Source organism: Xenopus tropicalis, chromosome 5, assembly GCF_000004195.4.
Source record: "Xenopus tropicalis strain Nigerian chromosome 5, UCB_Xtro_10.0, whole genome shotgun sequence".
Classification (NCBI taxonomy): domain Eukaryota; kingdom Metazoa; phylum Chordata; class Amphibia; order Anura; family Pipidae; genus Xenopus; species Xenopus tropicalis.
Window position 1 is genome coordinate 116,792,146 of NC_030681.2, and position 136,929 is coordinate 116,929,074.

General features: G+C 37.4%; 1 protein-coding gene across 1 annotated transcript; it reads left to right on the forward strand.

Annotated features, from left to right (window-relative positions):
* Positions 1-72,519: 72,519 nt before the first annotated feature.
* gpr149 (G protein-coupled receptor 149) lies at positions 72,520-120,726 on the forward strand. Its single transcript, XM_002933259.5, has 4 exons — positions 72,520-74,081; positions 75,536-75,728; positions 97,215-97,675; positions 119,314-120,726. Exons 1-4 carry the CDS (start codon positions 73,131-73,133, stop codon positions 119,881-119,883), a joined length of 2,175 nt encoding a protein of 724 aa, XP_002933305.3. The 5' UTR covers positions 72,520-73,130; the 3' UTR covers positions 119,884-120,726.
* Positions 120,727-136,929: the final 16,203 nt, after the last annotated feature.

Sequence of the window (136,929 nt, forward strand, 5' to 3'; positions counted from 1 at the left end):
GGGTTTTTTTTTGTATTTTCTCCTGCAACAACTCCCTGCAACTTGTACTTTGATACCTAAACTGGTTTTTTTTTGTATTTTCTCCTGCAACAACTCCCTGCAACTTGTACTGTGATACCTAAACTGGGTTTTTTTTGTATTTTCTCCTGCAACAACTCCCTGCAACTTGTACTTTGACACCTAAACTGGGTTTTTTTTGTATTTTCTCCTGCAACAACTCCCTGCAACTTGTACTTTGATACCTAAACTGGGTTTTTTTTGTATTTTCTCCTGCAACAACTCCCTGCAACTTGTACTTTGACACCTAAACTGGGTTTTTTTTGTATTTTCTCCTGCAACAACTCCCTGCAACTTGTACTTTAATACCTAAACTGGGTTTTTTTTTGTATTTTCTCCTGCAACAACTCCCTGCAACTTGTACTTTGATACCTAAACTGGGTTTTTTTTTGTATTTTCTCCTGCAACAACTCCCTGCAACTTGTACTGTGATACCTAAACTGGGTTTTTTTTGTATTTTCTCCTGCAACAACTCCCTGCATCTTGTACTTTGATACCTAAACTGGGTTTTTTTTTGTATTTTCCCCTGCAACAACTCCCTGCAACTTGTACTGTGATACCTAAACTGGGTTTTTTTTGTATTTTCTCCTGCAACAACTCCCTGCAACTTGTACTTTGATACCTAAACTGGTTTTTTTTTGTATTTTCTCCTGCAACAACTCCCTGCAACTTGTACTTTGACACCTAAACTGGCCGTTTTTTTGGTATTTTCCCCTGCAACAACTCCCTGCAACTTGTACTTTGATACCTAAACTGGGTTTTTTTTGTATTTTCTCCTGCAACAACTCCCTGCAACTTGTACTTTGACACCTAAACTGGCTGTTTTTTGGTATTTTCTCCTGCAACAACTCCCTGCAACTTGTACTTTGATACCTTAACTGGCCGTTTTTTGGTATTTTCCCCTGCAACAACTCCCTGCAACTTGTACTTTGACACCTAAACTGGCTGTTTTTTGGTATTTTCTCCTGCAACAACTCCCTGCAACTTGTACTTTGACACCTAAACTGGCCGTTTTTTGGTATTTTCTCCTGCAACAACTCCCTGCAACTTGTACTTTGACACCTAAACTGGCTGTTTTTTGGTATTTTCCCCTGCAACAACTCCCTGCAACTTGTACTTTGACACCTAAACTGGCTGTTTTTTGGTATTTTCTCCTGCAACAACTCCCTGCAACTTGTAAAGATCAGGCAGCAGCACAGGACAGCTATGTGCAGACTGGTAACAGATACACAGGCAGGGAGGTGGGAGGGGTTTTCCCTGCTACTGCAGAGTTCAGCCTGTCAGTCAGTGCTGTGACCATTTCCTGTGGGAGAATGAAGAGACACTCCCATCTCTCATTTCAGTTTAGCTTCAGAGGAGTGAAGATCTCTCTGCAGCTCTGATATAAAAACGATTTTAGCAGGTAAAATGCATTCAAATCGTTTTTTTTCTGCAAGATTACATAGATTGAAGAAAGATGAATCATATAACTGAATATGAAGGTGATATGAAATGTCTCCTTTAAGCATAATAATCAGATTTCTACTGAACAAAGAACACACACACACAAAACAATAATAATCAAAACAACATAATAAGTAATACATTATTTCTCTGGTAAATAGAGTCTTGGAGAACAACAGTGTAACAGTGTACCATTCAGTCTCTTACAAGCTTTACCCCCATTATTTAGTAATGCAATCAGTTCTGAAATAATGCAGCATATGTTGCTCAGGGGCTGATTATATGTGACCTTAAGCATCAATTTTAAAATATATCTCATTATAAGAAGTGGAAGATAAATAAAAAAGAAAAATGAAAAAGGCAGTAATTGATTCCCTGGTGTTTAAGCACCGGGTGGCTCAGTTGGAAGCTTGTTAATTTGCTGTCTATGCAGTCATGTGTTTTATCACTGGAAGAAGAAACAAGTTTAAAGAGCCAGTATGGTTCTAATGTTTGTTAAGCAGTTTAATGTATAATGGAAAGCATGGAACGGTGATAGCAACACTATATTAGGCAACCCCAAACATATCACTTTGCCTAGATGTTAAATACTACAATCCCCTGTTAGCGTTGTTGATGAAGAATGGGGCAGTTGCTGTTATAAAGCAGATGGAAATCTGCACATGGCAATACATAGATTACAAAATCATAGGGCCCAATGGAATATTATGATAAACTATAAAAAACATCTTCAAAAAGATTCACAAAACGCAAAAAAATCTGTGAAATGCCGAAAACGAGTGCAGCGAATTTGTACCCCGTGAATTTTGTCACCCGTTTCGAGAAATAATCCACCAATGGAGAAATGTGCACATTTGTCACGATTCCATGCCTGCTGAATTATTTTGCCCATCACTAATGGTGACAGCAAACTAAGTTTGTACAGGCAATAACCAATCACAGGAGCTTTATGGGGCACAAAATTGCCCACAGCTTGCTTGTACTGAGTTACACTTAAGCTAGGGGCATTTCAAGGAATACTCACTTCTTGCCCGTTGTTTGTTCTGTGCTGCATATAGAAATCTGCAACTCTTGGCTTTTCATTCAAGAAATACCAAGCTTTGTACCTCCAAGTGCAGCGTGCAAATTCAGTTGGAGAAAGGTGCATAGTGAAAAAAACAGGGTGCTGAGAAAATCAGTTTCATAAATAAGGGCCATTAGAATAGCACTTTGATTAATTTTACATCAATTTATTTTGAAGGTTTTAATTTCCTATGATAATCAACTTAAATAGGTGTCCTAGAACTGATAGATAGAGATGTAGCGAACCTCACAAAAAAAGTTTGCGAACCTGTTCGCGAACTTCTGCCAAAAAGTGCGAACTTTTGTGAACTTTGCGAACCCTATAGACTTCAATGGGAAGGCGAACTTTAAAACCTAGAAAAGCCATTTCTGGCCAGAAAACTGATTTTAAAGTTGTTTAAAGGGTGCCACGACCTGGACAGTGGCATGCAGGAGGGGGATCAAGGGCAAAAATTTCTCTGAAAAATACGTTGTTGACACAGAGTTGTGTTTTGTGCTGTAAAGGGCAGAAATCACACTACATTTCTAATGAACAACAGCAAACAGCACTGGACATGTTAAAAAACAGTAAGATAAATAAAAAAAAAGAAAAAAAAAGTGATCTCTGGTTGGTGCTGGTGGTGAACTACTAGGAGCAGCACACCAGTCCCCCACACAGCTAGACTAATAGCACTCGGCTCTATAAATTACAGTAGCAAAGTAAAAAAACACAAATGAAAAAAAATGATGTGAATGTGTGGTTGGTGCTTAGTGCACTACTATGAGCAGCACACCTGTCTTCAACACACACAGACGGAGCTGCAGTGCACAATGAAAAGAAGACTAGAGTAACAGTAATCAGAAAATAAAAGCAGTCCTTACAAGGACTATTGGGTTACAGCAGATGAGATCAGCAGGACAGCTGCCCACAGCAGCTACATACAGAGCAGTAGAAAGTAGATTACTTGTCAGCAAAGCTACCTAAACTGTCCCTCAAACCCCTGCACAACTCTCTCCCTATGCTAACTCATCAAGCACACACAGGCAGAATGTAAAATGGCTGCTGGGCTTCGGTTTATATATGGAAGGGAGTGGTCCGGGGGTGGTCCAGGAGGGAGAGCTGCCTGATTGGCTACCATGTATCTGCTGGCTCTGGGGTGAGAGGTCAAAATTTGGCTCCAGCTAAGGCGAACCCAAAATTGCGAACATCGCTAAAAGTTTGCGAACTTGCAAACACCCGATGTTCGCGCGAATTAGTTCGCTACATCTCTACTGATAGACCCTAATTTAGGCACAATTAGAGAAATCATCATTGGATTGCAGCGTAAGAATTCAACTGCAGTTTAATTATTCTAAGGTTTCCCACAGTTTACAGCACTAAGCACTTTAAATTATGAATTAGGTCCATTTGTACAGTTTTTATTATGTCTTAATCATAATTTTAATGTATAGCAATATTTATTTTATTTACACATAATTGATTCCAGTTATTCATTTACTATTACTTTCTATAAAGTTCTTCATGCATCCAGGTTGTGGTATATCTAGTAGAAGTAAATCTAGAGTAACTGGACTTGCTGAGTGATCACCGAAGACGTTTCACTACTCATCCAAGCAGTGTCATCCAAGCAGTAGTGAAACGTCTTTAATAGTGATGGGCGAAATGTTTCGCCAGGCATGGATTCGCGGCGAATTTCCGCGTTTCGCCATTGGTGGATTGTTTCGCGAAACGGATGAAAAAATTTGTCGCGGAAAAATTCGCAGCGCGACAAAATAATAGCCGCGTGCGACGAAACAATAAGCGCGACAAAATAATAGCCGCGGGCGACGAAACAATAGCCGCGCGACAAAATAATAGCCGCGGGCGACGAAACAATAGCCGGGCGACAAATTTTTTTTGTCGCACGACATTTGCGCCGTTTCGCGAATTTTTCGCCGTTTCGCGGATCTTTTTAAAGATTCGTGAATTTTTCGGCGAAGCAAAACGGAACAGATTCGCTCATCACTAGTCTTTAATGATTCAGCAAGTCCAGTTGCTCTAGATTTACATCTACTAGATATGCCAGTTTCACTGATGATTTAAGTGTTAGGAAAATAAAACAATAGAGGAACCTGCATACACAATAAGGAGACTGACAACATATACCTAAACATTTCTTAGGGCAAAATGCTTTACCAAGACCAAGACAGTCAAACTATTGTGCTAGAAAATAAGGTAGCAGTGAAGAAAAGGAACCTGAATAAGGTCTGCAAGATGGAAACTCCAACTAGAACCCTAACAGCTTTCAGATGAAGCACATAATCCAAAGGATTTCGAACAAATATTCATTGGATTCAGAAGAATCATCTTTCCATTGGATTTTAGGCTCTGTATTCAATCAACATAATCTATATGATCCTCTTTAGATAAGCAGAGTGTGTGTCTGATCTTGCAATAAAGATATGGGACCTGTTATCCAGAATCATTTAAACATTAAATAAACCCAACATAATTGTTTTTCCTAATAAGGATTGATTATATTTTAGTTGAGATCAACAGAATTATTACAGAGAAAGGGGAAATACATTTTTCAAATGTGAGTTATTCATTTCAAATGGAATCCAGTCCATAATTTGGTGTTTTCTGGTTAATGGGTTTTCAGATAAGGAATCCCATATATGTTCTACATTTACAGGAGGATTCTTTCAGTATCAAAAGCCTAGCATCAAGGGTATGCCCACTTCACTTCTTCCTAAAAAGAATTGAACCAAATCTAGTGCTTCAAGCATCAGGCAAATTCTTCTCCATTGCCTTTGTGTAAGAAAAGAAACCAATTTGCACTTTCATTCCACAAAAAACTAACAAGAGTTGTATCAAGATAATCACAACTTTAATAGGCAAAGGAAATCTGAATCTTCTTGTATCTCCGGCGTAGCCTTGTAAACAATATGTACCTTTCTGCGTCACACAAAAACACTCTGTGCATGTCTGGGGTGAAGTGCGAGCCAGGAATATAATGCAATTACATGAGTCACAGAGACACTACTTGTTCTTAAGGCAAAAAAGAAGGTGACGCTTCATACAGGCAAATGTAACATAGTCCAAGTCCAAGTAGGAAAAATATAAACAGAGCCATGTTAAAGGAAAACTATTACCCTAGAACAAATACCTAACCAAAAGATTGTTTGTATTACAATATCTTACCAAACTAGAATATTTATATCAGTAAATATTGCTCTTTTCCCTTGAGCCACTATTTAGTGATGGGCTGTGTGCTCCCTCAGAGATCACCTGACAGGAAATAATGCAGCTCTAACTGTAACAGGAAGAAGTGTGGGAGCTAAAGGCAGAAGTCTGTCCATTAATGGCTGATGTGACCTAACATGTATGTGTGCCATTGGTTTGGTTTATGTGCACCATGAATCATATGGAAATTTTCTATTTTGGGTAACCCAATGGTATATACAGGTATAGGACCCATTATCAAGAATGCTTGGGAACAAGGGTATTCTGGATAAGGAGTCTTTCCATAATTTATATCTCCATACCTTAAGGGGCTGATTTACTAACCCACAAATTCGAATCCGAATTGGAAAATTTCCGATTGGAAAACGAACATTTTGCGACTTTTTCGTATTTTTTGCGATTTTTTCGGCGCCTTTACGACTTTTCGGAAATTATCGCGACTTTTTCGTTACCAATACGATTTGCGCGAAAAAACGCGAGTTTTTCGTAGCCATTCCGAAAGTTGCGATTTTTTCGTAGTGTTAAAACTTGCGCAAAACGTTGCGCCTTTTAAGTTTTAACGCTATGAAAAAAGCGCAACTTTTCGCGCAAGTTTTAACGCTACGAAAAAATCGCAACTTTCGGAATGGCTACGAAAAACTCGCGTTTTTCCGCAAAAATCGTATTGGTAACGAAAAAGTCGCGATAATTTTCCCGAAAAAATCGCAAAATACCGATCATTACGAAAAAAACGCAATCGGACGCATTCGGCCCGTTCGTGAGTAAGTAAATGGGCCCCTAAGTCTACTAAAAAATCAATAAAATGTTAATTAAACCCAACAGGATTGTTTTGTATCCAATAAGAATTATTTATATCTTAGTTGGGATCAATTACAAGGTACTGTTTTATTATTACAGAGAAAAAGGAAATCAGTTTTAAAATTCTGAATTATTTGATTAAAATTGAGTCTATGGGAGACGGGCTTTCCGTAATTCGGATCTTTCTGGATAACGGTTTTCCGGATAAGGGATCCCATACCTGTACCTCTAAAAAGGTATATTTTTATGAAAATGGTTAATTTAGATGAAGCAGGGTTTTTATAGAGCTGTTTATGCAATATATATTTATAGCGACCTACATTGTTTGGGTGTATAGTTTTCCTTTAAATGGGATCTAAACCCCAGAAAATGAATTGATGTAAATCTATTCATAGTGCTTCCCTGAACACATTTGCAATTTATGTTTTATACATTTAGATTTTATTCTCTATTTCAAGTCGTTTCAGAGACATTTGTAGAAATTTGCTAACACTCTAAGGGGGTAATTTATCAATGTTTGTATGTTTTTCCTCTGCTATTTTTTTTTTTTAAAAACACATTAAAAAAACACAAAAACACCAAATTTTTGTTATTTATTAAGCAAAAAAACCCCACAAAAAAACTCTAATTAAAAACTTCAGCATCTAAAATCTTGCAAGGTCACAATTTTTTTTTTATAATAAATAAGGTAATATTTGTAATGTGTGTTTAGTCGAAGTAGAAAAAAAACTACACAAATTATATAAATTTAGTATAAATTAAGTATATAAAATTAGTATAAAATTTGATAAACATGCCCCTAAGTCTAAATTCAGTGTAAAATTGCAAATATCTTAGAAATCACTAAAAAAAATGTAAATTGTAAAAGAGCTCATTGTAAAGTAAATATATTTCAGTTCTTTTTTGCTTTAGATCTCCTATAATTGACAGAATAGTGTCTCTGCAAATTAAATCCATGGGAAGGAAATAGAGTTTTAATGTAAAATAAAAACTACAAACCCCCCCACAAAATCATAATACATGATTAAGTACTAAGACTGTTTTACAATATTTTTTCTGCTGGTCTCCAAGCCTCCACTCCCCCTGAGGTCATTATTATTAGAAGCAATGGCGGATCAATAATTTGTTGAGTCACTCTGATTACCTGTGCTAAGGATTGATCCACAGGCGGGACTTAAAAACGCTGTTTGGGGGCTGTAATCCAGTTCGTATGCACAGAAATTGTTGTTTGATAATCAAAACTGTCTGTCAAGCTATTGATCAAGAATCCTATTGATTGTGAAGCTTGCGTTTCTGAGTATACTCTTCTACATGGGAAGGGGAAGGGACTGTGATTACTAGTTCATGTCACAAATTATAGAAAAAGAAAATTGCAAGCTTAGCATGCCCTATGGTTCCTTTGTAGGTAGAGTTGGTCTAAAGCTCCTTTTTGTAGGTAGCCTTCAGTGCCAGTGTGAACTGTACTGCTCCATATATGTTGGTCATCTGTTCTAGAGATGTTTATGTGTCAACATAGTCATTCACACTATTTAGCATAAACATAGTCATTCAGGCATTCGGGCAAGTGTATCCAAGCAGAAACATGTTGATTGTTCTACTTTTCTGTGTAAATGCATACACTTGTGTTAATGTACATTTGGGTCTGAAAAGATCAATGGAGTATAGTGACCTTGTACTACAATCTCCACTGGTTGCCCAAAAAGCACTCTCACTTTCTCCCTTTTATAAATATGCCCCTAAAAGTCCTGTAGAAGTTAATATCTGTGGCATGCTCTATTTTCAACCTGTAAAAGAATATATTCTTTGTTTATGCGCCATTTCAATCTGATAGGCTACTTGGAGTAGGCAGGTAGATTCAGTGGAGCTCAGTGCAACTATGCAGAAGTGCGAGGAGAGGCTTTAGAGAAAAGACCGTGGTAAATTTTGCACAACTGCACGGGTAATTTGCAACTGAGCCCTTATAAGTTTAGCAGCATATTGTCTTCATTTAATAGCTACACAGAACTGATATCCATTAAGCCACATTGGACAACACTCTTTTGGTGGGTGCTTTAGAATGCTCCAAGGAAAGCCAAGAAAATGTCCAGTGTACAAACATTTCAGGAACCCTTTTTGCATAATAAACAATAACTAAAAAAGGGTGCTGATATTCAAGCTGAAAGGGAGATGCAGTTGTTACTTTCATCCTCTCTGAATAAAAATATTCTGCTCCTCTCAAATTCATCTAAAATGACTTGGCTGTTCCATAATTCATGTTGTATTCACAAACTCTGTGTTCCACTGAGCTTTTATATAAAAAGTGAATAGTTTTCCTTTACCTGGCCTTTATAAATATATGCATATGTTAAATATTGAATAATTAGAATTGTAACCAAACCTGTAGATTATTGTTAATGTCAGTATTTGCCCATTGAATGATTTATGGATATTATCGGACGAACACTGAATGTAATTGACAGCTAAAAGATACCCCAAGAATTATTTAAATAAGAGAATGAAATTTGCCATAATATATGCTAAACATTGCTTACATTGTGCAAGAATAGCACCAGCTGAGAGCCTTCTTTCAGACATATGCACAGCAAATTGACAGCTCTCGGGTAAATGAACTTTCTTTACCTAGCTTCTTGGATTTCATTGCATGCATTAAATAAAGCCTAATCACTATCTTTCAAAGGAAACTCTGGCAGCGTATGCCATTAGTTTCATATGCTCAGTAGAGCAGAATGGATACACTCTGTTCAACATAACTAAGGCTGCTCGGTCCATTCAAGTACTATATAATTCTATCACTCATTATTTTTCTATATTAAGAAAATATAAAAATTTGAACTTTCACTTGTCTTTTTTGTGATAATAAGTGTGTATGTATACAGAGACAGACAAGAGAGCAGAGTTGGTAAGAGATAGGAAGAAAGTATAAGTTACAACCATAGCTGGCTTGTCATGCCTGTGTTCCCAAAAGTTGGGCAATTACATTTCAAAGATTTACCTTTCCAGTCCTTAGTTTGGCATAGTGCCTTTTGGAATTTGGCAACATTAGATCCAAAGACTAGTGATGAGTGAATCTGTCCCATTTTTCGCTCCGAATTTTCGTGAAGTTTCGCAAAACAATTTGCCAATGGCAAAGTGTGGAAATTCACTGCGAATCCATGCCTGCCAAAAAAAATCACTCATCACTACCAAAGACTGCTTCATCTGCCCTTGTTCGTCTATCCCCCATATGTACTAAAAGCACTAAGTATGCCCAGGTGCAGTATCTCGTAGCAACCAATGAGACATTTGCTTTTAAACAGGTGACCAGTAAATGCTACCTGCTGATTGGTTGCTATGGATGACTGCTCCTGGGCAAACTTAATGCCTTTTATTACATAACTTACTTTGTCTTTGTATCTAGATGTTACGGTGCTGTGAAAGAACCAGAATGGGCTGTGCACTAGATTTTGTAAATTATTTGCCAGAAAATTAATCTCATAGTCTCATGATGTAACCATTTAGCTTCTATTTGTACTTTGCATAGGGCAGTCAGTTGGTACATTTTTGTTTATGCTATGTAAATAATCCATTATTAAATTAATGAATTCCACAGGGAGCAAGTATTGAGCAGAGGGTGCATATAGGAATTTAAATTGTGCTCCAGTGACCTGGTGAATTGTAATGAGTCTGCCCTACTAAGAATGCCCCAGGTGGATTGCCAGCACAAAAATACCCATCCTCAAGAATGACGAAGCACCTAGTACATGTGGTAAGTGTAAAGAAATAACTGTATGGTAAAAACAAGGTACAAGCCTGGCAAGCAATGTACCAGGAGACACGTAACACCCTATAGAAAAGCACAACTTATAGAGGAATAACACTATTTGCAAACTAGATAAGAGATACACCTACAAAAACACCTAGAGAGGAAACATAGATATGGCCTTAAACATACCAAATACAGTGGCAAGGTTGTAAGTGTAATAAGAAGGTCCTTTAATATAGTAAAGCTGGAAGAAGCCAGGGCAGTGACCAGTTATAGCATAAGATCAGTGGACAGATCAAAGACAAATACCCCACCAAAAGCATAAGTATCCCACCTTGAATAAGTTATTGGTGAGGATAAAATAGGTCAAATTGGTTACTCAATCAGGAAACATTACTTGTTAACATTAAATTATGTTCATTTACAACATAATTGCTATAAAATAACTCAAAGGTATTTGCTTCACCAAACAGTTTAGAGGTAAATCTTATACAGAGACATATTGTCTTAGACTGTAAAGCATGTAAATGTATGCTAACTATGGGAAATGAAATAATGTAGATGAACATTAAAGAGAATTTCCATTTCCCGAAGAGCAAATTGCTTGTAAAAACCCCAGCTATTATTTATTTAGAAAATTAATTGTGATTTATTTAGATTCACAGGATACCAGCCATGTTGACAAATTTAGTGCATGAATATTAATAAGCATCTTTAAACTGCAGAACCCGTTAATTTGAATTGCTGCTCTCATTGCCAGCATTTTATTTTTAGGAAATTCAAGGGGATTGATGTTAAAAGGCTTGAAAAGGCACATATAAAAGTGACACTTCAGCTTTTTTTTAATCTCAGAAGTGATAATTCATTCTGTCGAATTAGCAACAATATGGGTTCCAATTTGAAATAAAAGATAATTAATTACCCTTGGGTAATGGTAATAGAACAGTCCAGCACAAAGCTCATCCATTTAAATCCATTTTTCTTGAAAGTGTTTATGTAGGCATATAGGTAATTGTTTGTTAAAACCAGCAGATTAAATGCTATCTTCAAAAATAAAATATCCTTCCTCACAATTACCTCAACATTATGCAATAAACAATAAATAAATTATTGTTAATCAGATAGGTTTGTTCTTAATTTTGTTTTCCATTGAGTTACTATTAAAAAGCAGTCCTTTCTACAAACATAACATTTGTTTTGTGCAAATTAATTTTTGTAAAACTGTAAAAGGAGAAAGAAAGTCATTTTGGCATTTAACTGCCAATAGATTTGCCACATTAGTGCCACCTAGAATGCTATATTTATTCTGCAGAAAGCTTTATCATACCTGAGTAAACAGCCCTAGAAGCTTTCTCTGTTTGTTTCAGATTGCTGCTGCCATTTTAGCTTGGACTCTGTAGCTTCAGTGCTGCAGCTTTAGCTACTGGTAGCTCAGATCACACATTATGATGGGAAGGGCAATTAATTCTTATGGAGAGAACTGTGCAGACTCCGGCCTGGGAATTAAGAATTTTTCTAAGAGAGAAAGTCTGATACCGAAGAACATGGTAACACTCAGTCCAGCTTTCTGTAAGTGCTTTCTGTAGGGTTCATTTATGTTCACAAGCTCAGTGGGCAACTTGCACTTTTCCCCACAGTCACTTGCGTTTAAAACCACTTTCATTAATGATAATTGTGTAAAAATGTGCTCGAAATTGCACTTTGGACACTGCGTCTAGGTAAGTGAATGTGCCCTTTTGCCTTGTGATAAGATGCATTCATGTAACAGTCCTGTGCTACTAGCTTAAAATACAAAACACTCTTTAAACTGAACCACTTGAGCAATGGACTTTGAAAGCACAACTTTTCTTTAGAATTTGTTTTCTTTTTCTAATAGCATCAGTATATTATTAATAGTGTGAAAAACATATTACCACTACAATAATGCTGCTTCTTGATACTAGCAAATAATGCATTAACTAAACACTCTCAGCGCAATCACCATGTTTTTTAACTAAACACACTAGGGAAGGATAAAAAAAAACAACCAAATTGGGTTTTCATTTCAATAATGCTGGAGAACTTTAGTGTGAGAAAATGTGTTCTTCGGTCCTTTATTATTCTTCAGTCCTTTTTTAGGTAACTTAATAACTTAATAGCTGTAGTACTTGTACTACGTATGTACACTTGTACATAGACATTCCAAAAGAGTAAGTTAGGCAGTTAGGTGGGAATCGGGAACACTAGCTGGTAGACTGAAAGTTGTATCTAAAGCCTGCCAAACTGTCACCACAATGGTACAACCTGGTGCAACCTACAGAATTTCTTTTTAGGAATCTTCTTATCTGCCACATAGCCTATGCTTTCTCCACCACTGTGCATCATGTAGTTCATTAGTGAACTAGTGCTATTGGTGAGAGATGAAGCCTGCCGGTTTTAACATTAGTTATTGAGGTTAAAAAGTTATGTGCTATAGGAAGAGAGAGGGCTTTAAATACTGTATGTAATATAGAGTTCATTTTTAGGCCATACCTTTTCTTTAAATGGTAACATGCGGCATGTAGTACAAACAAGATAAGAATGTAGTATGCTGGTTCTGAACCAAATGCTGTGGATTTGGCCCAGAGTTGGGATTATAAAAAAGATCATTATTCCCTTTACTGTCAGCTCATGCCCCCTTTGAGGCCATTATCATTAATTTATGTTTAAAGTTTCTTTTTCAGAATTTGTCTTAACTTGATAGAATGCAATTAATTACCATGCAACATTTGACAAGAGGCAAAGAATTAATGAAAAGCAACATTCTCATTTAAAATTGTCTTTGTGCCATCAGAAAGCTTGTTGAAACCGATGCTGACTCATTACTCGCATGAGAAACTTTGCGTTTTAAATTCTTTAGGTTTTATTCATTTTCCAGATCTAAAATTATTCTTCCGTAGTCATAACATAAAGAAAATGGAACATCTTTGGCAGAAAAATTCCCGAGGTCTTTTAAATGGAATATAAAATGTTTAATTTCTTGATTGATAGTTTTTATAATCTAAGCAGTTGGATGATTTGCTATTCTGTGTAAGTCTATGATGAAGAACTATTGAGATGAGGACTGAGGGCTATTAATGTGGAAATGGCTTCAGATTTAAGGCAAAGATGAATACTATGTTCTCCTCTTATAACTATACACATTTCAGCTAATAGTGATCTATAGGAAGCCAGTAACACGAGAGAAGAGAATTGAATTATATTGAGTAGATATTGTATCTACACATTATGACGTAAATGAGATTTTATAAGCTTTAGTTGCCTGTTTTGTATATTTGGAGTTCTGGAAGTTATACATATTTAATCTTATTGTTCATTTTGCAGAAGGATATCTTCATTGTTTTAAGTTTTAAATAAAAGGACCTGTACATGACAGATTAGGTCCAGTATTTATTGCGTATAAGTCTTTGTTTGTTGCATACCCTTCTCTTATTCTAGGTTGGCAAATCTTATGTGATGGATAATTAATTGCTATGGGGTATATTTATGAGGCTGTGTAAAAAGTGGAGTGAAGCATTACCGGTGATGTTGCCCAGGGCAACCAATCAGCAATTAGATTTCAACAGTTAGATAACCAAAGCAAAGCATCTGATTGGCCGCTATGATCAACATCACTGGTAATGTTTTACTCCATTTTTTACGCAGCATGATAAATATACCAGTGTACAGATAGATGGGGGTGGGGGACATCTGAAACATCAGTCAGTAGAGACACTTTCTCATTGGCTAATCTGGCTGGATATGTGCAGTACAATGAGGTTGGCAGGTGTAGGGCCAAGCATGTTGGGAGGTCATTAGTATTTTCCTTAAGTCTTAGCTGCTCACTCTCGTCTCGCTCATCACTATTTATGAAACAGCGTAAAAATTTGCGAAACGCATTTGCCACGCACGTTTTTTGTCACCCGTGTCTTTTTTTTGTCGCCCGCACTTTTTTGACGCAACTGTGCCCATATTTTGATGCGACCACACCCCTTTTTGACATGACTGCACCCAATTTGATGCACGACAAAAAATTTTGATGTCGCGCCAAATTTTCACAATGGCGAAATGTGGAAATTTGCTGAGAATACATGCCTGCCGACTACTCACAAAGCCATACTCCCCACCAGTTCACTATTCTTCAAAGCAAGCAAACTTATATCATGTCTTAAAAGTAGTTTAAATATTGATATCTTCATCCAAACGTAATGATGGATTTGAAATAAAAATATTTTTCATTTAAAAATAAAATAGTCTTTAAAACCCTTATATTATTTTGCATTGACGAGAAATTGATATTATATTATCTCTTATCTGGAAACCTGTTATCCAGAAAGCTCAGAATTAGGGGTAGGCCATCTCCCATAGACTCCAATGTTTACATTATTTTTTAGCAGACTTAAGGAATGGAGATCCAAATTAGGGATAGCTCATTTCAGCATGCTGTTGACTTTCTGGCAGTTCTAGAAAACTATAGCATGAGACAAGGGTTCTCCTAAATGAAATCATGAATTTAATGCTTATTCTCTAAAGAGATGGCACGTGTGTATGCGTGTGATTTATTTTTTCCTGTGCGTATATTCTCATCTGAGATTTTCCAGATGGTAATACTTCTACATAATGCTCATTATACATATTCAATGAAGTAAACAAAATCATGGCTGTGCTTAATGCAAGTAGCTTTATTAATGTTGACAAATCAATTTTAATCTCTCTCAAATAATTCATATTGTACTGTATATTTTGGCTGGTTGTTCTGTTATCAGGCTAGGAAGACGATTCCATTGTAATTAGTCTGATGAGCAATTCAGGCACTGAGGCATTACAACAACTCCTCTTATGACCTGTACAAGCTTCTTTTATGTTCAGGTGTTTTTGTAAAGTCAGCATATTAATGAGCCTATGATTAAGTGCCCAATTTGGCACAAAACGCATACAGTAAGTACAAATACTTAAACTACCTAAGAAACTTATAACTAAATAAAACTTAAGTAAGTAATTCTGAATGTGCACCCCAATGGGAGAATCTCCCGTACCAAGTGAAATGGAAATGGTCCAGGTGTATATACCCCAGACCAGTCACTTGTACTGCAATAAGCCGAGGCTGCACAAATTCTGACAAAATCAAGAAAAGGCTCACCAGGATCCCAAATTGGTCCGGGTGCTCGGGGCCCCGAACCCGTAGCTGAAGGGGAAATCCAAAAATCTCACATGAAGAACACCAAGTGCTCTGGACTCGAAGGTTTTGCTTTAAAAACGATCCTTTATTGATTCATTAAAACGTTAGATGCCTAACGTGTTTCGTGCGCATGCGCACTTAATCATAGGCTTAAACAATCCAACAGACCAAAGGTTTAAATAACAAGTAGAGGAGGTGGCTACAGCCAGGAGATCAATTGATTGGTTAACTAAAAGGCGAGAAAGACCCACCCGCCATTGTTATTAACATAATCCGACCCCAAAAATAAAAAATACATCACATGAAGCAAACGTCAATGAAAACAACAAAGGAACCAAAACAATAATATAAACAAAACCCTCAAAGGAAATAATAAACCAAAATAATGAAATAGAATACATTAGTTATTAAATAAATTATTGAAGTTAAAAATAAGAATAAGACTGAAGCAAATATTAGTTATTAAAAAGTTTGAAAATCCATCTCAAGCAGTAAAGTCATAATTCATAAAGAACGATGATACAAAAATCTTAACTATGTAAAAGATCTAACAAAGGCTATTGACCATAAATATTGTAATATATACTAAAGAAAATTAGACATAACAGCTGACATCAAAGGCAGAGTTCAGACCATTTGGATGCCGCGTGTTAAGGATGAATATCCATTTGACTTTGGAGCGTAAAAGCCTCATGGACATGTCAGTATGCCTTGCGTCTGAAGTTATTCTCTCAATGGCTTGAATTTGTAAAAATGTAACATTAGAATCGTTACAATCTATAAAGTGCCTTGATACCGGGCTACTGCTGTCACGGGCAACAATGTATCGAATGTGTTCCCTCATCCTACATTTTAGATTACGTGTTGTGCAGCCCACATACTGGATACTACATTTGGAACAAGTAAGTAAATAGATGACATAACGCGTGTTGCAATTCACATAGAACCGCATATCATACGTTTTGCCTGTCACTGTACTGGTAAAGCTGCTGGATTGCTTAATGCGTGTACAAGTGATGCATCTGCGCACACCACATCTATAGGACCCCTTTGTAGTCAGCCAATTGGTCCTCAGAGGTTGCGATCTCCATAGTGTAGGTGACAATAAGTTACCCAAAGTGGGCGCCTTCCGAGCCACTATATTACAACCACCCAGCAAAATTTATGCTAGGTCCGAATCATTGTATAGTATGGGAATAAACTCATTTAAAATCTTCTTAATTTTGTAAAACTGATTGCTGAAGGCGGTCACAAAAGTGGGCACAGCATTACCATCTCTAAACCGGGTTTCTTTGGGGGTCTTTAGATCTATCAACAAACTGGATCTATCCGTTTGTAGAGCCTTGGTAAAGGCCTGGGTTAATGATTTCATACTATAACCCCGGTTAAGAAATGGTCTGAACTCTGCCTTTGATGTCAGCTGTTATGTCTAATTTTCTTTAGTATATATTACAATATTTATGGTCAATAGCCTTTGTTAGATCTTTTACATAGTTAAGATTTTTGTATCATCGTTCTTTATGAATTATGACTTTACTGCTCGAGATGGATTTTCAAACTTTTTAATAACTAATATTTGCTTCAGTCTTAATTTTAACTTCAATAATTTATTTAATAACTAATGTATTCTATTTCATTATTTTGGTTTATTATTTCCTTTGAGGGTTTTGTTTATATTATTGTTTTGGTTCCTTTGTTGTTTTCATTGACGTTTGCTTCATGTGATGTATTTTTTATTTTTGGGGTCGGATTATGTTAATAACAATGGCGGGTGGGTCTTTCTCGCCTTTTAGTTAACCAATCAATTGATCTCCTGGCTGTAGCCACCTCCTCTACTTGTTATTTAAACCTTTGGTCTGTTGGATTGTTTAAGCCTATGATTAAGTGCGCATGCGCACGAAACGCGTTAGGCATCTAACGTTTTAATGAATCAATAAAGGATCATTTTTAAAGCAAAACCTTCGAGTCCGGAGCGCTTGGTGTTCTTCATGTACGAAACGCATAAGGCTTAGCATTTATGTGTATTCCTCAATAAAATACTCTTGATTTTACTTCAATATTTGAGCTTCTACTCTACTTCATTGGATTTCCGGAGTGCCTGTCTATATGGCTCCCCCTGCATGAGCACCCAGACCATTTCTATACATGGGTGAGCTTCATTTTCTACCTTTATCAGCTTAGATCTATATTTTTAGTGGCTTTGTTTTTTGTAAAGTCCACAGACTTGGCAAGAGAGGTAAAAGGTTGTAGGATGCTTCTCTGAGTTAATGTATCGGTGAGTTGGGGTATAAGTTATGATGGAAAAGTAAAATGTCCAGCATCATAAACAGTACCTCTTCAACGCTATATAATTATGTTTTCTAGCAAATGTCTTGCCAGATTTACTCACCCTATGAAATACAAATTAGAATTTAAACAATACAAGTAACAAGTCAGTTATTAAACATATATCCTTATAGCTGCCTCACAATGTTAACTAGTACATTCCTACTATAACCCATCTTAGTTCTATTCATTCCTTTCTAGTGATGAGCGAATCTGTACCATTTTGCTTTGCGGAAAAATTTGCAAAACAACAGGAAAACTCAGAAATGACGAAAAATCTACAAAAACGCATTTGTCACATGAATTTTTGCCGTGTGCGTCCTTTTTTGATGCGTCCACTACCAATTTGACGTGACCGCAACTTTTTTTGATGCGTGGCGAATTTTCCGAAAACAATTCACCAATAGTGAAATGCGGAAATTCGCTGCAAATCCATGCCTGCCAAAAAAATTTGCTCATCACTATTACTTACCCATTCCTTACCCCTGTTGCATCAGTCCTTTGACTCCCAATTTCTACCACCATTGCTGCTTTTTATGTACTATTTTGGATTGTGTTTCTGCTAGGTTGTAGTATGTTTTTCTATATGATTACTTTTACTTAAGGGGTTTAAATAAACTATCTGCCCATTCTTGGACACCATTTAATACAGTGGTTTTATTGTTTATATTAAAAAGGGAGTCAGAAGTATTAATGATGTGTCAGTGTCAGTGTTTATTGTATGGTCCCATTATATATTTATACATAATTATCATATCACTTTGTGGCATTAAGCATTTTTCTTAAAGCTTCCAAATCTCCTGGATCCTGGCAAGGAAGCACTTTTTGTAGACAGTGTATCACTTCTCAAGGTTAGCAGTGGCAGCAGGAACAGAAAAGAGATGGAGAAGAAGAGAATGAGAGTGGAGAGGGGGAAGGCCTCCTTTGCCAATAGGGGGAAGGCAGCATTTCCAGGTGAAAGAGAAAACATTGGTTCAGACAGGAGTTCCAACCCTCCCATTGCCTTAGAAGTCATGAATGCAAAGAGGAACTGGGGGGGTTGTGAAAAGGTACCGAAGCTTGGAAAGCACAATCATTTTTATTTTGGGTTAATACACCCAATAGATTAAGAGGGAGGCCTGACCATTTCATAAAGTTAGTGCTCAGTTATTGTACCAACGGCTCAGTTCATTTCAGTTTTTTTAAATTGTGTGGATCTACAGTACCTCAACCCACAATCCAAGTTATATGAAGACTTCCACACATTTCAGCTCTGTAGGAGGTAGATTCAGTAAAGCCAGGACATATGACTCCTGTGTATCTCCCTGTGTAAGAACTTAAAACATTGTATTCTACACAGCCTATATGTTATCTTCTATGTAATCATGTGCCCTATAGTTACATAGTTACAGTTACATAGGGTTGAAAAAAGACCAGTGTCCATCAAGTTCAACCCATCCAAGTAAACCCAGCAAACCTAACCCACACCTACCAATCTATACACTCACATACATAAACTATATATACAACCACTAGTACTAACTGTAGATATTAGTATCACAATAGCCTTGGATATTCTGATTGATCAAGAACTCATCTAGGCCCCTCTTAAAGGCATTAACAGAATCTGCCATTACCACATCACTAGGAAGGGCATTCCCCAACCTCACTGCCCTCACCGTGAAAAACCACCTACGCTGCTTCAAATGGAAGCTCCGTTGCTCTAATCTAAAGGGGTGACCTCTGGTGCGTTGATTGTTTTTATGGGAAAAAAGAACATCCCCCAACTGCCTATAATCCCCTCTAATGTACTTGTACAGAGTAATCATGTCCCCTCGCAAGCGCCTCTTTTCCAGAGAAAACAACCTCAACCTCGACAGTCTCACCTCATAAGCGCCTCTTTTCCAGAGAAAACAACCCCAACCTCGACAGTCTCACCTCATAGTTTAAATCTTCCATCCCCTTAACCAGTTTAGTTGCAGTCTCTGCACTCTCTCCAGCTCATTAATATCCTTCTTAAGGACTGGAGCCCAAAACTGCACTGCATACTCAAGGTGAGGCCTTACCAGGGACCTATAAAGGGGCAAAATTATGTTCCCATCCCTTGAGTCAATGCCCTTTTTTATACAAGACAGCACTTTATTTGCTTTAGTAGCCACAGAATGACACTGCCTGGCATTAGACAACTTGTTATCAACAAAAATCCCTAGATCCTTCTCCATTAAGGATACCCCCAACACACTACCATTCAGTAGATAGTTTACGTTTATATTATTTCTACCAAAGTGCATAACTTTGCACTTATCAACATTGAACCTCATTTTCCAGTTTGCTGCCCAGATTTCCAATTTTGTCAAATCGCTCTGCAAAGCGGCAGCATCCTGCATGGAACTTATAGTTTTGCGCAATTTTGTGTCATCAGCAAAAATAGAAACAGTACTGTCTATGCCCACCTCCAGGTCATTAATAAACAAGTTAAAAAGCAAAGGACCAAGGACTGACCCCTGCGGTACTCCACTAACCACACTGGTCCAATTAGAAAATGTTCCATTTACAACCACTCTTTGTACTCTATCCTTCAGCCAGTTCTCTATCCAATTACAAATATTATGTTCTAGGCCAATATTCCTTAATTTGATCATTAACCTTCTGTGAGGTACTGTATCAAACGCTTTAGCAAAGTCCAAGTAGATGACATCAACTGCCATTCCAGCATCAAGGTTCCTACTCACCTCCTCATAAAAGGCGACTAAATTAGTCTGGCAAGATCTGTTACGCATAAAACCATGCTGGCACAAACTAATAGTATTGTAAACTGCAATGTATTCAAGTACCCTATCCCTTATTACCCCTTCCAAAAGTTTTCCTACTACTGATGTCAGACTAACAGGCCTATAGTTTTCAGGCTGAGAACGGGATCCCTTTTTAAATAATGGCACCACATTAGCAATCCGCCAGTCTCTTGGCACCATGCCAGACCTCAATGAATCCTGTAAAATTAAGTGAAGAGGTTTGGCAATCACAGTGCTCAGCTCATTTAATACCCTGGGATGAATCCCATCCGGCCCTGGACCTTTGTTTACCTTTACATGTTCAAGTCTCTTTTGAATTTCCTCCCGAGTGACCCACACGTCAGTAGCTAAATTACTAGAACTGGGCATATTACAAGGGAAGCCTTCATTATCTGGCTCCTCAGATGTATAGACAGATGAACAATAAGAGTTCAAAATTTCAGCTTTTTCCCCTGAAAAATATAACCCTATAACCCTACTAATACTTCATTGGTGGCTTTTATGATCATACTGTGCTTCCAGTGCAGGGTAACAAATGGCAATGGCATAATGGAAAAAATAAAAACAAACAGACACTTGATAAAAATGTATTTGCAGAGGAGGAAACACAAGAGCAAAACAAACAAACAAATAAGGTTGTAGAAGTGTTATCAAAAGTTGGTAGATGACTGCCATCATAACATCACTAACAGATAGTGAGCTGAAACCTATGATTATTGTATAAAACACTTTTTTTTTATAATTCAGTTAGTTACAGTGACTGAGACTGGGATGAAAGGTTGTACTGCGTATAAAATTCTGCCAGTGCATTATAAGGAAAAAGCAAATGAACATTAACAATAAGAGCTTAAATCCTTCTGTATATTTTATTTCGAAATGAGCTTTAATGGAGACACAACAAAATGCATATAAATGTCAGCATTATACATTGGCCATCGTCTTTTATTAAAATTTAATATGCATAGTCTTCCAAACTGCACAATAAAACATTAGTATATAACTGCACATGGTGATATTTTTGTTGCCAGAGACAACCAATAATATTCCCAGGACTCATCTTCAACTCATTGGAGTTTGTAAACCTGTATGTTGTACTTTAACATCAAATAATTTAATTGTATATGAGAAATAAATGTTCACTGAAATATATTTAACATTATTCTAACCAAGGTGGTTAATCCCAAGTATATACACACTTGCATAGATAGGCAGATACATATACATACAGAGAACCATTTATAATGTCAATAGTGATGAGTGAAATGTTTCAGCAGGCATGGATTCGCTGCAAATTTCCGCATTTTGCCATTGGCTTTGTTTTCACGTAATGGGTGTAAAAATTTGTCATGTGAAAAGAAAAAATTTGCACACATCAAAAAATTGTTGCGGGTGTTATCCTTTTGGCACACACGTCATTTTTTGACTTGTGCAACAATTTTTTTTTTATGCAAGTTATTTTCCGCTTTTTGCAAATTTTTTTGCCATTTTGAGAATTTTCCACCAAAGCAAAATGGGACAGATTCACTCAGCACTAATTTAAAAAACTAGAAAAATAGCTTCAAATAGCTTCAAATTGTGCTTAATAAGTCTCAAAAATTTGAGTTCTGACAACTCAAATTTGAATTCATGATTTTTGCTGCAAAAACTTGAATTGTGTTAAAAATTCTTATTTGAATGTTACTAAACGGCCCCTTTCTGATATAAACGTGCATTTTTCTGCAATTTCCTACTTTCAGCTCATGCAAACCCACAGAACTCCATGCAAAAACTTTAGAATTAACCACCATGTGATTTGTGTTACTGTCTGGAGGAAAGGCGGAGGATGTTTTCTGTAGAACAATTGTAGACAATTTCCGTAGACCTATTGTAGACATTTTATGCACCAGTGGTTGTTCATGGAGATCCGCATGGAGATCATGGAATTTTACATAACTCAGATTAAATGTGAGCATTCCAAAGTTTGGAATCATTAATGTTTTTTTCTAGAAACTGATACTTAATCACCAGGGTAGCAATAAATTGATCATAAATGGCAATCAATGCATTGACAATATTATAACATTCTATTTTATAGAACTTTTCGTCTTTACATCAGCTCCAGCTTTGAGACCTTTGGCATTGCTGCTGTCAGTTTTTGAAGATATTCAGGGGCAAGTTCAACCCAATGCCTTCTGTAGCTCTTCCCATAAGTGACACTGGTTTGTAGGCCATTTAGAATTGTTTTCCTGCTACATGATAAAATATGCACCAATAAAGAACTGACCACAAGGGATGGCATGGTGTTTAAGAAAATCATTCAGATTTCTGGGTGATTTCAACTTTTGAACACTAGTGCTTTGGATTTTCACACTAAGGGGCTGATTTACTTACCCACGAACGGGTCGAATGGAGTCCGATTGCGTTTTTTTCGTAATGATCGGTACTTTGCGATTTTTTCGGATTCTTTACGAATTTTTCGGATCCAATACGATTTTTGCGTAAAAACGCGAGTTTTCCTATCCATTACGAAAGTTGCGTAAAAAGTTGCGCATTTTGCGTAGCGTTAAAACTTACGCGAAAAGTTGCACATTTTTCGTAGCGTTAAGTTTTAACGCTACGAAAAATGCGCAACTTTTCGCGTAAGTTTTAACGCTACGCAAAATGCGCAACTTTTTACGCAACTTTCGTAATGGATACGAAAAACTCGCGTTTTTACGCAAAAATCGTATTGGTAACGAAAAATTCGTACAGAATCCGAAAAAATCGCAAAACATACGAAAAAGTCGCAAAATGTTCGTTTTCAAGTCGGAACTTTTCCAATTCGGGTCGGATTCGTGGGTTAGTAAATCAGCCCCTAAGTAACAACTAAACTAAAAACTAAAAAAAAGTCTAATTTAGTATTTTGTTTGAAGCATCATTATAACACAGATTAAAAGGCTAATGCCAAATCAATCAAATCCTTCTGTTTAATTTTGTAAGCCACACCTATTTTATCACAATGGTGGTAGCACAGCAAAATCCCAAATGCTTGGTCCTTACTGTGGGGATATCAACCATCATTCATACCTACCCTTCCTGTGTGTGCCATACCCTCCCTGACCTATGCTGCCTGTGTTTGCCATACTCTACCTGCCCTATGCTGGCTGTATGTGCCATACTCTGCCTACAGTACCTATGTCTGAGGTGTGAAGAAGTGAACAATGGGAGTAATTACAGCCTGAGGTGTGAACACTGCAGGGGGGGAACAATGCAGGTATTAAAAGGTGTGAACAACACAGGGGATTACATTTTTAAACAATACAGAGGGATTACAGCCTGAATCTGAGGTGAGAACCATGCTGGGGGCCAGTTAATCTCAGTACTGATACCATTTAATGCTTACTCAAAGGTAAGCCATCAAAGCAGCCAGACAGGTGGGGGGCCACACAGAGGCCCGCGGGCCGCCAGTTGGACAGCACTGATCTATGTTCATAAATGAGCCCCTACATCTGCTCTGTCCTGAAACTGTTCATTGCCTACTGACTGACACCCACCTTGACACAGAGCCATCACAATCTAAGAGTAAGAAAGGGTGCTGCAGTAAGTCTAAATCACAGTAGTAGAATAATCTATAATAGAGCCTTTTTACAAAGAATATAGTCAGGAAAAAAAGTAATAGCCACTCTTTATAATAGAAATTTTTTTCTGTATTTCAGGATTGGCAAAGAAATATCTCTCGCATTTTAACTTTTTTTCTGATCCTTCTTCCTCTATAAAAATACATAGGCATTTTGGAAGCCTTCCAATTCTAAATAAAGTTAATATAAAATGTAAGCCTGGCCAAATAAGCTTAAAAATACAAAACAAAAGAATGATCAATTCACATTCCGTGGCCCCATGTTTTATTAGTAATCTATTTTGTACAAATACATTCTGATTTTACACATTTTCTGATTCTCAAACTTATATCTCTTAAAATAGAAAGATGAGTCTCCCATTATAGTCAGAGTTTGGTTTCTTGTTGATGCTATGTCAAAAGGTAAACAATAAAATGTAAAAGAAACAATTAATTATTCCAAAAAGAAGCATCTAGTAGCAGAGGGACACCTTTACCAAACCCAGAGATCATACTGTAGGAATTCATACTAATGTAGGAAATTTATTAGACAGAATAATGGACAAAAGTTAGCTTTATGTCATGTATAGTGAGACTGCAGGAATGCACAATGCTGTATAGTACATACCTCCAATCCTTCAAAATCTCTTCCTGCTCCCATGACTCACATTTCTTGGGATATATATATATATGTGCATCATCAGTGACCCCCGTATCTATCACGTCGTGAATAATGATGAGCAAATCTGTCCCGCTTCGCAAAGAAATTCACAAAATGAAATGGCAACTTTTTTTGACAAGCGCAATTTTTGTTGATGCAACTAAGAATTTTCCGTGGCAAAATTTTGCACCCGTCGCATGAAAAAATTCTCTGATGCAAAATGCGGAATTTCGCTGTGAATCCAAGACTAGCGATAAAATTCGCTCATCGCTTGTCGTGAGCCATTTCTTGAGGGATTTTTTTGAATGCGCAGTTTTTGATCATGGCATGATCATAACAGAACAGAAATAGAAAGTGTCAAAACTGCATTAGACATGGTTATAAAAAATAGCAAATGGCTTCACAAGATGGACTTTTAAAAGGGGAAAGCCATGTTTAGTAATCTTTCATTCTCCTTTAAGCTATGTGAGCTTTGCTGAGGAAGTAAAGCCAAACATTTTTGACAAATTTTGCACCAAAAAAGCCTATTGGCTTCAATGTATTCTGCAAACCTTTCGTTAATTTTTCCACGATTTTCATAACTGTTACAGGTGGCAAATAGGAATTCCTAATGTATTCCAATATAGATTGTTGATACATTTTGGCACTGTATGCATTTAACCCTGATTATATAAGGGTTATAGAGTTTGTCAGTATAAGTACATTTATTTATTAAGTCTTTGCATTTCTTTGGTTACTAGAAAATAATGAATCAAATTCATTATTCTGTGCTAATTAATGTGCTAATAGAAAACAAGGTTTCTTTTTTCATTTTTCATTTCAACAAATATTTTTTTTCATACAAGCACAAATAAGTATGGGAAGCATATTAATATTAAAAATTAGCAAACCAATGTTTCCTCTACAGCCATTACTTCATGCAGGCCTTAAAAATTACTATGGACATTTACAGTTTAATGAACAGAAATTGGATTTTTCATTCTTACATTTGTACATTTTTCATCAGTTTATGAACTGCATTACATTCCCACCATTTGTTAAATTTATATTGAGCACAGGTTTACAGCACATTGCCCTGTAATTTATAAAAGGTCCACTATAAAATTAGCTTCTCATATAACTGGAGTACTAGAATGTAAAATGGTAGAATCTTTCATAGAGTAACATGTTAAATAAGATAAAAATAGTACAATCTCTCTGAATATAATTCAAAAGCAACCAAGTATATTGTCCTATTTTAGTTCTTACGTGTAAAAAGTTATTATTAGGCCGCAGGTAGAGCAGTTGGTAAATGCGCCGTATTACCGGGAGTGCAAAATGAAATTGCTAAAGGTGCATTGTGAATAAGACTATGACAGAATGGGAATCAAGGAGATGGCGAACATTATTATGATTGTTCGTCATCTTCCCAAAAATATATTTCAAGGTTTTCAGAAGAAACGTATTAGGCTAAAACATCATTGCATTTCCTCAGTGCTTTTAAGGATGGCTACTCAGAAAAGAATGAAAAGTGCATTTTGCCAAGGAAACTAATTGTTACAACTGTAATTGTATCAGTAATGGGTTTCTGAATGATAAGACGGTTCAGTACTATGAAATATGTATGAGATGCACTTCCAAGCAGCGTTTATTCAAATGGAATATAATACCACACTTAAAGAGCATTTACATTGTTATGAGGATAATCTTGTTAAAAGAGAAGGCGACAAAAATAATAGACTTTGATCATTTTAGTATTTTTCAGATCACTGTTCCCTTTGTTATATTTCACATCCGTTCAGGTCTACTTGAATAAGTAAGCATTAATTATCATTCTAAAAAAAAAAAAAAAAGAAAAACAACCCAGTAGTTTTGGCTTACTGTAATTCTTTTATAAAATACTATTTCAATAACAAATTATAATTTTAAAATAAAACCAAGAAATACATTTATGATGAAGCTATGAATAATTCTAGATTTGGTAATTAAAGGGAACTGTCATGGTAAGTTGATGTCCACCACCACTTTCATAAGCCTCAACATTGTTATTCGTGCTATAAGTGATTGTGCTATTAGTGACGTACTTACATACCTGTTAAAGGACATGTAAACCCACCACAAAAAAATGTGAACAGCCTCTTTGAAATCTTTTAACACCTGTCACTCCTATTGTTTAAAGGTTAATAGTAAGGCTGTAGCATCGCCTTAATCACTTGGGATTCCTTCTCCTTGACTAATCCACTCGGCTCCCTCCCTTAGGAATTGACTTTGGCTCTTGGCTACTGGGCGTGCACAGTTATTCTCAACTCAGGTTATCAAACACAGCCTTCAGAGACTTGTTTTTATTCCTAACCTCCTGTCCTGAGCTCAATTTTACCATTACAGAGCTCAGTCCAAACAAGACTTTTTATTAAAGTAAGATCTGCCTGTGTAAGCCTGCATTTTTCATTGAATGAACTTTACAGTGCACATGTGCTGTTTGCAGATGTAAACATCACTGCTGATGTCAGAGAAAAAAATGGTTGCTGTTAATTGTTTTAGGAAAATGTTATGGAGCTGGTGAATATGCAATACAAATGGTGTGCTTTGGGTGAGGCAGATGTGCCCAACTTATATACATGGTAGGAAAATGTAAGGTTTACATGTCCTTTAAGAACAGTGAGTATTGATGAGATTATTTCTGCTTGGCAAATAGGTACATTGGAATAAATATGCCTCCCAGGAATAAAACTTACAGCTTGCAGGAAACGTATTAGGACAGTTTGTCATGTACTTTCCTTGGTAAAACTGGTTGCCTAATTCTATCAACCTTCATATCTAATCTTTCCTTTTACATAAATAGTCAGAACACTGTGTTTTCCATCATGTTACTGCACGTGGGCAAAAGAGAGATATACGTTATGGAACTGCTAGTGAGAACCTGCTATAGATATGTGGGGGTAGTAGTTAGTCAACCGCCTGTGATAAAAACAAAGCTGTGAATTTACACCTCCTGATCACTGCATCTGATGCTTTTACTTTTACACCACTACAGACCTTGCATAATCCAGGTCTGTAGTGGTGTAAAATATTAAAGTAGCAAGTAAGTTCCAGCGTGAAAGATATAGAAAAATCTCAAAAAAAATGGATGGATGGATGCTGTATTTTCAAATAGCATTTTCAAGTGACAGCTCCTATTTAAACTTACACAGAGGCACATGATCGCTGAAATTCAATAGAAATAGTGATCTGTACGCCATTTTTTATGCTGTGATACCTGGTGAATAGTGATTGGCGAAATGTTTCACCCAACATGGATTCGCTGCAAATTTCCACGTTTCGCCATTGTCATTTTCTTCTGCTTTAAAAAAATTTTTGCATTTGTCAAAAAAATGGCACACATCAAAAAAATTGATGTAACGTTATCTTTTATGCCCATGGCAAAAAATGACGCCCAAGACAATTTTTTTGGACGCAAACATTTTGGGCATTTCACAATTTTTTCGCCAATTTGAAGCGAAGCGAAACAGGACAAATTCAGTCATCAATTCTGATGAAACCTAGTGTATTTTGCAGTTTTTTTGTTTACTGAGCATGATAAATAGGCCCCTAAATATATTATGCTTGAGCAGAAGGAAAATCTATGGAGGCATAGGAAGTTTCAAAATGAATTCAGAGCATAGTGCTCAGGGTGTAGATTAAATAGAATACCAGTTCTGCAATTATATTATCCAAACTGTGGGACTGGTTCCCCCAAGAATGCCTAAAGCAGTAGCTGGGGTGCCCTAGCTTGAAACCCAGTTACAGTGAGATAAGGGAAAATATACATTTGCGCTACCTGATACTCCTGTAAGTCTAGCTTTAAGGTCAGTGTAATCAGTGGACACTTATTTTTTCCTATTTCAAAAAGATGCCCAGTACCTGCTGATGAATAGTAGCCCAACTACCACACTTTGCTTGGCTTTTTAAGTAGTGCTATATTTGCAACATGCATTGCTTTTGACTTTGACCTCTCTTGATCTCTTCTACAACAAAGTAATTTTACATGTTGTAACTGTAAGATTTGTAATTCAGTAAAATAAGAGAACTAAACAAGGAGTGAATACATTTACAAGGCCCTGTGAATACTTACTTGAATACTTACCTTGAGCATCCCCGTCATCTTGGGCTGTGCTCTGGACTCCTCCGTGCCAGGGTGTGCACCAGCGTGGCATGCTTTGCATTGCAGCCCATATTTTGCCATTGTGATGACATTTTGATACACACTCGGGCCTATCTAAAGTGACCAAGCCCTGCATCAGTGCTTAGTTATCAACCTAGTTTCCTGAGCTTGTTCCTGGCTACTTTTGATTTATATTCTATTCCACTTACAAAATCTGTTTTTGGCCCTCCTTGCTTGCTGCCTAACCTGAACTTCTGCCTGATACTGCCTCTGATCTCACTGGCCTCTCTCCACTCCACTGGCTTCCTGTACTCACATGGAGACAGCTTAGTGCCAGTGTGGGCCGCTTGGGGGTCGTAATCTATGGCCTCGACACCCTGTATACTTCATATGAGTCTCAGCATGTCAAGATAAAATGTGGATCTTATTTAAAGTGTATTTCTGAGGCATCATCTGACTGACAAGGAGAATAACACCTCCAGAGTTGCATTATGATCAATCCAAAATGGCATGTTACAGACAGAATATCATTAAGCTAAATAAATATTAAAGACATAACTGAAACATTGTAGGAAGGCAGAACATTATTTGGACGAATAGAAACAAAACAGAAAATATACATTAATATTATAATCTTTTTATATTACATTTGCAAAATAGATATTTGAAGGCATCTTGACAAACATTACTGATTGCTATATGAAACACAACATAGTGACCAGCTTTTGAAATGATATCTCTAGGTCCTTATCATGCAGTTTGCCTTCCAGTAATATGTTATTACCAAAAGCTGAGAGAAGCGCTCTGTTACAGAAAACAAATATTTAATGATCATTACTTTCATCTAAACCATTAGTCATCATCATCATAGAAGCTTATTTCAATATTACAGGAGAAGCGGTGGCTGAAGAATATGTGGCACCATTACTAGAGAGCAATTTATCATTCCTGTTTGATCTATTTATAGTCCAAGCACTGCTTTCATCTTACAGAATCATTTTAAGGTCCAACTCCTAATTAACAGAAAAAATTGAACATGGGTGAATGTAAATTCTGTATTATAAAAGAGAAAAAATGACTTCCTAACTTTTACAAGGTAAAAAGTCCGGAAAAGATAGAAGGATTGTCCAAGGTTTTTCATTGGATATAAGTAGCTTCAAAAGAAAGGCATAGTTCAGGTATGGGATCTATTATCCAGACTACTCGGGACCTATGATTTTCCAATTAAGGGATCTTTCTGGATTTAGATTTTTCTGTAAAAAACATTATTCAAACATTAATTAAACCCAACAGGACTGTTTTGCCTCCAATAAGGATTTATTATATCTTAGTTGGGATTAAGTAAAAGGTAGTTTTTTTATTGTTACAGTAAAAAAGGAAATCATATTTAAAAATTAGATTTATTTGCTCTTAATGGAGTCTATAGGAGATGGCCTTCGTGTAATTCGGAACTTCCTGGATAAAAAGTTTCTGGATAATGTATCCCATACCTGTACCAAAATTAAATAATTTCTGCATATAGCACAATGCTAAATATGGTTCTTGTATGTACATACATGATGAATAAGATAACAATGAAGTATAATAGCAAACAATATCATGTACCCTAAACATAATAATAAACATACTTAGCCAGTGTGCAGGGGAAAAACTAATAGACAGTCAGATTCTCAGGTATTTCTACTGTTCATCAGCTTCCAAGTGTGTTTTTTTCTGAACATTGCCATCATCAAACCACTGGAGGCATAAAATGTATCCATTACTGTTGTATTACAACTTAATTGATCACTGTGTGTGTGTACTGTTTGAAAGCACAATTTTGTTACATATGTGCACCTCCCCCTAATACAAAAATATTAAAAAGGTGCCTACATACAGTGTAATATTGAAACATCTGTTTCCCAAATGCACAGCAGAAATGTTTTTATTTTTCAAGAGCACTTATAAGGGAAAGTAGTTTGAGAAATGAAGGGACCCATAGTTAATAGCCCCTATGGCTTTAAATTCCTACACTTATTTATTCACTAGTTGCTGGGCCGAAGCCCATGTATGTTGTTTTACATATTAGCATATCTTTATGATCTCTGTTATTGGTCCTGGTTACTGACACACTTTTATATAGTGTAGTGGCTTCTCTGTTTAGCCTTCAGTTGCTGACCCAGCTGGAGGTGTTCCGGGGAGCATGGATCAACAAGGCCCAATAAGTGATCTGCCCTAGAGGGACATCATCTCTAGTAAAGTTGGGGAGCAGGGACCCCCTGAACGAGGCTTTAGTCAGTGACAAGTTAATTGTTCTTATAGCACTTTCTAGGAAAGTAAGATAGATTGATTTAGCTAGTAAGAGCAGCCTGTGCTCCAACCAGGATTGATAGCAGTAAGTAAAGGGACAACAGTACTTACGAGGAATCAGGCTTAGTTCTGTCCCTGATCCATGTCTACTGTTTGGGATCCGGACCACTTGACCCACTGAAACCCTGAAAGGTGACCCTTAAACTGCCCTAAGCTGTCTCAATATGGTTTCAAATCGTGGTGCCTCTGTTCTGCCTTTGCTGCACTGACCTTGATCATCCATTTGTGCTATATTGTCTCTGTAAATCTGTGAGTATATTTACCCTGCTGCACTTGTGTTGGAAAATAAATTCAGTTCTGTTAGTTTGCTGCAAGAACCTTCTGGCATCCTGTATTTTATCTATTATTTTGGCACATAGCGTATGTCAATCCTTCAATCCTTCCACATAGCAAAGGCCTATCAGCGTGTGTTAGAGTCAACTAAATGATGCTCTATCTAAAATCTAGCTGGCTTTTCTAATAGGCCTTGTCTATCAAAAATACTGTAGGGTTACATTAGCAAGACATTAACAAGAGACTATTAAACTACCAGTGCTGAATGCAAATGGAATTTATATTTGACTTATAGATTGGCTTCTCTACATTAACAGGACAACCACAATTTAAAGAGGTGTATTTAATAAGGCTAGTACTTACTAATATTGTTGCTGGACATTGCTATCATTTCTTAATAGCTATCAAGTTCTTAATAATTTAATAGTTCCCAACTAAGGAATTATTTAATGGAGCAAATGCTTTTGAATTGTTAGGTTCAGACTCAGGAATGGTCTCTTACCCATTCCTCATTGCAAATTTGCTCTACATCTGTGAGATTTGTCAAACAGCAGCTTCAGATTCCCTTTCATATATGTGGACCTTTCAATAACATGCATGAGAAGCTTTGATCATGTGATTATTATGAATCACCACCCGCCAGTCATTATAGCTGTGAAGGGAAATGTATGCATGTATTTAAATTCATTCAAGTTAGTATTCCGGTCATTAATATATTCAAACTCATAAATGTAAAATTTACATAAATATGTAACCAGTATGTATACATGTCCTTGTTTCTGACTCAAGTTTTAACCCCTCCACACCTCCTCCACTGAGAATATGTGTCTAGACTATAGTTGGGCAAGAAAGATTACAAATATCAGCTATATTTAAATTGCCTCCAAGAAGGAGCATATTTACTGTGCCCCAAAGAAGAAGATAGCCCTAAAAAAATGAAAATTTGTATGGCTATTCCTAATTACTGGGTACAGTTGTGTAACTAGATGTTACTGGGCCTCACAGTAATTCAGGGCCCCAAAACATTGGTAAATTGACCTTTCCTACCAAGATGTACTGGAATTGCTCACTAATTAGGGCCTTTTAGGTCCCTTTACACTCCTGGGCCCCCTGCAACCGCAGGGTCTGCTTCCTCTATAGTTACGCCCCTGACTGGGTGGTTCTTTCTTCTGCCTTTTTTGGAAGGTGTAGTGGCAAGTTCCTCTCAAGAACATAAATGACTATTACACCATACTACTAGTGATGAGCTGGAAAATTTGCGAAACTTCTGATAAATTTGCGAAACAGCGAAAAATTTACAGAACGCAACTTTTTGGCACACACAACATTTTTTTAAACACAAAACAACTTTTTAGATGCAACCGTGACTTTTTTTAATTGCATATTTACTGTGCCAAAATTGTGCGCCCATTTGGCGAAATCCGGAATTTCGCTAGAAGCACTTACAGAAGCCTCCATGAGGTTGGACTATTAAGACACTTTGTTAAATGTTTACCATAAGTCCATTAGGTTTCATTTTCTGAACCCTGTAGCTGAGCCTTTGTGATTCTATAGACATTTCTATGGGTCAGTACCTGTCAGTATTTATCTAATGCTTAATAGAAGCAAATTGTTGAATAGGTTTCAAAAATCACTTCTTTATTTACAATGTCCTTGTAAATTGTTAGACATAAGGCTACAAGAGATATTATGGGACACCTGTTCAATGTACTGGACCTACTCTGTCTATATAAATGGCAAATAAACAGATATACAAGTTTATCACCCCTCATGCTTTCAACATACAGTAACTTGAAACATAAATACCTTTGTGTTTTTACCAAACAGACACATTGGAAATGTTACCAAGCGGTTCCGAAGATGAACCATTTTTGTAGCGTTTGGTTCTAGGTTCACAATTCACATATATTTGTGCAAGATGCAAGTGTATACTTATATTGCAAATACAGCAGAGGAGACAGAGATTTCATTACTCTAGGTGAAATTGTGCTGGTCCAGAAAAATGAACAAACTTGCTATAAGACTTTAATACCAGTTCTATAGGAGGCTTCTGCACTTGTTTCCATTCACTGTGGGGCATTATTCTAAAGCAAATCCTGACTGACAGATGCAAGAACTACAACTCCTTTCTGTGTTAAATATTTGAAATAGACCACAGTTACTGTGTGCCCAAATGCAATCTCAAGCTTATCCATGGACCTACTTAAGTCATTCGGACAAATCAATAAGCATCATTGTATAAAGTATTTAATTATTCTAAAAACTTGCCGAAACAATACAAATTATTGATTTTCATTACTGAATCTTAAATGGGAAGAACAAAACAAAATACAAAGCAAAGCAATTAAAAACACAAATTTAATTTAGCTCAATATTTGGAAAGGAGTTTCATTACTTAAAGCTTTCTAAAGATCTGCAGAATCTTAGCAGAAAGGCAAATGAGCACACTTGCTTATAATGCGGTCCATCATCATAAATCAGAGCTGTTAGTGTTGTTTTGAAGGCATGGAAAAAATGATGGCACATTGTGAATATTTTTTTCTTCAAAGGTCACCAGACATTAAATGTGTTTACTTCAGCTCAATGTGCCGTTTTGATATTCACTGTAATACGTAACTGTCAAACTGAAAAGTCTTTTTTGGCAGAAACTAATAAAACAATGAGTTATTTAGCAAAGTCTCTTGGGTGCACAAGTGGTGGGATAAAAAGGCATGAATAGTAAAATAGTAAGATTTTAAAAAAGGAAGGTAAGAAATATTTAAACAAAATAATGGTTCAGAAGTTTTTATGGTTATCAACAGGGAGGGCCCGATTTATGATTGCTTGAGCCTTCAGATTTGAGCAATGATAAATCAATATTTTGTGAATCTGTACATATGGGGACGTTTGCTAAGGATGTCTAAATGGGATATTGGTTGATGAATATTTTTTGGAAAAGGTTACAAACATTTCAGTTTAGTTGAGTTCAATATTTTATAGATTAGTGATGCATAACAAAACATTATGAGACCTGCAAATGTGGCGAAGCAGAATGAATTGGGGAGGAAACAAAATTAGATTCCTTGAGCCAAGAGAACAGTGAATTGGTGAAGGGGAGAATGCAACAACAGAAAGGAAACTGAGCCCTAATAAATATACTAGAGCAGTGATTGCTAGACTTTTTTGGTTCAAGCCCCTCTTGGGGGACCAGACTTAGTTCAGGCCTTCCCCTTAACTTATAACAAGGTTAAAAATATTAAAAAACACCGGTGTATCAACAATTCAGCCACAATTCCACAAATGGTACACCCTAACTGGCCTTAAGGAGCTACTTAGTAGCAGTTACTTGTCAAGGCTACTAAATACCAGAACATATCCTGCCATAAACAATACTGAGAATTCCCTCTGCTAAAACACACATAGAGACAAATATCAGCAAATTATGTCTCTATTTGTCTATTTTTGTAGGCATGGCAAGTAATTGTGTATTATAGCAAATAGGCATTATCTCTAAATATTATTCTAACTGGCCTTTAGGCTAAGACTTCCTGAGACTGTATTAGCCTACCCAGTAGGAGGCAAACTCACAGCATCAAAAGCATTGTAAAGGAAATCAAGAAAACAATAAATTCTAGAAGTGACACATAAATGATGCATTTAAAACTGAAAATGCCTACATTGCAAGTTTAAAGTGTATTCATCCCTCTTTTCTTAAAAATAAAGAAGCAGTTTTTATTTATAGCAAAGAATAATACATTTTTCTAGTAAAAAAAAAAAAAATGGTAGGTCTTGCTAATAATGTGAATTTGACTCTATACCGTATCTTCTTGTTCCTTAGCGAGAATAAAGATTGTGATGCATTTAGTAAAACAGGGTTCAGCATAGTCTATAAAGCAGAGGTTTTTTATGCTCATTTTATAACAGTAAATTTGTAGTCTTTTGCCTAACAGTTATCTTCATGAGATGCTCAGACTCCCACGCAGAGGCAAACTGAGAATGCCTAAAAGAATAGAGCAGCAGGAATAATCATAAAACTATTTCTGCTTCGCAAAAAGGGCTGATTTTTTTTTTTTTTTTTCAAGTTATCATAGAACAATACGGGGGGAATCCATTTCCGATATTAACTTACTTCATGCACAAATTGTACATAACACGATTATTCAAATACCTGGTGATATCTTTCATAAAAGTAATATGGAGCTTTTCTTTGAATTATTCATATAATTTGTTTATCCAAATGTGTTTTTTTAGTGGTTGCACTAGGAGTGCCTAGTACAGCCTGTTAGAAATGTATTGTATCTGAATGATGCAAAGGAGACTGAAAACATTCTTAAAGCATCAGAGGCTGATGTTGCAGGTAGCTAAAACCTAATGTACTGTTTTTATTTGGTGCACAATACGCAATTAGTGAACCTTACCTTTTCTCATTTTTCAGAACCACACTGTTAATTATAATATGTTCTATATACCCTTGACAGCCTTCCTGTTAGTAGGCATGTAAGTACTGTATTTCCATCTAGTCAGCTGGTGGAACCTTAATGTGTGGCTATAAAGACTATAAAAAAAAACTATATAGCAATGGGCAAAAATCTGCAAAATGTTACTGAAATGTATTATTAAAGTGATACTGACATGAAAAAACTACTTTTCAAAATATGAATATACATAAAAAGTTCCCTATAGGTCGTGTTGGCGGTTTTTCACTGACAGGTTTGGTTTTGTAAGTAATTGTTACTTGAAGTTCCTAAACCTGACTGTTTTGCCAACCTGACTGTCCCTTCTCAGCCTGTCAGTTATAGCTTCTAATGCTAACAGACAAATATGGCTGCCCCCTCATAGAGGGACATGGGGGATCAGACAGGTAATGTAAACGCCTCAGGAAAATATTTTTATGGCAAAATTATAAAGTTCTTGCAAAGACAATGTTATGATAGATGTAAAAAATAGATTTACTTTCTGGTGTCAGTATCTCTTTAAAGACACAGGATTTGTTTGTCCATATATTGCAATGTGTTCAGGCTGGTTTATTACACATTTTTCACAGGGACTAAGTTTTACCTGAAACTTGATTTGCCCATTGGAATCACCTGATCACCTTTTCTTATTTAAGAAAGCCCACTCTGGTAAAAATACCTCAACTAACAATTTTTTTCCCCCCAAAATCTTACAAGAGTTCCTTAACTCATGTGCGGGGATTGCTTTACGATTGATCAAGTTGAAAGGCTCAAACAACATAAATCAGCCCCTCCCATCAAGCAAGACTTCACAGGTAAAACCTTTTATTCCATTTACAATAAACACAGAAAATTCAAATTCACTCACAAATAAAAATCTGCTCAGTGCTTTAATATCTCCAAAAGTCTTCACCGTTCCAATTATGCAAGCAGCCCTCCAGTCATTCCCAGGTACACTCTAAAAACTGATGTGCACAAAAAGGTACTTTTACCTCAAGGATGTATGTTCACTATGATGAAATAAAAAGGTAATGTACTTAAAAATAAAATTTACGTTAAAAAAATCCATATATTCTATCATGTTATGCCACATAAGAAACCGAGCCGAAGGTGTTAAAACATTTATTAGTTCATAAGCATGAAAGAGAAAACTCCCTGGCCGCATTGCTTGTTTTCCTCTAATATCCCCATAATATTCCCATAATATCCCCTAATTTGCTATTATTATACTTCAGCACATATATCATTATGGAGGAATAGTCATAGTAAAGTGAAGATGATTATTTTCCTTTTCATTCTTTCTTCCCTTCTCCTTATTCACTCTCTGGTTTATGATGCACATCACTCACTATTGGCATAGTTCTTGTTTTGTATTTAGAACACTTTATACATTCTATGCTTTTCTCTCAAAAATCATTCTAAAAGTTCTCCTTGACCCTCACAGTTCTAGTGAATAACCTGTAGAGATCTATTATACAGAAAATGAAAAGGCATTCCTATTGTTGGTATTTGAGTGTCTTAATATTCCTTCATTGTATTTGATTGGCACATAGCGTTTGGTATACAGGACTCTTTGGGTCTATTTTTTAACTGTTGGCATAACAATTCTCACCTTTTTAGTATTCAGAATGTTTTCCCTTTTTGTCAGACCTGTCAGTTGGTATACCTTAGGGTAGTGATGAGTGAATCTGTCGCCAAACACATTAAAGCCAATGGGAATTTTTCACTGTTTTGTTTTGCACAAAATGCATAGAATCAACGTATGTTTATTTTTCAGTTTTTTTTTCTCATGCCAAATGCACTGAAGTCAGCAGGTGGTTTGGCAAATAAAATAATGCACCAATAGTGAAATGCAAAAATTTGCCACATACCCATGCCTGCCAAAAAAGAAAATTTGCTCATTGTTGCTCTAGGAATAAAGTTAAGCACTGCATCCAGAGTAGGTGCTAGGCAGGTGGAAAGCAGGTTTCTGAAATGTGCAGACATATACAGGGAATATTATATACAGAGTGGGAAATGTTTGTTTTGCATTAGAAGAATGACCAGTTTAGATGATATTTGGTTGGTGTTCAAACTTGTCATTACTATAACACTCAGCAAAAGAAGAAAATGTTTTTGCCACCCAAGCCCTCACTGCAAATAATTAGAATATTGCTTGCATTCATAATATTTGTACCAGAGCTGAGCAACCTGGAGAAGTTCATCAAAACATAGTTTAACATTAGAAAAATCAAGTAATTAATAAAATGTCTACAGGATGTTTTTTTTTAAATACAAAAAAGGAACATTTAGAGGCTACTAAAAGAATAAGTGATATACAGGTATATAATGGAAATGAGACTGACCTGGGTAAATTACTTAGAAAAGAGGGGGGATTCATCAAGCACATTCCATGGCCCCTTCTTACCCAGACAGACACATGTCGCACTGTCCCCTATTTTAAAAGGGAAACTCTATGCCCAAAGCAGAGGAGCCTACTGCATAGGAATTACAATACAATAAGTGGGTTTCATACATTGGACATACAGAGTAACATATAAAGCAATCAATAACCGATACAAGAGGTGAAGAGGGCCCTGCCCAAAAGAGCTTACAATCTACAAGGAGAGAAGGTTGAGACACAAGGTGTGGGAATGGGCATGACCAGAGTTGTGAGAGGTGTGGCACAGGGTGTTGCTAAACTAGTTTAGGGTAAGCTTCTCTAAATAAATGTGTTTTTAGAAATCTCTTGAAGGCAGAGAGATTGGGATAAAGACTGATAGTTTGTGGGAGCGAATTCCAGAGAAGGGGGGCAGCCCTTGCAAAGTCTTGAATGCGAGCGTGTGAGGAGGGAATGAGAGAGGAGTTGAGGAGCAGGTCAGTAGAGGAGCGTAACAAGCGGGTTGGATGGTACCTAGAGATGAGTTCAGAGATGTAGGGTATGTAGAGATGTAGGAATAAACTTTTATTACAAGATATTATTTAAGATTTTATTTTGCACTTTACTCTAATTTGTACTCTGTCCTGTTTGATTTTGCTAAACTAATACCTTCGTCAATATAATCTTATTTTTCTCATTACCAACTATATTCTCACATCATATATAGTGTAAATAAGACAATAATCTGTTATGTATTTAAATACTGTGAGTAACCCAATTTCAAGTAAAGGTTTTGTATGACTTATTTCTATTCATACAAAATTGCAGGCATTAGTCATTTGTATCTTTTTAACATCTCCAAGCTAAGCTACATGTGATATTATAGAACTAATGTTTTGTTAATATCCTCTGCCATGAGATAAACAAATGAAACAATTTCTCTAAATGGTTTTCTTAACAGTTTTCTAAATAGAAACAGCATACCTTGCACTAATATGTGTGAAGTGTGATAAAGCTCATTAAATGTCAAGGAGTTTGTACTTCTGGGATCAAGGATCTACAATAGTACCTTGCAAAGTGATCCAGATGCATATAGCAAATCTCCTTAGAAACCAAAAGCTAGCTTCCAAGATTATAGGGGAATTGTGATGAGAGCAATAATTCACCAGGTATGAATTTAATGTGAAATTCCACAATTTACTATCAGCCCATAGACCCCCAATGTCTTTAGCATGAAAAAAGCCACACAAAAAAATGCCTATAGACTCCAATGTATTCTGCCTGGAAAAAGTCACCTTGAAAAATGATATTATTGTATTGTAATATCATGATATTAAAGTATTCCTATTATTAAATATCTCACACAAACATAATTGTCATAACATTAACAAATATTGTCCTCCCCAGGAGAAAATATCAACAATAATTTCATATCTTAGCTATTTAAACATCAAGCTGCGCTGTGGCAGATGTCTTTATGTGCCACTGAAATGCATTCAGGGGAAACTGGTGTTGTTAGTGCACTGGGGCATAAGGGGTTTGTCTTAGAGATGAATTTGTCTTAATTTAGAGCAAATGCTTTCATACAGAGTAAGGACATCTTCTTTCCTTATTCTATTTATTATTATATGTAATAAAAAGCATGTGAGCAAAAATCAATGTCCTATTATCTTTTTATAGATAAAATACCAATGAATAAATGTTGTAGACAATACAAAAAAAAAAATAAAAAATGCATTATACTGTACTGTAAGGAATTAACAAGGTAGTGTTTATTTTTATAACAGCAGCTGTAACGTCCTTTTTGTGCCCAAACTGCAAATCTATAATTTGCACTAGTGCACACTTAAATGACGGGTAAGCCATCACTCTTGTTTCTGAGTTATGTCTTTGCCTACAGTCCCTGGCATTTCCTAAATAACCCCCATATTTCTTGCTTTATTTCAGATGACAGCATTGGCTTCCTTATGTACTGAAACAAAATAACTCAACAATATCAGGCCTTTTTCAATTTAAGGATTTGTGAGGACAAATAATAAAGGGTGCATATCCTATACTATGTTCCCATTGTATCTCCTTTTCCTTTAGGTAAAAGATTAATGTTATTTGGAATCCAGGATTTAAAGCACATGGTTAGAAACTGCTCCATAGAGCAGCAAGGCATTGACATTCTCCCAATCTGTTCACATAAATTATGAGAAAGAAGTTCATACTGAGGATTTTTAAGTTCAGGAACAAAGTAACAGGCCAGATGGTGAGGGTAAAGAGTAAACAAAAGTAAACTAAGATAAGGAAAAAGCTAAAATGAACTTGATGTAGGCATTGTAAGCTCTGTCTGTAATTTTGCTGATGACACTATAGTTCCATGTAGGATGGTGCCGCTTTGAACTGAGATTTGACTATAACATAGGCAACATAGGCATCACATTGGCAAATAAGGTTTAATGCTGATAAACGCAAGGTAATGTACAGAGGTAGAAATGACATAAATGCTTGTTATACAGTAAATGGTAGTGTGTTGGGGCCCCTTTAACTGAGAAATATCTGGGGATTTTTGTGGAAAACTGTCTGTGCATCTCCAGGCAATGTCAGTTAGTCTTCTAGATAGTGATAAGCCAATCGGTCCCATTTTGCTTTGCTGAAAAATTTGCAAAAGGCAACATTTTTTATTTGCAACATTTTTTTTTTTGCAACATTTTTTTTTAATACATTAAAGTTATTGGGCGTTTTTTTTTTCTTACTCCAAAAGCATTTAAGTCAATGGGTGTTTGTTTCTCACTCCAAATGTCACTGCAACATTTTTTCTTGGCGACTTTTTTGTCTCTGTAAATTCTTTTTCATAGTAATTTTTTGCTGCAGAATCCATGACTGGTGAAAAAATTTGCTCATCACTACTTTTAAAACAAATTTCAACAAAGAAAAAGGTATTTGACTTGAAGGATGATTTTTGCCATAATTTTGCTCCTTGATTCCTGGAAGGCCTCACGTTGAGTTTGCCGTGCATTTTAGGGCTCCAGTGCTTAAGAAGGATATTAATAAACTAGAGAAAGTGCAAAAACTGTAAAATTAATGGAACAATAAAACTGTGGTTTTTCTTGAGAAATGTCTTGCAATAGTGGACATTATAGGCAAATAACTGGGATCTCTCACATAAAAAGAACACAGAACAAAATGTCTCCTATCTAGACTCTTTATGTTTTACTTTTAGCAAAGTAAATGGTTTTTAAGGTCAGGGCAAAGAGGTTGTAGAATACCTTGCCAGGTCAAGTTGTGATGACAGAAAGACAAGATATTAATGAGCTAGAATTAATGCAGAGATGTGCAAATATACAGGTATCGGACCCCTTATCCGGAAACCCATTATCCAGAAAGCTCCGAATTACGGAATGCCCGACTCCCATAGACTCCATTTTAATCAAATAATTCAGAGTTTTAAAACTGATTTCCTTTTTCTATGTAGAAATAAAACAGAACCTTGTAATTGATTCCAACTAAGATATAATTAATCCTTATTGGATGCAAAACAATCCTATTGGGTTTAATTAATGTTTTATTGATTTTGTAGTAGACTTAAGGTGTTGAGATCCAAATTACGGAAAGACCCCTTATCCGGAATACCCTTGGTCCCGAGCATTCTGGATAATGGGTCCTATACCTGTACTGGTAAAATGAATGGAACAATTAAACTGTGGTTTCTCTTCAGAAAAGGTGCTTGTAAGGGGACATAATTAGTGGACATTATAGGCAGATAGCTGGGGTCTTTCACATAAAAAGATGGAAAAACTAGATGCCTCCTCTCTAGACCTGAGGGGAAGAATTTATATTCTTCACTTTTATTAAAGGTAATTGTTTTCATGGTGAGGTTATGGAATACCCTGCTAGGATATGTTGAGATGGCAGACTCCATTAATGTCTGTAAGAGTGGCTTGGATAGCTTGGATAAAGACAATATTCACAATATTCAGGGATATACTAATCTCAAGGTCTACAGTTAGTTTTATATATGTGTGTTTAATATATATATATATATATATATACTGGGGATAATATGAAAGGATGGAACTTGATGAACAATTGTCTCTTCTCAATTTCTCAATACAAATTTCAGTATACCTTCTGGTGCTTAACCCTAAGGGGCACATTTACTAAGACACGAATCTGAACCGAATTGGAAAAATTCCGACTTGAAAATGAACATTTTGCGACTTTTTCGTATTTTTTGCGATTTTTTCGGCGTCTTTACGACTTTTCGGAAATTGTTGCGACTTTTTCGTTACCAATACGATTTGTGCGAAAAAACGTGAGTTTTTCGTAGCCATTCCGAAAGTTGCGCAAAATCGGCCGATTTTTTCGTAGCGTTAAAACTTGCGCGAAAAGTTGCGCCTTTTTCGTAGCGTTAAAACTTAAAAGGTGCGATGTTTCGCGCAAGTTTTAACGCTACGAAAAAAGCGAAACTTTTTGCGCAAGTTTTAACGCTACGAAAGATCGCCAGATTTTGCGCAACTTTCGAAATGGCTACGAAAAACTCGCGTTTTTTCGCACAAATCGTATTAGTAACGAAAAAGTCGCAACATTTTTCCGAAAAAATCGCAAAATACCGATCATTACGAAAAAAAACGCAATCGGACGCATTCGGCCCGTTCGTGGCTTAGTAAATGTGCCCCTAAGTCTTTCTTGCTACAAAACTGTAGTTGTCTATATAGAGAAAGAGAGATTATTTTCCATTCTTCAATAATAAATAAAGGCCAAGTCAATCTGACATAAAAATGTTCTTCTTAGCCCTTGTTTTCACTAAACATGTAGTTGAAGTAAATTAAAGCAATTGCCCTTTTCCCTGCATACACATCGGCATATTTTCCCATTAGGGTTGTGCAAGACCCTACAAAAAAATGTGAATCAATGAGATGTCTGACATTTAAGTATCACTGGTATGTTTCCAAGAAATGATCAGCTTTCATGTTTTGGAAATCAAACATGCAAAGAAAGACAGTAAATGTCACCCAGACCTCTTATTTCTGTCTTCATCACTCTGTAGATTTTGACAAGAACAGGCAAATAAAGGAATAGGTTCTGACAGGAAGCACAAATGTATTATAGTGAGAGAGGTTGAAGTTCTGTCTATAAGATTTAATTACTCTCTGCCATACAACAGGAGACTTTTTTTTTTTTTTTTTTAATATATATTTTTTTACAAATTAAATAGTTTCTTAAGCTGTGCAACTGCAACCTGACATCACATCATCACAATGATCATCCTTTTGTACAGGTTTATATATATATATATATATACTGTATTACATAAAGAAGCAGAGTGCAAAACAAAACGTATTTTCTTCCTCAGGGACAAAACCCTTTGTTTTGTCCCTGAGGAAGAGCACTGTTAGTGCTCGAAACGTCGTATCTTTTTCAATAAATACGTTTTGTTTTTCTCAAAGTCCCCATGTGTGCGGCACATTGCTTCTTTATTAATGTTTTTTTTGCCAGCACCCAGTGCTTCTGATTCACTGAAGGGTGTGCTCCATTTGCTCTTGTATGTATATATACTGTATATATATTTATATATATATATAAACCGAAGTCCAAGTCCACTTTGAGAAAGGCTGATGTTCCAGCCGAAACGTTAGGTTTTTGTTTGAATAAACTACTCTATTTTTCTACACTAAGCCCTGTGAGTGCGGCATTCTTCCATTTTTGCTATATATATATATATATATATATATATATATGTATGCCATAATAATGCATGTCCTTTAAAGGGGAACTATTACGAAAATTAAGAATGTACTATAGGCTTCATCTTACGGAAATAAGAAACTTTTTAAATATAATCAATACAGTACTGTTACTAAATTAATGAATTTACCCTTCACTATCCCCCTCTCAGCAATCTGTTTTACTACATGCAGCTTTGTGTCAGTTATTTTGAAAGACAGTCCTAAAACATTGTATTGGCAGACACCAAGGAATTTGACCTAACAGTCAATCAAAATCTGTCTCTGACCCCTGCATGAAGAGAGATAAATTGCTGAGTGGGAAATGATGAAAGGGGATGTGTACCTTTGGAAGAATAACGATCTTAAGATAAACAAATTAGCCCATAAGTTACTGCAAATCCTACTTAAAAAGTGTATGCATTTTGGTTAAAACTAGAATTAAAATGAAATGGGAAAACAAAAATAGACACTGAAAAGATCCTTTCGTATTACTAGAATAAATGTAATTGCCAATATATATAATGGCCATTTTCTATAAATGAAAAATCCCTGGTTAAATGCACAAGGTTAATTACTAAATTATTAGACCAGAAAATCGTACTTGCACAAAACAGATGCTTGCTAAAAAAACAATATCTAAACTTTTCAAGGTCACAATGATCACTCATTTGTAACACTTCTGTGCTGTTTTTCTTATGCAAATAACCATCTATTCAACCAAAACAAGTATGTACAAAAGAATTAGTTAAATGATATCTAAAAATGATCTTATTCTTAGATAACTTTTACTATCAATTAATCTAGCTTTAACTTGTCATACAGAAATAGATATTTGATAAGCAATATAAAACATGTGTGGCATTGTAACTGGTAAGAAGGAAACAAAGAAAAGTACAATAGTAGCACATCAAATAATCACAGTTTTCTAGTAATTCTACTGTAGAATTTTTTGTCTATTAATCTGCACTTTAGTTACATATTAAAATGCCAAATTCAATTATTTCCCTAACTGAGTTATATGTCAAAGCTTTGACATGTCACCCATGCACAAACGAGAATGCATCCATCAATACAAATCCACTCAAACTGTGTTGGCGTTACATGCCCCATACTACATTTAGTACAATTTAGTACATTACATTTTAGTACATTTGCAGCTGAATGGGTTACAAGCCAGGCTAATGTCACACTAGAGATCTGTCAGTGAGCACCAGCTAAGATTTTTAACCCAAAAAAGAAAAGGTAGTAAAATGGGCACAATTATATCCAATTACTTCCTAGGAATTTGTGCATAATAAACATTGCATGAAAGTTTGAGAGCCACATTGGTAGGCAACACACATTTTGTTGCTCCTACTTTAAAAAAGGTGAAGCCACTAAAAACTTCAGGGCAGATTGATCAAAATTAGCAATTGTATAATTTTTAGACTTAACTTTTTTTAAAAAGTACAAATGTTTCCTCATTTATTAAAAAAAATCTAATTAAAAGAACACAGAAGCAAAACAATGTGAATACCTGAAATAATAAATTTTATATCACTTTAATAACTTTAACAGCTATTAGCCCCCCCAAAAATATGAAAAAGTGGAATATCTCGAAAAAATTCCAAGGGCAGCTCCAATTGACTTGTGCATGACTTTGCAAGCTTTTTAATGGTGTATTTTTGTGGTTTTGACACATAATAAATTGTGAAAAATAGCATTTTTAAGAAAATAAAAAACACGACCTTTGATAATTCTAGCTCTAACGGGCACATTCATTAAAGCACGAATTTTGGATTGTTAAAAGCATGATAGGAAAAATTTCTAGTAACCACAATAATTTCTGATGTGCGTAAATTGCACTAAAATTTGTGTCCTGGTCGTATGAGAATATTGCGGTTGCAATCCAAACGTAACGAAATTTTCGTATTCCGAATGATAGTAAACGGCATGAAAACCTTTCTGACTTTGAACCTTCCGTGCATGATTTTGGAAGCCTCCCATAGGACTCAATGGCACTCTGCAGCTCCAACCCGGCCCAAGGAAAGTCTCCCATAGGGCTCAATGGCACTCTGCAGCTCCAACCTGGCCCAAGGAAAGCCTCCCATAGGACTCAATGGCACTCTGCAGCTCCAACCTGGCCCAAGGAAAGTCTCCCATAGGACTCAATGGCACTCTGCAGCTCCAACCCGGCCCAAGGAAAGTCTCCCATAGGGCTCAATGGCACTCTGCAGCTCCAACCTGGCCCAAGGAAAGTCACGATACCAAAGCTTGCATGAATTCTTAAATGTTGGTAGTCATTGCGAAAAATATGACTTTTTTGATCAAATTTACACAAAACGCGTAAAAGTGGTCATCGTGCTTTAATGAATGGGCTCCTGTGAGATAAGATCTTCTGTATTGCTGTTGGTGGAGAAGGTACTTTGCTCTTTGCCCTGATAAAAATTGCAAAACTATTATTTAATATATTTTCACAGGATATGTTACTTTCATCTATGCTTGCACGCATATCAGTGGTAGAAGTGGAATCCCTTCCTTATTATAGGCTATACCCTTAACACTCCTGAGCCAATAGGACATCCTTTCCACAGGGCCGAGGTTCCACAACAGGAACCTCCCACACAGTACCTGAGATTACATTTTTGCATGACCTTCATTAAATGAAACCTACTGATGTACACGTACATGGTATAGAATTTTATAAATACAGGATGGCCATTGAATCAAAGAGCAATTTTACCTGTGATTTTTTTTCTTTAAAATATTTGTACAGTACATAGTTACATAATTACATAGTTACATAGTTACATAGGGTTGAAAAAAGACCAGTGTCCATCAAGTTCAACCCATCCAAGTAAACCCAGCACACACAACCCACACCTACCAATCTATACACTCACATACATAAACTATAAATACAACCACTAGTACTAACTGTAGATATTAGTATCACAATAGCCTTGAATATTCTGATTGATCAAGAACTCATCCAGGCCCCTCTTAAAGGCATTAACAGAATCTGCCATTACAACATCACTAGGAAGGGCATTCCACAACCTCACTGCCCTCACCGTGAAAAACCACCTACGCTGCTTCAAATGGAAGCTCCGTTCCTCTAATCTAAAGGGGTGGCCTCTGGTGCGCTGATTGTTTTTATGGGAAAAAAGAACATCCCCCAACTGCCTATAATCCCCTCTAATGTACTTGTACAGAGTAATCATGTCCCCTCGCAAGCGCCTCTTTTCCAGAGAAAGCAACCTCAACCTCGACAGTCTAACCTCATAGTTTAAATCTTCCATCCCCTTTACCAGTTTAGTTGCAGTCTCTGCACTCTCTCCAGCTCATTAATATCCTTCTTAAGGACTGGAGCCCAAAACTGCACTGCATACTCAAGGTGAGGCCTTACCAGGGACCTATAAAGGGGCAAAATTATGTTCTCATTCCTTTAGTCAATGCCCTTTTTTATACAAGACAGCACTTTATTTGCTTTAGTAGCCACAGAATGACACTGCCTGGAATTAGACAATTTGTTATCAACAAAAACCCCTTGATCCTTGTCCATTAAGGAAACCCCCAACACACTACCATTCAGTAGATAGTTCGCGTTTATATTATTCCTACCAAAATGCATAACTTTGCACTTATCAACATTGAACCTCATTTTCCAGTTTGCTGCCCAGTTTTCCAATTTTGTCAAATCGCTCTGCAAAGCGGCAGCATCCTGCATGGAACTTATAGTTTTGCACAATTTTGTGTCATCAGCAAAAATAGAAACAGTACTGTCTATGCCCTCCTCCAGGTCATTAAAAAGCAAAGGACCAAGGACTGACCCCTGCGGTTCTCCACTAACCACACTGGTCCAATTAGAAAATGTTCCATTTACCACCACTCTTTGTACTCTATCCTTCAGCCAGTTCTCTATCCAATTACAAATATTATGTTCTAGGCCAATATTCCTTAATTTGATCATTAACCTTCTGTGAGGTACTGTATCAAACGCTTTAGCAAAGTCCAAGTAGATGACATCAACTGCCATTCCAGCATCGAGGTTCCTACTCACCTCCTCATAAAAGGCGACTAAATTAGTCTGGCAAGATCTGTTACGCATAAAACCATGCTGGCACAAACTAATAGTATTGTGAACTGCAATGTATTCAAGTACCCTATCCCTTATTACCCCTTCCAAAAATTTTCCTACTACTGATGTCAGACTAACAGGCCTATAGTTTTCAGGCTGAGTAGGTTGTGTTTTGACATGTTCTTTGAACCAGGCAAACTGGTGAATATGTACAGTATACATCAACCTTGCAAAGCCCTGTTTTTAATCCTATTCATTTGTTGTTGTTTGTTACAGTTTAGTAGTGTCTAATTGGACAGAGCCTTTCCAGCTGCACAAATGGCGCTTGCTAAATGAGGGAATGAAAGCTCTCAGGGGTAATTTTATGTTATGTGAAGTAATAATCAAAGCCTTACCAATCAACCAAACAATCCATCCCAATTAGAACTACACAATTTAGCTGGTTAGTGGAAAATGTAAAAACAAGCACATGGTGTGAAATGGGGGTTAAGCACAAAATATCATAAGGAAACAAAGGGATTATTAGCATCATAACCTCTATTTGGGCATATGGTTAGGGGCAATTTCCTACTGTTTTGCCATTTGTCTTATGATTCATTTTCCTGTTCCTGTTTCCCACTTCCTACGTAACATGAAAGCAAGTATGGAGCAGGCCATACACCAGAAGTTACTGTTCTTGTCTGTCTGATGGTTCTGTCTAATGGTTCTGCTGGTTAACAGTAGTGACCAGCAGAATAAATTGACCCACTGCTATCGAAGCAGCTTATTACAAGTTAAAAAGAATGTATGGAAAAAATGTCATCTGGACTGACAGAGACAGTTTTACTCTTAGATCTATTAATTTCATTGTGAGAGAGATTGAAGAGGTTATGTGGAACCTGAGGGCTGGTTGATAACTTTAAAGTATTACTGGTAAGACAAAGGGGGAGATTTATCAATCCCTGAACGCTCCGAATGCGTCCGAATGCGCTTTTTTCATAATGATCGCTATTTTTGCGAAATTTTGTCGCCGTCGTGACTTTTTCGTATCTTGCGCAAATTTTTTGTCGCCATAACGACTTTTTCGTTCTTTGCGATAAAATTTTGCGACAAATTTGTATTGTCGTGCCAAGTACGAAAGTTTCGGATTCATTTAAGGTTCGGTATTGTGATTTCCCTTGGGCCGGGTTGGAGCTGCAGAGTGCCATTGGTTCCTATGGGAGACTTTCCTTGGGCCGGGTTGGAGCTGCAGAGTGCCATTGAGCCCTATGGGAGACTTTCCTTGGGCCAGGTTGGAGCTGCAGAGTGCCATTGAGCCCTATGGGAGACTTTCCTTGGGCCAGGTTGGAGCTGCAGAGTGCCATTGAGCCCTATGGGAGACTTTCCTTGGGCCGGGTTGGAGCTGCAGAGTGCCATTGGTTCCTATGGGAGGCTTCCAAAATCATGCACAGAAGGATCAAAGTCGGAAAGGTTTTCCCACCGTTTACGATCGTTCAATACGAAAAAGTCGCGACGGCAACGAAAAAGTCACGACCTTCAGAAATGATCGTATCCAATACGAATTTTTCCCATTTGGGATTTGAATTTGTGTCTTAATAAATCTGCCCCAAAGTGTACATGATTGATAAAATATTATTGGTGGTAATGTGGCTCAGTGGTTAAAACGACTTCCTTGCAGGCCTTGAGTCCTTTGTTCAGTGCTGACCAGAATAATAAAGTATCTGCAAAGTGACTTTTTTAAACAGTGCTTTACAGGGTAATTATCCTACCCCATTGAAGTATACAGTCTCAAGTCCCTATCACATTGCATTTATCAACTCTCAACAAGGCAAAACTTTCACTCACGAGGATGATTTTCATAAGGCAGGGAGGATCATCCCTCCTTCCCACCCCTTATTTGGGGGGTAAATAATTGAGCTACAGCTGTGTTATGGAAAGGGGAGTTAGGAAGGAGCTTGAATTCCCCTGCTTAGTAGAGTGTGATTGAGTAGCTGCTTGGTAGTGGTTCCAGGAAGTAGTGGTGCAGACCTGCTTTCACTTGCCCAGCATTGCTGCACTTTATGGCTGGCAGGGAAGGTGGCCCATTTACTCCTGTGGAGTTTTTGTTGGCAAGCACATCTGAGGTGCTGGTTTATATTTGTATAAGCATTACACTGTTTGAACCTGAAGGTTTTTCAGTTCATTGCTATTATTTTGTAAAAAAAAGCTCTGGTCTTTCATATCTCTTTGAATTGTTTTGGGGTTGCAAGGGATGAAGGGTTGTTTGTTGTTGTAAGATATAACAACCGGATGCTGTGACGCTGCCCTGGTCAATGGAATCAAGTAAAAGGACAGTGACAGGATTGCCTTTTTGACTGGTAGCTGCCTGTATCTTTGCTCCTCAAAGTTCCAGGCAAGCGTTATTAGTATGCTATTGCTTTCCGAGATGGACTGCAGATATAGATAAAAGTGTAGATCAGGGGTCCCCAAACTTTTTTACTCATGAGCAACATTTAAATATAAAAAAAGTTGGGGAGCAACACAAGCACGAAAAAAGGGGTTGTGATTGGTAACCTAATGTGAACTGGCACACTATACGAGGCTCTGTCTGGCAGTACACGTGGTTTTATGCCTCCAAAATGTGCCTCCAAGCCAGAAATTCAAAAATGTGCTCCTGTTTTGAGGCCACGGGGAGCAACATCAAAAGGGTTGGTGAGCAACATGTTGTTTTTCAGCTATAACCACCTAACACCCTGTAATCAGAAGGGATGCTCAGAGCTAAAGTGCAACAAAATCCTTTTGTCTATCACCAGACTATGCTGTGTATCAGATTGACAAGATAGAAGATTTACCATGTTATTTTGTGCAGTTATAGAAAATGTTTGCATGGGATTGACATTCATATGAAATACGTAGAATAACACCCTTATGTTTGTGTATAGATAAATACAGAGACTGTAATATAAGAAATCCATCATCTAGCAATAATGATGAGCGAATCTGTCCCGTTTCGCTTCACCATAGAACTCACGAAACGGCAATTTGCGATTTTGATGCGACCGTGCCCAATTTTGACGTGACCGTGCTCAATTTGACGCGCAACAACAAAAAAAATCTGCGCAACGAATTTTTCCGCTGTGAATTTTCACGGAAGTTTCGCAAAACAATTCGCCAATGGCGAAATGTGGAAATTTTGCTGCGAATCCATACCTCGCAAAAAAAATCGCTCATCACTATCTAGCAAACCTGTGGTTACTGCTCAAAGAATTCCATGGGGGTTCATGTTTCTATTAAGAACATTCTGCTTGATTAAAACTAGTAAAACCCAAAGGGCTCAGGTAAATACAAATATAATTACATTTTCAAACACAATGAAATGGAGATGATATCAGATTTACTATTCCCTGTCAAGTGGTGTAAACATTCTTTTTTTTGCATAGATATATCATAGCTGTATATGAAAGGCAACGCAGAGTTTATGTTTGCCTGATCACATGATGAATTAAGGGTTTCATCCCATCCCTCCCTGAAGCTTACAGCTGATTAGGTTTTATGTTTACAATCAGATTACATGACATACACTGTATTGCCGATACCTTAGGCTGTGAGATTTCATTTGTTTTTCCACTTAAAATCTTAAATCCACCCACCCTCCTTGTGTTCTCCTCAGTGACCTTGCCTTGCCTTAACATGCTTTCTGTCAGATATTCCTTGGTTACATGATAACCATGTTAAAAAAATTATATATATATATATATATATATATATATATATATATATATATATTCGGAACAGAAGGAAGGATGATTGAGCACAAACACGGAAGTGCAAAGAGTGCATTTTGACGCCAACACTAACGAAGGTGGTTTTAGGCACAACTCACTGCAGGGAAAGCGCAAGTTGCCCACTGTGCTTGCAAACATAAATAAGCCAGGCCTAACATTTGGGGCTCTTGGCCTTTTTCAGTTGCATACCTGAGGAAGAGTAAGAGCCCTGTTTTGCTGTTATTGTATATTACACAGTAATATTTTATTATGAATAAATACAGTGTAGTGATGAACAAATCTTTTCGCCAAGCATGGATTCGCATCACAATTCCACTTTTCGTCATTGGCGAATTGATTAGCAAAACTTAAGCAAAATTTTTGTGCATAAAATTTGTCTAAAAAAAGGCATCATCTAAAAAAAAAGATGCGTGCATCAAAAAAGTGCGCTTTTTTCACCGCTTTGTGAATTTGCCGGCGAAGCAAAACGGGGCAGATTCGCTCATCAGTAGAGTTCAATATTCTCACACACACACATCTATATATATATAACATCAAACTTCAATTAAAGGACAAATTTGCTTATTTTGCTTGATTGTGCAACTGAAATAGTTGCTTTTATTTTCTAGCTAGTTAGCAAAATGGTCAAAATGAATTCCTGCAATTTAGATAGTAGAAAGGTAGTGTTTTTGCCTTTTAGGATGTTAAAAAACAATAGCTCCCAGTTCGACAAAACAACTTACTGTAACTGGAAATAAAGCGTAGTTTCTGTGGATTGTAGTTCTACAACATCTCTAGCAACAAGACTTGTCTGTCCCTGGGCTCTGGCCTGTCATGTTTGGTGTTTAAATGGTTTTATTAATTCAGTAGAAACACACTGCAGATCACAAGGACATACTGACTGGAGCTGCTAAAATGTTGCTAATGAATACCCTGCTTTTTTAATCATTCAATGAATATTTTTTTTTTACTTTAAACTACTTCTATTTCTTTCCTCTGAAGGTTATCAAGACAACAATTACAATGCCTCTTTTGTCCCATTAACGTTTACTTGCGTCATAAACCCACACAACACTGTTTCTAGCTAATTCGACATCTGCTTGTACTTGCACATTAAATCCTTGGTGATGCTAATGACATTGTTTTACTTATTATTTTCCTCAGCATGGATAGAAATTCACGTAGTTAGGGTTCCAATTGAGCAACATATCATTACCTATAAAAAGGTTGCAGCATTCTTTGTAACATGACCTGTAATGTAACCTTTTCTTAGAGGCTGATGACAATGAACTGAGCTTTCTAGGAGAAAGGCTTCCATGAACATTGAATTAACTAAACCTTGAAGCAGTACTTGGAACCTAAGAGCGCTGTACAGAACATGGAGAGCCACAACAAAGAGCTGTAAGAAGCATAGGCAGAAATAAAGAAGGGCAGTATTTCTCTAATTGAATATAAACAAGTGGTTGAAAGATGCAAAGAACGAAAAATAATGACATATGTAAATGCAAAAAAGTCCAATTATACAATGATTCTACAGATGGAGTTTATAAAATAACAACGTTAAAACTTTTTAATAATGAAAATTCAATGTCAACTTTTGGCCTTCATTTGAACACGCCATTGGAGGTATTTGCCTGGAGTCCCCAATAATGAGTGTCCCTGAGAATGATGTAAAGCTACAGATAGTTACATAGTTACATAGTTACATAGGGTTGAAAAAAGACCATCAAGAGTCCATCAAGTTCATCAAGTTCAACCCATCCAAGTAAACCCAGATAATATATATGATATCATGTAGCAGCTGGTTAGTTCTTCTGGTGGTTTAAACCACAAATTCCAGCATTTTACCATTAACGAAAGTCTGTTGAGACTACTGAGAATTAGAAGTAACACCTTGAACTGAAAATGTCCCCAAATCATTTACATATAATGTTTAAAGCACTTTGGACAATTTGCTACCATTTCTTAAATGTATGTTACTTTTATATGAACATCTTTTACTATTAGAGTTCTGCTAAGAATGACCAAAACATGTTGTGCTTTGCTTATTCTGCTAGTTATGTCTGCACTAGCTCCTCCCTCTTTTCTTACCATATTATACCAAGGTAAGTAAATTGTTCTACCTTCTCTATCGTCTCTCCTTCAAAAGTATATATTTAAAAAAAGTTTGCACTACAGTATTTGGATCATCTTTTTCAGAAAAACGAATCCCTTTAAAAAGTATAGTATACATTTTATTAGCAACTATTAGATTTTACTACTTAAGCTGGAGAGCTTACACACATATAACATATACTAGTGATACTATATGAGACAGAATATAGAATGTAGCAGTGATTTGTAGGGATGGGTAGCGATGAGTGAATTTCTGCACTTCGCCATTGGCGAATTGTTTCACGAAACTTCTGTGAAAATTCACAGCAGAAAAAATTTTTCGTGCGTCAAAAAAGCCGTGATCGTGTCGAAAAAGGGCACAGTTGTATACAAATTGGGTGCAGTCATGTAAAAAAAGACACGGGCGACAAAAAAAACGCAGGTGACCAAAAAAAAGTGTGCCAAACGCGTTTCGCTAATTTTCTTGCCGTTTTGCAAATTTTATGGCGAAGCAAAACGGGACAGATTCATTTATCACTAGTGATAAGCAAAATAATTCGCAAGGCATGGATTCGCCACGCATTAAAAAATTGTTGCCCCCATAAAAAGAAAATGGTGCACGTCAAAAAAAGTTACGTGCAACATTTTTGTCATTTCACAAATTTTTTGCCATTTCGCAAACCTTTTACAAGATTCGCAAATTTTTCTGTAAAACGGGACAGATTCGCTCATCACTAGTGTTTTGCACAAAGAGGACATAATAGCAAATGTTTTCCCTGAAAACAGTCATAGGGTTTGCTATATAGATTTCTTGTTAATCACTATATTTGTTTTAACTTTATTTGCAATTTTAATGTAAAACAAGAAAGGAGAGTATTTGTGCAATCTTCTTTATATTAATGTAAATCAGCTAAAGGCTATTGGTTTCTCAGAGGTGTGTAAAGTCAGAGGCATATTACTTTCTTATAATAAATAGAATAAAACATTGCCTTCAGGAACATACACTCAACATGATTCCTTAACCCAACAGAAAAATATCAAAATATGAAAAACCATGAATAGCCCTTTTGCAATTTTAATAAAAGCTGACTTATATATTCAAATATTTATAACCATTGTTTACTCCAGAACAAACCTCAACACTCCAGTAGCAAAATTTTAGTATTCAAAAAGGTTTATTATTTAACTGATATGCAGTGTGTACTCTGGAGACTCCCAAAGCAGCTTACACAGTTCTAAAAGACAAACAAGCACGCAAGGCTAATTTATAATGTTTCTTATCCAAAAACCTTTCCCTTGTCTTTTAAAAATATATAGCCCGACTGATACTTGACTTTACCTACCATTTGCTTTAATACATCAATCACTTGATAAGCTATAGCAAAGCTCTTCTCCATTATTTTGTGAAGAGAGAGTTTGAGTATTACACTGCCCAGAGGTCAACCATTCCAACAGTCATTTGTTAGATTACCTAGCTGAGGGAAAATCTGCGCATACACAGCTATTTCCAGACACTGCACCATGATTTAGTGACTGGACCCCCCTTGTAGTGACAGATAGTGATGAGCAATATGTCCCGTTTTGCTTCGCCGAAAAATCTGCGTATCTTTCAAAAGATTTGCGAAATGGTGTAAAATTCGCAAAATGGCAAACATGTCGCGCATCAAAAAAATTGTCGCCCGCAACAATCCTTTTGACGCCCACGACAATTTTTGGACGCACTGTGAATTTTTTCATCCGTTTCGCAAAACAATTCGCCAATGGCGAAATGCGGAAATTCGCCGTGAATCCATGCCTGGTGAAACCTTTTGCCCATCACTAGTGACAGAAGCTTCAGTAGCCCTTAAGCCACGTGCTCCTTGGTGTGCCAGGTCATCTATTATTTGTGAAGGCCCATTCTATGCCATTCAACTCGTATCACACAAAATGTTGGCTAAAATACCTCCTCCAAAATGAGGGGAAAAAGAAACTATACAGTATATAGAACTATAAGACCTAACTCCACTGGAGATTTTGAGATTTTGTGGGTCAGATTTTATCTGTTCCTGTCATGCAACACCATGCAACATGCAACAGCATGAGGTTTTGTAGTATCCTACAAAATCTGATCTTCAAAGCTGTAATGTAAGTCGCATCAGATTAAGTCAGATGGAGTGTTTTGTTCCTGCATCTCAATGAATTCCAATGAGAAGAAAATGTTGGTCAGACACCATCAGATTTTATCTTGACAGGAGAAGACACAGCATCAGGGTTGGACTGGGCTGCCCAGACCCGCTCCCTGTTGGTGCTCCCTCGGCCACCAGTCTCCATCCCCTGAGGACCAAACTGCAACTTACTGACTGCTGCACATACAGTAAAAACAAAAGCACAGTGGGAAAGTAGCATGAGATCCAGAATCCTAAAACAGTATATACCCCCTTTCAAGTGCTTCTTTAGCTCCACACCTCACTGCTTTCCTCTGCACATGCCTCTTGTGCACTTTCCCTCTTTCAATAAATAACAAAAAACACATATTTTTGTGATAACAATAATAAGCAATAATAAGCAAAACGTCTCATTGTGGTACAAGCTGCTTATAGGCTTGCACTCCATACCTTCAACCTGACATGGGCTAATGTTCTCTAGTTTTAATCCACACCAACAAGCTACAATGCCTACACCTAAAAATCTTCACCTTCAAGCTTCAATGTCTTGGTAAGTCTATAGATGGGGTGAGAGAATTGCTTACAATACATTTGCTCACATGTCAAGGCCATCTTTTCTCAAGCACCAGAGGGTATTTCTTAGCCAAAGTATATTCAGTTCTATAATATGCAGTTCTGGTAAATAAACCATCAAATGTTTTCTTGTTTGATTTGGGAATTGAAACATTTCAGTTTCACAACTGGAACATTTAGAAACACCAGTTTTAATGTTGCATTGCAAGTTAAACATTCTATATGACTCTCTAGAGTCATTTTATTTCTGCTAAGCTCAATAGAAGATACAATTAAATTTTTTATTTTAACAGCTAAAATCAGGGCCCTCTTGTAATGTTAAAACACAAGGAGCAGCCCACAGTTGAAAAGAAAAGTCATTTTATTCGAGTATACAATCAGATTTTGAGCACTCTCTATTTGTTGGAAGACATTTTTCAGACACTAGGGGGCAGATTTATCAAAACACGAGTTCGAATCCTGAATGGGAAAAATTCAGATTGGAAACGAAAATTTCTGAAGATCGCAAATATCACGAAAAATCATATACGATAATATCGTATTGGTGCTCCGAAAGTCACAAAATTTTCGTACCGAACGATTGTAAACGGTGGCAAAACCGATCTGATTTTTTCGGGGTGCCATTTACTAATGCTTACATTTTTTTTCCAAATCAGTTTTTTCGACCTTAGGGCAGATTTATCAAAGCATTTATCTAACATTTCTCAGGTTTTTCTTTTAAAAAATGTGAATAAACACATTTCCATGAATGTCTGACAAATCTAAAAAGTATGTGCGGGAAAAAGTCGTGAAAATGTGACTTTTTTAAAAAAAAAATCTCTACTTTTTCTAATTTTTGCACAAACTAACCAGCATAAAAAACCCAGAGAAAAGAAGGGTCCTCCAGGGAAGGGAAGAGTATCTGCCATTGACTTCTACATGATCTCGACAAGTTTTAGATGGCAAATTTTCGGATTCAAATTTGTAGCTGTTTTGCCTCATAGTAAATCTTGAAAAAGTTGTGACTTTTTCTTTTAACTTTTAGCATTTAAAAATCTGAATTGGAAAAAAAATAATCAAAGGGTTAGTAAATGGCCACCTTATTATGAGCAATTTTACAAACGTAATGCACTAAAATTTGGTATTTTGAAACTTGCAAAAGTGTTTCATTTATCTCCCTTTTTATTTCCAGCACTTGTTTCTGTCACTTCTGACTAATTACAGTAGATGGGACAAAAATACTAGGAAACTCTTTTAGGAAAGCTCATAAAAAATAGACAAGTCATATAAACACATCTTTATTAATGTCTTTTAGATAAAAGGAACAGGCATATTAACACATTCTACATATTGAAATACAAACAAATAGGAGGAAAGAACATACATGTTCACTGTGGATTGTTATCCAACGCTGACATCCAAGGTTCCCTGAGCTTTAGACATGACAAAAATTATAACTATTTCTCAGTGCAAAAGAAAGAATTCAAGAAAAATATACTCCAAGATTTGTACCCATACAGTGTCATGATATGTGAGGCATATACAGGTATGGGATCCGTTTTCCAGAAACCATTTCTCATAGACTCTATTTTATGCAAATAATCCCAATAATCCTAATTGTTCTAATGATTTCCTTTGAACAGGAAGTATGATATAATAAATACAAAACAACCCTATTGGCTTAAAATTGAATAGTACACTTTATGTATGAAGATTCAGCTTACAGAAAGATCCCTAAGTTCCAGAGCATTCTGGATAATGGGTCCCAGTACATGTATTCCAAAAAGCAAACAATTTCCAATACCACACTGACATTCAATTGCAGCTCCAGACAATGTACCATCGAATGTGGTGCACTCTTCTGAATCAGGCACTGCTGCATGTATTGACACAGGGGAACCTTGAAGCTACCACCACCTCCTGACCAGGCAATAGCTCCAGGGTTCCCTTGGCACACTTGCTCTGAAAAAACAAGGTGCATACGTCACTGGCATGCCAAAGACCAAAAAGGATGCCAAACAGACTTACAAATATTCAGCTCAACTATACCCCATTTGCGATGAGGCACAGGCACTGTTGTATCCATTTTGGCAAACTGGGAGCAACTGCCATAGGCACAGTGCAATTGCATCAAGAGAATTGTGTGTGTTTAATTGAGAATTTAATAAAAAACATATATTTTTTTTAATGAATTGCATAAGTGAAGCTATTCTTTTAACTAAGAGAAGTTTCTAAAGATGTTGCCTGCTGTGTCCAAACTGTCTGCCAATCCCGTGCAATCTCTAAACACACTACTTGGATATCTCATAATCTCACAGTATGCAACTTATTTCTTTCTAAAATGTCTCTCACTCTGTCAAACTTTTTAAAAAGAATACATATTGTAATTGCTCTGTCTAAAGCATTCCCCAGTTTGTGAAGATGACGCCAAACTAAATTTTCTTAAAACTGTTTGCTAAAAATAAAACCATCACTAGATTTTTCAGAATATTATGGTATAATTTATGTACTCAATTTATGTACAGTTCACACTGTACCAGAGAATGTTCCGTGACATTATAGCATATTGATATTGTGACTTCTCTGTGAACCCAGCAATTTATGTTTGTTAAATATTCCATAAATGGAGAAAAGAACATGACGTCCATATGCAGCATCTTTTTTTCTCTGTGCAGCAAACAGTGTAGGCTAAACATGAATACATATATATATATATATACATATCTTTAATAATAGCAACATTTACCAACTTTCGAATTCAATTTTTTACCAGAATTTTTTTTTGTGCTAAAACTCATGAATTCGAATTATGGTTTCAAAAATGTTTATGTTTTGATTTATTAAAGGAGAAGGAAAGATAAAATCCCTGGGGGTGCCAAAATGTTAGCTGCGAGACTGTCTTCATTCTTCCAAATCCTAGGGCCGGCACAAAGACAGGAGAAGGAAAAGGACCACTCTCTTGCAGCTGCCCCCGGCTGGTGTGGTTTTCTATTAACAGGAGCACCAGCCCAGGGTAGAAGAGCAAGTACAATTGCACACATTTAATGCATCGGATGCAATTGTGTATAAATTGCACTCTGCACACTGCATTGTATAAATGTGTTTAATTCCATAAGTTAAAAGGACACTATAAAATCATCATGTCTCCTATGAGATCTTTAAAGGGGCAACATACCTTCTTGTTTACCATGAGTTCAGAAAATAGAGCTTGTGTTGAATATGTTTTTGCCTATTGCTTTGGTTTTTGTTATGTTTTTTGTCTTCTTAAAGGGGACCTGTCACCCTAAGAAATAACTCCAAATTATTTTCTATATTGTTAGTTGAGCAAAATAAACTTTACTTACTCTATATAAATAATATAAATCTTGTTTCATTCCGTCGTGGAATTACTCGATCAAAGCAAGCAGGCAGCCACCATTTTGTGGACAATGTTATGAAGACAAGCTTTGTATCATACCAAAATCTTGTTTATGTGCCAGAATGGGGGACCAGATACCCAGGCCCATGCACTGGCTAAACAATTAGATGAGGAGGAGGGAGGGGAAAAGTGAGAAGTGCAGTGACATCTAGGAAGTGCTGAACGGAAAGCTAAAGTTACTGTCTGCCCCACCTCTATGCCTAAGGCATAGAGGCGGGGCAAGCAATATATGATTGATGGGATTTTTAAATGCCTTTATAATGGGTTTAGACGTGTTAATATAAAAATGAATTAGGGTTTCATGTTTAATTTGAAAAGGACTTTTATTATACAGCTTTTTATGTCCACTTTAAGCTAATCATGGCAAAGAAGGAAATTAAAGCTACTCCATGTTTGGATTCTCAAACGTCACTCTCTATTTGTGTACTAGTTATCTAATTATATACCATGCAAGGATCAAACCTGGAGTAGTATCAGTTTCCCTTTTTGCTTTATTTAGCTCAAGAAATTTAAAAAAATGGCTGTATTTCCTATATTGGCTATCAATAAAAACAAATTGCAAGCTTTCAGAGCACAAAGTCTCCTTTGGCGGGCAAAATACAAATGAAAGCTGGAAAGGCACAGAATATATACTGTTAGATCATAGAACAACAGGCAAAGACTATGGCCAAGCCCCCTTCATTGCACTCATGTTCAACTGCCTCTGGGGGGCGTACCCACACTCACAAATAGCTTACCATGGCAAGATTCATTCCTGCATGGAAAATAATTGTCTGTATCTTTAATTCCTGAATATGACATACAATTAGGATTAAAGGTTTTGGTTGGATTTTAGCACTCAGGACCATTGCTGACACAAACTTTTATAATTAGCTTTAATAATTTTGTTAGTTCATTTAAACCTTTCCTATTTTGAAAATGTTGACTCTTCAAGCAGTATTCTAGTAAATCAATGGCTGCTACATCTTAGCTCAAAGGCCACATCTGCAAGTGCATCAGTGAAATGATATACTTTTCAGTTTCACTGGGACTGTCAGGTACATGATGTAGCTGTTTGTGAATCACATGCAATGTGACTATGTGGTTCCTAAAATAATACTCTTTCCAGACCTTTAGATCAAGAAGTCTAATTGCATTTCAGCTGCCATCTCAAGGCTTGGATTCAAATTTCACTACAGTTGCTGACATATTAAAGGGTTAAAGGTGGGCAGGATTAGCTAAACTGTAATTACATATTGATCCCAAGTTATTATAACTTTTTCATGCCACCACCTGAGACCACTGGCAAAATATTAACATTCTTCCAAAATTGAATCATTATGCAGCGCAGCACGAAACACAGATTTTATATGAATTCTATTGCGTAAATGCCAGTTTCCCTGAACAAATATGCAATATTATTAGACTGTGACACAAGGGACTGTACAGCAGGACCCTTGTGCATAAATAACATTCTAACACAATGTATGCATTTTCATTATTTTGTGTCATTTTGTCCTTGCGTGCAACTGAATAATTCAAGGATACTCTATATGAACTGTATAACTGATCCCCCAGTCAACACTTACTTGGTACCTTGTAGTATTTATGCGGCAAATTATTCCTGGATTAAATTTTCATTTAATTTCCTGAAAGACCATATGGCTTTTCTAGGAGAGTCTGTGCCAGCTTGAGTGCAGAAAGTGCATTTGCTGTGTTACTCTGCCTAGTTCTTCCAAAGGCCATGGCATTTTTATGTATTTATTTATTTATGAGTGAGCCATCTGCTTCTGTGAGGTCCAGGTAAAAGCTACACTGTTTTTCATTAAATAAATACTTTGCAGAAATATTTTGATTAACATGTCTGAGACTGGATGATCAGGTGGTTTGGCTGCATTTTGGGAGCCAAAGCCTTTTCTAAAAACAAATGAATGTCATTCCATAATGCGTTGTGTTCAGTACTGTGTTAGATGGTGGGATTCCCTGTGTTGCATATACCGAGTGCTTTGATGGATAGGTGGACGCACCTGCCAAGCAAGGGGAGACCAAATCCTGTGCAAGAGAGGAAATCCCTTTTCCTTCTTCCTGACACATTACAGTTCATACAGTACTGTATAAAAATACCAACAAGTTGTGTGTCTAGTTTTTTTTCTGTGTGTGCCACTGATATGAAATAGTGTGTACTTCATATTAGTGGCACCCACAAAAATATATATTAACTAAAAAGTGTCCTTATAACCTTGATATGAAGAGTTCAACCAGATGGGGCACACCAGAGTTGGGTCAAGCAGCTTTGAAACCCAAGGCAAGGGTAGCAATATGTGTGAACTCTTTGATACTACCACACAATTATACATTCTTTGGCAGTTAGAACAACACTGAAAGGGAAAGGAGAGACAAGGAAATGTTATTAATAGTTCATTGGATTTGGTTAATTAAATTGCAATAAAGTATAATAAACATATTCTGCAGATTACTGGGCAACCTATAAATACTTTATGGTACAGGCCACAATAGAACATTTCCCTCTGTTTTTGAGGGGCCATTTCATGTTGCCACCACTAAAGGCAGCTCTGATCCCATGCACTGTGACTGGGTCTCCTACCCCTACAAAAAATATGTCATATGACTGGTATATGGATTTTCTGCTGACATTTAACTGCAAGTTGCATTTAAGAGAAAGATTTCATTTTCAATCAGATCTCTCAGTAAGTACTGCTGTGAGGGTAACTCAAGGATCACTGACGCTGAGCGTGACGTGTGAGATTGAAGAGATTTATATTTTTATGGTCAAATCCCAAAACACAGCAAATGCTTTGCTCACTCTTGATGAGGTTACATCAGAAAAACCGGGAGAATTTTTAGCCTGTAATTAAAGAAAAAAGTGCCACGTGGATCTTATCCTGAAATGACCATGCTGAAAAAGAACGAAGAAGAAAAAGCAAAATATATATGTAAACAAGTAATAGTAAACGTAACTAAAGACACAAAGATCATTATAACCTGACTGTGCTCCTTCACAGTATGAACCCACTCCATAATGCAACCCTCATTCACAAAGATATTAGTTCTGCTTGGCATAAACTCAACAAAAACGATTAATGCTTTGGCGTCTTGCAAAAGGACAATTATACTTATTATATAACTGTTGCTGTGAATATTCTGTGACGGAATAATTGCTAAATTCTTCCTTATACTTAGCTTGTGCTGGTGATCTTCTGAGGGCTCATTTATACAACAGTAGGTGCTAAAATAGGCATATTGCCATTTGCCTAAAGCAGAGGTAAAAAGAGCCCCCCTTTGGGTGCATGTATAAGTGTTTGCTGTTGTGCCACAAATATTGCCCATTACCACTCATTTCATTAACACTTGTGCATCAAATATCTGACATTGGCATACTAGGAATAAATGTTGCTTTGTAAGTTAAAATATGGCAAATTGCACTGATTCTGTGCTGCTAGATATGTATACAAAGTCTCTACGTTAGGTGGGGATTCACTTGTCTTGCACCCATGGCAAAAGGGATTTTGGTGATTTTACCCTATACCCCCTACCAAAATAGTTTTGCTTGACACCAGGACACCTGATCTTAGAAAAATGAATGATAAATCAATAATTAATTTATGAAAAACAAATTTCTTCATAGAATATAGATAAATGGAATTTTAATTGCAATTAAATATATACAAACAGTATTAAATTACAGTTGTAAAAAAGTTGTGGCTTAACTTCTTTTATCATATTGATGTGTAACCTCTTCAAATCCCCAAAGTACCATAGTTAGAAATTACCATATCCTTCCCCCATTGTCAGCAGTTGTCTGTTGAGTATGATGGATTTTTGGACATCTATCCTGTTAAACAGCAATCTGTTCTGACTAAATTAAACAAAAAATCAATTTTATTGGCCTGTTGCGTAATCTGAAATCCTTGAAGTCAACAACACGCTGAGCAAGGAAGTCCCCTAAAGATCTCAACAACCAAGCGGTCAATAAATAGGAACTCTGCCTTCATTTTGAACCAGAAAAAAGGCAAATAAAATCATTTCAAATGGCTTATCAGACTTAAATGAGACATGCAAATGGATGCTCTTATAGAAATGCCAGGCACCATGAGTATGGAACAATACCTGCATATAGGTAATAATGACAGATGATATCATGATTGATTGGTGACTTCATTCTTCAGTATTTCTTTTTTTATAGAATAAAACTCTAAAGGGGCAGAGTAAAATATTTTATTTACAATTAAGCAGACAATCTTGGATTTACTGCCCACTGAAAATCTATCATTACTTCAAGGAACCTGTTATTCGGTAGCATTTCTGGCTTTATACCCTGGGGATGTAGCTTTGAGATTATGAATACAGATAGAACCCTCCATTACATGGTCTAGAGGGATAAGGGAATAGACGATTAGCTTTAGCTCAAATGCACTTTAAAAGCTTGCTAATGCTAATTGGCTGTCAATGCATCTTCCCTTATCACTTGGGTTAAGACAGACTGAAACTGCTCCTCTTTTCTGGATTGTCCTTACACCACAGTTAGATATTTCCAACTCTATACTAGATATAATCATAACATGTTAACAATATTTTTTAAACATAAGATAACAATTAAAATTGGATAAATTGGATACAGACTCCAGGTGATAAAAAAAAATTCTGTTCTTGGTCTTCATTGGTCTCTGCCCTCCCATTCCATGTAAAGGAGTCCAAACACACAAACCAATCTGTCAATCAAAGCACGAGAGTTGAGCAGCTGAATTAAGGATGAACATGCTACATACTTGGATAGAGATGGAGAAATAAAATGAGACTTATGTGGCTTTGTCTGAAGGTTTAATCTACTGTAGTGTGGTGGATTCAAGCCCTAATGCTTAACCTTGCACGATAACAGCAGAACTTCTCTGCAACAAAACTTTTGTATAACAAGAAGTTTCCAGCAATGGAAGGCTCTTTATCGAGTAAAGCTTAATCAAAAATATATTTAAATTAAATAAGCTTCACCTAGCCTATTCCCCTGCGATTGGATTGTCCAAATTAGGAAAGCACTGGAGGGAATCATTTTAGAGACTTGCCCATTATAAAATCCATTCATTGTCAATGATAAGTCCATTTTGCCAATCCACATTTCCCCAGCACTGGCATAAGTTGGCTGCTATGATGTCCTATGAATCTATTTACTAAAGTGTGCTAGAGTGCAATACTGACTTGTGCCAGTACTACCACAAAAACAAATCACCAGGGCCAGGTTACTTAACCTAGCATCACTTTTCCAAACACAAATATGTTTTTGCTTTCTATGGCATTCACACAATGTAAACTGTTTCACAAGGTTTAGTGAGGTCTAGCCTTAAATTAATGTAACCTATCGATTATTGTAATATTTTGCAACAGTTATATTTTGGCACCAAAGAAAGTGTACTGCAGGAAATGAAATTCACCTAAATTGGCACTGAAACACTTGCCACTTGCCAAAATATACACTGACTTATGTTTGTGTAAGTAACACCCGCTACTGAAAGATAAATGAAGCACATTGCACTTTAGTAAAGTTAGGAACTGCATTTATTTGATGGTAAGAAATTAGCAGTGTTTAATGGCAGACCCCTCATAGAAGAACATGGGGGATCTGACAGGTAATGTAAAAGCACTGGGCATACTTTTAAGGCAAAATAATAAATAGCATTCAAATACAATATTATGATGGATGTAAAAAAAAACAACTTCTGGGGTCGGTACCTCTTTAAGGGGCACATTTACTAACCCACGAACGGGCCGAATGCGTCCGATTGCGTTTTTTTCGTAATGATCGGTAATTTTGCGATTTTTTTCGGCGTCTTTACGATTTTTGCGTAAAAACGCGAGTTTTTCTGCGTCTTTACGATTTTTGCGTAAAAACGCAAGTTTTTCGTAGCCATTACGAAAGTTGCGCAAAGTCTCGATTTTTTCGTAGCGTTAAAACTTGCGCGAAACGTTGCGCCTTTTAAGTTTTAACGCTACGAAAAAGGCGCAACTTTGCGCGCAAGTGTTAACACTCCGAAAAAATCGCGACTTTGCGCAACTTTCGTAATGGTAAATATGTATGGTAAATATGTATGATTATAACTTTATCCCTTTATGTTTCCATTGTACGATCCACAGCTCATTACTTTAGGAGCATTATTCAACCACTTTCAAAGGCTGCTCTAAACAGTTCCAAAGAGCTCAAAACATCAAACTGTTCTGAAAATGTTGTATTTGGAAATGTACACAGAGGGGTTTTACTTGGACAAGTGCTTATAAGCCCAACACATTTCTGTGGAACTACTGAAAAGGTCATATGAATTTCAGATCCAAAGACTTAATGAAAAAAAAAATTAAAAATGAATAAGGCAACAAAAACAATGTTATACATCTGCTAATAGCTGAAGGCATCTAGAGTTCTATTACTATGAATAAAAATTCCCATGCCTTTTAGAATATGGTCCATTTAGAGAATATTTGCATATGTGTATTTAAACCAAGCCAAGTTTCACTGAGGACTGATTAGCACTAATTGGTGAATCACTGATATGCATGTTTTTCTTAGATGTGTTCGACAATCTGTTGTATTATATATTTCATTTACAATATACCTTTGCTCATTTGTTATATTTAGTTTTTATTTCCAATTATTTTGCATACAAAGTACTTTATAGACTCATAAATAGGATAATAGGTGTACTATCTCTGTGGGGCCACAAAATGCAAATGCTTAAAGGAAAACTATACCACCAAACAAAAAAATATATTGTATAAACCAGCTCATATGTAAAACCCTACTTCATCTAAATAAACCAATTCCATAAAAATGTACTTTATTAGCAGTATGTGCCACTGGGTGATCCTAAATAGAAAATTACTATTTTAAAGACTACGGGCTGCAATCATATGATTTGACTGGTTGCCAGTGACAGCTTGGGGTTTAGTTTTTCTTCTCTAAGGAAAAAACCCGCAAGTCAGTTTTATTTATTTGTAATAATTGTCTGGCCTCCATGGAGTGGGGGGGGGGTTAGTTTAAGATTTGGTAACGTCGCATCTTGTATTGGAATAGGGAGGCATTGTAATTTGTTTCAAATTTTAGCATGGGAGAGACATAGCAAGGTCTGATGAATGTATACACTCCATGGACTGCATGCCCCACACAGGAATGGATGCAGAGATCAGATATGTTGGAACAAACTGCATGTTAGTGAGCAGATTTAATGCACTGATGAAACCTACCTGCTGAATCTCCCACTCTCTACAAGGATTTTCCGTGCTGCTTGCTCTCCTCTCTGTCCCATTTTGCTTCGTCGTAAAATGCGCGAAACGACAAAAAAATTAATGAAACAGCGAAAAATCCAAGAAATGCGTTTGTCTTTTTAATCGCCCATGCTTTTTTTTTTATTCATGCCTATTCTGATGCGACCGCGACCAATTTGACGCAACTTTTTTGGACGCCCAACTAATTTTTCCACAGCAAACTATTTGCCAATGGCGAAATGCGGAAATTCACTGAGAATCCATGACTGCCAAAAAAATTCACTCATCACTACCCTCTAGCCCTTTCTAGCTAAATTCTGCCTTTTCAGAATACAGTAATATGCAGCTGTACCATTTCTGTACCTGGTGGTGAACTGTTTCTAAGGGCATTTCTTTTGATTTCATTTATTTTACACCTCCTTACTCTTTTTACTGCATATGAGACCAGAAGTGTGACTCTTGTGCCCTAAATAAGCAGGTTTCCAGTGTGCCGTCAAAAGCTGTTAGAATCGTTTTCTATTTTTTTAACAAGATGTAGACAGTAAATTTATGAGACAATTTTGAATTAGTCTTCATTTATTTTTTGTAGTTTGTGAATTATTTAGGTTTTTATTGAGCAGCTCTCCAGTTTGGAACTTTAGCTATACATACATACCCCCTCGTAGAAAAAACATAAGCGTCAGATAGATAGTGGAAAAGCACTGGGCCTATACATTTGCAGCAAAAATATAAAGCAAATTCTAAAATAAAGTTATTATACTTTAAAAAAGGTTTTCTTTGTGGCGTCAGTATCTCTTTAAGATGAATAGGAGTGGGCCTAAACAGAACATAAAATTGTAGCTTCACAGAGCAATAGTTTTTTGCTATCGGGGTCAGTGACCTTCATCTAGAAGCTGGAAAGAGGTAGAAGAGTAAGGCAAATAATGAAAAAAACAATAAAATGATTACATTACAACAGTCTATAACATACTAAAAAGGTTATTTAAAGGTACATTAACCTTCTAATGCTTTATAATCCTTTACTTTTGAATGACTACAAGGGGGCATTAAAATGTAATATGATCATATTGCCACTTAAAATGCTGTTAATTCTGATTGCTAAATCTGAGGTTTGCCATGTACACAAAAAGAAAACTACTCATTGTTCTTCTGTATATTGTTTTTCTTGGGTAGCTGTCAACTCATGCTTACTAAGACCCATTAAACATACAGACACCTCTCCTGATAACAGCACAGAACAAATTGTAGCATTAGAAACAAAGGATAATGTATAAGTACGCTATTTCTGCATGCTTTTTTCCTGCATTACTTTAACTGTTTTTAAAGGAACCCACTATCTGCCAATCAACATATATTAATCACCTGTCTTTTTCAACAGAGCTGGAGCAAATTATACATTATACTGAGTGCTAGCATTGTCTTTGGGGGAAAATGGTAATCATACTGTGGCTTGTTACAGAGTTAATCTTGAAATATGTTCCTGTATTCAATCAGTCAGAAAGTTTTGGTGGATGAGGTTATTATAACATGGGTGTGGCTTAGTTTGGCATGCCGCACAGCACACATGGCATCCCTACACTTTTTTCGCTCCAACTCAAGAACTGGTGGCACATCAAGTACGTTTCTACACCTAATGAAAATGAATACTAGCTGAGATAACTGACCTGCCTGCAAATTCTGTTTTATGTGTCACATAAGCATACACATTTATGCCTATCTAAGCTGGTTGTCAATATGGACTGAGCATCTTTAAACACACACACACACATATATATATATATATATATATATATATATATATATATATATATATATATATATATATATATAATGTAAATAAAGATTTGCATGAGCAAATGCAAGAAACTTCTCAGGACCATCATCTCACCCAGGAACAGTTCAACGACTATTTTTTTTCAAGCCACGGTCGGCATATTTCAGGCTCCTGAATGCAGAATTATTTTATATTAAGCCATATTATTCATCAACAACTATTTGTTGACAAAACATTGGTCCTTAACCTACAACTATCTACCTACCAGTCAGTCAGTCAGAGTTTGGCATTCCATAAGGTTCAACCAAATGCAGCAAACTGTTTCAGTGACTCTTCTCTTAGGAACTACAGTCTGCTTATGGGATTGCACCATTTCATCGTATTGGACAACCAGTCGGCACCACATTTTGGCAAAGGGCAAAGCATGTACCCAAGTGATTGCAGAGCAGCTCTAATCGTCCCTTGCATTTACTCCAAAATCAAAGGTCTGCCAATCTGGCCAATGACATTTAAGGGTTTTCAGCGAACTTGAGTTTGGTTATGTTCTCCATTTCCTACAGTTATGCTGAATACAGACCTACATACCTATCTGACAAATGGCAATGCTGCATCCCCCAGTATTGGAGATCGACTCAGTAGGGCATTTAGGCAAACAAAAAACATGAGCCACAGCCATTGTGTGTGTATAATAGCAGAACACAGTATTAACAGAATAAATTTAACATTCAATTTTACAACCTAGCCTTGTATAACTAAAGTAACAATATCAACAGGCTAGGCCAAAGGAGTAAAAGTATTTATACTGCAGATACCCTTGATGTCAACATTATGCCTCTTTAGTTTTAACAATTACAATTTCAAGTATGTCTTGCCCTTTTGATATCCATCTACAGAGCTCAAGGGCAGTCTCTTATAGTTGATGGCATGAACCATAATGAACTTAATGAACTTAAGCCCTAGCTATATCACTGTTTTTAATTAAACTGTAAATTTGTTTTAGTTATTTCTCCCCACTGGATAATACTGCTATATATAACAGTGACTTATAAAACTGTACTATGTCCTCTTAAATATATGGTGGTAGATAAAGAGTGACCTTGGATAGAATTAGAAATGCCAGATACATAGTACAGAGCAGGATGATAGAATATTATCCCTTATGTAATGGATCGACCATAAGAGAGCGGATGCTCCAGAGCTGCAGTTATCCTACTGGCTCATTTGGAAAACACCCTAGTGGAATATAACACGGATATGTGCCCCATTTTCTGCTATCCAGTTTTCCTGAGCAGCTGTCAACTCATAGCGTATTACACTAATTACATGTAGATATTAAAAGAAAAACAGATGCATAGTGCTGCAGGATACAGTATGTTGGCATAACAATAACAAAAACATTACACCAGTTGTTGGTTTTGGTGAAGAGGTTACATTTGATATGCTATTCCTTTTCCACCCCACATTCAGTTTTATAATTCACTTTATCACAGTGGGTTACAGCGCATACTTCTAAATGTGAAACATAAACATCAGAAGTGTACATTCTGACACAATAGGCATGATTTTTACCCACAATATAGACTTTTTTTTACGCTAATTCCAGCGTAATTGCAGTCACAAGGGGACACTGCACCTGAAGCATTTGTGGCTGATGCGTTAACATTTGCACATTTGCATGTTTGCATCAATGCAATTGGGTGTAATTCAACTGAAAATTATTGAAGCGCAATCGTTATTACTTCCGTCATTCGGTGTGAAAATGCCATGTGTGTCTGATTCTTTAGGCCAAAGTTTGATGCAGCAATTGGCACAGGCTGCTGCGTTAAACTTGGAGATGATGCCCCTTGGAGGAGGTAGTAGCTCCAGAGTTTTCCTGCGGAAATAGGCATTGTGCATTCAATTCAGAACAGGAGGCAGGATGGGCAGAGTGGCGTCAAGTGCAACTATATGGGTGTATGATGAACAATCTTTCTAAGGTGCTGTTGAAATGTGTCCATGTTCTGTATCAGGTGTCATTTGCTAATACCCCAAAAACAAGCACAAGAGAACTTAGGGAGTAAAATCATAGCCCTTAGTGAATATATGGTGAATATATAAACCAGGCTGGTTTCCGCGGTAATGTATAAAGGTATGAATCTTCACTAATCTGATTCTGATGAAAACAAAAGTTTTTTTTAACTAATTTCAGATAACAGCATTTTTATAGGCAACTAAAACATTTTTATTTTATTTACTGCTAGGAATATGGTACTCGCTGTTTCTCCCCATTTGGGTGCTCTTATGCAGTGAGGCTCCTCTTAACAGCAATGAGCTCTCCTGTTGGTTTGAGCTTTTCCAAAACGTTTATGCCCCTTTTGAGACTTTAGATTTTGGGTTTTTATGCATAGACAACATTTATCACAATATTAAAGGGGTTATTCACCTTTAAATTAACTTAGTATGATGTACATAATAATATTCTGAGACAATTTGCAATTGGTTTTCATTTTTTATTTGTTGTTTTTCAGTTATTTAGCTTCTCGATTCAATAGCAGTCTAGTTTGGTATTTCAGCAGCTATCTGGTAGCTGGGGTCTTATGTACCTTAGCAACCATGCAATAGTTTGAATGACAGACTGGGATATGAATAGGTCGGGGTCTGAAAAGAGATAATTAATACAAATTAACAATAAAAATAAATGGTAAGCTCACAGAGCTATAAATAGGACATTATATAACATGCTAAAAGTTAATGTAAAGGTGAACAACCCCTTTAAGTAGAAATTACTTGAAAGTGGCATAACTAAATATAACAAGCAAATTCAATTTGGAGCCCCAAAACATTAATAAGTTGACCTATTCTAATATATATTGAAAGTGCTTATTATTTAGGACCTTACTGTGTCCTCTACACCCCTGGGTCCACCTACAACCACTGGGTCTGCTTCCTCTGTAGTTACACCCCTGCTTGATATAAAGATTCTTTGCAGTGTATAGGAGAAGCAATATCAAACGTTAAGCCCCCTGTGCCTCCTATGCAATGTATTACTATAAGTTAGAGCAAACAGCCCAGTGATCCTTCTGCAAACATGAATCCATTCAGAATTCTAATATTTACATTATCATTCACATTTAAAGAACTTGGCCAAATATGGATTTTTATTAACAGTAAAATGAGTAGCTGCAATGACTGTGCCATTGTAACTGAAACTTTTTTTCTGTCCTACAAATAGGGATATGATATTCTGTAGCCAAATGGAACACGGCACAATGTTCTACCCTAGCAGGACAGACACTGCTGTGGTGCATGAAAGTCAGGCATTGACTCCCGTATGAGAGTAATGTTTGCATAGCTGCTGCCTCTCAGGCAAGTCCCTGGCAATATATCAGACCCTTCCTTTCTCTCCTCTGTTAGGTTCAGACTCCACCCTCCTGCAGCTTTCAATAGCACAGGCGAAATCAAAGAGCATCTCACTCTACTACAGTTCTCACACAGGCAGCATGCTTTGAACGTGCCAGACCTCCTTGCAAAGGCACATTCCCAATCAGGATATATAGTATGCGGTTTCTAGAAGGATTGGATGGAGTTGTCCCGTTCTACACGTCCTTTGCTAAATGGATTATAAACTCACCAACACAATGCCTGCATGCTTTTGTTTTTGAAAAGGATTGCTTTGCCTGATGCTGTGAATAATTACTTTCATTGTTTGGCATAAAAGAGAGGATTTCCCTGTGCTCTGTTGGCTTTGCTTAGAGTCATATCTGAAGAAGGGACATCAGTGTCCTGAAACGGCAGCAACATTTTTTTTGAGGGGGGGGTTGTTATCATTAGCTCTTAAATGTATCAGTTCTGTTGCTCTTTCCTTTCATCACAGAAATACTCTATGCTTAGTGCTTGGAATGCAATCTGATGTCAGGCTGTTCTGTTCTGAGAAAATAACGGGTGTGAAGAGCTTGAAGAAAAAAGTAAGTTTTGGACAGAAGATTCGTAGTCAGATAATACAGCTGTGTCGGGAAGCTGTGCACCATGGGAGCTTTGGGTAAAGTGTGTCTGGAGAAGTAGGCACAGAGTCACAGGACAATGTCTGTAATACCAACTCTCCTACCAACAAATGGCACCAGGTTTGAGCCAGATCTTGGCATTATGGACATGCCAAAGGCAACATTCACATTTAATGCTTTAGTCTTCAGCCTGACACTGATAATCACTCTGACAGTGTTTTTGGGCAGCATTATTTCACTGGTTTCCTTGCTGAAGATGAAAAGCAAGTCAACTTTGTCTCTGCTGGTGACTTCCCTGTCTGTGGATGACTTGGTCAGTGTTGTACCTGCATCTATTTTTATGCTGCACCAGTGGACAACTCATGCTCTACCCCAACCTCTGTGCTCAGCTGCAGCATTTCTCTACTTGTTCCAAGGAATCTCAAGCAATTTAAAGGCATCCTCTATTATTTGCTATAACTTCTATACAGTTAATAAACTAGGAAGCTATGAAACTACCAAAATATCTGTTAAAATCTTTTGTGCCGTTGCAACTATATGGGTGATTAGTATACTAATAAGTGCTATTCCTTTCTTCGGTTGGGGTAGATTTCATACTACGTCATGGGGATGCTTTACTGACTGCACAAGTTCTTACATTTTGTTTTTATTTGGATTGTATTCTCTTTGTTTTTGTATTCTGGTCATCCTTTCTGCCCCTCTAACCCACCAGTTGCTGTGTAGTGATGACCATCAACATATTAATTACAAAGACATTAGCAAAGGTTATCTCACCCCAACTACACCTTTGGGTAGCAATGCATCTTCACTGTCCCCTGACAATCCTGTCGGCAAAACCTTGAAGAATTCCAATGAGAAATATGTAAGCCCGGAGGCAGTGTTTAAGAGGAGCGTGGCTGAAACAAGTGGGGATGTACAGCATTCCTCAAACAGTGTCAGAGGTGGCAGGAACATTACAGTACTCTATGCTCAGAAGCGCTTCTCCCTGATCCTTGCTTTGACTAAAGTCATTCTGTGGCTACCAATCATGGTAAAGACTCTTCACTCTTCACTGCTGCAATATGTTTTGTGTGTCTTTTTAATAATACAGGAGGATATGGTTCATGCAATTTTAATGGGCAGATGAATTCATCCATATGTGACACCTTTACTATAAAGCCAGAGGCATTTTGATGACTTTTTAATTAGGTCAGTGAGGGTGGGGGGCGGGGGGGGGGGTCAGTTACTATTGCTTAGTGGTTATCTAATATTTCTGAATAATGAGAGACCATGGTACATCTGCAGGCTATGACAGTCACTAAACATTTAAATTATAATTTGAGTAATGCCAGAACGGTTGGGCTGTTTTCATTATTTCTGCTAAAAAAATATGAGCAGTAAAATGGTTAATAAAATATATATATTACAGCACGTCTGCAGCCCAGCCAGGGTGCAGGATTAAAGGACAAAAGCACTGCAGAAATGAAGTCAGTGAAGCTTTAGTGTCCCTATCCCTTCCATTAACATGCAGAGAGCACTGCAAGGCTGCCCGTGATATCACACCTATTAGGCTGAGCAATAAAGTTTCCCTATCTAATGGCAGTGCTAAGTTTTAGTGAGCGGGATGCACAGGGGGCGAGAAATATGTGTTTCTCTATCACAGGGCTTCCTCTCATTCTCAGTTTCTCAGCATGAAGTAGATTTAACCCTGGGGGAAGATGCTCAGTGTATGTTCAGGGTAGTAAATATTTATTTGGCTATGCAGTTTTACATATATAACATATAATTCAGGGGTTGCAATTTCTTATTGTGCTTATTATTTTAGTTATGGTAAGCCGATAAAATGTTTTTTCATGCAATCAAATTCAATTCAATAAGATATAATTCCTCCCTTTGGTGCAGTGGCATAAATTAAGTACATATATTAGGTGAATGAGAATATGATTATAAGAAAGGAATTTGGAAATGCTAAAGTCACCTGCTATGTACTGCCCAATCATAAATGGAGAAAGGAAGGCATAAATCCAATATGTTACATGAAGAGTATCCTTGCTGAGGGTAGACACATCTGTAAATAGACTAAGCAAAAACAATGGAGCAGTAGTCAGAACGCGGCGCCTCAATGGATCCATTAAGGAGATAAGCAGTGATGGAAGTATGCAGGGAGTGCCTACCTTGTTCATAATGGTATCACCACCATAACTTAATGATGTTTTATGAGATGATGATAAATCTACAAGTTCATCTTATAATGAATGTTAAATTACATTATTTTGACAGCAGCTCTACATTAAAGATTAATGCTTTTGCCCATACTCATAGATCAATATTACAGTATTACATATTGAATAGAGTACTAAAACTAATGTGTTATTATTTGTTTTGTTATTTTTCTCCTATTGATCTAACAAAACCACCATTCACTTGAGTCTGCCATATTAAGCATTACTTATTCTTTTAATGCATTTACTGATTGATGCACTGTATTGCATGTTTCCCTTCCAGATACAAATGGTTGTTCAGCACATAGTTGCCTTTCAGAGCCTCTCTTTTGAGACCCTAAGTTTCATCCTAAGTTTACTGTCTGCTGCTGCCACTCCGCTGTTTGTCCTGTCTGAGCGCTGGAGGCATCTGCCATGTGGCTGCATCATTAACTGCAAGAGGAACACATATGAAACATCAGCAGAAGAAAACCAAAGTAGGATATTATATTATTATCATGGTTTTTTAAATATATTTGGTACCACATAATTTCTAATGCTAGAGAAAACCTAGGGTTCACATTAAAATCAACAATTATTTAAAAAATGTATACTATGGGGATAATTTAACCAACAAAGGTTGCTTCCGTCTAAAAACCCATTCCAACCAACTGTTTTGATTCATTATTTTAATTTTTAAGACCAACAAAAGCTAATTTTCAAATGGCTGTTGTTATAGGTACAACATAAACCAATAAGGGTCAGTTACTAATGTAATGCGTGTGCAGAATGCAATTCAGATACAAATCACCATGTTCTTTACCAATATGCTGTGTTTATTCCTCCACAATTCCATTGTGTTGTGGGATGGATGCTGTTGAGTTTGTAATTTGATGTAAATTGGGTACAAGTTGCATCTCTTATTTTTGGAGTGTTGCATCACTAATGCATTTGGACATAAATCTTGTGCACCTATTGATGCAACTTGCTTGGGGAATCCTGGAGCTACTGCCAGGTCCAGGGTGGTTGTAGCTCCATAGTCCCCCAGAATCAGTAGGTGCAGTTGAGCACCATTCATCAGAAGAGGCAAGATGGACGCATTGGCAAACATGTGGACGTGCAGAAGCGTGTTTAGTACTTCAGTGGTGTCAATATGTGCTCTCCATTGCATGGAGTTTAGAGCACCTGCACTTGCATTCATAGATGAAATAAAACATCTAAATTTCACCAAAGAAATAGTCTAGAAGTGCTGAATTCCATGTATTAGACTTTCTATATGAGGTCAACAATACAGCACCCCTATAGTATAGTTACCACAGCTCAATATGCCTCAGCTGTGGTAACCATACTACAAGGGTGGTCTGTCTAAGCAAAGTTTGGTTTTATCACAAAACATTTAAAGATGAAAGTGCGGCTACATATGTCAATTAAGTTTAAAACAACAGTTCACTCTAAACTATTATTTTAAAATAAAGTAAACAGTGATTTTTTGAGACAATTTACAATTGGTCTTCGTTTTTTTAATTAGTGTGGTTTTTTAACTCTACCTTCTCCAGACTGAAAATTAACCTTTTTAGTGCCATAGGACGTAGATTCTACGTCCTAGGTACCAAGGGACCAAAGTGCCATAGAACGTAGAATCTACGTCCTACAGCACTAACAGGTTTACAAGCGCTGCGCTCGCTTTTAAAGCAGCGCAGCGCTTGTAAAGCCTGCACAACCCCCTAGGCAACGAGCATAAGAGGTCATACTTACCGATCCGGGTCCCCCAGCGCCGCCGATCCGGGTCCTCAGCCAATGACAGCAGTGGACACGCATTGATGACGTGTCCACTGCTGTCCCTTTAATTGTCGCCGCCCCCGCCGTCGCCTCTTCACTCTGCTGCCACGTGTGACTGCTGGAGCCCCCCTGCTGCCTTCCTGCTGCCTTCCTGCCAGATTGGTCGCCCTGATCGCCTGCCTGCATTGTGTAAGCTGAACTACAACTCTCTAACCACTGTTTATTTTGCTTATTTCTATCTCAACTGTCTAAAATTTTTTTTTTTTTTTTTTCCATTTCTTCTTCTATCTTTGTCATTATTACACTTTTGTACACATACACACTTATTTACAACTTTCCCAAGCACACACAGACACTTACACACACACTTACACTTACACTTTTTTTTTTTTTTTTCTTTCTTTCTTTTCTTTTCTTTCTTTCTTTGCTTTCTCTGGCAGTCTTTTTTTTTTACTAAAACTTTATTTCTGATCTTGCTCTATAATTATCTGATTTATTTGGTTGCATTTTAGTGTTTTTTTTGCATTTTCATAATTGATTTCTGTTTTTGAATTATTCTATTGCACTATAACTTTTGTATTGCTATTGGGTGCTGAATTTGCAGTGACGTTGGTGGATCCAGGGCTCTGACCACCGATTTCATTGCAATAATTGTTCTTCTGTTGGTTTGAGCGGTTTTTATTTGAATTTACTGATTTTATGGTGTTTTATCTTTGCATTGTTCTTTATTGTGTATTTAGTGCCCCAAAAAGGTTGCTTTTGCAGTGACATTGGTGGATCCAGGGCTCTGATCACCGATTTCATTGCAATTATTGTTCTTTGATTGCTTTTAGTGGTTTTATTCCATTTTAACTTCATTTGATTTCATTTGTTCTAGAAAGGTCCAGAGGTGCTAAGATTGTTCTGGTAGTTTCTATTGCCAAGGGTTAGGCTGATGCCACACATGGCGTAGGGCTGATTTTTTCAGCAAGTGGAAAAACGCTTGCCGAAAATTCAGCCCTACGCCTGCTACTTGTGCCTGCACCCGAATGAATGGAATACGCTCGGGTGCAGGCACATGTAGCCGATATACGCATGAAAACGCGAGACTTTGCATTCTCACGCGTTTTCATGCGTATATCGGCTACATGTGCCTGCACCCGAGCGTATTCCATTCATTCGGGTGCAGGCAAAAAAAAAAGGGGTGCATAGAGTGCAGCCCCAATATTATGCATTTTCAGGTTTGGCGGCCATGTACTTATGTGCACCCATACATATGGGGTATCGTTTTATTCAGGGGAACTTGCAGATTTATGGTTAGTAAGTTTTTGGTAGTTGCCATGGAGATTTTGGGGAGAAATCTAGGTTTGTATCTGGTTTTTCCTTGATTTCTGACCAAAGCGTGACTTCTGCAAGGGACTGCGGCCACAATTTTCCATGTAGAAAGAGAAGAGTGGTGTCTCTGAATAGCTGAAGGTGTGCACTTTTTGGAAATATATAGTTTGCGGGGGTTATTTCACAGGTATGGGGGTGTTTAGACTAAATAACTGCAGGTAGAGCAAAGCCCCCCGTTATGCATTGCCCCTGTTAGGGGGCATTTGGTGGCCACGTCTTTATGTGCACCCATACATATGGGGTATCGTTTTATTCAGGGGAACTTGCAAATTGAGGTTTAGTAAGTTTTTGGTAGTTGCCATGGAGATTTTGGGGAGAAATCTAGGTTTTTTATCTGGTTTTTCCTTGATTTCTGACCAAAATCTAGGTTTGCATCTGGTTTTTCCTTGATTTCTGACCAAAGCGCTGACTTCTGCAAGGGACTGCGGCCACAATTTTCCATGTAGAAAGAGAAGAGTGGTGTCTCTGAATAGCTGAAGGTGTGCACTTTTCGTAAATATATAGATTGTGGGGGTTATTTCACAGGTAGGGGGGGTTAACACTGAAAAACTGCAGGTAGTGCACATAGAGCGAAGCCCCCAAAATTTCAACTGAAATTGCCCTTATGCATTGCCCCTGTTTTGGGGCATTTGGTGGCCACGTCTTTATGTGCACCCATACATATGGGGTATCGTTTTATTCAGGGGAACTTGCAAATTGAGGTTTAGTAAGTTTTTGGTAGTTGCCATGGAGATTTTGGGGAGAAATCTAGGTTTTTTATCTGGTTTTTCCTTGATTTCTGACCAAAGCGCTGACTTCTGCAAGGGACTGCGGCCACAATTTTCCATGTAGAAAGAGAAGAGTGGTGTCTCTGAATAGCTGAAGGTGTGCACTTTTCGTAAATATATGATTGTGGGGGTTATTTCACAGGTAGGGGGGGTTAACACTGAAAAACTGCAGGTAGAGCAAAGCCCCCCCTTATGCATTGCCCCTGTTTGGGGGCATTTGGTGGCCACGTCTTTATGTGCACCCATACATATGGGGTATCGTTTTATTCAGGGGAACTTGCAAATTGAGGTTTAGTAAGTTTTTGGTAGTTGCCATGGAGATTTTGGGGAGAAATCTAGGTTTTTTTATCTGGTTTTTCCTTGATTTCTGACCAAAATCTAGGTTTGTATCTGGTTTTTCCTTGATTTCTGACCAAAGCGCTGACTTCTGCAAGGGACTGCGGCCACAATTTTCCATGTAGAAAGAGAAGAGTGGTGTCTCTGAATAGCTGAAGGTGTGCACTTTTTGGAAATATATAGTTTGCGGGGGTTATTTCACAGGTATGGGGGTGTTTAGACTAAATAACTGCAGGTAGAGCAAAGCCCCCCGTTATGCATTGCCCCTGTTAGGGGGCATTTGGTGGCCACGTCTTTATGTGCACCCATACATATGGGGTATCGTTTTATTCAGGGGAACTTGCAAATTGAGGTTTAGTAAGTTTTTGGTAGTTGCCATGGAGATTTTGGGGAGAAATCTAGGTTTTTTATCTGGTTTTTCCTTGATTTCTGACCAAAATCTAGGTTTGTATCTGGTTTTTCCTTGATTTCTGACCAAAGCGCTGACTTCTGCAAGGGACTGCGGCCACAATTTTCCATGTAGAAAGAGAAGAGTGGTGTCTCTGAATAGCTGAAGGTGTGCACTTTTCGTAAATATATAGATTGTGGGGGTTATTTCACAGGTAGGGGGGGTTAACACTGAAAAACTGCAGGTAGTGCACATAGAGCGCAGCCCCCAAAATTTCAACTGAAATTGCCCTTATGCATTGCCCCTGTTTTGGGGCATTTGGTGGCCACGTCTTTATGTGCACCCATACATATGGGGTATCGTTTTATTCAGGGGAACTTGCAGATTAATGGTTAGTAAGTTTTTGGTAGTTGCCATGGAGATTTTGGGGAGAAATCTAGGTTTGTATCTGGTTTTTCCTTGATTTCTGACCAAAGCGCTGACTTCTGCAAGGGACTGTGGCCACAATTTTCCATGTAGAAAGAGAAGAGTGGTGTCTCTGAATAGCTGAAGGTGTGCACTTTTTGGAAATATATAGTTTGTGGGGGTTATTTCACAGGTATGGGGGTGTTTAGACTAAATAACTGCAGGTAGAGCACAGCCCCCCCCTTATGCATTGCCCCTGTTTGGGGGCATTTGGTGGACACGTCTTTATGTGTACCCATACATATGGGGTATCGTTTTATTCAGGGGAACTTGCAGATTGATGTTTAGTAAGTTTTTGGTAGTTGCCATGGAGATTTTGGGGAGAAATCTAGGTTTGTATCTGGTTTTTCCTTGATTTCTGACCGATGCGCTTACTTCTGCAAGGGACTGCGGCCACAATTTTCCATGTAGAAAGAGGAGAGTGGTGTCTCTGAATAGCTGAAGGTGTGCACTTTTCAGAAATATATAGTTTGTGGGGGTTATTTTACAGGTAGGGGGGGTTAACACTGAAAAACTGCAGGAAGTGCACATAGAGCACAGCCCCCAAAATTTCAACTGAAATTGCCCTTATGCATTGCCCCTGTTTTGGGGCATTTGGTGGCCACGTCTTTATGTGTACCCATACATATGGGGTATCGTTTTATTCAGGGGAACTTGCAGATTGATGTTTAGTAAGTTTTTGGTAGTTGCCATGGAGATTTTGGGGAGAAATCTAGGTTTGTATCTGGTTTTTCCTTGATTTCTGACCAATGCGCTGACTTCTGCAAGGGACTGTGGCCACAATTTTCCATGTAGAAAGAGAAGAGTGGTGTCTCTGAATAGCTGAAGGTGTGCACTTTTTGGAAATATATAGTTTGCGGGGGTTATTTTACAGGTAGGGGGGGTTAACACTGAAAAACTGCAGGAAGTGCACATAGAGCGCAGCCCCCAAAATTTCAACTGAAATTGCCCTTATGCATTGCCCCTGTTTTGGGGCATTTGGTGGCCACGTCTTTATGTGTACCCATACATATGGGGTATCGTTTTATTCAGGGGAACTTGCAGATTGATGTTTAGTAAGTTTTTGGTAGTTGCCATGGAGATTTTGGGGAGAAATCTAGGTTTGTGTCTGTTTTTTCCTTGATTTCTGACCAATGCGCTGACTTCTGCAAGGGACTGCGGCCACAATTTTCCATGTAGAAAGAGGAGAGTGGTGTCTCTGAATAGCTGAAGGTGTGCACTTTTCAGAAATATATAGTTTGTGGGGGTTATTTTACAGGTAGGGGGGGTTAACACTGAAAAACTGCAGGAAGTGCACATAGAGCGCAGCCCCCAAAATTTCAACTGAAATTGCCCTTATGCATTGCCCCTGTTTTGGGGCATTTGGTGGCCACGTCTTTATGTGTACCCATACATATGGGGTATCGTTTTATTCAGGGGAACTTGCAGATTGATGTTTAGTAAGTTTTTGGTAGTTGCCATGGAGATTTTGGGGAGAAATCTAGGTTTGTATCTGGTTTTTCCTTGATTTCTGACCAATGCGCTGACTTCTGCAAGGGACTGCGGCCACAATTTTCCATGTAGAAAGAGGAGAGTGGTGTCTCTGAATAGCTGAAGGTGTACACTTTTCAGAAATATATAGTTTGTGGGGGTTATTTTACAGGTAGGGGGGGTTAACACTGAAAAACTGCAGGAAGTGCACATAGAGCGCAGCCCCCAAAATATCAACTGAAATTGCCCTTATGCATTGCCCCTGTTTTGGGGCATTTGGTGGCCACGTCTTTATGTGCACCCATACATATGGGGTATTGTTTTATTCAGGGGAACTTGCAGATTGATGTTTAGTAAGTTTTTGGTAGTTGCCATGGAGATTTTGGGGAGAAATCTAGGTTTTTTATCAGTTTTTTCCTCGATTTCTGACCAAAGCGCTGACTTCTGCAAGGGACTGCGGCCACAATTTTCTATGTAGAAAGAGAAGAGTGGTGTCTCTGAATAGCTGAAGGTGTGCACTTTTCAGAAATATATAGTTTGTGGGGGTTATTTCACAAGTAGGGGGGGTTAACACTGAAAAACTGCAGGTAGTGCACATAGAGCACAGCACCCACATTTTTAGCTGTAATTGCTCTTGTGCATTGCCCCTGCTTTGGAGTGTTTGGTGCCCATGTCTTTATGTGCACCCATACATATGGGGCATCATTTTATTCAGTAGAAATTTGTCTTTCAAATTTGCCTTTGTTAGAAAATTTTTATGAGATTTTTTTTTGTCAAATCCACATTTGATCATGCGTCCAAGTTTACGTTTTAGAAAAAAAAAAAAATGTCAAAAAAACTTCCAAATTTCACAATGCACTGACAAAAGGTATTTGGCTTTTTAGTGAAAACTACATTGCACCTAGAAACCTGAAGGTCTGTAGTTTCTAAAGATACCAAACATGAGGGGATATTTTAGATTTACATATAAGTTATGCTGCATCAACTGTTACAAGCGCTTTTCCGCTTTGTTCTGGTGTGATATTGTACTAAGTATTGCTTTAGTTTGGGGGTTACTTCTGGACAGGAACTGTGGGGTACCACCACATATTTGGTATCGTTGGACTTGGGAGTATCAGGGCTTTTACAAACAACAAAAAAAAGTTTGTAAAATTAACTTTTCTATGGAAAAAAAACTCAAAATATACAGAAATTTTTCATAATTTTTTTTTTTTTTACATAATTCACCCAAAATACACATCATATCTCCAGAAAAGTTATAAAATTTGGTATGTATGTCGAAGCCCAATTAGTGACGAAAAAAACGATATATAATTTCCCTAGTTTCATGGAGGTTTTCCTACCAAAAAACATTGTTAAAGCGAATGAGTACAAAATGCTTAAAAAACGTCTGGCACTGGGGGGAACCGAAATGACGAATTCGGCTGGCACTTAAAGGGTTAAAGCACCTAAAGACTATTTTTGACATTAGATTTTTGTGGAAATGAATACGATGTTTATTGTTTTTGTTCAATCATCTTCCACTTTGCCAGTGAAACCACTGTCTGGTTGCTAGAGGAAGTACCAAGATGGTTCTTTGGTAACTTATGAGCCGTCAATGTAGCACTCATTTGGCAATACTGGGTTTGTTGATAAAACAGGCACAGCTGATCTTTTTATGTGTCTTATGGAGTCCCCAAAACCTTAAGGTGACCTATAATTTAAGCATACATACATCAGCTTGGCCTTCTCTGGATTCCCAGCACTCCAGGGCCTCCCAGGAGATACTAGCTGCCCCCATTGTTACCTTTCTATCCCCCCTCCCAAATAAATACCCAGGGCCCAGTAAACATATTAATGATCAATGGACAAATCCAGCCAAGACTGCTGGTAGTGCTTGCAAACCGAAGAGTGAATTCATTCAGGGCAACCCTTCTACATACATATTCTAAAGCTGTCACATGATATAGCAACCCTACTAGAGTACCTCATTGGGGCTGTAGCACTGTTGTATCTAGTTAATAGCTAGAAGTTAGGCAGGTTATATATAGGCATTATGGTTGAACGTGATGGACATATGTCTTTTTTCAACCCAACTTACTATGTTACTATGTTACTATTTATATGATTAAGTGTTACCTGTGACACATGCCAATAAAAAGCTTCAAATGGGGTCGTCTATAACACTGGGCAAATTTGGACATGGGCAGTATCTCTTGGCAACCAATCAGATGATTGCTTTTAGCCTGCAGCTAGCTGGAAAAATCTAACCACCAGCCCATACACTTGCATTCAGTGGAGGGTCCTTGATCAAGGAAGGGCACAGAAGGGTAAAAGAATGTACCGTGGCTTTAAATCACCATGTGCAACATAAGCCTTAAATTTGCACATGTTTTATTACCTACAACCACTTTACAACATATTAAAAGGATGGCACATTATTGAGTGTTCAGATTTCCATTGTTTTTGTGCTAAGTAGAAAAGCTGTGCAGCTGAAGAGCCACTTATGCTTCAGTCCCAAGAGCTGTGCTGGCTGTTAGATATCTAGCACCTGCTACTAATTGCAACACGTTAGGGTTTATATCTTTTTGGAATGAAAAAAAAATATACAGTATAGTTATTTCTAACCATCTACGTTCAGGCAAATTTTATTTAAGTGAAACTATGTTACAGCTCCCAGTCTCCCTCAGCAATAGAAACTGCACAGGTTGCATACCTGTTATGTTGTTTGTAAATGTAATTGCTATTGAAAGCAGGGTTTGTCTGCTATTCTTTACACTGCTGGTTCTGACTATTGAAACACGGCAGCAGAAGCCAATTGATTAACCGAGCTGTGAAGAAGCATGCAAGGCATTGCAGAAAACCAACAGTCCCAACCAACAGTGCAGAGGGGATCAAAAACTACTGTATATAAAACTACTTTTATATGCAATACATTTTGCAAGCTGAAATTGTTTAATTAACATATATTGGAAAGTTGTCTAGAGTTATATTTCTTTCACTCAGCAATATTGTGTTTTGGACTTTGCATTTAATTCATCGCACCTTGGCAAAGAACCTTTATTTTTTAGTTCTTTGGGCAGCAAAACGAACATAAATTATTGGTGATTTGGGATAGGGACTTGCTGTGCCTAAATATATAAAACTATTACAAATAATTGATAATGAAAAGAAATATAAATAAAACCATATGTTATGAGATAACCTGCCAAGCTATAGGCATTAATACATTCATTTACTGGGCCTTAAAGAGTAGTTGTGGTACCCAAGGCCCACCTAAAAGACCTACAGAAGATTTGTCCCCTGTGGCCTTACCCACCAGGTTGTATGTGGTTTGGCCACATGTGTATCATTAAACAGCTTCTTTTGTGATCTCAATGAGATAATTTGCCAGCACAGTTTGCTGGTCAACCAATCTGGGTGCAAGCGACTAGTTTTGTCCATTAGATCCCATTGGTATGTGCACTATATGGGCAAGGGTATTCAGAGACCACTTCTAACTGTTTGTATATTTGTAGTGATGAGCGAATCTGTCACATTTCGCCAATAAATTCGCTAATCTTTAATGTTGTGCAGAAAAAAAATTGTCGCCTGCGACTATTCTTCTTGTGACAATTTTGGACGTGCGACTATTCTTTTGACGCCTGCGACTATTCTTGTGACAATTTTGGACGTGCGACTATTCTTTTTACGCCTGCAAGTATTATTGTGTCAATTTTGGGCGCGCGACTATTCTTTTGATGCCCGCGAAAATTTTTGGAAACATTTGGCCAAATAATGTTTGCTTAGGGTTCTCCAGCAAACATGGTAATGAGCAGGAATTATATGTAGACCAATATGTATTTCACAATTGCATTTTAATTCCTGTTCACAGTTTTATGTATTTCTTACTTGTGTAAAGTCCTCTGAGCAACAGAATGTATAGCACACTGGGGTCTATTTAACAAGCTATTTTTGACAATTGTTCTATTTTAGTGTGTTACAAGTGTATCAAGTGCTGCTGCTTCTCAGGAAGATTTGACTCTACCATCTGCTTTGTGACATCACAAATTAAAAATGAGATCTTGTATCTAATGTAGTTTTTAATACTCAATATACTTTTAATAAAATCACAAGTTAAAGTCATTTAGATCAGGTATTGGACGTGTAATAAAAATCAGGGTGTGCTGGATACAAACTGCATTGACTGTAACAATGGCCATTCCAACTGTGGTACAGACTTATCAAAATGTATAGCGCACCACAGAAAAATTCACCAACTCTCTATTCCTTTGGGATTTTTAGATGTGTATTTACCAATGGGTGAAAGTCAGAGTTCACCATTTGATAAATACGCTTCTAAAAATCCCATAGGAATGAATAGAAAGTGAGTGAATCTGTCCACTCAACAAGTGCACAACTGTAAACTTGCTTTCTGACTTAGTCCTGTACATAAAGCTTGTTTGAGGATATATATATATATATATATATATACAGGTATAGGACCCATTATCCAGAATGCTTGGGACCAAGGGTATTCCGGATAAGGGGTCTTTCCGTAATTTGGATCTCAATACCTTAAGTCTACTAAAAAATCAATAAAACATAAATTAAACCCAATAGGATTGTTTTGCATCCAATAAGGATTAATTATATCTTAGTTGGAATCAATTACAAGGTTCTGTTTTATTTCTACATAGAAAAAGGAAATCAGTTTTAAAATTCTGAATTATTTGACTAAAATGGAGTCTATGGGAGACGGGCATTCCGTAATTCGGAGCTTTCTGGATAACGGGTTTCCGGATAAGGGGTCCAATACCTGTATATATATATACAAAATTAATAGAAGGGTATTTTAATAACAAATGTACAATAGTGCTTAGATTTATACATCACTTTAAATTGCAAATAACTTAAAATATATAATAAAGATGGAGCTGGATGGATCTCAGCTATAACTATGTACAATGTAAATAACATAAGTAAACAAAATCCCCTTTCCAATATTATACCAATTATTTATTGTGTGTTTGGTGAAGGAGGAGGAAAACCACACTAATTGGTATTCTGTATGTATTCCCTCTGACCAATCATTTGTGGAATGTATTGACTATTTCTAGTAACATCACCTCTGTCATTGCTTTCACTGTCCCTATAATCATTTCCAATCAACCTCATTAAGTCAAATTTCATTGGCCTTCCATCTGTGTAAAGAAGTGCTATGGTAACGTCTTCCTTCTATATCCAGTCTGTCTTTCTTTACAGCATGCAGTCTGTCTTTCTTTACAGCATGCAGTCTGTCTTTCTTTACAGCATGCAGTCTGTCTTTCTTTACAGCATGCAGTCTGTCTTTCTTTACAGCATGTAGTCTGTCTTTCTTTACAGCATGCAGTCTGTCTTTATTTACAACATGTAGTCTGTTTTTCTTTAAAATGACTATATTATTGCCAGCAGTTCACTCTTAAGTGGCAAAATGCTTTATGTGCTATAGATGAAACATTCAGGTTTACAACAGCATTTTTGAATGGAGCATCTGCCAGAAATGGTAGGTTTGATTTGTGCACAGCATTGTCTGGTATATAATATATCAGATGTGTAACTATAGGAGACAGTCCTTTATTACTGCACTTCTAATAATTTTGACTTTATATGGTAACAGAGTTTCAGTTGTCATTTTTCTTGCAAACATGGCCTGGAGCTGTGGCCCTAAAGTGTGCCTATACTAAAAGGTGATGCTAAAAGCAAGATTTATTATTAGCAGGTAGTCAGTGTTTCCATAAAAGTGTGTCTGTGTTTGTATGAAATAAATACCTGCACCTTCTTATTCTCTACTTTTCCACACATACTTCTGATTAATACAATATATTCAGTTTCTTATCTTCCTTGCACAATTGTATAAACATTTATAAGCATTTAATAATCGGGTTTATTTCCCTTGACTGTAATGGAGATAAGGTCAAAAGTGTATATTGGAGTAGATTTGTGAATTTGAATGTCAGGTTCAGCAGTCTGAATTTTATTTTGGAAGGCAGTGGAAGCCAGTGCAGAGATTGGCAGAGTGGCATGGCAGAGGAGGAGCGGTTGCTGAGGTGTATATGCCTGGCTGTAGCTATCAATATAGCCTTAAGCAAAAGTCTCTAAAGGGGAAGATCAGTTAATATATAGTTACAGTGATCAATAGTGATGGGCGAAATGTTTCACCAGGCATGGATTTGCGGTGAATTTCCGCGTTTCACCATTGGCGGATTGTTGCGGAACGGATGAAAAAATTTGCTGCGGGTCCAAAAGCTGCCGCACGACAAAAGAATAGATGCGGGCGACAAAAGAATAGCCGCGTGACAAAAGAATAGCCGCAGGCGACAATTTTTTTTGCTGCACGTCATTTTCACCGTTTCGCAAATTTTTTGCTGTTTCGTGGATCTTTTGAAAGATTTGCGAATTGACTAGTGATCAATTTGTGATACAGGTATAGGGCCCATAATCCAGAATGCTTGGGACCTGGGGTTTTATGGATAAGGGTTCTTTGGACCTCCATACCTTCAGTGATAAATGATCACATTTTGTAAAACATTCCTTAGGTTAAAGTACTATGGTTTAGTTATTGATTGGATATCAAGAGTGAAGGACAGGTCACAAGAGTAACGTCAAGGCACTGGGCCTTTGGAGATGGGGTGCTAACTTTATAGTTATGTGCAAAAGTAATTGCTATTGAAAGCAGCCCCTGTATCTTACAATTTTCTCTTCTCTTTTCCCTGACTACTTGTAGCATTGAAAAGCTGTATTAGTACTCCTCACTCCTCCAGCCAAGACTGCACTTGCCTTGCATGTTCTGTGATTAACTGCAGCAGGAGAATAATAGAAGCAAGGCATTGCACAAACTGGAATCTTCGCTGGAGGAGATAGGATTTCTGACACATTATTTCTATAGCTTTCCAACTGAATAGGGAATATTACAGGGCAGGCACCAATTTCAGTTGCAATTTAAGTTACTTTTAAAATCATGGAAAAATGTTAATTCATTTTCATTAAAACTGAATTATGTAAAAAAAGTAATTATTTGGGGTAGACATTGCCTTCTGAAGTTAAATGTGATCTGTACAGTTCAATCCAATCCATTGTACTGTCTGATCAAATGGTCCAAATGTGTGAGTAGAAATCCATGTAGTCTCACTGAAGGCAATACAGCTGATTATATCTACGGGTACAAGCTGGAGCAACCAAATTTCCATCAAAGTAGTTTCCTTCATCCACAATTGCTTGGAAACTGGCAATTTGTAAGACATTGTGAGCATTTGTAAAGCTGTGCCTCCCGTGCATAGACACTAATGTCACACATTTACAGTAAGTATTTTATTCCTACCACTAGACTACCCACCCATATCGTAAGGTCTCACACTCTCTTACTGTAATTCATTTTCTATGGCTGTGTGCAGTTCTGCCTGTCTCCAAAATACCCTTTAAATTTTCTATTACTATTTTTTTCCTGTCAGTTGCTCTTTCCACCCTCCTTACCTCTCCCTGCTGCCCTTGCCTGTTTTGGAATGATGTTGTCCCTCCTTCAGGTACCAAAGTTAAATTATAAGCTCTGCATAATTGGCCTACATAATTAGTGTAATCAGTGTACATTGTTGCATGTACTTAGTAGATAACACACACTAAACAATAACATGCCATTTAACATAACATACTATTCTCTGGCTTATAGGCAACTGGCGGAGTAAAACAACACTATTCATTATGCCAAAGTAACTATTACATCTACATAGTCGGATCCCAAGCTAACCAAGGGGAATGTTTCTTTTGTAAAACTGAACCTGAAATGTTACACCTATGAAAGCAATTAGCACCGTCTTGTTTAGCACCAACTAACACTCCTGAGCGCTTATTTAGACTGACTAAACTCCTGCTGTGTGATGTAAGAAAAGATCTCTTTTATTTGCACTAATTGGTTTAATTATTACATATTTGATTTAACAATATTCTTTGGCTCATTACACAGTCACACCATTGTGACAATTAAAGCTGTGCTATGCTGTTGTTTTCTATCAAGATTTCTCCAAATATTTATACATTCTCTTGTTGCTGCATATATATATATAACTGGATGGTGTTTCTTTCTGCTTTCATCTTGGCCTTAAGCTACAAGCACTGCATCTTTTATGTTCTTTAAACAAATGCCTCTTGGCATGTATTATTCATGGAGGATTGTGAAGAAGAAACTCTTAAATGTTGTCTTTTCTGGGGTTTTCTGGTCTCTTCAGTAAAAAAAATAACTTCAATAATAAAAATGAAGCAAGTTTATTGAAAATTCTGATTTTTGTTATTGTTGCTAAATATCCTAGGAATCAGGAGCATACCAACAGCCCTGAGGAGTTCCGACTCAGTTGGCTACTACAATATATGTAACTGTTACATAGGACTTACTCAATGAGGGGCAAGTCATCCCTTGCAAGGTTGGGTACATTACTTAATCTCTAATAAAAAAGACTATAAATACTGGGAAAAGGTTGTTATTTTCCAGCACTGCGCCAGCCCTATATTGGAGGGTAGCATATCAGTTAATATGTACAACTACAGTAGATACTTTACATGAGAAAAACAAGAGAGAAATGTAGAGTGTGTGGCCTGATTGGAAGTCTGTAATCAGTGTGGAACAGCCACATGGATTGATGGTAAGATGCAGAGAGCTTTTATTACATTAATTTTCAGATAAGGGTCAGAACTTTGGGGAAGGCCTATGACATTAGTTTCAGTGTTGTCCTTAAAGGTAACAATAGCCAGTGTATTGATGATGGACAGTTTATGAGTAGAGGAGTTGTGCCTGACACAGTTGTATCCAGTGCATCAAAATTGCATTTAGATGATGACATTTCTGGCATTTAGTGTTAAGGTGGCCAGGGGCTGATTTTATTTAACTATAGGCACCTTATCTGCCCTTGTATGGGCACCAATGATGAGCCTCCCTGATCAAGATCTGGCCAGATTCCAATCAGTGAGGTTTGATTTGTACGTCGGATTTGGGACCGCATTATGCCTGCCATTTAAATTGGGGCCAATATTTAGATGAGAATCAGCCAGCTATCAATTGGGCAGGTTTGTTTGATTTGCAAGCAGTTCTGCAGTTGATGCAGTTCTCATCCCGACTGCCTGCTCAGCGGCAATTATGATCTGATTGCTGGCCTGAGGGACTTCAGGGTGGGCATTACAGAGAAAGATCCTCTTGTTTGCCAACCTTGCCAAACGAATGGCTCCTAACATATTTGGCCAATTTAAGAGTATTGCATCCTGTAAGACTGAAGGCATTTTATCAAGTTTTGACGAAGTGTAGAAAAATAGGAAATTAATGTCACTTTCCTGGCAGATAACAAACTAGTCACGCCCTCCTCCCAACTGATTTCTTAGTGCAATACTTTGCTTTCAATGAAGCTGCCAAATATGAAGTGCGTAATATCAACTGTTCCTCCCTTTTTAGTAAAAAATCTGCTTTGAATTTCCTCTTCACACTAAATTGCAGCTTGGAGTGAGGATTTCTTGTTTCCTAATGATGCTAATAAAGCTTTATCTACTTAATTTGGTTACCAAAATAAACTTAAAATGGGTTTTTACAAAAATATTTTCTTAGAAGGATATCAAATAGAATGTCCAGCTATATGCAGGATCCAGTGATATAATTCTTTTCCCAGCATGAAATCTTTACATTACAAAAAAGATGCCCAGCTGGGTGGGGTTTTAATCATGGTTTGGTCTTCTAAGTGGCAGATGAAATTCAATGTAGATAAATGTCTGCTGATGTTGGCTTTACGTGCATGCTACGTATTCTCTTGATGTGAATGCATATCCTTAATTAAGCTTTGATGCGGAAAGCTTTAAATGTAATTGTGAATCACTGACTCACTCTATTCCTGTATATCTGGAGCCAACAAAATATTGTTCTATATATGATAAGATGTGCATAAATGGCTGTGCTCTCATACAGATCTCATACTGATCTAGTGCAATATGAAACAATGTCTGTCTGTTAAGGGCCGTGGTAGATGGAGAGATTAGTTGCCCGCAACAAATTTCCCTTGTTGCGGGCGACTAATCTCCCCGATATGCTATCCCACTGGCCTGAATGTAAATCGCTGGTGGGATGGCATATGCGGAGCTGCGATTTTCTGAAATCGCTGAAGTTTCCTCTCAAGGCAACTGCATATATGCCATCCCACCAGCGATTTACATTCAGGCCAGTAGGATGGCATATCGGGGAAATTAGTCGCCCGCAACAAGGGAGATTTGTTGCGGGTGACTAATATCTCCATCTACCACGGCCCTTAACAGACAGACATTGTTTCACATTGCACTAGATCAGTATGAGATCTGTATTCACAGCTCTCTTGCCCCCTGCCCCCCCAACAATGTACACCACGTATGTGCAGAGGGGTTACACATACATATAAATATTGTTCTGATTTGTTGGATAAACCAATTATAGAGGTGCAAAGCCACTAACATTGTGGCCTTTTTTATGTAGTCCCCCATATAACTACTAATTTGCCAAAGTAGGAATTTTCTCCTTGTCTAACTTCACCAGATTTTGTCTCTGCCAGGTATATTTTCACAGGACAAGGCATACTTGTACTCTCCTTTTAGTAATTTGTTAATGTTCTATTGTAGGAGGAAGTCTCTTATCATTAGTGGAAAATATGGAGACACACACTAAACAGCATGGTGCCCCATTTTGGGGGTCTTGACCCATAGTTTGAGAATACAGAGTTCATTGAATATGAAGTTTCCCTGGGATAAATAATGAGAAAAAAATAGCAATGGTAATGATAAAAGGAAAATAAATGTATATGAATTACATATGAGGGTTATGTCCCATTTATTTTCCCATATTTGCAGCATTAAAAGCAAAATATTAGATTTTTACATTTTTGTCCATAGAGAAAACCTTGGAAAAAAACAAGCCAAGTAGTAATCCCCACTCCTATGTAAGTGCAAATATACGAAGAAATGAACGTTCTGCACTCACAATAACCTATGTCTTCATATATCACTGTCTATTTGAGGGAAAATTGATGATAAATCAGATTTGCAAGCAGAAAATGGTTTCACTATTAATGATGTAATCAAATGGGGAAAACCTGTCTTCTGATGAATATTTCTCGTTTTCTTTTATTGAAACAAAATTTTCTTACATATTCATTACATTAATAAAAGAAATGTAACGTGGAAAAGTACCTTATATAAATACATCAAAAATGCGGAAATGTCATCCAGCGTGAGCAGAATAGTTACAATCACCTAAGTATTTACATTTAATTTGCAGCAGATGATAACCGTTCAGACCGGGAAAGGCTGTGATGCAATATTACATGCATATGGCTGACACGTACAACAGTACTATAGTAAATGGCCCTTGGCATAGTTACAGAAATGACTGGTCATGGCATTTCATTCCAACGCTCTTGATATTTGCTGACTAGCCAACAGATACGCCCTAGCAAACAGATGGGAAAACAAGATGCTGGTACAGAAAAGCTGCACATTACTATATAGTTTATCGATGAGCCACACTAATGGCAACCACTGAGGCAAAATAATTTAGTAATTTAGACAACACAGGAAACATATACTAGAAGTTGGTGTGGTTTTTGAATAAATGAAAGGAAATATAAATCCTCAAAACAAATTAATATAAACTTTCTTAGAGCACAATCCTAAATACTTTTGCAATATGCATTGATATAGTTATTATACAGATAATTTAATAAAATTGCAATAACAGTGCCACCTGCTGGTCAGTTCTGTCAACTATGCTACAGCCGAGAGAAAATTTTAGAAGAAGGACAGAGAACTTTACATATGCTGCTGTGTGAGAAAAGTCCTCTGATTTTATGATAATCTTTCTAAGAATGTACTGTGGGAGTTAGCAATGGAATGAGTAGCCAAAACCACACTAAGAAGGTAGTATAAGCTTCATATTAAAAGGTAAATTAATCTTAAAATAAACTCAAGTTTATTTAATAAATAGTGCAGTGATATTTATATCTGCAGTGGAATTGAAACTGTTATCAAGTTCTCAGGGTCCCAAAAAGAAACATAATAAATAATAAATAAATTGACCTTTTGGTTGCCTTGTGTCAGTGGCCAAGCAAGCAGATGAAAAGAAAGAAAAGAAACACAAAGTATTAAAAACGTATCTAGGGAAGGGCACTAAGGGGCACAAGAGCTTATTGTTCATTTGCTAAGCACTTATGGCCCCTGCCTGCTGTGCCTTACACTTGCACCTCTGTATAATGCACCAGCTAGGGGCAGATAGGGAGCAGGTGAGGGGCGCCTATGTGCTTCCATCCACTTCTCTTGCATCCTGTACCAACTGACTGGATCTAAAGGCCATTCTGCAAATTAGATCTATTGTCTGGCAATAAAAGATTAAGGATCAAAATGACTAAAGATCAATTATTTTACCAAGCAGTAACCATGGAAAAAAATACAAATTCTTCTATATGTAACAATGTTTCTTTGGAGGTAGAAAGACCAGTACAGAAACAGTTGGCCAAGGTGTTAATCCTTTCTTGCAATTAGAGTTCCCATTGTTAATGAGCTGTAACACCCCATAGAACAAAATGATTTTAGACTGCTCGAAAGCCATCAAATTTTCCTGACAGTCCAGAAAGTGTTAACTATGCAGAATCTGAGCTCTTCAGAATCTCTGTCTGGATTCCCCAATTCTATATTTAATGAATTAATTATTGTCATCACTACTGGTATACAAGTCATACCGATCATTTACTGTAACTGTAATACAGAAGGAGGAAAATGTGGCTTACAAAAAATCTGTTTTTCTGGTAGTCTTCTTGGGGCTTGTGTAATGGGGTCATAAAAAGGCAACTACTATTCCTGACAATAGTCACTCAGTATTAACTGTAATGTTGTAATGTGACATAATTATATTATAGAGCTTATGCTTTCAGAGAAACCGACAGTAATTGCTGAAGTGTTGTTCAGCCTATGTCAGTGCAGACGCCATAACAGGGTCAGTCATGGCTGGAAACTCTGATGTATTATTTCACCATTAGTATTAATCAGGAAATCTGCACTTTAGGGGAAAGAGAACTAAAAGCTACAGAGGGCAATATTACACAGTTACTAGAGGCATTGCATTAGGATGGTCCCATAAATTATGGGTTCTTCATGAAAGATTATAGTTACAGTCTAATTCATTAATTCACTTAAATTTCTCTTAAAAGCTGAACTTCCATAAAGGTTTTGGGTACAAAATACTGTACTTCTGGTGCCACAAAGCTTATGTTTAAAAGATTTAATGAAGAAGGAAAGCACATCCCCCAGTGATTGCAATCACTTACCTGTTACCAGGGTAAGTGCTCCAGTTAGCAGAAACCTGCCCTGGCCCGAGGTACTTTTGTGCAAGCTCCATGGAGTGATCCTCTTCCTGCTTCTTTTTTTATAGCATAGTTGTACATGCGCAGTCAGTGAAAAGCCGAACTTTAACAAAAAGCCAGTTTTTTCACTCTACTGCACATACAGTGGAGGAAATAATTATTTGACCCCTCACTGATTTTGTAAGTTTGTCCAATGACAAAGAAATGAAAAGTCTCAGAACAGTAGCATTTCAATGGTAGGTTTATTTTAACAGTGGCAGATAGCACATCAAAAGGAAAATTGAAAAGATAACTTTAAATAAAAGATAGCAACTGATTTGCATTTCATTGAGTGAAATAAGTTTTTGAACCCTCTAACAAAAAAGACTTAATACTTAGTGGAAAAACCCTTGTTTGCAAGCACAGAGGTCAAACGTTTCTTGTAATTGATGACCAAGTTTGCGCACATTTTAGGAGGAATGTTGGTCCCACTCCTCTTTGCAGATCATCTCTAAATCCCTAAGGTTTCGAGGCTGTCTCTGTGCAACTCTGAGCTTGAGCTCCCTCCATAGGTTTTCTATTGGATTAAGGTCCGGAGACTGACTAGGCCACTCCATGACCTTAATGTGCTTCTTCTTGAGCCACTCCTTTGTTGCCTTTGCTGTATGTTTTGGGTCATTGTCGTGCTGGAACACCCATCCACGACCCATTTTCAGTTTCCTGGCAGAGGGAAGGAGGTTGTCGTTCAGGATTTCACGATACATGGCTCCGTCCATTTTCCCGTTAATGCGAATAAGTTGTCCTGTGCCCTTAGCAGAAAAACACCCCCAAAGCAAAATGTTTCCACCCCCATGCTTGACGGTGGGGACGGTGTTTTGGGGGTCATAGGCAGCATTTTTCTTCCTCCAAACACAGCGAGTTGAGTTAATGCCAAAGAGCTCTATTTTGGTCTCATCAGACCACAGCACCTTCTCCCAGTCACTCCCAGAATCATTCAGGTGTTCATTGGCAAACTTCAGACGGGCCTGCACATGTGCCTTCTTGAGCAGGGGGACCTTGCGAGCCCTGCAGGATTTTAATCCATTGCGGTGTAATGTGTTTCCAATGGTTTTCTTGGTGACTGTGGTCCCTGCTAATTTGAGGTCATTAACTAACTCCTCCCGTGTAGTTCTAGGATGCTTTTTCACCTTTCTCAGAATCATTGACACCCCACGAGGTGAGATCATGCGTGGAGCCCCAGAGCGAGGTCGATTGATGGTCATTTTGTGCTCCTTCCATTTTCGAACAATCGCACCAACAGTTGTCACCTTCTCTCCCAGCTTCTTGCTAATGGTTTTGTAGCCCATTCCAGCCTTGTGCAGGTCTACAATTTTGTCTCTGACATCCTTGGACAGCTCTTTGGTCTTTCCCATGTTGGAGAGTTTGGAGTCTGCTTGATTGATTGATTGATTCTGTGGACAGGTGTCTTTTATACAGGTGACTAGTTAAGACAGGTGTCCTTAATGAGGTTGACTAATTGAGTAGAAGTGTCTAACCACTCTGTGGGAGCCAGAACTCTTAATGGTTGGTAGGGGTTCAAAAACTTATTTCACTCAATGAAATGCAAATCAGTTGCTATCTTTTATTTAAAGTTATTTTTTCGATTTTCCTTTTGATGTGCTATCTGCCACTGTTAAAATAAACCTACCATTGAAATGATACTGTTCTGAGACTTTTCATTTCTTTGTCATTGGACAAACTTACAAAATCAGTGAGGGGTCAAATAATTATTTCCTCCACTGTATGTCAGTCCTGTGATTTAGAAGAAAGAAGAGGATTCCTCCACAATGCTCACACAGAAGTACCCTGGGCCGGTGCAGTTTTCTGCCAGCAGAAACACCGGCCTGGGGTATCAGGTAAGTGATTATCATCTAAAATTTGGTACCCCCAGTGATTGAAGCTTTCCTTCTCCTTTAACTTATAATTAAATCACCTTTAGCATCATCAAGGCTTCTTAAAAAATAAAGCATTAAGATAAAGTAAGACAACATGCATTTAATAGTCTAATCTTACTTCTAATAACATTTGTTTTTTTCCTAGTCAAAAAAAGAGGATTCGACTTCAATTTATCTTTCAATAAAGGCTATGGGATTTATAAGATATCGCAGGACAATCACGCTACCGGGGAAAATTCCATCTCATATCATAACTTGATTAACTACGACTGTGAGAACATGAATGAAACGCGCTGTGACCGAATGCTTAATTCAGCCATGCTGGACTTCAGCACCATAAGTTTCCAGGACAGCTCCCTGCTGAGAGATGCCAATATGCTGAAAATCCCACATACAGATGCAAAGCTGGAGCAGTGCAAAGAAAAGGCTTTTGGGTGTCTTCTATCAGAGAAAATTGGTGCCTTTAAAAGAGATGATGTAAGAAACTTTGATAAATCAACATTTTATGAAGGACAGGAAAGGAGGTTGTCTCATGAAGAGAGTCGCAAACCAGAGCTCACAGACTGGGAGTGGTGCAGGAGTAAGTCTGAAAGAACACCTCGACAGGTAACCCTTGCCTTCTCCTTCATTATAAGGAATGCACAATAGCCAGGCATAAATTGTATAATATATATTCATATAGACTGTGCTTAGTCAGGTCATTCTTTACCAACATTGTTTACAGATGTCACATTACTATGTCCATTTTTTGAACAGGGGTGAACACTTTTCCATAAACACACACACGAATATATATATATATATATATATATATAAACAATAATTTTTAGTCCAAAATTCAATCAAGTGTCATAAGAAACATATATTCGGGTAAATGGTCAGGATGGATTTCAAATGCTTATGTTGCCTTTAAATGGCATCCACACACTAAACTTTGGTTACTAAGCAGTTATTGTTTGGAAGGCAAGTAATAAAGATGCATGGCCATCAGTCTTGGTTGTGGACCACAGCGTTTTTATTATATTTATATATAAAATAAAGGTGTTGGGTTAATGAAAGGGAAGGGGCAGAGGCCATTGCTTTAGCATCAAGTGGTTTCTTAGATTATCAGTCATTAAATTGCTCACATTGTAAAGCAATCCATGGGCACATAGTAACATGTAAAAGATTAACTCAGCTGCAGTGAGTACAATATATGGTTTTGAGAAGTACATTGTGGCATAATATTTACCTGCTGATACAAGGAAGTCTAGAGTAATTAAATATTTACACAATTTTTCATAAAAGCTCCTATCAGCTGAGATACACTACTAACTTAACATGTAAACGTGATACCTGCATCCCCAACTCATACTGCCTTGTTCTAAACCAATCCTTGCTAAAATGCTGACGTGAAAATGTGCATAACACATTGTAAATGTTAACAGAAGTGTTTAAAAGTTATTTTCCTTAGTTGCATCATGTGTATTGGTGGCCCATTTATCAAAATTCTCATTTTGGTGGTGGTAGAGATTTTTAAAACCACAACTAAACTCATTTCCACTAAACCATGAATGCCTAATCATGTATTTCCAATAAATGGAGCATCCAAAGAAATTAGAAGAAAATCTTCCAAATGGAAACAGGACAGCTGCCCATTGAATTTAACACAACCTCAACAGCAATGGCAATGTTTTGTTTTAGTGGTTTTCATGGCGTTTTATACTGATCATGTGCTCTGGGCTGCTGTTGAGCCATGTTAACACAGGCGCTTCTTATATATCGTTAAATAAGAATAAAAACAGAATAAATAAGAATTGTGAGAATGAGAGGGGAATGATCCGAGGTAGATCTGGTGCCATACTAAACCTGTGCCTCTTTAGAAGTTGTTATCTGAGAGCAATGCTGTATCTGTCCTGGGTAGAGACTGAGCTGCCATAAAGCTGGGGATTCCTGGGCATTTACTGCTATTTTCCCAGCAGTTTAAAATAGTTTCTCAGTTGTCAACTGGAAATAACTATTCTCTGGTATTTGCCAGTTTATAGCGCCTGCCTGTTATTCCAGTTAAGAAATAGCCTTTAAGTAGAAATTATATTTCCTCATGCAAAGTAGATGTTAATGAAAAGTCAAACTGCTACAGCTCAATATATTAAGCAATCATTTTAGATTCTGGTATTTCTTAAAAGTTTCACAAAATGTGAGTTCTATTTCCATTAAATGGTCATTATAATTCATTGGAGCAAATGAAAATTAAGTATAAACACATTTCCAGATCTGACTCATGTTTAATCACAATGCATGAAAGCAATACTTTTGCTATTAAAATGCAACAATAAGTACCTTGAGCTTCCACCTTTACATAGTTTGTTTTTCAATGCTCTGTTTAACTTTTTCAGATTCTAAGCTATCTAGCTGCCATCAAGGCCATCACTATAAATTACCGTATATACTCGAGTATAAGCCGATCCGAATATAAGCCGAGGTACCTAATTTTACCTAAGAAAACTGGAAAAACTTATTGACTCGAGTATAAGCCTAGGCATCCATTTCTTTTAACACACCTGCACAAAACGCTATCATCATCATGGAAGATAGAGAAAACATTTCAGATGAAAAAATAATATATTAATAAAATAGATAAATAAATTGGGCATTTTCTCCACCTGTGTATTTCGGCCAGCTGAGAAGCATCCAGAACCACCCTTGAGTTTGGCAAAACAACATACAGTATATCCAGTCTCTCAAACACTCAAAATGACCGGCCATAAGAAAACTGGCTTGTGTTAAGCCACCTCAGTTTGTGCAACATTATTGTATTTAATTAGCCCTGGTAATGCAAAGACTTTAGATCAGTGTCTGTTTTTAGCACTTGAAGAAGGGGCAAAAATTGGAAAGCAGTGCACACGTTGTAAGTAATAAATAATAATAAGTAATAAATAACCTTGTGTTATTATGCACTCAATTGCCAAGTGTCACTTGCTTTACCCTTGCTTTAAGCTGCCAAACCCGGCCCTTCAGTCAAATTGTCTGTCACCCCATAGAGAAGAAGAGTAGTAAACGCTCTGCTGTGGGGTAGAGGTTGTGGAGAAAAGGAGGCAGTGGGATGACACTTACAAATGCGTTTCTGGGTTCTGTCCACCTCTCACTGCAACAGTGTGCTGTTGAAGAATTCCCCCAAGTCTTGCTGTTAAGTACTCAGTTGACTTACTCCATTTCAGCGATCCAGCACCTCTCCAGCAATGGGTCGCGCAACTTACTCCATGTCAGTGATGCAGGACCTTTCCAGCCATTGGGCGAGAGCGCATGGACGCATCCAGCGACGGGCATCCGCCGCGCACACACGCCACGTGCGAATGACGGATGCCCGGTGCTGGATGCGTCCATGCGCTCGCTATGCGCTATCGGCTGTCTGCCGATGCCGGATGATGCCGCAGTAACCGAACGTCCCGGGTGGGGTTGGGGGTTGGCTGCGAGTAAAATGTTTTGTATGAGATTGATTAACAAACTTGCCTTAAGTTGGTGGTCCTCTGGTATAGATGATGCCGGATGGCCATGCTTCCTCCACAGTAACCGAACGTCCCCGGTGGGGGTTGGCTGTGAGCGGGCACAAGCATTTTAGATTCACGGGAAGGGGGGGTGGGGTGCGAGCGCAAACATATGTCCAGGGGCGGGCGGTGTGAGCGAGCGCACGGCCGGGAGAACGTAGCTACCGTATATACTCGAGTATAAGCCGAGAGTGCCTTTTTGAGCACATTATTAGTGCTCAAAAACTCGGCTTATACTCGAGTATATACGGTATTCAAATTTGCAACAGTCTAGTTGACTAGCAATTTATTTAAACTGATTTTCAATATGTTTCTCATAGAATGTGACTAACAAGCAGACAATTATGCGCAAGGCAATTTCCATAGCTTTAATTTAGTATGATTTGTTCACGTTTTAAGGCCACCTCCATCTATGGTGAAATCATCTGAATTGCATTTTTTGCAGCCTTTTCTTAAAAAAGCAAATGCATCAATACAAAGACAGAGAGAGAGTATACAGTATATATAGTTCCCACAATGTAGAAATCTGCACTCAGGGGCTTATAATACAGCAAAATGTAACCCCTTTTTGGTTGTAAATAGTGATGAGTGAATCTGTCCCGTGTTGCTTCTCCATAAAATCGCAAAATGGCGAAAAATTCACAAAAAGCATTTGTTGCATGATTTTTTTTTGTCGCCCATGTCTATTTTTGACAAAAAAAAATCCACACAACAAATATTTCCACTTTGGATGTGTGCAAAGTAAATGAATAAATAGATGCCAGAAGGTTCTTGCAGCGAAAGAGAACTGAACTTGTTTATTTCCAAGACAATGATCTAAAGCTTAAGCAGTAAATACTCACAAATACAGATGGAATGGCAATGGATTAGGTAGGTTCAATGCAGAGCAAGCAGTTTGTAATAGTGTCCACCGATTTTTCCCAGCACAGCAGCGTGTGGGCAGGGTGAGACAGCTATTGCAGCACTGCAACACTGTGGAGAGCAGTCTAGATAGTAATTCTCTATCCTTTGCGTTTCCACCTTAATGGTCCAGATCCCCTACAGCCGACGTAGATCAGGGAGAAGACCATGCCTGATACCCTTGTCACTACTGCGGTTCTTTTACTAAGGCAACAGAGTCTGTAAAGAAGAATATTCCCCAGCTATCTCTCCTGGTTGGAGCCGGAAAGCTGCTCTTTATAACTAAAGCTAACTATTTCCTAGAAGTGCTATAACATAAATTTATCTTACACTTACAAATCCTCATTCACGGGGTCCCTGTTCCCCCGACTTCTCCAGAGATAAAGATTCATCTGGGGCAGATGGCTTTACTGGGGCCTTGTTGATCCCAGGCTCAGTGGAATATCCACCTGAGTCAACAGATGCAGGCAAAAGAGGAAGATCCACCCCTTTGCTAACACTATGGGGCCCATTTACTTACTCACGAACGGGCCGAATGCGTCCGATTGCGTTTTTTTTCGTAATGATCGGTATTTTGCGATTTTTTCGGAAAATTATCGCGACTTTTTCGTTTCCAATACGATTTTTGCGGAAAAACGCGAGTTTTTCGTAGCCATTCCGAAAGTTGCGATTTTTTCGTAGCGTTAAAACTTGCGCGAAAAGTTGCGCTTTTTTCGTAGCGTTAAAACTTAAAAGGCGCGACGTTTTGCGCAAGTTTTAACACTACGAAAAAATCGCAACTTTCGGAATGGCTACGAAAAACTCGCGTTTTTTCGCGCAAATCGTATTGGTAACGAAAAAGTCGCGATAATTTCCGAAAAGTCGTAGAGGCGCCGAAAAAATCGCAAAAAATACGAAAAAATCACAAAACGTTCGTTTCCAATCCGAATTTTTTCCATTCGGACTCGGATTCGACCCATAGTAAATGTGCCCCTATGAGTGTGAAAGGGAGTGGTGTGACTATGAGCCAATAGTATAAAACATGTAAATAGCAAAATATGTTACATGGGTCTTGGCCCAGAAACAGTCAAATAAGAAAAGGTAGGGTTATATATATCTGTTCTCACCCTTTTAATTAGAAAAGTAAAATTTTGTTAAATCAGCTTTCGGTCTTAGCAGTGCTGAACAAAGAGCAATACAAATTCAAAAAATGAACAGATTTGTTTTGCTGGCATTTTGTGAAATGTTCTGAAAACCAACATTTCCAGATTGTGCCCAGTCTACATTCATGATATTGTAACTATGTAACTATGTCTCTGTAAATCTGTGGATGGGGTGAAATACAGGAATAAAGGGACAAGGGACATTTCCAGACTGTGCCCATTCTGTATGTGTGGATTCATGATGTGGAACACAGAAATAAAGGGACAAGGGATATCCAACATTTCCAGTGCATCCAGTCCGTATGTAAAGTGGTGACCAATATTTCTTGAAACCCTTGGCGAACTGATACTTGCACCACCATCATACACCGAAGAAACTCGTAGTACACTTTTGAATGAACGGAAGGTTCACATGATGTTGCAGGTGAAAACATTTTATTGCAGCCACCAGTAAAGCTTCTCAAGAAAACCTTGCCATACAAATTATTCCAAACAATATGACCAGCATAAGGTATCCCAGGCCACTGAGGCCCAGCCTGATGCCTACTTTCCTCTAGTACACTGGTCCCTTCATATCAATGCGATGCAGCCTCAGCTGCTTGTCTCACTAACCTACCACTAACTCTGACTGACTACAGCAAGCTCCATAAATATAACCTGCCACTTTCTATCCTAAATAAAAGGAGTCAGACCTCGGGCTCCCTGTCGTCATTCACCTGTTCCTCCTATCAGCCAAAGAGGCAGTGGTACCCTGCTTTTTCTCCCTTACATAGCCTCTGTTGAGGTCTTTCCCTGCTTAATGGCACCACCTGGTGGTTGCAATAACAATATTTACATCATACAATCTATTTTACTTCCTACATTTTCCCCTTGGGTAACCTAACAACTAAAACACACCCCCATGTATGTATGGATTAATTATGTTGTCTCCATGGATCTGTGGATGGGATGCAACACAGGAGCAGAGACAAGGGGAAAGTTCTGAAAGTGTGTCTCATGCTGCCTGTGATATCAGTTATGAAAAAAAATAATATCTTCTCTTAGCCCCTCCCATAGGCGATTTATTGTGTTCACCTACTGTATGACTCCCTCTTAATACTACTGAATGGATACCACCCTAATGGACACACATGGAGTGACAACAAGCAGTCTGGAACCTGTAATCACTATATGTGCTTTACATGGAGCCCTGTTGTTTTAATGCAAGATGGCAGCAGCTTATGCCATGGCCTAAAAAAATCTGTAAACACCATCACATATCCTTGAAAAGTATATCAATTCAGAGTTCCACAGTCAGTATAAAGGTGAAAACTTATGGCCTCATACAGCTATATGGTTAGAGAACTCATCCAATATGTGTATAATTTACTGCAGGGGCACATTATCCATTACATGTTTTATAAACTATACCAAATAATGAACAAATGCTGCCAAATGCCAGTGATTCGATAGATTGCTTTGTAACTTTTGATACTAATCCCTCAACTTGTTAAAAGTTAATGCACTGCTAAATATGGTCCTTAAGTGTAAATGGTGTCCTAGTTTCTAAAACACATAATAGCCACCAGCTATTCCAGACAGGCTGTCATATTGATTGAAAATACACAGGAACACTGTGGTGACATAATGACTGAGTTGCGAGCAGTTTACAGTAATGGTCCAAGAGAGAAATCATAAGCATATGATATGATTCATTTATAAAATGAAAGGTTTACGAGCAGCATGATTTCCTCAGCAGCGGTAAAGCTAGTGTTTTGCTTTGTATTCCCCAAAGAAAAATCATGCCTTTTAAAATGGAACATAATGAAAAACTTGTCGCCTTCTTCTCTTTTAAAAAAAAAAAAATATTTATTATGCAATTTTGCCCAAAAGGTTGAACCTAATGGATGTGTTGTTCTCCAACCTTAGCTACAATTCTTTTGTATTAAGGAGAATAATGACATACTGCCTTAGGACATATCGGCTATTTTCATGGCTTCGGCACAATCCTGTATCCATCAAGCAACTATATTTGCTCATGTTCAGCATGTCACAAAGTTCACTTATCCTTGAAGAAGTAGTAATTTATAATTACAAAAGCAAGTGTTAGAGGGTTAGGATGGGCTTCTGCTCCAGAACCAATTCTACATCTGATAGAAGAGTCGATTACTAGATTTGCAAATGTAGTAGAAATGTAGAATAAAAAATATATAGCAAAATTCTTGTTCTACCGATGCCACTCATGGGGATGGCAGAAATGAAAGTGCATATGACCCTTTCTATCATGTTAGCTGGGCAAAATAAACTTTACTTACACTATATAAATTATTTAATTTTTTCCTCTTCAGTCTTGGAATTTACAGTCACAGCAAGCAGGCAGGCATGATTTTGTGTACACTGTTATTAAGGCAAGCTTTGTATCACCCCAAAGTCTTATGAACTTGATGGACGTATGTCTTTTTTCAACCCAACTTACTATGTTATGGATTTGCCTTCTTTGTGATATCTAGGAATGGCTGAATGGAAAGTTAAATTAATTCTGATTAAAAATATAAGTTGTCAACCATATATTGCCTACCCCGCCTCTATGCCTTTTAGCCTGTAGGTTGATACCTATATCAATATTTAAGTCTGCCATTTCCAATACCCTGGAATCACTGTGGATCATTGTGCTTTTGTCATGACCAAGCTACCCAGGCATCCTATCAAGTATCCTGTGAGCCCATTCCTGTCCTGTACTTGTTTCTCATTCTCTGACTCCCTGGTTTTGACCCTTTGCCTGTTATCTGCTTGTCTGTCACCTTCCCTGACATTGTGACTTGCTGCCTGCCCTGATCTTGTGGCTGAACTTGGACTTGTTTTGATTGCTGCTTTCCCAGACCTATTGCCTGTATTCAGCCTTGTTTTGCTGTCAGCTCATTATATGCCAAGGTCCTTGTTTTCAGTTTTTATTATTAAATCTTATGTTTAAATGTGCAGTTCTTGCCTCCTTATATTTGCTAGGGGATACTTGGCATATTGGCTCCCACTGGTTAGTTCACCTACCCCGAACATCAACAGAGAAGGTTTTTTGCTAAGGTATTAGGGTAGATTCAGAATGGAGGCAGGTAGCTACCTAGCAGTGAATTGTAATTTTCTGCCTATAGTAAACATCACAGCTTTGGGATGGATGGTTAATGCAGCTCAGAATTCACTAACTATTGACAGGGCAAACTGCTTTGTAGCAATAAAGAGGAGGATTATAGCAGAAAGCAAAACTTGAGCTGAAAAGACTTGTATGAACCTGGTTGAACAGTGAATCTCAGAGAAACATTTACATATGGAGCAAATGGAACACATAGTGCACACTATTAATTTTAATAGGAAGAAGGTTGTATGCACTGCAAGCTTAAATTCACATTTAGGTGCAAATGCTTAAAATGTGGTAGAAAATCAAAAAGCAGCAGCTCACCCATGACATCAGAACAGAAAACTGATAAAATATAAGGTAGTTCTTGTTATTATTGTTATTACTTATACGGTATATGGTTCCACCATTGTCTCCAGTTGTGTTGTTGGATAAACACAAACAGCAATAATTCCAACAGATTCAAACAATGTAGGAGCTGACATTGATATGAAACCCATGTCATTGGGCCAGCTATTAGAATGGAGCTACAGTGTTACAGGTAAATATCACTGAAAATTGCCTAACATTCTCTAGCTCAGGACATTAGTAAGGGAAATGGACCATAGCTTGGCCAACATTACTCCTAATTCCTAAGAGAAAGATGAAAATAAACTTGTTAAGGGTTGTAGGGGAAGATTTTTCCTGAAGATGAAATTGTTAATTACACTATGGGTCAACACCAAAATAAAGAGTTGATAAAGGTTAAATCCTGATACTTTAAAGGGTAACTAAAACCAAAAAAGGGTTAGGGCTATAAATGATGTACCTAGAACATAGGACATTGTAAATTCAGATGTTTAGCAGCCCATGAAAGTGAAGATCCATGCCCCCTGTACACAGCTGACGATAGCCATAACATACTGTATTAATAATATTCACAAGCAGGGCCAGTATTATGTTTTGCAGACTAAATCATCTGACCATTACACAAAAAAAAAGATTTTCCATTCGCACTATAAAATGTGCTTGATCTATCTCAGTTCAGTTCATTAACTGTACAATTTATCAATGTCTGCTATATATTGATCCTTTCACATATTAATTAATGACTATTTCTAGATGGATTTTGCCAGAAGTAATATTCCAGTGTTTATGTACTGTACATCAGTTTGTAGTGCACTGCTATGTAGATGTATGCATCTTCTGTTCTTCCAAATCTCACCAAGGTGAAACAGGTCTGGGCTAAATAATATTGATCTATAAATGTGAAAAATAATACAGATTTAGAAATTAGACCCTATCCTACCAGTGGGTATGAGCATATGACTTTGAAGGGTTCATCTAAAAGTTTGGACTAGGTATTCAGTTAAGGGGGCGTTTACTCAGGTTTGTTTTCTTTAGTTCGGGTTTTTTGTCACTAAAAACTTGATTTTGTTGCAGAAAAAAAACACAATTTTTTCACTATTGTTTATGTGGTAAAACAGTGACAATTCTGAATGCTAAAATACGCTAGCTAAAACCTGTCGAGATCACGTAGAAGTCAATGGCAGATGTCCCTTTTACAGTTTGAAGATCTTTTTTTTTTAAAAGGTTTCCAAGGTTTTTTTTACATTGGCTTTCATGTGACAATACAAAAAAGTCAAGTTTTTCGCATGACAAGTAAAAAAAAAGTTGCATTTTTTTTCTGCTCTTTCCAAACTTTTTTTTTTGCTTTGTGCATTTTCAATTCAGATTTTTTAGTAAATGACTGCCATTCATGGAAATATTATTTAACTTTTTTAAAACCACAAAAATCCAACTGTTAGTAAATTCCCCTCTTATTCTTTAGATGATTTGGTATGAGGGTGAATCAAAAAATGAAAAAGATTCTGCACATTTTTTCTAATATGGTACATAACATTGTATGGCTGCTTTCATACAACAAGCTTCTTCCGGGTTAATGAATGGGGTTATGCAGACAATGTTAACCAATCAATAGATTGCTATCACTGCTCTAATGTATTAAGAATAATAAATGGAAAATGAAATTTTCATATACAATACAATGTTTTTTCCTAGAATCCCTGTATCATTGCAGCTGCCCTCACTATTACGTACAGAGAATCTGGTGCAAGTAGTGGTTAGTATTTTCAAATTGGGAATGCTATCACTCCCAGTGCACCACTGGACACAATGTTAATTAAGCCATTAGCCTGTTATTCTCATGGTTCAAATCAACAGGGAAACCATTGTGGGAACACCCAGGATGGAGGCAATCCCAGGGTTCCTAGAGGCACATTATTTATTACTGTGGCTGAGCAGTCTCACTGACACTTATGCAAGTACAGGGAAGTGTAAGGGGTACCTTTTATGAATGGGGTTGATATGAGCACAACTTTGTGTACATTTTAGTGTACCAAGCTTGTTGTTGCATTCTTAAAAGCAGCTGTATGGTTACTGGAGTAGGGGAAACTTTTTCAATAAACCTAATGAATTCCCATAGTGTTCAGATTTTATATTGCCTTGTGCTGCCCTTATTTTTTATACTTACACTGAAATGTGTGCCCTCACTGCTGCTACAGACATCCGTGTCTTTGCCGTGAATCATCCCATTTATGCATTTTTTAGTATTCTGTCCTTGAGCTTAGCAGTGATGTTACCAACAGAGTGGAAACTAAATTGTGTGAAAAGCTAGAAAAATAATCCGACCAAGAAAATATCTACCATAAAAATGTCCTGCAAAAATGAAGAGTCTTTGATTTGGATTTCTAATATAGTTTATTTAAAGATTGCTGGAAAACTGCGGCTCTGCAGGTGTTATTGACTATAACTGCCAGCAACTGAGTTATATTTCAGCAACATATGAAGGACTCCATGTTGCTTATCCCTGGTGTGAAATAAATACTAGTGCTGGAACCCCCATTGTACTGTAAAAAACAATCACTCTGTACATTTCATCAGAATGTAAATAATAATCACAGCAGATTTTTCAGACAGAAATGCAAGCTTTATATTGTCACTAGTCCTGATTGTATTGGCTTCCAGTATGGTTTGAATCTTGAATGAAAATAGGTTATGTTTACCAAATCTATTTCATATTTACTCTTGCTGTTTCATGATTTATTGTACCTGCATTGACACCAGTATTACATAAATAACATTCAAACAGTATAAAACAATGGAACCCAAGCAGCGCTGGCTAGTAAATGAAACAGAATCTGCTGAAAGCACGGATGCAGGAACGGATACCTAGGTGTGACTCACTCATACATGCTGTATACTAATATGAGCTGACATTTCTGTAGAAGGGTCTCACATCAGTAAAACAAACCCCATGGATAGGCTGTATATTAAAGTTGAGGGGGGGCATATTCCTACATAAAACAGCTGCACAGGAGAGATATTGCTAGGCAGGTTGATTACAAAGGGGTAAAACATTGAATCTGGCAGGACATACATAAAGGGTGAGTCCATTAGACTTCTTCAAGTAAAGTGTCACACAGTTGTAAGACTGTCTTGGATTTTTGAAACTATGACAGATGCTGTGATATTGAACCACTTGTTTTTCAGATTAGATTCATGTGCAGAAAATAAAATGGCCCAAATTATTAGAGCCCGTTTGCCATTTGCACTGGAGATAATGATGGACAGGACAGTTAGAGCTTGGCACTGCTGCTGCTGAACTCTAACACCCTAAAGAGCACAATGAGTTCCACTATCTGTTCAGTCACATTTAGAAATAAACTGTAGAAAGGCAGATATATAGCTGTATATTTTACACCATCAAAGGACTAGGAATGGCACGATGTCAGCACTCTTCCTTTACAATTCTTTGCACACCCTGGGTATTGGCCATCCGTGCTGCATGACTGCACCTGCTCAATTTAACATTGCCCCCGATATATCAAAAACTGAATCCAATGTGTTGTTTTCAATTTTACTGTGCCATTTATGCCACACATTGTTCAAGTAAAAATTAAAAAGAAAAGCCAATTAAAAAGTTACGTATCCCCTGTACCTAATGCAGAGATTGGCAGTACTTCCATATTGGCCATGTCATTTCCAGAAGTAAAGTGGTCAAGGTTCCACCCCTGAAGAATGATGCTCACCTCTGAATTATATACGGTAATTATGTTGGGTTGAAAACCCCAACAGACTGTTCTTCCACTTTAGCTTCTTCTTCCGCTTCTCCTTCTTATTCTTAGGCCCCCCATTTTCTAAACGCTACTCCTCCTACAGTTTTAGGGGTACAACACCCAAACTTGCCACACATCTTCACCCTATAGCGGAGCAGGTTGCTTGTGCTTTTCTAAGCGATCCGCCCCCCCCCCGTCTTTTTGTGGCGCCGCTCTGAACACCCCAATTTTCCCATTGACTTTGACAGGGAAGATTTTCAAACTGCTGCCCCAATTACAGCTTTTAAGCTACATCCCCCAAACTTGAATAACATAATCATGGGGTCACCCCGAATGAAACAACAACATTTGTTGGATGACCCCAAAGTGGGAGGGGCCAACAACAGCCAATCAGATTTTACCTATTGACTTTAAATGGGGAAATTCAACCTGCTGCCATTCTCACAGTATTAACACCAGGGTCCCCAAGCTTTTCACAATTGGTCACTAGAGGACTGCAGGTTTAGTTTTGAAAAAGTGGGCGGGGCCACCAACAGCCAATCAGATTTCACCTATTGAATTTTATTGGTTAGGTGCCAGGGTTCCCAAACTTTGCACAGTCAGTCACTGCGTGACTTCGTACTCAAAGTTAGAAAAAGTGGGCGGGGCTGCCAAAAGCCAATCCCATTTCTTTCCTTGTTTTCAGTGGGGAAATTTTAACTGCTGCCATTCTCACATGTTTAATGTCAGGGTCCCCAAACTTTGCACAGTTTGTCACTGGGTGACTACGCATTTAAGGTTTTTTTTTTTTTTTTTAAAGAAAAGTGGGCGGAGTCACCAACAGCCAATCAGACTTTACTTATTGACTTTAAATGGGGAAATCCAACCTGCTGCCATTTTCACAGTATTAACACCAGGGTCCCCAAACTTTTCACAGTTGGTCTCTAGGGGACTGCAGTTTTAGTTTTGAAAAGTGGGTGGAGCCACCAACAGCCAATCAAATTGTACCTATTGAATTTTATTGGTTTGATGCCAGGGTTCCCAAACTTTGCACAGTCAGTCACTGTGTGATTAAGTATTCAAGTTTTGTTTTTTACAGTAGGCGGAGCAACCAGCAGCCAATCAGATTTTACCTATTGACTTTTAATGGGGAAATTTAACCTGCTGCCATTCTCACAGTACTAACACCAGGGTCCCCAAACTTTTCACAGTTGGTCACTAGGGGGCAATTATTAAATTGTATTGGTTTGATGCCAGGGTTCCCAAACTTTGCACAGTGAGTCAGTGTGCGACTACGCACTCAAGGTTAGAAAAAGTAGGCGGGGCCTCCATAAGCCAATCACATTTCTTTGGTTGTTTTCAGTGGGGGAAATTTTAACTGCTGCCATTCTTACATGTTTAATGTCAGGGTCCCCAAACTTTGCACAATTTGTCACTGGGTGACTATGTTCCAAGTTTGGAAAAGTGGGCGGAGCCAACAACAGCCAATCAGATTTCACCTATAGACTTCATACTGTATGTTTAAATTTAAAATGCTGCCATTCTTTAAATATTAGTACTAAGGTCCCTAAACTTTGCAGAGCTAGTCACCAGGTAACCACGGTTCAGAGTTAGAAAAAGTGGGTGGAGCCACCAACAGCCAATCAGATTTTAACTATTGATTTTCAATGGGGAAATTCAGCCTGCTGCCATTCTCACAGTATTAATACCAGGGTCACTAGGGGACTGCATTTTTAGGTTTTTAAAAGTGGGTGGGGCAACCAACAGCCGATCAGACTTCACCTATTGATTTCTTTTTTGTTTAAATTTAAAAAGCTGCCTTTCTCACACTATTTATGTCAGGGTTCCCAATCTTTGCACAGTCAGTCACTGGATGACTACATATTCAGGGTTAGAACAAGTGGGCGGAGCCACCAACAGCCAATCCATTTCCACCCATTACATTTCATTGGTTTATATTTAAATTGATGCCATTTTTTAAGTATTAATTCCAGGGTTGTTAAACTTTTCAGAGTTAGTCACTGGGTATTTGCCGTTGAAAGTTAGAAAAAAGTGGGTGGAGCCACCAACAGCCAATCACATTTCACCTATTTACTTTCAATGGTGAAGTGTAAAATGCTGTCAGTCTCACAATTTTTATGCCTGAGTCCCCAAACTTTGTACAGTTGGTCACTGGGGGACTGCAGTTCAAAAATAGGAAAAGTGGGTTGGGCCACTAACAGCCAATCAGCTTTCATCCATTGAATTTTATTGGTTTAAATTTAAAATGCTGCCATTCTCACACTATTTATGTCAGGGTGCCCATTGTTTGTCACTGGGAGACTTCGGCACACCCACCAACCACCAATCACAATTTACCTATTGACTTTTATTGGTTTAAATTTAAACTGCTGCCATTATTTAACTATTAATCCTAGGATCCCTAAACTTTGTAGAGTTAGTCACTGGGTAACTGCAGTTCCAGGTTAGAAAAAGTGGGTGGAGCCACCAATCAGATGTCACTCGTTGACTTTCAGTGGGGAAATTTAAATTGCTGCCATTCAGACACTATTAAAACCAGGGGCCCCAAACTTTGCACAGTGGTTTTTACTATATAATTGTGGTCCAAGGTTAGAAAAAGTGGGCGGAGCCAACAACAGATCAGATTTCATTCAGTGACTTCACGTTGTTCAACCCAACACAAAGTTTGTTCTCAAACTTCCCTTTCTAGTTCAGGAATTGTTTTTTCTCACAAGGCAGTTCAGCATTGAAAATACAAGGACTTATCTATTAAAGCTCTGGGCACAAGTGCTAGATTTGTTTCTTATACCAAAGGATGTCAATCAAAATGCACAGAGAATAAACAGCCTTTAACAGTTTGAGTTGCTAAAAAAAATCGGTTCTAGTCTCAAAGGGCATTAAAAGCTGCTATAAAAGCTACTATTTATAAAGTACTCCGCCAAGCAAATTTATATTTTAAAATGAGCTGTTTTTGAGAAGAGAAGAGTATCATATTTGTTGATAGCTCCAGAGGGGATAAAGGAATGCTGCAGGGCCAGTCATCAAGGGCTTCAGTTCTCTATGGTATCTATCAGGGATCTCACTGAGGCACAGCATTCCTAATAAGCTGCACTTGGGACTTTTCATCCCCTTTAATTTGTTTCTTTGCTTAGTATTTAAAGACCCCAGAGGTAAGGGATTTTATAACGTTAAATACATTCTTTTGTAATAAACACATATCTTTTTCTCCAGAAATGTTCTTGTGTTTCTTGAAAATAACATTTCCTGTCATATTTATGAAGGGATTTACTAGCTGCACATTACTTTTTAAATGTTTCTTTTTATTTTACTATACAGAAAAAACAACCTTAAAAACAAAAAACATATATTGAGTGATATACCATAATGTGTTATTCAGACAATTTATATACAGTACAGAAGGACAGGAAAAATGTACATACTGGTAGTCCATAGAGTATCAGGTTATGGAATATTCATAATTATTAGTAAAACAATAATTGCAGGATCCTGTATGCTCTGCCCTCCTAATTGCAGTATGCATATTTGTGTATTTTATTCAATGACATCATATGTGATATGTTTTTTCCAATTTTCTTGCAATACCATACATAAAAGATAATAAAGACAAGTAGAGGCGTCTTGGCCTCTGGACATTTCATAGTAAACAGAAAGCAAAGCACTCATAGTTAGGTAAAATGTACAATGGCCAAAAATCAGTGCATTGATAAAAGAAAGGGGGGATAGGAACATGGATCCCAGCAACTGCAGAGATACAGTAAGTAAAACAGAAATTAAAGGTTTGGGCCAAAAATAAATATCACAGTAGCAACGTAACGATTGAAGAAGCAAGGCAAATGAAGGCTGCACAATAAATTGATACCACATTTTCAAGGTAACATTATCCATTTGGTCTTCCCATAGTTACAGTCAAGGGCCCCTTCTATATGTCCCAGGCAAAATAACTTTTAGCATTGTCATGGGTTTGTGCCTTCAGCTCCATAGTTTGTTGGACTGTTAAAAACAATAACTAAGAGGAACTCTGAACCATATGTTTATATAAAAAAATATATTTTAAATAGTAGTATGGGACCTGTTATCCAGAATGCATAGGACCTGGGGGTATTCCAGATAAGAGGAAAGTCTCTGAACAACATGGGTTAAAATGTCAGCCATTATATCAATATTACCATATTCCCCCAGCGCTCCTTTGTGCTCCATATTTTGTCTGGGAAAAATCAAAGTGCTAGCATAGAATCAGATACCTGTATTCGCTTAGGGGCCGATACATTAACACGAGTTCGAATGCCAAACGGAAAAAAATTCGGATTGGATACGATAATTTCTGAAGATCGCAGTGTAGCTTCCTTAGTGTAGCTTCCTTTTCTCCTGTAGAAGTGATTGTGTTAAAGTCTCTTAAAAAAATTATTTACACATTAATCTTATTTTGGATCAAGTACAAGTACTGTTTTATTATTGCAAAGAAAAAGGATATCATTTTTAAAAATGTTAATTATTAGATTAAAATTAAGTCTATGAGAAATGGCCTTCCTGTAATTCTGAGCTTTAAAGATAATGGGTTTCTGGATAATGGATCCCATACCTGTAATCATAAGTATAATATCTGTGTGGGCTTAATAAATCAGTCAAGCCACTGATAAGGAAGATAACCATCTTGGCCCATTCAGAGAAAGAATGCAATTCTATATTTGTAGGCATCTTAATGTCTCATAGGTGGGCAGCTGCTAATTATTAATTATTCAAGAAGAGATCATTTGTTATATAAATTGTCACTTCTAGAATAAGAGAGCATGTCCAGTTGCTTATATAGACAGGCTCTGTGCTGCTGGAACTCCTTATGAATGTACCTCTCAATGAGCGTTTAGGCATTTTGTATTGTTTTTTCAAGGCGATAGCATTAAGACCTGTGAAAGAGTGAATAGTACATCATTTTAACATTCCACCATTCAGTCCAAATATTTCCTAATACTTGCAACTACCCTATGCTGGGAACAGTGATTACGTTTAATTCCATGTCACCTTCTGGTTCTAGCAGTCTGGTACCCTCCTAGTACCCTACTCCGGATAGGCATTTGATTACTTGCCGAAGGCCATCCCTCTTGTCCCTACTCTTCCTCTGGATCGCTATCTGTGGCAGAGCCACGGCTACTAAGCCACTATCTCCTTCTAAACATCATCACTTTCTAGAACAACCAGTGTTTCTTACATGGAGAACTCTTCCTATCTAGCTTGCCCTGGTTGCTGGAATGAATCCTGACCTGGGTGTGTTCACCCTTTTTATACTTATTGTACTCAATCCCCCTCTACTGGCTGGGGTTTAAACCACAGTTCCCAAAACTTCTACTCCTTCTAATGGCCGGAGGCTATATTATACCTATTATTCCAAACACACACACACACAACACAATACAATAACCGTCAGTGCTAAAACACACAGATATACCCATATTCTTGTTTCCCACTTATAACAACAGAGAAACAACTTAATTCCCATCCTCTCCTTCTTTTCTATCTCCTTCTAAGGCCAACTAAGTAGGATGGGCATACAGAATGTAACCAGTGACATGTAAACATCTTACTCTTGTCACACATTTATATTTGCTGAATGAATAAGTGTGGAAATGATTGAAATCCCAAGTAAAAGCTATTTGTCTGACCAAACCTTACATTGAGGGACTTTAGGTGAATGCCATCTATTTAAAGCCCTTTTCAATTCTTTCAGTGTTATCAAACAAATTGTCTGATTTGTAAGCATCCAGTTTGCAAAGAGGAGAAGATAATATATTCCATGTATCAGCTTTCTTTGTTAAAATGCTACCAATGTAATCTTTTTGTGGTGCTATAATCTCCACTTTGCATAGGTTGATCTGCAAAACCCTCAAGGATATTTTTCATATACCTTAGAAATTGCTTGCCAGTTATAATGTTAGGCACTCAAATTGATCTGTTACACTTTATTTCATTCATTGTAGGTAACATATTCTAACTGTGCTCTCAAGTTACTCTAACCAGGCCCGGATTTGTGGCGAGGCCACAAAGGCCCGGGCCTAGGGCGGCATAAACATAGGGGCGGCATGCCGCCCCGCCGCACGCAAATTTTTAAAATTTTGCTCCCATACGGAGCAATGGGGACCTCTCCCCACTGCTCCGTATGGGAGTTTTAACTTTGGCGCATGCGCATGCGCGTTAGCGCGGCGGCAGGGAAGGAGGAGGTGGTTTGCGCATGCGCGCTCGCACGGCGGGTGGGGGCGGTAGGGGGCGCCGAATTGGGGCGGCCTCGGGGCGCGTCATTTAGAAATCCGGCGCTGACTCTAACAATGGTAACTCGTTCTTACCATTGTTACTCAACCATATATATATATATATTTACAAAATAATGTTTTGTTTTTTTAATTTTAATTTTTTATTTATACATTTTTTAAGAATACAAAATAATGTATTTACTAACCTTTCTAACAGTGGCCACTTATTGTTTGTATCTTGCCAGGTAAGACGGCTGTCTTTAAATCAAAGGTTTCACAAACACTGAAAGCCTTCTTCCAGTTGTGGAAAAACTTGCTTGTAAATATAATGTATAGTTTCAGGGATTGCGTTATTCCATCTAGTATGTTGTAATGTAATATTTGGCAAACAAACTAAACATATAAGGAAATAAAGATTTTTAAATCAAACATGATTACATGAAGACATCAAGAATAGTGGTCTCTTATTTATTTTAGTTGCCTCTTTTGTGAACAATAGCCTAGGCCTGCTTACCGCTTCCCATGTATCTTCCACTGTTTCCACTATACAAAAGTAGCTCTGACTACTCATGGGCTATAAGTGGTTATGTGGCTTTATCTCTATTTCCCATCAAGATCAACCCAATTAGGCGTAGCCAGGAGACAGCTATCTTAGTAGCACCATTTGTACAAATGTAACACACAGCTCTGTCAAAGTGGGAGATTGAACTCCTTACTTGATTGTTTAAGATGATAAAACTACCCAAAGATACAGCATGAAGGTCAGTAATATTTCCAGAACAAGAGTCACTTTTTTACTCTTGCAAGCATATAGTGATAAAGAAAACAGTTCTACAAAGGCCAGAGGATGCAGAGGCCACATGTTGATGGTGTTACATGATTTACTGGTCTTTAAGAAACACTGGTACAGAGATAAAGGTATTAACACTGGCCTCCTCCTCTGTCGCCAGTATATGTATCCAAGTCATAAGTAACAACACTAACACCTGGAGTTCAGATGTGGGATGTTCCCAATTTTATTGCGGTGTTCTGGACACACAGGATAGTATCAAATAGCACACCCTTTCTTAAATGAGGTGGTACACACAGGTGATTAAATATTGTTATTAAATATTTTTGTCAATATGTTGGCGCTTTATAAATAAATGTTAATAATAATAATATGTATCATATATATCAATTTACCTCACTTAAATTGTAAGTTCTCAGGGACCTTCTTCCATTTCAGTGCATTCTTCTTACTTTCTAATGTATTTCCTTACATATTTATATTCTGTTGTTGTATTTATCACCATGGATAATATTATTATATTGTTTTAATGTTCAGTAGTGCATGCACAAGTACCGCTATATAAGTAAAATAATCAAATGTATCCTCTCCTAAAATTGGAACAGGCTACACTGCTTTGCTGAGCAAACCATTCGATATTATATGATATACCAAACCCAGACAGTGCTGTATTCATGGGGGCAGCTGTAGGTTGCTTTGCTCCAAAATGGCATACAGAGATCTGTAGCATTTTACGTTTACCATAAGACAGTGTAAATGCAAAAAAATGGCCAATTGCACCTGTGTTTGCTCTTAGCAAACTGCCTTCCCAGATGTAAAGACTTTTGTTTGTCTCTATACTTATACTTGGATTCTAATTCCACTAGAATTATTCCCCACAGTCCTGAATCGAATTTGCAGTTTATGCATACCTAAAATATTAGCTAGCTCTTTTGTAAGTGCTTTAATATAGGCAGGAAAATAAATTGAAAGCCAAAGTGCCAATTAAGATCCAGTTACTTGGCTCTAATGACATAAGACATGCTTTATAATAACAGCAGTTCTGAATTGTCTGTTCATAAATCAAGTTTTGGCATATATGACAAGCTTTTGTTCCTAAGTTTAATTTAATAAGAAACATAGTTACCTAATGTCAAAGGCTGCATTTAAATATTCACTTAGGATGATTTAGGTTCTGCAGTAGATGCTACAATGGCAAAATGTTAGCATTACTGTTATGGTCTGGTAGAAATCAATACATTTCTATATTTTATTAATGCAGTACATCATGGCAGCATGTTTGTAAGCAAGGGGCGGGGGGCTTGAAATAATACATAAAGTATTTAACACTTTCTGTGCTTCTGGGTTCAGCAGGATCCAGAATGCAAGTTTCCAGGGACCCCAGTCCCCACTAAAATCACCTGTAACCAGAAATAAAGGATATGGCGCATTGGTAATTCTGGGTATGTGCCACAGATTCTACAAACTGCTGCACAGAACAAGTTCCAAGTGACTAAGAGCCTAGCTAGCCCAGCATGGTGCATTAGCTTTCATCCCTTTGGATGATTTTGACAAATACCATAAAAATGGGAAAGTTACACTTTCCATTAATTCTCCCCTAGAAGTGTAGTAAGGTGCACTGCAGCACTTTGTGCCCAAAGCATTCTAAATTGGTAACAGTATATTAATACATGTGAGCTGTAGATACTATACCTAACACAGCCTCCAAAGTTCATACGAACTTCAGCTCCTCTACGAGTTACAAATACATAATGATACCCTATTGCTCTGTATGCAGGGTCATACTTGGCCAGTGGGACACTGAGAAAAAACCCAGTGGTCCTGGACCTCATGGGCCCCGCTGACCCAGATCCTCTCCCCACTGGAAATGATGGGCGCTCTCTCCCTAATCACAGCTGCAAAGGAAAGAATCAAAAAGTATGCGCAGGGCAGGGGTGGGAATGCAGAATTGGTCTGTGGAGAATCTCATGACTTAGACTGAGGCCTCTGAGGTTGCAGCCCCAGACACCCCAGTCCAATGCTGTCTGTATGCACCATTCTTCAGCAAAAGCAACAAACTAAACTTGTAAACACAAGTAACACAATGAGGTCAGTGGCCTTAGAGTTATTGCCCCAACAATATTGTCTTAGTCTTTTTAAAGTTCTTATTTAATTTCTTTAAAGGCTTTATGAGTTTCATAAAATTTTCAGCAAACATCGCTGTAAAAAAAATTATGAGGGTGTTATTTACCTCCTCCTTTGCACAGATCCTGTCATGCAATAGTTGCAGGGACTTGTGTAAGGTACTCTAAAAAAGGCAAAATACAGTAAAGGTGATTTTGCCCAGTGCTCAACCATAATAAATGACCAACAAGTAGTTTGAAATGACTAAAAGAAATAGGAATATTAAGTAAAATCATTATTCCTGTATTTCAAACTTAATTTATCAACATATTTTATTTTTCAGCGTTCAGGAGGAGCTCTGAATATTCCCCTATGTGCTTTTCAGGGAACAGTTTCACTTCATGCACCCACTGGTAAAACCCTTTCCTTGTCTACCTACGAGGTAAGCAGTGATGGACAGAAGATAACACCGACGTCTAAGAAGATCGAGGTGTACCGCTCAAAAAGTGTGGGCCATGAGCCCAACAAAGAGGATTCCCCAAACCAGTTTCCAGACACAAATGTAAAGATCCACCTGGAAGTCCTTGAAATCTGTGATAATGAAGAAGCCATGGACACTGTTTCCATCATAAGCAATATCAGCCAATCTTCAACTCAAGCCAGGTCCCCTTCACTTCGCTACTCAAGGAAAGAAAATCGCTTTGTCTCATGTGATCTAGGAGAAACTGCTTCGTACTCTCTCGTCATTCCAACAAACAATCCTGACAGCGATATTAACATTTCCATTCCAGATACAGTCGAGGCTCACAGGCAAAACAGTAAAAAGCAGCATATGGAGAGAGACAGCTATCAAGAAGAAATACAACTGTTAAACAAAGCTTACAGGAAAAGGGAGAGCGATGGGGACAATTAAAGCAAGAGCAAAGAAATAATGAGTCAACAAAGCTATCACTAGAGTTTATCTTCCTGGGCTTACTAATAGTAATCTGCCTTGCAAAGTGCAAACTTCTAAATATCCTATCTAATCTGCTTACTTTGCAGCAGTAGTATCATTTCTAATGCACCAGTATGAATTAAAGCAATTCAGTGTGGACTCTAGACTGGAAACAAAGTCATCAACCATATTTAGATAAGTAACAGCTAAGCCCGTTTGGCAGTGGAAAATGTAATATTCATTGTCATAAAGTAGAAACACCATGTTCCAAACCACAGAGAACCTGCTTACATTAAATCAGCATCACAATATTCTAAATGTCAGGGAATAGACTTATAATTAACAACATTAGGTCACCTTGATTGACTTTTGATTTATAGACGCAACATGACTATTTGTCTGATTTATTTAACCAGGTAAAATTAAAAATAACAAATAAATGTAAGGGTACATATTAAAAAGTCTGGCAGAACTCTACACTGGGAAAAATGTGTCAACATAACTGTATAAAGCTTCTCTTATTATGGGAATCATTTAGATGCCTGGAAGAATGAGCCAGTACTGAAAGCTTTAATGTCAATAATCATTAAAAAAGTATTAGACCGTTAAATAGTATGGCAACTGACTATAATATCAAGAGTGCTAAAACCTAAAGAAAAGTTGATCCTTGAGTGTTTAGCACTGATATCTGTATACTCTAGTTGCTGTCATAAAGATTCATGGCTCACAGCAAACATGCTTCAATAAAACCCAGTGCTTGTGGTGTAAAGAAAAGACTGTTATGTGTACAGGATAAAGTGCAAAAACCGGTGCAAGCCAACATGTTTTTTTTTTTTTTTTCACCACGACCCAGTACAGATGTGCAAGTAAGAAAGCATCAGGGGGCACAGGGTGCTAGGAGGTCCATCCTTACAGCCTGTCCTATTTCAGAGGCTGAAAACTGCATTATTGCCAAGAAAAAAGGGGGGTTCATTGCACAGAGTTTGGAGTAAAATGCTTTGTCTCATTTGCCCCTAATCAAAGCCCATACAGAAGATTAACAGTCACAATATAGAGGCAAACACACAAATGCTTCTTAATGATAGTGCATATTAGGCTCTATTTGTATGTTTTGTTTTGTTTTTTTGCATTACCATTTATTTTTATAATACATTCACTTATATAGTAAACTCTTCAATTGCAACTCTCTGCCCTATTCCCATTATTACATAGAACAGTGCAAGAGCACTTACTTGCCAAATTCAAGTCACATATAGGAAGATTCAGTTGTAAATTATGAACAATAAACAAGAATTGGATAGTGGTATGATGGACACATAGCTAAATATCAAAGAGTCATGTATTAAAGCAGAAGGAAATTCATTTTGGCATTTTACTGCCAATAGGTTTGCCACACTAGTGCCACCTAGAACAATATATTTATTCTGCAGAAAGCTTTATCATACCTGAGTAATGTGGTCCCCGATCTGACTTCTCCTATACTGGTTGCTATAATTCGATCGTTGGGCCCTAGGGCCAAATGACGAATTAACCTAGATTCACCCGATATCGCCCACCCATAGGTGGGGGATATCGGGAAAAGATCCGCTCGCTTGGCAACATCGCCAAGCGAGCAGATCTGAAGTTGTATGGCCGCCTTTAGTCCTTAGAGCTTAGATTACATATTCCTAAGTGAGGGGGAGTGAGTTTTATGAATTCTTATGGGAGGGGGGAGCAGGAGAGGGGAGAAAACTGTGCCAACTTGGGTCCCAGGAATGAAGTCAGATACCCTAAGAACATGTTTACAAAAAAGGATACAAGAAATCCTGTGTTTCTTTTGACAGAGGAAAATTGCCTTAACTCGCACACCCTCAGCTCTCCTAACAATTTCACCGCTCGGTGCACACTGCTGGAGGGATCGGCACCCTCCCGAAATTCAGTATAGAAGAATTAGCACTGGCACTCTGGAGCTCTTTGCTTGACAAAGGGGCTACTTTGTGCCTCGAAACGTTGCAGTTCCGTAATAAAGATTTTTTAAAGGGCTTGTCCCGTATACAGCTCCAGAGTGCCAGTGCTAATTCTTCTTTTGACAGAGGACTCAGTGCGGCTTTTCTGTAAGTGCTTATGGCTGTATTTACATAGACCTTTCTGATAAAGCTTAGTTTTTACCTTTCCTTCTCCTTTAAATGCTTTAATATTTTTACAGTGGATAATGTAGTCACATTTATTATCGCTTACTGACATTTTAAGTAAGTAGTGTTTATAAATTCTTACACTGATAGCAAAAAAAACTGTCTGCTCCACTAAGACTAGATTTTCCCTTCCAAGAAAACATGAAATCGATGTGCTTGGCTGGTTAGTATGACTCACACTTACGTGAGCTCAGTTCAATGAGAAGCTCAATGAAACAACGCAAAGCGTGCTCGGCAAGCATGGGGAGATGGTTTTATGATTAATGTAAGAGCAAACCTTTAAGAGATTCATTTTTTTACAGAGCCAAAACAAAGTATAAATATTTATTAGGTGTATACCTGATGCTAACATTGCTGCTAACATTTGTGCTGCCGTATAAAATCCCGTCCACATGTTGTTGGTAAATAAATAGTTAAGATGACTCTGTGTATGTAGTTATTTAATGTTCTATGTTACCATCTGCAAATGGCTTTCTATTGACAGTTTCCTTACATGTTCATTCCCAGACCATGCAGCACTTGATCTAAGAACGACATACTGAAATACAGCTGATTAAAACCACGCATCACCATATGCAGAAATACAGTAGATAATAATGGTAGCATCTCATGTCTTTGTGCAGAAATGCAGTTATAGCTAGTAGGTGCAGATTCTAACAGGTAGATTTAAAAAAACGATGATGTTAACTGGTTCAGGTTAATTAGCTCTACCAGAATAGTTTGAGCAAAGGCAGGATTTCAAGCCAAAGGAGGTCATATCTGATTCTTGTGAAGCACAGCTTTGCTCTGTTCACCCAGCAAAGGGGGAGAAAAACGTTTACACATATTCAATACCATATATCAGCCTCATGGGGAAAAATAAATCCTTCCTGGCGCCACAATTTCCACAATGGCTGCCTAACTCATTCACCAGTGACTATTTTCTCTCCCACATGGTAGAAGAACCCTTCCTATGCTAAAAACTAAACATTGTTTTCATTTTACTATTTATTTTTATTCTATCTTTGCTTATAAGCACCATCCTAGCGATTACATTTTCATGAAACAAATCTGTATAATATATACTGTATACTGTATGTTGTCATGTACTAAACAAAGCACATTTGTCATACTACACAATTCCTTATTTTACTTTCCTGTCAGAATCTTTTCTACTTCTAGTAATAGGCCAGCCATGGTCTTCCAGATATTGTTGGACTACAAGGCCATGAATGGGATGCTAGGGCTTGTACGTGATCAACATCTAGAGAGTTGCCCACAAATGCCCTTAAATAAACAGTAACACCAAAAAATAAATGAAAGTATATCAAAGTAATTACAATATAATGTACTGTTGCTCTCCACTGGTGCAACTGGTGTGTTTGCCTCAGAAACAGTACATTATATTTTAATTACTTTAAAAGACTTTTATTTTGTTGGTGTTACTGTTCCTTTAAGTGTATACATGATATTGCCTGACCAGTGACAGAGATATAATATCCCTGCATGCTACTATCTATTTGCTGCAGCTGCTTGGCACTAGGAATTTATTATTTATGATAAAATCTTACACAGTCAATGATCACTGTTGTTGCAATTCATTATTCTTGACACAGCTCTATCCCCTCTAACCCATAGCAACCAATCAAACCTAGCATGCACTGGGCATAAGTTTTAGTGCAATCTTGGTTTAGTGCAATTGGTTGCAATAACCTGGCACAAACTTTGAGACTTATATTACATTACTCCCAAGTAAAGTATATAAGACAGTTTCCATATTATTCCATTTTCATATTATAATAACACGATAATTACTCTTTCCCTAGTATAGGAAATCCAACCAAGCAGTAGAAGTCTAGGAAATAGGAGGCTTAGGGGTAAATTTATCATGCTGTGCAAAAAGTGGAGTGAAGCATTACCGGTTACCAAACCCCCTAGTCAACCCCCCCCCAAGGGGAAGCTCAACTCCTGCTTAGTAGTTTATTCTGATTGTGTTGTTGTTACACTCATATAGCTATGCTTTAATGTACTTACTTTGTGGCCCTTAAGTGTGGCAGTATTAGTCACAGCTTAGCACCAGCGGGTACAGACACATACACTCAGAATTTGGTACTGTTGTTAGATGCTGTTAATAATACGCCTCCAATATCCCATTACATAGCTATAGAGTTTTATAAAATGTAAATTCTAGTTGGAGTAGGGAAAATAAAAATGCATTGTGTTAGGAGAGAAGTGGTAAGTTATATATCCATCTGTGTAAATGATTAGCCATTCTCTACAGATTTTTAAAAAAACACCCTCAAAGTAAAAATGTTCTTTTTAAATATATAGACATTATTTTATAAAGCCCAAGTGCTGATATGATATACAGATGATGGATAATATAAGGGTATTTTGCAAAACTGTAATATATTATTTTAAAATTCTCTCACGGCAATAGATCATCATCATGACCAATACTGTGTTTTCAATGTAGAAAATAAAAATATATCAAGTAACATGAGTGGTGGGATTTTTTTTTTGTCTATGTATTTTAGAACCTTAAATAAGCTGCGTCCCTTGTGCTGTCCAGCTCCAGGCTCCAGGTCTGCTTCAGGGCTCCACAGTCTTTATATAATTCAGACCTAGAACATGTTGAAATGATGTATGAATGTTTGTATATCTTTATTTATAAAGCGCTACTCATGTACGCAGCACTGTACAGTACAATAGATTAATACAACAGGGGGTTATTAAAATAATAATAGATACATACAAAGTATAAAAATAAATACAAGGTACAGTTTCAACAAATTTAGAATCAAAAAGACAAGAGGATGGCGGTCCCTGCCCCATAGAGCTTACAATCTAAGTGGGAGGGTAACTTACAGACACAAATAGGAGATGCATTTGCTTTATACAGTAATCCTTAAATAATTAAAAAAAAAGATGCATTCTTATTCAGGGAGTTTGGGTAAATTGACTGAGTAGCATTATCACTGGGTTATGGAAACTTCAGTAGGAACAATATGCAGACATGTCAGAACACCAAGTAAATACGCAGGCTTAATAAAAATATTGATTGTGGAAGGTGCTTCCAGGAGGAATAAGGGATTTTAGTTTACAGATATTCTCATAGAATCAGAACAAACATCAGGGAGCTCTTTGGTCAATAACAGAATCAGAGGTCAGTTCAATAAGAAATGTGCTCCAGGATTTGGGAGAACACTGCTGTTGCTGTAAAAGATCAAAAAATATCCCCCCCCCCAATATTCACTGAAAAGAAATTTGCAGGAAATGTTTTCTGTACCAGTTAATCATATATGAAAATGTATTTTGGAACCATAATAAATCATTGCAAACTGGCATGCACTCCACTCTCAATACCATTTTTTTACAATTAGCCCCCGCACTATTTTCCTTTCCTATTTTCAGTGCTTTTAGTAGCCTCAAGAGATAAAAATCTGCTGTTACCCTCCTCCAATAACAGAACTTTATCTCATATTTATTTTTTTACAAATTTAAAGACTTAAATATTTATATTTTAGGTGCTAAATAATAACTACTAAGTGCCCATTTACGCTTCTTCCACAAGAATGACTATCCTTCCCGGTGTGGTACTATTTGCAAAATGCATCAGCACAAGAGCTATTCAAGGGGGGTATACTGACCCTTTAATGGGACATTTCAATGGTGTAAAGTTATTATGTTCCTATTTTCACTGCCTCTCCATCATCATTACTTATACCTTACAAAGTGTGCTACATTTTGTAACAAACAGGGATCTTACAATAATTTAACAAACAAGTGTTACAGAATAAAAATGGAACCAAAGGGTCCTAGAGCCCCCTTACCCTTTCTGCTCTGCCTTCCTGTATGAATCCTATCCTAAAAAAATGGGACTGGCTTACTTTGATGTGACATTAATCTGATTCTAATACAGGATGGAGGGAGAGAAGCCAACATGACTCGCTGTATGACATCCCAGAGATCCCTTTGTAACTGCTCCAGCCATTTCCAAATGTTTAACTGTGTGTGGTTTTTGACAAGATCATGACAGAGTTTATAGAGGAGAAGCAGGGACAGTTACCTTTTCTTCTGTACAAGCATAACTTTAACATTTAAGAGGTAAGTTGCCCCTTCCTTTAAACCATTATTATAGCAACATGTGTAGCTGTAATGTTCATCTGGTTGAAAAAAAACCCTTATTTTACCCAGTTCATCCCTTCTTAGAACCCACTTTGGCAGAGAGATAAAAAGGAGGTATTATCCAAATGTTGTAGTGTGAAGCCCACTTTTGTAGCCCTAACACACCTTTGTGTCAGGTATTGAACCCCTTATCCGGAAACCCGTTATCCAGAAAGCTACGAATTACAGAAAGCCCTTTTAATTACATTTTAGCATGCTGTAGATATTGATATTCTAAGACAATTTGCAATTGATCTTCAATTTTTATTTTATGGTTTTTCAGTTATTTAACATTTAGTTCGGCAGCTCTCCAGTTTGGCATTTCAGCAGCTATCTGGTTGCTGGGGTGCAATTTATCCCAGCAAACAGGCAGATGCTTTAAACAAGAGTGGGGAACATGACCAGAAGAGTGCCTACAAGAAACTTAAGTAATAAAAAGTAACAATAATAATACAATTGTAGCCTCACAGAGCAATAGTTTTTAGCGGCTGGGGTCGGTGACCCCCATTTAAAAGCTGGAAAGGGTTAAAAGAGGAAGGCGAAAAATTCAAAAACTATGAAAAATAATAATGAAAACAAATTGCAAAGTTGCTAGCAATGGGACATTCTATAATATACTAAACGCTTACCTTAAAGTGAACCACTCCTTTAATGCATGATAGCACATAGCTGTTTTTTTAAACACACATACTGCTAATGTATCAACCAATAGTCTTTGCTTGTTGCAAAACTTTGAGATTATTGTTGCTTTTCTGGGATTTAGGAGATTCAATAGACAACTCTCAAGGCAGGTTAGTTAAAAATAATCCAGGTTTTAAAAGAAATGCATGAAAAGTTAAACATTTTGTTGTGCCAAAAAGTATATTTACATGTAAAAGTATTTGCTGGCGTGATGTATAATTACATTTGGAGAGTATATTTCTTGTTCAGAAATAGCCTGACTTAAGATGTAGGTAATGCTCAGTGACTGAAAACGACTGGTGAATGTTGAGCTGTGATGATAATGTATAATTTTTGCTTGAGGACTGACATAAATACACACCTTACTTCAGAATCTTACAAGTACTTCTGTTGTGAGGATAATGACACTAACATTAAATAGGCACACAGTTATGTTCTATTCATGTTCATCACAAATAAGTAACATTGACTTCTGGATGTTACAAGGAGGCAGTCTTCTTTCTTGTCAATATAATGACCTGCTATCAAATCAACCCAAATGCAATAAACCAGTATGACAGTACTTTCTACTTGCTAAACGATGTAATTTACTTTCTATTCTTTGAAGAAGATGAAGCATTTCATGGAATATTTATTTTTCCTGTACAAAACAGTGCAGTATCCTTGAAAACTGGGAGGTCCTCAGTGGGAAACGTGCCCAAAGCAAGGATAAGCAGTAAAGCCTGGGCAGCAATTGACCTTTACCACAAGAAAGGGCTCTTATTATGTGGGAATGTGCTAGTATTTGTTATCCAGCTCTGTACATATCTCTGTAGGCTACATACAATAACAATAAAGTTTAACAGAACCTCTCTAACTTAATACTTTTAAATACACAAAAGAACTTCAGCAGTATAACCCTAATTATTACTTGTAATAAAAATGACTGAATTATAAATCAGCCATTTAATATATCTATTCCTGAACAGGAATTACATTGGTAGCAACAGCATTAAGAGACAAATGCATCAGTCAGTATAGCTGGGGAGGGATGGGTTGGGGGGAGAGAAGTGAGTAGTGCAGAACAGACTGCATATTCACTGCACTTTAAGTAGGTGAGGTTGTGTCATTGAAGTCTATCAGGCCAGCGGCAACATACTGAAGAGTCTAAACCAGAAGCTGGCATAAGGTCTGGGTGGAGCACGTTTTTTTAAGCAGTTATGGACATATTTGAACCCAAAGGTATTAAAATAAAAGCACTTCTATTTTACATGGTTTAGTGCATTGTAAATATTTATGGTATATATCCACTTTAAAAAAGAAATACTGTCATTGGAAACATGTTTTTTTCAAAATGCATCAGCTAATAGAGCTTCTCCAGCAGAATCCTGCATTCAAACAGATTTTTTTTATATTCAATTTTGAAATTTCACATGGGGCTAGCCATATTCTTCATTTCCCAGGGTACCACAGCCATGTGATCTGTGCTTTGATAAACTTCAGTCACACGTTACTGCTGAGCTGCAAGTTGGAGTGATATCACCCCCCTCCCAGCAGTCGATCAGCAGAACAATGGGAAAGGAGCAAGATAGCAGCTCCCAGTAGGTATCAGAATAGCACACAATAATGGGAAATCCAAGTCTGGTTTGCAACTCCCCTAGTTACATGGGAGTAGAAGAAACAATAGGTTACCTGAAAGCAGTTCTAATGTGTAGCGCTGGCTCCTTCTGAAAGCTCAGGCACAATGCACTGAGATGGCGCCTACACACCAATATTACAACTAAAAAAAAATACATTTGTTGGTTGCAGAATAAAGTTTTAAATGGTAGAGTGAACTTTTAGCTATGTAAACAGTGTAAATTAGAAATTAAAATTACACCATAAAAATCATGAAAGAATCCTTTTGAGAGGAAATTCCTATCATTTCTTTATGGGTTGTAAACTGAAAAATCATTACCCTGGCTTGTGCTTAGAAGAGAATAACAACATTAGCCTAGGCCACATTTTAGTATAGTACAGTATTATTCTGCACAGGTTATGAGTAAATTTAGGTTGTGGCTTTATGTCTGCATTGCCATGGTTTTTATAACGTTCACTAACGTCTGGAGAGCCAACCCCCAGCGCACTTAATTTATGTAACATTTCATGCTAAGTTATGCCTGCATACTTGTTTATTTTACATAAATTATCAGAATAACAAGTGAAAGAGATGTAATTGTGTCCATAAGAAACATAGGGCATAGTTAGTAACACCATTAAAAAATCCAGTAGAAGCCATGCAATAGAAAATGATGGTTCTATAATATCCATAAGTTCAGAACTGTACAGGAGGGACATGATCTGTGTACAATGTATGTCTATACCTCAGTGACACTATTGGTTTGGCTGAGCTGCAGTCACAGGAATTCCTGCATGATAAATAGGACTGCTTGGATCTGTGCACAACAGACTACAACCTTGCTAAAGAAGATGGGTATAATTTTTAAATATGTCCTTGCTTTACAGGAGAAGTAAAGGTAAAAAAGTAAGCTTTATCAGAAAGGTCTATGTAAATACATCCATAAGCACTTATAGTAATGCTGCACTGAGTCCTCTATCAAAAGAAACACAGGATTTTATGTCTTCTTTTATGTAAACATGTTCTTCAGTATTAGACTTCCTCTTAGTGCTCCTACAGGTTTGGGATACGAGTCTATGCAGCTCATAAGAATTCCCCCCCCATAAGAATGTGCAATCTGAGCTACCAACGGATAGAGTTGCAGCAGGAAACTAGGGAGACCGAGCTAAAATGGCAGCTGCTTGAACAAATGGAGGGAGCTTCTACGGCTGTTTACTCAGGTATGATAAAGCTTTCTTCAGAATAAATAAAGGGTTCTAGGTGGCACTAATGTGGCTAATCTATTGGCACTAAAATGCCTTTCTTCTCCTTCAAATTTAAGCTGGGCAGTTAAGTATCCCAAATGAGGAATTCTCTATTTTAGGAAGGAATTTTAGGAGAGTTTTTAAGTACCCTGCCGTTCAGTATAGCTTTGATCCTTGGCAGTGTTATTATTAGAAGGCAAGCATATATGCCTTCTGACAACCTTATGGTCCATAAAGAAAGAAGACAAATGAGGAGAGAGGTAAGCTATTGCTTAATATTAAGTAATATTAGATATATCTTGAAAGGATATTTATATATATCATACAGGATTAAATAAAAATCCTTGATAAATGTTACCCATTTAAGGTAACATGTCCTATTTAAAGATCACATAACCCTTACAGATGATGGAGCTGTTTAGTTAGACATGCGTATAATACTTGTTTTCATATACATATAATAGAAGTATCAAAACTGCTGCACACATAATTTTATTTCCCAGTAGGTGAATTAATCTATAATTTAAACATGTATTGGTCTTCCAGAGAATTTACTAGTGTTCTCCTGAACACTTCAGCAATATTTTCTGCATTGTTTTAAAAATATTCAGTTTTTAGTTAGCAGCTTACAATCCCGAGGGCTAAGGTAGAACTGTAGTATGAAAGCCCATGGGATAATTTTAGTTTCAAAGGAAAAACTTTCCCTAATCAGAAGCATCTTTGCATAGTTTGTGTCTGTTCTCCTGACTATTCTTTTAGGCCTATGACACACTGGGCATTTTTGATTGATGCAATAAAAATGCTTGGTATGAAGTAATCTTTCCTGTAGGTGATGTAGAGAATAATAAAGGTTTTCTTTGGTCTTTATAGATAAATAAATGTGAAGAAACCCTTTTGTCTAAACAGATCATGTCACCAATCAGACATGGCCCACTAAGTCTTACTTCTGGCAGACACCCGAATTAACTTGACACATACATGAACAGCACCCAATTATCTGTGAGTGAGTATACTCAAATTTGAGTACCCTGGAAGTGAAGAGGAAATCCATTTTTTTTTATTTGAGCTATACTACACTATAGGGCCCTTCTCCACAAGTACAGTGGCCATCCCTGCAATTTCCCCATCAGCTGTGCACAAAAATCACGCTCACAAACATCCACAAGTGCAGTAAGCAAAGTACAATCTTAAGTGCACCATGTTTTTCCCACAATGCAGATTTTTTTCCCCAGAGTTCCAGCATTGTGGCCACAAAGGGCTGATGCCCTTGACAATTTAGCTGCGTCTACCGCAATTGTCAGATTCAACGGTGTAGCATTTTTTGATGTGCTTTTGATGCAATGGTGCTGCACTTACAATTGCATCCAGTTTGCCAAAATGGACACAACTGGGCATGATTTCCAGGGTTTACTGGTGGAACGGAAGACAGGAAGGACAGAGCAACTACCTTTAATGTATATCTTTATTTATATAGAGCTACTGATTTATGCAGCGCTGTACAGCAGAACAAGAAATGAATACAACAAAAACAGGGGGTCATTACAATAATAGATAAATACAAATAAATACAAAGTACAGTTGCATTAAGGATTCCACCTAGTTAAGTGTCAAGAGAAGAGGATGAAATCCCTGCCCTGTAGAGCTTACAGTCTAAGCGAGAGGGTAACTTGCAGACACAAATAGGAGAATATAAGTGCTGCAGGTTACAGTGGGTTACACCGTACTATAAGTTATATAAGTGTACTATAAGTTCCCAGTTCAGGTACTGTGCGAGTGCCCCAAGAGGTAGTCTTTGAATTTAGTTCTGGAGACTGAGGAAGGATTCTCTCCAGAGGAATTCAGGGATGGCATTCCAAATGTAAGGAGCAGCAAGGCAGAAAGCAGAGCAACAGAAATTATGGGGACTGCAACTGTACTTGGGGATGGAAATGACCCCTTTTAGTTGCACCACCCTTATAGTTGTTGGTGTCTATTACAAATACACCCACAGAATGCAGAATATTTATGTAAAATTAATTATCAGCGGAAATGATGAATACCATACATAGTACTAATGTATTAGACGTATTTAAAGACTACTGTATGTGAGTAAATGCTTTAACTTCTTGACAGAATACAGTAGTTTCTACCCTAGTGCATGGGGCTGATTAGAAATGAACCAAAACTGGTTTGATTCCTCCATAGGAAACCAGTACTGACAAATGTTAATGCTTCTGCAAATCTATTCCAAACGGATATTGTTTCATTGCTTTTATCACAGGTTGTGGAACAACTGAAAATGTGTACATTCTAAATAAGCAGAAAAAAGGTTTGATCTAAGTTAGGATATCTAATGAAACATGCGTTTTAGCATTGGTCTTAATAGAAACTGAAAGTTTCTGAAATGTGCGGTTAAATACACAAAATTTTTTTCTCTCCCAAAGAAGAAGAAGAGGCTAAATTCATACACAAGATTTCCTATGACTAATGGTTTATACTGTGGACAAACAACTGACATAATGATTACAGCAATGCCACTTCCAAGAAGCAACCATGATGCCATTTTATTTCTGGGGGAGTACCACTTACAGCTGTTAGCACAATCTGTACATCTGAGCATTAGAAAAATATCAGTATCCTTATAGTGCTCTAACACAGATATGCAACTTGGCAGACAGTTCTGCGTGGTGCGCTAGTTTAGCTGTTATGGTCCAAATTACATATTTGAAGATGCTTTCCTTGGTTAGTCTGGCAGAAAGTCAGATCAATTTAGAATCTCTGTTGATTTAAGAGGGATGCCAAACCAAAAACTCGCACATTTGTCTGGCAGGCTTTTAACTTCCAGCACAAAAGAGAGGGGGTGGAATAATATGCCTGTTTGCTCAGTTTATACACATTTTATATTTATATAGTGATAACCCTGTCACTAGGCAGTTACAAAATACAGAAGATCCTAAGATAACTAAGCAGCTTTTAAATCTCACACTATTCTTTACAATTATAAAAGTAGGTAAAGTTTCAAACACAAAAGCACTGCAATGCTTGGGTTTAAGGTCTCTCTGGTGCTACTAAAGGAATTCTGAATAACACATACAATTATTATAGCACAATGAAAAAGCTTTAGCATATGTCATGCTAAAAGAAATCTATGGATTAATAGATAAAATATATAAATAATATTTAGACAGATTGTGTATATTGTATAAAATGATATTGTTTGACTGATCAATAATTTTAATACCTCAGTTTTACTTTTCTTTGCTTTACTTTACTTTTACTTTACTGCAGTAAGCAAAGTATTGGGAAGATATTGCCACTTACTCCTAAAGCTAAATGTATAGTAAATTTCAAGGGTATCTAGAAAAAAGTACTTTTTGTGGCATACTGCAACATTTTAGGGACACATGCAAACAGAAACCAGCAGAAAGTTTAGAGCTCAGTCTCACTAATATGTGGAATATTGCAGAGGCATTTATTCCAGCAAGACTATTGTGTATAGAGCCCTTATTTATACAAAGATTTCTTTCCTTTGAAGATTCATCATTTATAGCATAAAAGTAGGTATTCACAATGTATTTTTATTATAGGAATGGATATTCCCATAGCATAATGTAATCACAGATATCTGTTTACTATAGTGAAGGTATTATACCATGAAGCAAGTATATAACTCATGATAACGCATAATATCATAATGATCTCACCGTCAGCAGTATAATTTGTCTATTTCCAATCAACATAAAGCAGCTAACAGGGCTCCAAAATGGCTAAATAGTTAGTACCAGAAATGCAGATGCATCAGTTATTTAATGTGGCAAGTGGAAGAGTCATAAAAATCAAAGGCAGAGAAACTGCTGCAGTAATGATTGAAAGCTGTCACTGGGACACAGTTACGTTTAAAGGAACAGTAACGCCAAAAAATGAAAGTGTATGAAAGTAATTAGAATATAATGTACTGCTGCCCTGCACTGGTACAACTGGGGTGTTTTCCCCAGAAACTTATATAAATAAAGTTGCTCTGTAGCAATGGGGGCAGCCATTCAAAGGAGAAAAGGCACAGGCACATAGCAGATAACACTATTGTATTCTAGAGAGGTTAACTGTTATCTGCTATGTAACCTGTGCCTTTTCTCCATTTTTCCAGCTTGAATGGCTGCCCCCATGGCCACGCACTAGCGTTACTGTAGCAAAAACACAACTTTTACAAGTGCAGGGCAACAGTACATTATATTTTAATTGATTTAAAAAACTTTCATTTTTGGTGTTACTGTTCCTTTAAAAAATTAGTCAGTGCAATTGCGGCTTGCTGCCACAGTGCACTGTATTGTTTTTGTGTCTGTTTACTTTTAGTGTGATGTAAAGAGATATTCTGAGACCATTTGCAGTTGGTCTTCATTTTTCATTGTTGTCATTTCTTTGTCGTTTTTGAAATATTTAGCTTTTTGTGCAGCATTACTTTAGTTTGGAATTTCAGCACCTATCTGGTTGCTAGGGTTTAAATAACCTAGTAACCAGGAAGTTGTTTGAATGAGAGACTTGAATTTGAATAGGAGGGACTAAATAGGAAGATAAGTAATAAAAAGTAACATACCTTTTGTGACCAGTTTAAATGTTGCCAAGAACTAACCATTCAGTAACATACTAAAAATTCACTTGAAAGTGAACCGCCCCTTTTATGCACAGTGGAACATATCATTACAGAAAGTTTTTAAACCTGTTTTACACCAACCTATGAGTTTTGTGAGGAACCCCTCTGTTGTGGAAGGAATTGGAGTCTGAACCACAGGCACCTTAATCCCACTGCTCCTCCACCTTAATCCTCAAAGTCATAAAAAAATGATGTATATATGTATGCATGTATAACTTTATTTCTGAAGCACTAAATGAATAAGCGGTGCTATACATTTTTACAGAAAAGAAAAGTACACACAGAGAGGACAAACATAATAAATAGTAATAAGTATCAGGCATAGTAATAAGTATAATTATACAGAGATTAAGTGCCATTTGCTAAAAGACACAGTAATAAAAGAGGTAGGTCCCTGCCACGTGGAATTAATCTAAGATGGTAAATAACACACAGACACAAATCAAAGGGAAAAAGAGTACAGAGGTAAAAACTAAGTGAGCTTTATCAGAAAGGTCTAAGTAAATGCAGCCATAAGCACTCACAGAAAAGCTGCACTGAGTCCTCTATCAAAAGAAACACAGGATTTCTTGTCTCCTTTCTTGCAAATATGTTCTTAGGTTATCTGACTTCCTCTCTCTTCTTTCATTCCTGGGGCCAGAGTCTGAGCATCTCTCTCCCCTCTCCTGCTCCCCCCCCCCACCCTTAGGAATGTGTAATCTGAGCTATAATGGCTAGAGCTGCAGCAGGAAGCTATGAAGACCAAGCAAAAATGGCAGCTGCAATCTTAAACAAACAGAGAAAGCTTCTAGGGCTTTTTACTCAGGTATGGTAATACTGAATAAATATAGCATTTTAGGTGGCACTAATGTGGCAAATCTCTTGGCAGTAAAATGCCAAAATATCGGGAATGAAAGATTTTTCTGAGAGAGGAAGTCACATAACCTAAGCACATGTTTACAAGAAAGAAAACAAGAAATTATTTACATAGAGCAGAGGCTGGGGGAAAAGAAAGTTGTGCAAGAACCCTAAAGAATGTTAGCAGTTGCAGATAAGAGCAGGTAGTGTGTTTGAGAGTGACTTTTCAGCATTAGAATCACTTAAATCCTCAGTCTCAATTCTATAGCAGTTATGGCCTCTTTCATTTAAGGTTTTTCTTCCACGGATTAAAAAACAGTCAATCACTTGCATTTACAGTGCAAGTTTTTTAAAAAGCTACTCCTCCCATTTTTGTCTAACGTACTCTTACTCGTACCTCTTACTCGTACCTAGTTCACCTTTAGCAGCCCAAACAAGCAGCAGCGGCAGTAGCCCACTAGATTATTGTATTTAGTGTACTGCATCAATTGCTGCTTGTTTGGATTTTTTATATATTGGTGTGACTGTTAGGAAGTGCAGCATCCAGTGAAGAGCCACAAAATTCAAGATGTCTTATTATTAGGGTCATTATTAACTCCTGATTCATGCCAGGCATTCAAAATATCCACTTGTTTTTTACTACACTGTTGCTAGGCTTTCATACCCTTTAACAACAGCTCCATCATACAGACGAAGACTTTACATTTTTAATTTTATTCCTGTTCTAGAAAAATGTTGACCTTTGCATTCCTTCACTGGGGATGGTATGGAACTGCTGCTTGCAAGTAAATCAAAGCTCACATTTGTTAAAGAAAGGGTGGATAGCACTATAACAATGTGTTTGCTTTAATAAACATAGGCTATATTCCTATTTAAGCAGTTCTCAGTTTGGCATTGCTTCATGTTGATTTCCGAGCAATACCGGTGAATTAAGCCAATGTTTTTCACAAAAGAGCATCTGTAGGATGAAGGATTGGTGATATACAGTATAAATGCTAAAATAAATGCTCCCAAAAATAAAATAAATTAAAATTGTAAGTTTTCCTATACATTAATTACATTTCAATTGATTATAGGAGACATATAGCATAACTTAAACCCCCTTTATTTTGTAGGCAATAATGAATACTATATGGTATTGGTTTTACTCTGGGATACAAATTTATAATTATCTTTAAAAATGGCCCCTGGAACTTCTTATAGATCTGATATGGTCCCTGCCCATGTTACAAATGAGATGTGGGCATATCCTAACTGTCTCAGCCAGAATCACAGCAGGAAGGGGAAGCCATGCAATTACACAAGCCAAGACAGTTCCTTATCAGGTCAGCTAGCTGCTGATTGGTTCCTATCCCACAGTGCAGTGTGCTAAATGCCGGTGGCTCCCCTGCACAGCCTGGAAAAGCAGGCAGCAGGGAATGGAACAGCTGAGCAAAACTAGTAGGACTTTTGAAGAAGTTTACTAGAAATCAGTTTGAAACAGAACTTGTTTCCTTCTATATCTAAGAGTATAATCCACACAATATATCTCCTTTAAAGATACTCCAGGATTACCTTCAACTGCGCACGTGCCAGCAAGCTCCATGTCACGGAACTGACTCAAAGAGAACATGAAGATTCAGAAGATGGCTCCTGCTGGCTCCGCTGCTCTATTCTGCTTGTTTTGGTCAGCTTTAATATCAGAGACACTGTTCCCTAAAATAGACTCTGCGGGGAGGTTAG

Excerpts from the sequence above, each read along its gene's own strand:
- gpr149 (XM_002933259.5), top strand. The coding sequence starts at position 73,131 with ATGTCTGTAATACCAACTCTCCTACCAACAAATGGCACCAGGTTTGAG. Across the intron at positions 75,729-97,214 it reads ATCAGCAGAAGAAAACCAAA|TCAAAAAAAGAGGATTCGAC; the intron begins GTAGGATATTAT and ends TTTTTTTCCTAG. Across the intron at positions 97,676-119,313 it reads CTGAAAGAACACCTCGACAG|CGTTCAGGAGGAGCTCTGAA; the intron begins GTAACCCTTGCC and ends TTTATTTTTCAG.